The sequence below is a fragment of the Gallinula chloropus genome (genome assembly GCF_964237585.1).
Source record: "Gallinula chloropus genome assembly, chromosome: 6".
Taxonomy (NCBI): Eukaryota; Metazoa; Chordata; class Aves; order Gruiformes; family Rallidae; genus Gallinula; species Gallinula chloropus.
This window is the reverse complement of record NC_140091.1, coordinates 22,353,049-22,497,227: the sequence shown is the minus strand read 5'-3', so window position 1 is coordinate 22,497,227 and position 144,179 is coordinate 22,353,049. Positions and strand designations below refer to the sequence as shown.

At 43.9% G+C, this 144,179-nt stretch overlaps 3 protein-coding genes across 3 annotated transcripts; 2 read left to right on the top strand and 1 right to left on the bottom strand.

Annotated features, from left to right (window-relative positions):
- Positions 1 to 75,472: 75,472 nt before the first annotated feature.
- Positions 75,473 to 78,283, top strand: PDC (phosducin; the record flags this gene model as incomplete). Its single annotated transcript, XM_084265969.1, has 3 exons — positions 75,473 to 75,533; positions 76,933 to 77,093; positions 77,756 to 78,283. 3 exons carry the CDS (start codon positions 75,473 to 75,475, stop codon positions 78,281 to 78,283), a joined length of 750 nt encoding a protein of 249 aa, XP_084122095.1.
- A 4,738-nt stretch (positions 78,284 to 83,021) lies between these two features.
- Positions 83,022 to 101,498, bottom strand: ODR4 (odr-4 GPCR localization factor homolog). The gene is made up of 14 exons (XM_084266037.1): positions 101,371 to 101,498; positions 100,419 to 100,553; positions 99,208 to 99,339; positions 98,742 to 98,837; positions 97,804 to 97,910; positions 97,091 to 97,127; positions 96,816 to 96,956; positions 96,106 to 96,201; positions 95,510 to 95,575; positions 93,363 to 93,491; positions 92,617 to 92,707; positions 90,702 to 90,887; positions 85,746 to 85,838; positions 83,022 to 84,204 (listed from the first exon to the last, which is right to left on the bottom strand). The coding sequence occupies exons 2-14, from the start codon at positions 100,515 to 100,517 to the stop codon at positions 84,137 to 84,139; spliced, it is 1,341 nt and encodes a 446-aa protein (XP_084122163.1). The 5' UTR covers positions 100,518 to 100,553; positions 101,371 to 101,498; the 3' UTR covers positions 83,022 to 84,136.
- A 461-nt stretch (positions 101,499 to 101,959) lies between these two features.
- On the top strand, positions 101,960 to 142,217 carry TPR (translocated promoter region, nuclear basket protein; the record flags this gene model as incomplete). The annotated part of the gene is made up of 51 exons (XM_084266276.1): positions 101,960 to 102,110; positions 103,628 to 103,732; positions 104,564 to 104,637; positions 105,285 to 105,381; positions 105,675 to 105,778; positions 106,463 to 106,627; positions 107,350 to 107,442; positions 107,977 to 108,057; positions 109,919 to 110,006; positions 110,454 to 110,594; positions 111,643 to 111,734; positions 112,225 to 112,422; positions 112,934 to 113,041; positions 113,556 to 113,782; positions 114,646 to 114,809; positions 115,213 to 115,352; positions 115,438 to 115,586; positions 115,882 to 116,044; positions 116,408 to 116,542; positions 117,279 to 117,419; positions 117,562 to 117,730; positions 118,172 to 118,338; positions 119,118 to 119,270; positions 119,965 to 120,081; positions 120,788 to 120,991; positions 121,075 to 121,259; positions 121,674 to 121,821; positions 122,201 to 122,338; positions 123,037 to 123,168; positions 123,441 to 123,571; positions 123,912 to 124,122; positions 124,486 to 124,632; positions 124,958 to 125,156; positions 125,804 to 126,009; positions 126,704 to 126,765; positions 127,671 to 127,879; positions 128,210 to 128,482; positions 129,348 to 129,496; positions 130,142 to 130,225; positions 132,112 to 132,312; positions 134,130 to 134,261; positions 134,709 to 134,799; positions 135,248 to 135,432; positions 136,225 to 136,293; positions 137,123 to 137,217; positions 137,586 to 137,692; positions 138,400 to 138,495; positions 138,687 to 138,843; positions 140,427 to 140,545; positions 141,098 to 141,196; positions 142,086 to 142,217. 51 exons carry the CDS (start codon positions 101,960 to 101,962, stop codon positions 142,139 to 142,141), a joined length of 7,107 nt encoding a protein of 2,368 aa, XP_084122402.1. The 3' UTR covers positions 142,142 to 142,217.
- Between the last annotated feature and the right edge of the window lie 1,962 nt (positions 142,218 to 144,179).

Here is a 144,179-nt window from a genome sequence, read left to right as displayed (position 1 = left end):
TCATAGAAATGACACTTTCTGCACACATCAGTCATCAAACATAGTATGTCACTGCTCCTTGACACAATTTTTAAGACTTCCTGCACTTATGCAAAGTTATTTCACTGCAGGAGATACGATCCATGAGATCTAGTAGGATCATCAAGCTGACCACATGAAGAGTTTCCTCACACTTACACAACCAGCAACTTAGCAAATGATTACGCACAGTAAATCCTTTCATCTCCAGGAATGAAACACCAGTATTCTTGGATTTACTGTATTTTTCCCATGACAAAACGTAGTCACGGTTTACATGTGTTAACCTATGCTGCAATACTAAGTGTGTTACTGTTGGTCATGCAGTCATTAGTGTTGTGTTAATTGTGCTTCCATTTTCATTGCAATTGAGAGAAAAAGCAACCCACAAAAGCTGCATAAAGGGCAGATCCTGTTTCCAGCAGGTGACAGCTCTGATGCATACAGCAACACTTTTCTCCATTGTTATAACTAGCTTTGTACAGGAGTGTGATGTGGGGAAGCCTTTAAAGATCACTCAGAAAAAAGAAATGCTGAAATTGCAACCCAAAGAGTTCCTCTGGTCTCTGAGAACCTGTTAACCATTGAAAAAATGTCTGTCTACCTTGACAGGCAAAACAGCACACGTGGGCAACGCTGTGATGAACCTTGTGCAAGAACCTGGCCACGTCTTGAGTACTGTGTCCAGTTCTGGGCTTCTCACCATAAGAAGAGCATTGAGGTTCTTGAAAGAGTCCAGAGAAGGGCAACCAGAATGGGGAAGGGGCTGGAGGCCAAATCCTATGAGGAGCGGCTGAGGGAGCTGGGGGTGTTCAGCCTGGAGAAAAGGAGGCTGAGGGGAGCACTGCTTACAACTACCTGACAGGAGTAACAGAGAGGTGGATGATGGTCTCTTCAGCCAGGTGACAGGTGACAGGACAAGGGGAAATGGCATGAAGCTGCACCAGGGCAGGGTCAGATCAGATGTTAGGAAAAAGTTCTTCCCCAAAAGGGTTGTTGGGTACTGGAACAGGCTGCCCAGGGAGGGGCTGAGTCACCGCCCCTGGGTGTGTTTAACAGACGGGTAGATGAGGTGCTCAGGGATATGGTTTAGCACAGGACAGGAATGGTTGGACTTGATGATCTTAAAGGTCTTTTCCAACCTTGTGACTCTGTGATTCTGCAATTCTGCCATACTTCGCCCACTCCAGGGTTAGCATTCAATACAAAACCCATGCAGAAATTCTCAGTATTCAACATTGCTGCTTGGGACCATGGGTATTTTTGTAAAATTATTTAAGTTCCTCCTCACTGTGAGGCTATTTCATTGCAAAACAACAAACTCATTCCCCATGTTCGAATGGAGCTGGGGAAGAGTCGTCTCATGAATGAGCACCAAAACCAGCTGGGGGAGAGCTGCTGGGCACCAGCAGTTTCTGGCTCACACATGTGCCGCTCAAGTTTGTGCATACTCACCACAAAATGATTAGATATGCTGGTGTGACAACAGGCACATTTGTTTTGGCTGAGGGTAGCTACCCATTAATTGCTTTGCTTTTATGACAACCGCTTAGGAGTTTCCTGTTCTCGCCAAGTCCTGTTATAATTTTGAGGATGTTCTGCTCCCTGTGCCCTCATGATTTGGCACCAGGCACCAGCTTTGTGGTAGCTCAATGTGTAGACACAAAAAAAAAAAAAAAAAGAAATATTTTGTTTTGAAGCTTGAGAAATTGAGGTTTGTTGCATGGCTGGCACGTGCACGGCATGCTGTACGCTGGCATGTGCATGTGTGTCCCCTGCAGAGGCACTGCAGCAGCTGGAGAGGGGAGGAATAGCTGCCTCTGGCCTCCTGCAGTCCATGGCAGTGTAGGAGGTGAGTATGTAATTCAGGCAATACCCCCCCTCCTCCCCCCCAGCAGCCAACAGCAGGGGTGTTTTTGGGCACAAGCAAAAACCTGCAGAAATCCATCCCGACGTGTGACATCTGTTGGTTGGCTTCGTCAGGTGGTGGGAAGAGGCAACTGTTCTCCATCTCTGAAGCAGGCAACCCTGCTTCATCTCACCTATGTTTTCCCTTCCCAGTGTGGTGATGGTGGTGGTCTTGTCTTTGCTCTGAGGAAATGCAAGGATGTTCAGACATGGGCCGGACACAAGAACAGAGGGGAAAGTTTGCCACGGTGCCACCCAGGCCTGTATTTAGCCCTCCCATGCACAAGGAGGAGTGCTTAAAGCTTCAGACAGGAAGGTCTGGCACAAGGATGGCCACATGTGGTGCAGCTTGGGGGAAGAGAAGAAAACACCATCAGAATCAAACATTGAAGCAGCAACTCACAGCTCTTTGAAGAGGAGCGTGAGCTGAAGCATTTGCTCTCACTGAGCTCCATCAAACACATTTGGAAAGGGGATGCCTGCACTACACCCAAACTATTGCTGTGGCCCTCACATCCTTTTTCTTTGCCATGCAAAGCTCACTTGGTAGAGAACACAGGCTTAAAACAGACAGCCCAGATGAGCAGGACCCAATGACACATAGTTCCAGACCCACCAAGGCTCACGAGCAGTCGTATCAAGACCACGTGGGGTTGTTATCAAGCTCAAGTTACTCAAAAGAACGAGCTATTTAATTATGTGGGCTTGCATCATATCCCTCACTCTGCCCTTCCTCTCAGAGCCTTTCTAATAAAACACTCAAAGTATTTTCTTGTGGGTGAACATGCTGTTCTGAACCCTACAGCTGCATTTATTTTGCTTTTCCAAGCTTCTGATAAGACACATGGGAGTATTTCATAAACCCCACATCTTTCAATAGGTTCTTCGTATTATCCAGTAAAATTAGTAGATAACTTTGTTCCTAGAGGCAAGACATAAGACATTAAAGGCTATCCTTCTCTTATATCTGTTTTTCAAACAATTCATAACATTAATCATTGAACAGCAAGTTCTGCATATAAGCAAAAGCACAATAAACCATTGCCCCATCCTCTCTGTTCTGGTAAAGAATTATTTATCCAAGTTATTTGGACCTTCTCAGCAACTTTTATACCTGTGTGTATGTTGGTAACTGACAATCAAATAGATTAATGCTTGACAAAGGCTGTGTCACTTCCATTTTTGTAATACATTAGAAAGGAAGAATCATGAAAGGTTGGTTTTATTACAAAAAATTGTGTTGTTTCTTAATTTAAATCAGGATCAGCCTTTAAATATACACCACTGTGATTCCGAATTTGAAAGAGCCAAGCAGTACTCTGGAAATCACTGAATAACTAACAGTGTTTAAAGACCCCCAACCCTCTCCATGTTTTAGATTCTTTAACTTGTCATTATACAGAGCAAACTTTTTCTCTCCATTCAGCAGGTTATGGGAAACGATAGCAAATAACCAAAGGTTTTAAACATCTGGGACTGCCCAAAACCCCATCCAACCTGGCCTTGAACCCTGCCAGGGATCTTGGGGCAGCCCCAGCTTCTCTGGGCACCCTGTGCCAGGGCCTCACCCCTCTCCAGGAAGGATTTCTGCCTCCCAGCCCCTCTCCAGCTGCCCTCCTGCAGCTGAAGGCCATTCCCCTGGGCCTGGCCCTCCCTGCTCTTGGCACCAGCCCATCTCCAGCTTTCCTGGAGCCCCTCGACGGCTCAGAGGTCTCCTTGCAGCCTTCTCTTCTCCAGGCTGAACCGGTCCAGCCCTCCTAGTCTGTCTCCGGAGCAGAGGTGCTCCAGCCCTCGGATCATGTCCATGGCCTTACGAACTCAACAACAGCTCCACGTCCTTCATGTCCTGGTGACCTCAGTACAAAAATTAATCTTTCCTCATCAACTCTGGTTTCATCAAGCAGGAATTAAAGGTAACGCTTTATTATTTCGGGGAAATATAAACAGTTCCTGGACACACTGATAGTGTGTGAGCAGTGACTAGAAAATGGGGAACCCCTGAATTTCTTTGACCTTTAGGTGGAGATGTTTTTTTTTTCAGCCAGCCAAGGGGCTGATGCAAGATGCCTGAATCATGAGTGCTTCACCAGTCCCCCTGTTGCTCTGCTATGCAAAGCACTGTTACATGCCTACACACTCACAGGGGCATTTGCCGAGGCGGTCTGGGTTTTGCAAGCCTTCCTTACTCCTAGCAAGGAGAGGAAACAGCTGCTGTCTTTCAGCCTTTAACCTGCTGTGCGTGGGGACACAGGGCAGGGGAAGAGCAGGGGAAGCAAGCGGAAGCTGTCAGGATTTGCTGGGCAGAAAGCACCACCAAGGGACGGCGAGCAAAGGCAGGACACTGGGAATGGCACTGGCCTCCTAGTCAGGCTATCATGTGGTCTATGTTATAGACATACTCCAAGAGAGCATTCTTGTCTAAGACATAGAGGTCTCCAAGAGGCCATACTGTGGGCTGCTCCTGGCTGAAAAAAACCACTGACTAACATTATGCATTGGGAGACCCAACTGGAGAGTCTGGTTTTGATACAGGTCCTCAGATCAGCCTCCTACAGGGGGTTTCAAAGTGGAAATCATCACATAGAATCATAGAACTGTCTTGGTTAGAAGGCACCCTTTAGATCATCAAGTCCTTATTTGCCATACACCTCTAAATCCTGTTCCTAAGCAGAACATCTAACTGTCTTTTAAATGCCTCCAGGGATGGAGACTCCACCACTGCCCTGGACAGCCTGTTCCAAGGCTGAACAACCCTCTCTGTGAAGAAATTTTTCCTAACATCCAATCTAAACCTCCACTGTGCAACTTCAGGCCATTTCCTCTTGTCCCAATGCTTGTCACTAGAGAGAAAAGGTCAGCCCCCACCTGGCTACACCCTCTCTTCAGGTAGATGCGATCAGGTCTTCCCCATGCCTCCTCCAGACTAAACAACCCCAGTTCCTTCAGATGTTCCTCATAACATTTGTCTTCCACACCCCTCACTGGTCTTGTCACCCTTCTCTCGACACACTCCAGCACCTCAATGTCTTTCCCATAGTGAGGGGTCCAAAACTGAACACAACACCAAGCTACATTACAAAGGTCAGTTGGTGCACGCTCCTTTGCCCAAAAAGCTCTTTTACCTTGTGTTTGAGAGATCACCAACATAAAGTATGTCTGAAGGAGGAGGGGAAGGTGATTATCAGCAAGTTGGATCCCTCCAGCACTGCTGTGTTTGCCACCATATGGACCAGCAGCTGAAGCCATTGTGCTGAGACCCCAGATATACTCTGCAAGTCTTCCATGCCTTGGAGAGCTGTCTTCCAAAGGCTGATGCAGCTGAAGTGGTGTTGTTTATGAGTCAATTAACATGAAGACTTTTGCGTTGGCTCAGTTGAAAAGTCATCAAGAAGCGATGTGCCAAACCCCTTTCCCACTGGGAATAAGTCAAATGACACCAGCTCACTTCCTTGTACAGGTTCTGTGGCAACAGTCCTGGATGGGGACATGAAGTTTTGCCCTTTTTTTCCCCAAATTTGAAAACATTTTTCATAGAAGAAAAACCCTTGTGCATGACTATCACCACAAAACTTCACATACAATACTGATGTCATAATCCTCAAGTTCAACCCAAAACTCTTGGAAGTTTACTGTAAATACAGTGGTGGGGAAGCAGATACACCTTAGCTGGCATGTTCTCAAGAAGGGAAAAACCAGTATTAGCAAGTGGAGAATAATTGTTGGGAACTGTGGCGTTCATGCAAATTTTTTTTCTAATAGGAAGCAACTCCCATTCTAAGAGAAGCCTGAACTCTGACATAGAAGCTGTGCTTTCAAGTATGAAGGAAAAATGTGCAATAGCATTCCAGTTCTCAGTCAGGAGAGGTGGCTTTTTTCTTAGTCTCCCTTCAAATGGAGGCTGGATTTAGGGATGAGGTGTGCACACCAGCCTTCCACGTCCACCTCTCCTGCTACCAGATAGGGAAGCCCATGGCTTCTCTATGCCTGGGTCCACCCCTGTCATCCTGCTCTTCCAAGGAGCTCTCCACATGAAGACAAAAGTTGCTTTTCTCAAGAAAAATGTGAGTTACCCTCCTGTCAACATGCAAGTCAAAATGTGTTTAAAAAAAGGGTAGATGAGGTAATTAGGGATAGAGTTTAGCATAGGACAGGAATGGTTGGACTTGATGATCTTAAACGTTTTTTCCAACCTGGTGATTCTGTGATTCTGTGAAAATAAGGCATGTAAAGGTAATGATTAATAGATATTAAAAAAAAAAACCACAAATGTGACCATTTACTTGGTCTGTTGCCTCTCTGGTAAAATTCAGACTAAAACCTAGATTGAGAACTTTTCAAAACTACCTAAAATAAAGATATGTTGAATCACAGAACCATAGGGGTTGGAAGGGACCTCAAGAGATCATCAGGCCAATGCATGCTTTTACTGTAGAGAAGAGGTTTGCTCCCTGTGGTTTCTACGGTGTAGGATTTTTACCTCCAGTCTGCTCTTAGACCACACACAAACACACATGCACGCACATCAACAAGTGACAACACATTAAGCAGATTAGGGAAGCGTTAGACTCAAAGGTTTACTGCCAAATGTGGATTTCAACCAACAGCAGCTCCCCATTGCTGACATCTACAGTCCCTGGGGAAGGAAGTTACTAAACTAAGGAGAAATCTTTGTTCTTCTGCACCAGTTTGCCTTCAAGCTCTTTATTCAAACTGTTTTGAAGTTAGGTAATATGAGCCAACCAAATGAAAAGTTGGTTTGCATACTTTGAGGGCGCTATATGAACAGAAATTTGCTACAGAATTAAACAGTCGGATTCCCCTGGTCCGCACCAGTTCTAAGCCAGCTGCTAGGCGCTGGGTCCAGAGTATTACTACGTAATACCAACTGTTGAATATGAGCATTGCATTGCCAATCGCCCATGAGAAGAGCTGCACAGATATTCACTCCTCCTGGACTACACACACACAAGAATCTGTCAGTCAAAAAGAGTTCCATTTCCATCCCTTTTATCCTCCTCTTCCAGGACGGGAAGCAGGTGAGGAAGAAAGTCACTTTTTAGGGACTTTTACTTTCAGTTGCCACCAGCAGTCTGGGTTGTCTCCTAGATGTCACACATCTGAAACAGCCTCAGGTCTTCGGGCAGATGGTCTCACAGGGAAGACCTATTTCTACTCAGTTTCACCCTCTCAGAGAAAAGAAAAAGCTTCCTTCCATCGGTGCTCTTACATGCACCAGCTACAAATTAAGTTACCTCTCATTGCAAACAGTTGAGGAGCTAAGACTATTATCCTTATAGGCCCAAGTCTGGTGGTTTGGGGCAGGGGGTGGGGTTAAATCTTTAAATTAAGTCCTTTACTCTAAAGCTCAGACTTGGAGGTGTGTGGAGATAGATGTTCATACCAAAGCCATAGGGAAAAAAAAAATAATTATATATATATATAAATATATATAAATATATATATATATATAAATTTGGGGGGTTTATATATAAAAATATATAAATATATATATATTTGCTGACTCAAATTGTTCAGGGTGGAATTTATGCTAATTTTTCAGAACAAGGCCAAACATCTGAAGTCCTGAACTCTCTTTCACAAAGTCCTGGTTTTGGGGTAGAATGCTCAGGTGTAGCAATCACACACGCCCCAAACTTGTGATTTATCCTGCAAGCTCCATGCTGTAGTTGTCGATATCGACATCTTCCAGAAATAGAAGAAACATTTTTACTGAAAGGGTTGTCAGGCACTTGCACAGGCTGCCCAGGGAGGTGGTTGAGTCACCACCCCTGGGTGTGTTTAACAGACAGGTAGATGAGGTGCTCAGGGATATGGTTTAGCACAGGTCAGGAACGGTTGGACTTGATGATCTTAAAGGTCTTTTCCAACCTTGTGATTCTGTGAAATAGAATACAATAAATAGCAAGTAACCTGACCTGATTTCCTAACAGCTGTTACAGACAAGTGGCCTGAGCAATGAAAACATGAAGATCTCTCTAATTATGTGATTTGATTCATATACTTCATGTGCAGAGTGTGATGAAGAAAAAACTTCAACACTTCTGAGACATTCATCCATCATCTACCTGTTAATCCAAACAGGATTGTCAGGATCCTGGTTCCAAATTGCTCAACTTGTGCTAGATTTAAACAGTGACTCAAAATTAGACAATGACTTCTTAGATGCTGAAAATGCAAATGGGGAAAGGTCAAATGATCCAACACCTGTGTGCTCTTATCTAGCCGTGGGTAGGGTGGCTCAACCTGGCAAAGCCTCAAACCAGCAAGGGAGTTTGGGTGGGTAGAGCATGGAAAGGGCTTGTGAGAGATGAAACACCAGTCACACCTACACATATACTGATTTGTCACAGACCAGAAGCCTGCATTGTCTAGGTTGATTCAAAACTCTTTGCACCAAACTTTTTTGGGGATTCCAAACTCCCTGGTCTTGGAAAGCCACGTCAGAGGTGATTCAAGACAGTCAGCATGGCTTCACTAAGGGCAAACACTGCCTGACCAACCTAGCGGCTTTCTATGATGGAGTGACATCATCGGTCACTGAGGGTGAGGTCACATCATCAACTTGCTGAGGGTGTACTCAATCTCACCATCAATGTCATTGATGAAAATATTAAATAGAACTGGTCCCAGTACAGACCCCTGAGGAACATAATGAACAAAAAGCAACATCAAAACGAAAAACTTCAGCCTGGTGAGATTGGCTGTATCTGGTTGGAGAAGACCTTATTTTCCTCTTCCTGGGATTTTAGTGCACTCTGGAAACAAACAATTATAAAATTAGGCACAAATGACTTCAGAAGTTTCATCCCACTTCAGAGTGATAATAAAAATCAGTAGAGAGGAGAATTACATTGTACTAATTGTACTCTCAGGTGACCTAGGAACAGCATCGCTGACCATGATCAGGAAGACAGAGAAGAAGTCAAGTCTTTCTAGAAAGATTCTGTTACACTCAATATATTTAGGATGAGCCCATTGCCGCGACGGAGAGAGACAGAGAGACGGCCACAGCTTGATGCAAGCAAGAGTCGATTTATTGTAAAGAATCCTTCCTTTTTATATGCTCTGCAGCCGGCTGCTTTCTTTCAAACACACGGTGTTCGTGGGCTACATCTGATTGGCCAAGGTTTTGCTGTCGCAGCAGCATCTCTATCTTATCATGCTAATAGAACTTCTAAAACCTGGTCAGACAGCAGCTACACCTTAACAATAGAGGACGCTTTTTCCTGGAGCCTGTCCCAGCAGGGGGCCGGCAACGATGCTGCCACCTTGTTTAGTTTCCCCGAGGTTCATGGCCTAAAGGCTCCATCCCGTTACCTGTTACCCTGGCAGTGCTTGAGGCTTTGCTTCTCAAGCTGCAGGCCACTTCTCCCCCTTCCTGTTAAGCAAAAAGAACCCCCTTCACTGAGCGTGATATTTTCTTTTGCAAGACTTGTCAAAAATATAACACTAAGGCAAAAATAACTACAAAAAAACCCTAAGTCCTTATTTAACTAAATCTAAAAAACATCCCAGAAACGAAAAACCACACTGTAAAATGTAGCAAGCTAAAAACTACTAATTGGCTACACACACTGTTTGCATTGTTAATTTATCTTTTATGTCTAAAAGTTATCTGCACACCTTCTGTGTTGACCATTTATTATGGATAATAATGACATGTTCACTTACTGCCAAATACCTTCCTACAACTCCTTCTTGGTTTAAGGCAGTCCATACCTCTGCCTTCAAGGCTGTTGTGTTTTGAAGATGTGATCACCAAATACTTCTCAGTGTGAATAACTTTGCTGTTTCATAGGAAATTCAAGGATATTGTCAGGGACTATGTAATCCAAATTTGACCATTGACAATATCCGTCCTGAAATTTCCCACTCCTGAAACCAATTGTCCAATCCAAAGAATCCATTTTCTTGCATCTTTTGTGTTTGATCTATTAATTTCTGAATGCCTGCATGAATTGACTGAGAGTGGATACATTCATGCAGCACATGCCTTTCAAAATTTTCACAACCATGTCTGTGAGCCAGCAACAAAAATCAGTTGCTGCTTGATTCTGTAAAGTCTTACAGAATCCACATCTGTAGCGAAGTGTCTTGACAGTTTCAGGAGTCAGATAACATCAGCCTCACGTTTTCGTGCAGGCACCACTCATTGCAGTCTATTCTTAGGCTGTGCAGAAACCACTATTTCCCTAATTTTCATTTACCACAAATACATACATATTTCAAAGACTGTTAGTTAGTTCAATATGTCCCGCAGCAAAACTCAGTCCATTGTGGCTGCAGTTGGAACACTTGACATAAGTTACTGGGATCAGGATCCCCGCCTGGTTCACACAGGCTTGCTTTTTTCTGGATCCATGGCATCTGTAATGACACAGCCAGATCTCCTTTCCCCAAGTTAGTACCTGTAATTTAATTTTTTACTAACACTTGACATTGACTTTTTTTTCTTTTCTTTTTTTTTTTTCTTTTTTCAAACCTCCTTTTAAACCTACTGCATATTTCACCATTGGAGGTACCAAGCTGTTCTGTGGCAGACATAAACAATTCAAAACATACAGAGCTTTCTTTAATCGATCAGCTGGAGAGATGTCCTTCTCTCCCCCTTTTTGTTTGTGAAGCAAAAACACTTGAGAGTTTGATTCATACGTTCCACGGTGGCCTGACCTGCAGGCCAGTGTGGTGTCCCTGTAACATCGGTAATGTCCCACAACTGGAAAGAGGTTTGTATTGTTTGTGCTATATATCCTGGGCTGTGGTCCATTTTGATTTCACGGGGTACATGGCATTGGGCACGTTTACTAGATTCCCGCATTTGTGCCGTCCAAAACCTCTCGTGTGCCTGTGCCACAAGGTTTCACGCCAGGGGCAAGGCCGCTGGTGAACTGCTGACAGTCCAGGTGACTGTGCAATCCCTTTAGCCTCAGTAAACGAAGAAGTGGTATTGTAGCTAAAGCACCTTAGCAGATTGATGAAACAATTCATGCAACTTTTGAACATCCAAATATTTTCACACTGGCTTCCTTTGAATTTTCTCTGGACCCCCTTGCTTCTCAAATGCAGTTAATTCAAGAATCAAACTTCCAACGTCTAAGTTTTTTCCCGCAATCAGTATTTCAACCATGTAATGATATCACATACAAATGAGTGCTGCAAACCAATCTATCAGACAAATAACACTGCAAGACGCGAATCGTCACATCCACGCCACATGGATGGGTGGATGGGGTGTGGGGGGGGCAGTTCTCCGACTTCTGCAGTGGTTCTCCGACCCCCGGAGCTGCGCCGCCGCTTCTGCCCTGACCCCATCGCGAACCACAGCGCGACCCCGCCTGTGAGCACTGGGGCCCAGCCGAGCGCTGGGGTCCTGTTCCGCTCGCATCCCAGGGGTCCGCTATTAACTCTTTCCACCACCCACTCGTTCCCACATAAACTTTTTCCCAGTTCTGAAGCAACCTTACGTGCCCAGGCTCCGACGAGCAGTCTCTCTGGAGTCTCTGGGTCGTCAAGAGACACCGATGTGTCGCTGAGTTCGCTGGGTGATGTGGGTGTCAGCAGTGGGTACTGAGACAAAAAGGATCCCTGATGCGATGGTAGGCAAGGCGGGTTCTTGTTCATCTCCGTAGGATTCTTGTCCCTGTCCTTAGGTTTCTTGTCCATGTCCATAGGTTCCGTGTCCGTGGAGGCAACACTTTTGTCTCCGTAGTCTTCGCCTGGGGGGGCAGCCGGTATGACCATCCTTTGCCGTTTCCAAAACTCACGCTCTCCCATTTCAGTCGCTCTATATCCTCGTTCGGGATCCTGGCGACAAGAGAGAGGGGTCCCTGCTTGGGGTCCCCTTGGAGTCGGAATAACGGGCCCAACTTGGATCAATGTGATCAATGTCGAGCTTTTTAAGAAGACCTTTCACAAGGTCATATATACGTCTCTCTCTGGGGAAGACAGTTGATTCCCCATATTACCCACAGCTCACCTCTCTTCCAGAGGGATGATTCCTGGCCAGGCTTCCCACTTCCTTTCAGTGGCTCATTCAACGTTCTGTGGCAGTCGCAGGATGCCGCACCGCTCGGCGCGGTTAAAGTCCTCACACGGGGCACCAATTTGCCGCGACGGAGAGAGACGGGCCACAGCTTGATGCAAGCAAGAGTCGATTTATTGTAAAGAATCCTTCCTTTTTATATGCTCTGCAGCCGGCTGCTTTCTTTCAAACACACGGTGTTCGTGGGCTACATCTGATTGGCCAAGGTTTTGCTGTCGCAGCAGCATCTCTATCTTATCATGCTAATAGAACTTCTAAAACCTGGTCAGACAGCAGCTACACCTTAACAATAGAGGACACTTTTTCCTGGAGCCTGTCCCAGCAGGGGGCCGGCAACGATGCTGCCACCTTGTTTAGTTTCCCCGAGGTTCATGACCTAAAGGCTCCATCCCGTTACCTGTTACCCTGGCAGTGCTTGAGGCTTTGTTTCTCAAGCTGCAGGCCACAGCCCGTTACAAAAAGGAGAGATGCCTTTGAAAGGAAGTTGGTTTGGTTTGGGTTTTTTAATGAAATATTTTTTTCTACAGAATTGTTGGCATTTTCTGTTTCCTGAAAGTGATTTTGCCAGCTAAACAAAGGGGCAAAATGATGGAGGAAAAAGGAGGAATAGATACATTTGAAGAGGCACTAGAAATACCTGAAATTTCCAACTATTTTACATACTTGGAGAAGTATTTTAAGTAAATCATCCCCTGTCACAATTCCACCTTAAATAATTCTGAGGAGTCTAATAATAACTTTGAATAATTAAATTAACTTCCTCTCCTAGGAAAATCTGGGGTCAAGCTATCATTTTCCAATTTACTGTTTCCAGACAACCTTAATTTTATGCTTAATAGTTCAGAGAGGGGAAAAAAAAAAAGGGAAATTCATCAAAATATGTAGCATCCAGAAGGAGGAAACTATTTTTCAATGCTCATCAAATTAAGTATGAATCTTAATAGCATTCAGAGAAGAGGAAATTTTGGAGCTGACGTTTCACTCTGGTATTTCAAACTGATACGTTTCTTCAGGTTTCTGTTTCAGTGGGTTTGAGGGATTCCTCTCTTCCCACCAAACTGAAAGTAGAAGTTATGGAGTTTGCTTTACCTGTGGGCTTGGGTTCCATTTAAATCCTGGACACAGGAGACAGGACAAAGGGAAATGGCACAAAGCTGTGCCAGGGCAGGTTTAGATTAGATATTAGAAAAAAATTCTTTACTGAGAGAGTTGTCAGGGCCTGGAAGAGGCTGCCCAGGGAGGTGGTTGAGTTACCTTCCCTGGATGTGTTTAAAAAAAGGGTAGATGAGGTGTTCAGGGATATGGTTTAGCTTAGAACAGGAATGGTTGGATTTGATGATCTTAAAGGTCTTTTCCACCCTTGTGATTCTGTGATTCTGATAAGCAAGTATTTAAATATAATTATGGTCAATAGGACCTTGTAACAAATCAAACAGATTTTGGCTGATGCAGAGATAGAGTTTAATTTTATTTTATGCAGCTGCTAGGACACAGAAATACAACCTACATGACCCTACTTTAGAAAAGTATGGGTAGCAGAGCTTCAACAGGCTGCCTCAAAGTGATCTACACCAAGGTTGTAGAAACAAGATGTTTGCTCGGACAGGTCCAGAAGCGCTGGTGGTCTAGGAACATGGATCAGCTTGCAGGCTTCATACTGCTTGGAAGCCTGTCCAAACCCAATAAAAACTATGATCACTACATAAATCATAGAATCATTGAATCACAGACTCATAGGGGTTGGAAGGGACCTCAAGAGATCATTGGCTCCAACCCCCCTGCCAAAGCAGGCTCCCTACCTCATATTGCACAGATAGGCGTTGGGATTGGTCTTGAATATTTCCAGAGATGGAGACTCAACTTTACAAAGCTCAGATTGGCCAATGAGGGCTAACAGGTCACTTCATTTCTCAACTACCAGGAGACCATGTGATTTACAGATTCAGGGAAGGCACGCTATGTATCAGTTACCCAGTGAGATTAGAGACAGACCTTCCCTCCCTCCCACAGCCCCTCCAAAAATAACATAGCCAGGACTTCTCCCCCACACACACCCCTAAAGACTGGTCACATTTTTACTCTCCACCCATAGCTGCTGATTCCATGACAGTGCAAATGTGGGAGGTGGAGACGTCAGGAGGTGATGCCACATGCCAGGAGCACAGTGCCATAGGATGGGACAGAGTTGGTGGCACAAGCTGCACCTAGGACTTCCCAAGCTCCCTGCGGAGCAACAGGGGAGGATCCCAAATGTCGGAGGGCTACTCTCCACTTGCCACTGGACTGCATTGGGCAGGAGAGGGAACAAAAAGATGCCATCAGAACAGCAGGAAATAATTAGATGTGAACTTTGTCGTTCATCAAAGGTCTGAGCACTCACTGAGCCCGTGCCTCCAGCGACAGCCTCAGCCCTTGGCCTTATGGGCAGGTATGAAGGGAAAGGCTGTGGCTTTTGGCAAAGGCTGGGGGGCCAGGCAGGATGAGGAAGGTGGCTGATCAAAGATGCTTTGTCTTAGTTCTATTAAGATTTAGTTAAGCTCATTATATGTGCCATTATATTTGGGTGCATTTAATGTGTATGATATGCGAGCTTTGTAGCAGCATCTCTGATATTTCACCTTCACTAGAAACTATTACTCAGAGAGTGACTTTGGTTTGGTGTTTTGGGTGGGCTTTTTGGTGGGGTTTTGGGGTTTTTTTATTGGGTTTGTTTTCTTTTGTTTTTTTTCCTGAAAGTTACTTTAAAAACTATTTAAAAGGTAGGGAAAGAAGGCAATTTAAACCACCACAAAGCCAGCCTTTAATCCACAAAAGAGGAAGATCTTCCACAGCGAGTTGTAAAACTTTGCCATTCCTGACTCCAGTGCTTCAGCCCACATGTAAAATGAGAAAAGCTTGCGTCTCTCTTTCCCAGATGCATGGCCAGCATCTCCCTAGATGACAAATATTCAGCATAGACTTTTCCTACTGTCGTCTTGCCTTTCTTCCCCTAATCTCAAACAGAAACATCTCTAAACCATCTGCTTTCCTAAAGGTCTCTTGGCCAGAAAGGCAAGAAGAACATGCTTCTCACCAGTCTTGGATTCAAAGCAGTGATCTTCTTGCCAGAAGAAACCTCACAGACAGCAAGACAGATTTTTGCAAAGAGAAAGATGTGATGCCCTGGAGCAAAACAGACCTTTTTGTTCAAGGGAGACAAGTTACTTATTATAGCCTGACTTAAATTGTAAGAGAAGTGCAGCTCTGAAACCACAGTTTTCAGAGGGTTTCTGCAAAGAACTCAGAGCCAAGGCAGCTCTCTGGGAAGCTGTAGTGGCTGCAGCACTCAGTGCACTTCACTAGACGGTACCCAAACACAGAGGAGAAATGCATTGTTAGTAAACACGCTGGGCGGGATTCAGCTCACCTACCTTTATCAGCACAAAAGGTAAACAATTTGGTCATCCAGGCTCCATCTATGGTCCATGGATGAGATGGATGTTTTGAGAGGACTCACTCACAGGTGTTCAAGATGTGTGGTATGAGCCTTGCTGAGACAAGCCTTTCTTCTAGATGGCTAAACTTACACTCAACTCCTATCCAACTATTATCTCACTGCAAACCTGTGAAGTCTTGCCTTACATTAAGATTTGCTCATACTCAGATGTTAGCATTTCATTCATTTCAATGAATAATGCCTTCAAAATCTGGTCTTAATTCCATTCATGCCACATGCCCTTTACTGATGGTGAACTAGTCATCCTTGAGGATTTCTGAGGCCAATACCAAATTACCGTTTTCTACACCAAACTGAACATGATTACCAGGAATATTGACTATCTGAATGACTCTCTAGGAAGCACATAATTTGTTCAGTTCTGCAATTAGCACACATGCTAAAACCACCAATGATCACCAGCTGGATCACCCATGACCCACCATTACTTTCCTCTGATAGAAATACTGCTGGGAGGGGGGCAGTGCAGGCCATTTTTAAGACCGAGGCTGGGTAAATATTTTCATCTAGATTCCTGGCACATTCAACAGTAATAAGATTTCAGCATGCTCCTTGCCATCCCAGTAAACAAAATATCCTTTCATTGAACCCAACTGTTTCATGAAAATGGTTCGTTTCAGTGGGCCTCCCTCAAAGCAAGCCCAGCACAGGGAGCCTGGTGGCTTTGAAGCTCCACAGCCAAGCACGCAACTCACCCTCATCAAAATGAAAAAGAAGAGGAACAGCTTGGGGGTGAGGGGAAGAAGTTTTATTTGTCTTTCAGTCTGCATTTAATTAATAAGCATGTCTTTTTCAAATGGGCTCAGGGTTTCCATGGAAGAAAACATCTGTGTTTTAACCCAATCTCACTGTCACTTTGAGGTGTAGGTGGATGAGGTGCTCCAGCCTAGCCAGGCACTCCTCCTGCAGCTGAAGGGTACATGAGGTTTCACCTTAGAAAACTGACTTTCTTCAGTGCAATTGGTTTAACATAGCACTGAGAAAACAACAGAGCTTATTATTTATTTTAGCCTCTGAGTACTTCATAGAAAGCCTCCCAGGAGATGAAAGCAAGTCTTCAGTGAGAAGAAGGAACAGAGGTTTTCTTTCTTTCCACCCCTTTGGGAGCCTCTGCCAAGCTGCACCATTACTGGAAGAAATGCTGCTGAGAGAGGAGTGAGGGTTGTCAGGTCCCTGCACACTGACCTGAAAAGGGGGTGGGTTTTTTCTCCTCAGAAAGCTGAGTCTTGGCAGTGGGGATAGGAAATGCAGTGCCACATGCAGACAACCAGCATTAAAACCCTTCCTACCAGGGTTTACACCTACCCTTTCCTCCACTTCAGCTATCCAGCGGTATTTTTGGACACCTGTACCACTAGGAACCAACTTGTCCCCCTCCCAGTTAAAAGTCAAGTCAATGCCACGACACCAAGCATGGTGAGAAACAGAGCTACATATAGAATCTGTGATGGACCACGCTGAGCACGCAAGAGACAGTATGTAGCTGCTCACACTCATTCCCAGGGTGTGGCCGGGCCAAACATACAACATCCTCCAAAGATCTGATCCATTTCAGTAAGTTATCATCCCAATTCACATCTGAGCTTTTGAGAGAGGTCTGACGACTCAGGCACTCGGAATGCACAAGACAAAATCTAGCTGGAGGTGATGACTGTGATTTCTCATCTCGGCACGTCGAAGAATCCAGGTGGTAACTGGGAAATCATTTCAGGGAACAGGCAGCAAAAATCTTACTCTAATTTTGCTCAGAGCAATTACAGGAAGGGGTTAATTGTATAAAATTAATTACTAGTGCTTGAATCATTAAAGTCCAAGTCGGAAGCATTAGTACAGCTATGAGATATATTGTATTTCACATCCTTTTATTGCTTCCCTCTCTGGGGGAAGAAAATGAAAGCTGAGTATGATGCAAATGTCCCAGAACAACCCCCAAAAAACAATTAACTATCTAGTGCAAGAAAAAACTAAGCTCTGGAACTGGTTTTGAGGGAAATCATGTGAGGAAAATTTATCTTGAGTCAGCTTTGACAATAAGAATAAGCATTAACAAGAAGGTGCTGCACTGCTGAACTCTGATTTTCCCAGCTCTGTTATTTGTTTGCTCAATTACAACCCTGTCAAAGCCAAAGCACACTCGTGTCGACACGTCCATACGCATCTCTTCTAAGTGTTATTTTCCCTTCTCTCTTCCCTTCCATTTATCCACGGCCTCCAGATCCAAGTCACACATTGTTTAGTCTGGCTTTCCCCCCTCCCTGCTGCCCCTCCACCCTCCCTTTTTAATTTTTCCCCTTAAAATAGTGTGTGCAGGCTGAGAAACAGGCTTTTTTTGGAGTGATTTTTATGGAATTCCGCTTCTGCAGAGGGCTGGATGCTGCCAGGTCAAAAGGAATTTTTCTCCTACTCATTTTCCCATCAGCTGGTCCACAAGTAACTCGACTGAAACAGCCACTGCGTGAGGAACTGAGGGGAGAACCCCCATTTTATCCCCTTCCTCATTAAATCAAACGAACAAACACATGCATCACTGAGCTGTAGGTCAAAACTGGTCAAATCCAGTTTGCTTCCCCCGTGAGACTGCTGAGGCTGTAGTCACAGGGTTTCTGCAGACAGCCACGCACGTACAATATGCCTGCCTGCTCTGCCTTCCCACAACCACATCATACCCTCTTTCCTGGGCGTGGAGCTTCCCATGCTGCCCATATGAGCAATGAATTAAGGAAAACCCCATTTTCCCCTGTGGCACACATTGCTGCGTGCTAAGGAGTACAGCACCTTCCCCATCACTAGGATCAAATACGTGTACCCCCATCTCTACATTCACATGCCATGCCAGAGCTTCCTGGGGGTCACTGGGCATCTCACAGCTCGAGTAATAAAAGTTTTCAAGCAGGTGACTACAGCAAGAAAAGGTGAGGGGGGAAAGGGCAAAGGGATGATAACTTTCTGTAAGTAAATGTCCTCTTCAGGAAAGAGTTTTCTGCTAAAGCTAGAGGTGCTCAGATCCGTAAAGCTCCCACAAGCATCCAAACATTTGCTTATTCCCCCAAAACAAATGTCAAGCCCAGGTTGGGGGCTCTGAAGTTCACCACCTTAGTCTAAGGGCAGGGAAGGGAGGTTTTTCTTCATGTCAAAACATAACAGGTTTTCAGTTTTTTGTTTGGGTTTTTTAAAAATTATTATTATTATTACCTTAGCATGAGTTTATTTATATCGCATGTTCTGTGGCAAGGACAGGCTTCTTGGAAAAGTGGTGAACTGAGTAGGTTCCCATACTTGTGGGTGACCACCACACACAGTAAGAGCACTCATTCTGTGCTCCTGCAGTGAATGTAAATGCCCAAGCCCATTTTCCTGCAGCTGACATGGAAATACATCCAGCAGAAACAGCAGCTTGTTTCACTGCAAACGACAAAAGTGCTCTGCATCAATGTACCCGTAGATGTGAGGCCCCAGATGAGCAGGCACAGCAGAACTCACCTAAAAACTGAGGTTGGAAAACATCTCTTTGGATACATGGGAAGTCTGGTGGATCTCATCCCATCTTTCATGAGAGATTTAGGAAGAAGTAGAGAATGGCAAGCTCTTACCTACCTCTGGATGTATACCCCAAGCTACCAAAATTACCAGCACCAAGTCTACATATCACTTAATTGCTGTAATAGTATTGATGCCTGCAGTTGATTACAGTCCACCAGCTAGCAATAACTTCACATTACAGCCTTTTACAGGCTTCAAACATCCCGTCTATGAATGCTCCTGGCAAAGAATCATATTCCCTTCTTCTGTACACAAGCTCAGATGTGAAGAACTCCCATGATTTGGTTGAAGTGTTTACAAAAGTTGTTGAACTAAAGGAAGCCAAATGGAAATAACATTTAGAAGCCAGAGGGGTTATTCTATTGCAACTGTAATCATAAGGAATTACTCTATCCTTGGTCATGTGGTTGTTAATAAACCAGTTTCTGATGAGGAGCAGGAACAGATGAAATACAAGCACCAGGAAAGAACCCAAACCAGCTTGATGCTTTCAAAATTTTATGCATGAAGGAGAGCAAGGAGCTGGCAAGAGCTACCCTTATTGGAAGCATGGAACCAGATACATAAGGAAAGGGAATGCTGCTTGTTTCCTAAATGACATTCAGCTCCAAAAAGGCTAGACATGGTCCCTCCCGCTGCCCCAAGCTGTGATCAATTTGACCCAAATAATTTCACAGATGCTGGTCCAACCTATTCTTAAAAACCTCAGCAGTGGTGATACCACACCCTTAGACCCAAGCTTTGCTTTCATCGGAGAAAGGCAGTGGAGTTTCCTACTGGAAATTAAACCCTCTATTGCCTGTGGCCAGGAAGAAACAGCTCATTCCCTTCATCCCTGCAAGAGACTTTTTCAGACTAGAGGATGTCCTTTCCTCCAGATTCCAGAAGCCTGTCTTCCATAAAATACAACTTAAAACGAAGTCTGTAGAACAAAGTCCATAAAATATAGCTCAGAAAAGCAGGACTACAGCGACAGGATTCAGGATCTTCCATATCCATTGAAAAAAAGTCTTGGTTCAAAAAACCTTAAGAGCAGGGTGTAAGCTAATATGATTTTTCCATTTTTCTTTGGTGATGAAAGTTCTCCAGACATTGCTCATTCTTGCCAACATCCTCTCCACTTTGACTGAGCCAGGCCTTCTCAGGATCACTCAGAGAAAATGCCATAAGCACCCCAAACACAAAGGGGCTTATCCACCACCCGATGTCTAATGCAGCACCAGCAGTCAGCCAAGAAGCCACTTCAGGAGACAGCTCAGGACATCATTCACCTTGGATCAAACTAATACCAGGACTGAACCTCATGGGCTCAGCTTAAAACCCTGGAGCCACGTGCAGGGGTGGGGGAGGCCCTGGCTGAGACCACCCCAGTGTCCCAACACACGTAACCTGCAAACATATTTATCGGCTCTTAAATCCAGCTTTTACAGACACTTGCATCCTTTGCAGTATCTGGGGTTTATTAACTTAAATATCCCTTCTGTGTTACTTATAGCTCCCTATAAAAACCTTTCTCTTCCGGAAAGCATTTCCTGCACCCACAAACATACTTTTAATTTTATTCGGCCCCTCTATTAAAATTCATCAATGTTAATGCTCAAATCATAAATTAAATCCCAGGTGAAGAGCTGCACTTATGTTGAAATGAAGGTTTTGGGAAACAAACTATTCCATTTAAGAGGTGCTTAAAAAAAGAGCACCAGGAACAGCAAACTTAATAACATGCTTTGCTGGGTTATTATTTACTGTGCTTTAGTCTCCCAGGCAGTTTTACTGGCTGACTGGTCTTCAAAGTCTGAGCTAGTCTGAACTCACCCTGTGCTTCTAATGGGCTCATAAAACTTCAAGCCAGCAGGTTCATATTCCATAAAAATCAAACTGCCTCTGAAGCACTCAAGGAGCATGTGGTCTCCTTTATCCTTCACCTGCTCGTGTCCCAGGCTGGCAGCATCCATCCTGAGCATCCTTTTTGAGCGGGCACTTCACAAGATCCTTTTGATAAAGGAAGGTCAGCTGCTCCAGGGAGAACCGTGGTAAATCACGCGCATGCGGTGTGTTTCCTCAGAGGAAGGACTCCAAAGTGCTCCTCAAAGCCTTTCTCCACAACTATTAAGGTGTGTAGTAGCCCCAACAGAAACACCTAGGCTGGTCGTTGGGGGGAGACCCTTAACAAGAGGGAGGGCCTCAGTGGGCCCCAGCGTGCTGTTTCTGCACACGCCTCAGTCTCAAAGCTAGGTGAGGTTGCTGTGAGCCCTCCCGGCCGAGCTGCTAACATCTCCGCGGATGGAGATGCCAGTGCTAAACTACTTTCTCTACTAAAAACTTGTCCCTGTGTCCAGCTTTCCCTGCTGCAGCAGATGTGTGTTGCCTTTTGCCATCAGGCTGTACAGTGGTGAGGACAGTGTGGGGTTTATCTCTCTCTTTGGTACAGCCCTGCTCACATGGTGGCTAGCAGCCCCATCTGAGATATCTTCTGCTCCCTGAGGGACACGGGCTCCAGCCACAGCACAAAATCAACGGGACAAGAGGAGTGTACTGAGCTGGAAGTGACACTGGCAGCTACTACCATGCCAAGACAAAGAAGCTCAAGTAATAAGAAGTAATAAGAAGTCAAGATGTCTCCTCCTGTGAAGACAGGACAACAGGCAATGGCTGTAATTTAGAGTATAGGAAGTTCCCCACCAACATGCAGAAGAACTTTTACACAGTGAGGGTGATGGAGCCCTGGGACAGGCTGCCCAGGGAGGTTGTGGAGTCTCCATCTCTGGAGATATTCAAGACCCATCTGGGTGCCTCTCTGTGTGACCTGTCCTAGGGAGCCTGCTTTGGCAGGAGGGTTGGACCTGATGATCTTTTGAGGTCCCTTCCAACCGCTGTGATTCTGTGATTCTGTGAAGTAATACTTTCCAAATTTTTTTCCTGTCCACCATCTTTCTCTCTCAGCCAGCCAAGGTCATTTTCCTACTCTTCTGCACCATCCATAAGTTGGTGTCTCCAGTCACATTCTGCCACACTGCTTACTCTGGCCTTGTCCTCCTCTGCCATTTAGACCTTTTTTTGCCTTTCCTGGGCTATCTCTGCTCTTCACACAGGAAATTCCTCTGAAGCATCAAGAAGCTTGCTAAAAGCACAGGTTCTCAAGTGTGGCCTCACTGCAAGACACAACCATACAAGGAAGGCTCCAGGCACACTCGAGAGGTCCATCTCTCCCATCTGAACCCAGCTTTTGGCTTATATTGCTGACAGCAAGTTTTTAATTCATCTGATTTTGTGTACCTTGCATCACAAACATGTCTGAGGAGACTGAGTTTGGAATAAAGAAGAAACCCATCCAGTTACCTCCATCCAACTGGACAGCAGTAACAAGAATTGTGTCAGTACAGAGCCTAGAGATAGCCTGAGAGCTCAGATTTTTGTCACAAATCACCTGGTGTTTATGTGCCTGGTAGAAACCTGTTTAAACCTTCCTTTAAAAGAAGTTTTGCTGAAATACCAACCAAAATTGTCTTTAGCAGGAAAGATGGCTGCACCGTGCACCTGGAAACAAGCAGTGGACCAGCTAATACTTCCCATGATGCCAGGGCACCTTTGGTACAGCTTAATCCTCTTGTGACCATTTCTAAGTCTTGACGTTATCCATCCAGTACTCACAGTGGTTTCTTTTCCCAGAGCTGTGTATGTGAGGCTGTATGTGTTACTCAACCATTTGTTTAATGCTGCATTTATTGAGGTAGCCTCACATAAGCTAAACAGTGCCACAGGTGTGAGAGGGATTTTCTGGAAACCGATGAGTCAGCTGAAGTACATGCAAACGTGTGGCAATGCAAGTTGTGGCCAGTTTTTGAACTTTAACCAACAAAGTGCAAACCAGCACAAAAGGAAAGGATGCTTCCAAAGACCCAGCCAATAAGTACACTGTTCAGTGGATGCTCCATGCAGTACCTGAACACTGCTGTTTGGTTTTGAATCCATTGAATGGCTACCTTTGTCTTCTTTAAAAATCCACTTTGGGAAAAAACCCAAACACCATCAGGAGAAAAACAAAATCTTTTTTGAGATTGTAAGACAAAGAAATAGATTTTTCACTCATTCTTTAACTATTTCATTTTTCCCTCTCATGTTCAAAGTCAAACTCAATAAACCCCTTGAAACCCAAGTTTTGTTTAGCTTGATGAAAAAGCGAGGGAAACAAAGTCATCATTAAGGCTGCAAGGTAGGGCTGGGCAGAATAGTCATCTTTAAATATTTAAAGACTTATTTAGATAGATAAATGCTTGATTTACTTCAAAAACGGGTTAAAATTATGATAGAGAGGGCAAACTGGAATATCAAATGGCTTCTTAGCAATTCACTAAATATTTTACTTCACTTCACTTCAGTGTTAGAGCCACCTAAATACAAGACAAAGTTCATAGAATCATAGTTGGAGACCCCAAGGATCACAGAGCTCCAACCCCCTGCCACAGGCAGGGCCAACAACCTCCAGGCCTGGACCTACACAAAGTTGCCCAGGGTCCCATCCAACCTGGCCTTGAACACCCTCAGGGATGGCGCACCCACCCCCTCTCTGGGCAGCCCCTTCCAGCCCCTCACCACTCTCTCTGTAAAGAACTTCCCCCTAATATCTAATCTAAACATTCCCTCCTTTAGCTTCAATTTGTTCCCCCCTGTCCTGCCATCATAATGACCCTGGAAATCAATCGGGAAAATAAATAGGATGCGAGCAAAACATGGGTAGCTGGCTGTGTCCAGAAGGCCTGCGGGCCAGGACACTGGCCAAAAAATACAGGTCTATTGAAGACAGCTTGATCCAACGTTTGGATTAGGTATGCTTTGGGAAGGAAAAGGAAAACAGTGCCTACAATAAAATCTGTGTGTAAAGGAGTTGATGTCAGTCATAAATCTAAAACAACGGTGTATGCTAAAAGGTATGCAAGGGAGTAAGCTCAGAGACCAAGCCCCAAGCCTGGATTGCCCCCAGTGAAATAGCTGCTAGATTAGAAGTAAGGCTGGCTGAAGAACAGGGATTTCGTCTTGTGAAGATGAAAGGTTTTGACAATCACAAGGTTTTGACAGTCTTCTCCAACGTGCCTGCACGTGTACACCTGCGTGTCCAGCTCTGCGTGCACGCAGGGGTAACTGCTCCCCAGAAAGGCAATGCACCCACAACTGTGGGCACCTCCCTGTTGAGATGCTCCACTGGGTTGCTGGGATGTGGTTCTTCCTTTCAACTGGGAGTGGGGATATGAACTGCGATCTCCTCCTTACTACGTGCCAAGGAAATCAAATGCACCTTCCAGCTGCCAGCAACTGCATGTTTTTGAAAATTAGCATTTTATTTCTATTCCTACATGAACTTGCTGTGTCCTCCAGCCTGGAGGATCCATCAGGAGCCAGGCAGGCTCCTCTCTGCCCGTATGCACGTTTCCTCTTGGAGGAAGGCTTTCCTGTCCCACCTCGGCTGCTTGCAGAGAAAGACACTGCACGCTTCCAAAACCCCATCCAGCACACATCTGGGGAGCAGGGCTGGACCTCATCTGTCCTGCCAGGAGTGAGCAATCACAGCATGACTGTGGGGCTCGTCCTGCTTTTGAGGCACTTCCTAAGGAAGCTGGAAAGGGCACATTTACAAGAAGTGAGCATCACTGAAAAAGAAATCCCCTGGGTTTTCTTCCTCCAGAAGCAACGTGCTGCCTCCTTAGCTGTGCTCCACAAGCAGCTGCTTGCCAACATGTGGACAAACACTCAGGCAAAACAAGAGAAAGAGGAAGTTTTCCAGCTTGCTTGAGGCTTAGTGTAGTGATTATTAAGAGAAGTGAGTTTCTTGAACAATGAAAAGGCTCCCCATGCCTTGTAAGCTCTTATAAGTGGATACGAAGAAAACCCTTCTCAGAAAGGTTTCCAGAGCAGTACTTCACTGGGGAGAAACCAGGGTGGAGTTCAGGGGGTATGTGAAGGTTTTGTGGTGCTACAAAAGCCCCCCTAAGGCACCAAAAGCCAGAATTGCTTTTCTGGCCTTAGTGCTGTTCTCCAGTGTAAAGCCCACAAAATCACTGTACCTTCATTCCTCGGCTTCCAAGCTGTAATGTGGAGCAGCACCAGAGCCTCATCAGAGCATGGGGACACTACTGCCACTGCAGGATGCTGGATGGAAACAGCTCTTGCATTTTCTGTGGGCCATAATGATGTTATATCATTCAGAAGATTTAATGGGGGGGGGGGGGGTAGGAGATAAAATTTCAACACACCAGTGTTCCGCACAAAAAAAGTCCTCTGGAGACATTCACCTTGTGTTGCAGGCCGTTCAAAATGCCAGGGGTGAACAAAGGGCAGCCCAACACATGACCCAGTCAAAGTTATTTCAGGAGACCTTAATTCATTCTTTGTGTTGTTCCTTCAAAATCCTGCATCTGAAGCGCAGCTGATCTGCAACAGCTCTACTCTGCTTTGTCAGCACAGGATATTGCTCTGATTAAATACATTCCACTCTCCCAATACTTTCTGAAATATGTATATTGAAAGTATAACTTTCAGCTGTACTTTCAGCCTTCTTATTTAACAGAATTATTTATATTCAGTTTGGTTTCAACCGTAGCTCCACCTGACCTTGCTGGTGATGCCACCATGTCATGGTGAAAACGGAGGTTTGCATTGAGACGGTGTCTTGACATTGGAGGTTGGACTCGATGATCTCTTGAGGTCCCTTCCAACCCCTATGATTCTGTGATTCTGTGACATGAGAATTGTACCAGCAATGGTTGGGAGCCAAAGGTTGATCTTTGACCAGTACAAGTGCTGCAACCTTGCTGTTAGTGGAGATACTGGGACCAGTATGAATGAATTTTCTGCATTCCCAAGTAATACCATTGCCCAAACTCTCCATATCTCCACAAATTGCACCATTCATGTTGCCCAAAGGAGCACACAAGGGAGTTTTCATCAGCTTAATTAAGATTCTGAAGATTCACGAGCCAGCAGTGTGCCCTGGTGGCTAAGAGAGCCAATGGGATCCTGGGAGACATCAAAAGGAGCATGGCCAGCAGGTCAAAAGGAGGTGATCCTCCCCCTCTGCTCTGCCCTGGTCAGGCCCCACCTGGAGTATTGTGTCCATTTCTGGGCTCCCTGGTATAAAAAAGCCAGGGATCTCCTGGAGAGAGTCCAGTGGAGGCTACGAAGGTGATTAAGGGCATGGAGCATCTCCCCTATGAGGAAAGGCTGAGTGACTTGGGGCACTGGAGAAAAGAAGCCTGAGAAGGGATCTGATCACTGTTTATCAATATCTGAAGGGTGGGACACAGGGGGAATGGCCAGCCTCTTCTCAGTGTCTGTGGGGACAGGACACGGGGCGATGGCCTCAAGTTGGAGCCCAGGAAGTTCCGCACCAATATGGGAAGAACTTCTTTCTGGTGAGGGTGAGGGAGCCCTGAGACAGGTGCCCAGGGGGGTGTGGAGTCTCCTTCTCTGGAGATATTCCAGACCCATCTGGACCCTGTGCGACCTGTCCTAGGGAGCCTGCTTTGGCAGGGGGGGTTGGACCCGATGATCTCTGGAGCTCCCTTCCAACTCCTATGATTCTCTGATTCTGTGAAAGTTAAATTGCAGAGTTACTGTTCGTCCTGTCACAATGATGTTAACACTTAGGGCATCTCTCGTCCCACGCCGGCTCTCCTCTGCCGAGGCCATTGAATAACAGAATAATCCCTTGCTGGCCATTAGCTGTTGGCTGAGAGATACGTCCATGTGACACCACACCACACCGCAAAACTGAGTGAGCACTACAGGAAAGCAAACAGCAGTCACCTACTCTGTGGAAAATCGCTTTTACACCGGGACGGACCAAAAGGAAGCTCTGGGCAGACGCTTTTGGGGCCGAGAGGTCAGGCTTGGAGCCGCAAAGGCACACAGGAGCAGAAGCTCCTAACTAACAATTCCCTCCCCGACTCATTACCCAGTGCTGTAAAGGCCAAAGGGGAAAGAGACTTCCCATCAGGCATGATGATTCCCATCAGGCAATCAACAAAATTCCTTGAAATCTGTGTTTCAGAGAAAACGTATTTTATTCTGTTCTTTCCAATCCAGGATCTCAGGGAGACGCAGTAACTATAGGCATTATGTGGTTCATCATGTTTTGTGGTTTGAGTTTTTTATCTTAGCGATGCCTGCTGAGTAACATGTGACGTACCAGATCAGCCAAAGGCACCAAGAGAAGCTCTTCAGATCACAAAGCTGCTGCAGTCTGGACTATCGCTGGCTGCCTTCCTTTCTGAAATCTAAGTCTAAGAACAAGGAGGCTATTAAAACACATGATCACAGTACTGAGGAAAAATTAAATTTCATTGCTGCCACTGGCATGTCATACAGAGAACAAAACTCATGACCTCGAAGAGTAAGTAAGGTGAACTCCACTGGTTCACCTACCCAAAAGTGTTTTTCTTGCAAATATTTTTCCCAGAGTTTCACAGCCAAAATAAAAATTAAAAAAAAATTAAAAAATCAAACTAGAGGAAAAATTAATCAAGAGAGCTTTTAACGAACCAGTCATCTTGGTGAGGACTTTGTGGCTGGGTTTCGAGGTGAGTATTTAAGCATTCCCAACCCTGCCCTGCCAGCAGGAGCACCCTGGGGCTTGGCCACAGCCACCCCACGCCGCTGGGACATGCACCAGCCCTCACTCCTCAGGTTTGCCAGCAGCAATCACAGCTAGTGGGACAGGGCAAGCTCCAGACCACCCTGATCCCAGGCATCTCCCCTCCCGTGCTTCCCACCCTCCCTTCATGTCCTCCCTAGACTCGGCTGACCACGTCCTTGGGCCGCAAGTCCCTCCGGAACGCCGTGGGAGGGCAGGGTTAGCATCAGAGGCTGTAATTACACTTCAGAGCTCCGTGACACCGCTCTCCAAGCATGTCTGACAAGAACACCGCTGTGGGTCCTCCAGCTCCAAGCGGCTGGAGATGGATATTTCCAACAGTGCCTCGGAGTGGGACGAGGTTGCACGGCAGAGAGCCCCACTGACGTACACAGCCCTTCAGCAAACCCCTGTCATTATGGGCTGCCAAGACTCTGAAGTCAGCTCAGCCCTGCAGGGTTTGGTGGTTGTGTTTTTTTTTTTCTTCTGGCTTGGATTTTTATTGTTGTTCTTTTATTTCTGCAAACGGAGAGTCTGAGTCTATTGGGGAGCAAGAGGTAAGGCTGGTGAGCACGAAGCAATAGAGGATGGGCATCCTAATTTAGCCCAGGACATGCCTCAAGGTGGCTTGAAGAGATGTGCAAAGCCACTCATGCTTGTCATTATATTTCTTGCATTTACATTCAGGTTCCTTGTGGCTCTCTGGAGGTTTTTTTTATGTCTTGAATCAGACAGGCAGGAGGATGCATCCCTTTATATTCAGAGCACAAGGAAGGCGACAGACTTTGGGGGATATAAATAGACATCAGAGCTGAGGGTTGGTGTTTCTGATGCTTGCTTGAAAGGCTAGTGGGGAAAAAAGGCGTCTGTCATCAGTTCATAAATAACTCTTCTGGAGGCAGGTGGCAGATGAGTGAAACATTGACGAAAACCAACATATATGTATCAGTTTCTTCACTTTCTTCCACTTACCAAAAAAAGTTCATGAGTTGCACTATTTTGAGCCATTTCTAGTGCTTCCCCAAGCCTATGCAATTCTTCCTGGTCAACTTGAATCAACTGGGAAAGCTTGCTGAAAAACACCCATCCCCCTGAAAGGTCTCAGCATTTACCAGGTTACGCTGGACAAGCATCATCCCACCATCACATTTCATGTCATCCACCTTCACAGCCCCAGCAGCAAGGAGAAGCCTGTGAAAAATGCAAATAAGGCCACCAGAGAAGACAGTTTGCTTTCAGATCATGTTTTGGATGGAGCTTGCAGTTTAAATCCATCCAGTTTTTTCCTCTTTTGCATGCAGCCCCACTGAAATTTGGAAACTATCATGTGCAATCACTTGTAAAAGAGATAAAAATCACATGTAAAGGAGATGATTTTCAGTAATGTAAGTGAAACAGAGGCAGGAAAGTGAGAGAAGATAGCCACAAAAAAAACCCCACTCCCTTTCAGTAGTTATTTTCTAGACAGAGATGGTCTACATACCAGCCTAAGTACCTGGTGGCCTCAGGGGCTAGAGGTACCTGGGCAATTCAAGACAGGAAACAAAGGCTCCACTGCAAATAAAGGCTCCGCTCCTCTCTGCACCATGCAAACGCTTGCACACACACCATGTAGTCATCACATTCTCGTCATCCTGCCATGAAGGTACTTTTCCCTGTATCCCTGTGGCCACACCAGGCTATTGGGAAAGGCGGGCAGCGGCGTTATGGCCAGCCGCATCGCGGTGTCTCCAGGCTGGATGCACACAGACTTCTCTGCATGGGGCAATGGCATTTCCTTCAAACCACAGGCTGGGCTCCAAGGGGACAACTGTGAAAATGTTTTGACATCTCCAGCTCTGCCACAGGCTGGGGATAGCCCATGTTACAGAACTCAAAGTGGGGGATGAAAGAAAAATCAACATTGTGTCATTTTCACAAGGAGATTGTATTTTCAAAGCAGCCCACTGGCTGTAGCATATGAGGGTCAGACTGAACAGCTCGGGTGGTGGTTCATCGCATCCCACCCGTCTTGTTTTTGTCAGTCGGGTTGCCTGCAGGACACAGGCATCCTGGAGGACCAAGGTGAGCTCACAAAGTAGCAGCTGGCATGCTTTGATTAACCAGGCCAGAGACCTGGAAGAGCTGGTGACAAGAAGTTTTCAACTTTTTTCCTTCTTTATTTTTGTGTTAACTTCTCTGGAGGACCTTTCACACTCTACCAAGCAGCACAAAATGATCAGACAAGACAGAAACTTCAGGATGCCAATAAGCCAGTTTCCTATAAACGGGGGAATGGGTATCTACCTCTTTTTAATCATGTGCACAGAGGAGAATTGTCTGGAGAAGGGTTTATGGAAAGAAACACCTCAGGCTACGCAAGCCTCACACGGTTTTGGACAGAGACTGCGGCAGAGCCTGCACCACACTCCCCAGGAAGGTGTGTTCTTCTGAAGACACCAGCAATTCTGACTGTGATGTTCCACCTTCCCCCTCTTTGCCCTTCCCTTCCATACTTCAGCAGCCACCATCTCCACCTCATCCTCTGCCTTTCTCTCATTTGGGACACAGCAGCTCTTGAACTGTCTCATCTCCTGATACTTTGCCCCAGCATAGCCTGTATACACATCCATTAAATCAAGAAAATTCACTATGGAGCAGAATAGGAATATTCATTCTAGTTGACTGGTCAAGAATCTGTAGCAGAAGAGTTAACTTCTTGCTATCTTGACTGCATATTGGCTCCTCCTGTGCCTATGGAACATGGTACAAACAGATTTCCAGGACCAGCTCCAGGTAGATGCTAGAGATCTGCTGGGCCAAGGATCGTGGATGAAAGATGACTCTTGGCTTCTTGCCCACCTTTCTTCCCCATCTCATTATGTTTTATGTTACCCTGTACAATGAGGGGACTGAGGATATCCTTGATTTCACCACTCCTAAACAACTAAGAATAGAGTATTCCTGCCCCTGAGATGAGCAAGAACCCACTAAATCACACGCATTTGAGTATTACAGTTGCAGATCTGGTATTCATTTAAACACAGGAATGCCACTTTTGAATCACGCTGGAGCTGAGGTAAAATAAACAATCTCTTACATAAAGCTAGAAAGTCCAGAGGGAAAGCTAGCGTGAGTAGAAAGTAAACTTCCTTGTTATGCAACCCAGCTTGCCTAACTTCTCAAAGAAAACCTTAAGATCTGTAGCGACGACGGCAGATGCGGAATGATCTTATTTCCTGTTGAATGTTTACTCGCTCCAGTCACACAAGGGCCGCGCGCGGCTCATCCTCAACGCAGGCCGCTCTGGCTCATAGAGCTGCTCCAAGGAAACGCTGTGACTGGCTCACATCAAAATCTGAGGTAATGCACTCAATCACATACAGCCATGTCAACATAGATTTAGCAGTGTCAATGTTTAACGCTCTTTTCTTCTCTCCTCCCAGAATATTGGATAACCCCACTTTTTTCTTTCTTTTATTTTTTTTTCCCCCTTCCCTAAGTTGGGGAAACGCATCTTTGCTTGGACACATCTCAGCAAGCCATTGGAGCAAACCCGCTTACAAAGGTAGCATCACTGAGTGGAGCGCGAGGAGGGAGGCTGGCTGGAGAGCTGTCAGGCAGTGAAGGACCTGGGGGTGTTGGTTGACTGCAGGCTGAATATGAGTCAGCAGTGTGCCTGGGTGGCCAGGAAAGCCAATGGCATCCTGGCTTGTGTCAGAAATAGTGTGGCCAGTAGGTCTGGGGAAGTGATTGTGCCCCTGGACTCAGCATTGGTGAGGCTGCACCTCGAGTACTGTGTCCAGTTCTGGGCTTCTCACCATAAGAAAGACAGACATTGAGGTCCTCGAAAGAGTGCAGAGAAGGGGAACCAGGCTGATGAAGAGGCTGGAGGGCAAATCCTATAAGGAATGGCTGAGGCTGTTGGGGATGTTCAGCCTGGAGAACAGGAGGCTGAGGGGAGACCTTATCACCACCTACAACTACCTGAAAGGAGGTTGTAGAGAGGTGGGCGATGGCCTCTTCAGCCAGGTGACAGGAGACAGGACATGGGGAAATGGCAAGAAGCTGTGCCAGGGCAGGGGCAGATCAGATATTGGAAAAAATTTTTTTACTGAAAGAGTTGTTGGGGCCTGGAACAGGCTGCCCAGCGAGGGAGCTGAGTCACCTTCCCTGGATGTGTTTAAAAAAGGGTAGATGAGGTTCTTGGGGATATGATTTAGCTTAAGATGGGAACAGTTGGACTTGATGATCTTTAAAGGTCTTTTCCGATCTTGTGATTCTGTGATTCTTCTCAAAGCCCTTCAGTCCACACTTGCACACTGAGATTCTCACAGGGATGCACCTGCCCCCAGGCACCGCTCACCGACTACCAGAGCAGAGCCACCACCCTCACTACAGGCTGCCAAAAATAGACTGAAAGCACATTTTGAGAATGACAGAGTGGTTTTCCTCTCAGTTTAGGATCTGTGAGAAGCAGGGATGGGGACATAATGTCCCACTACGAAGCAAGGTGCTACCCATGCAGTGGCTTGATGAATCTTACCTGTTTGGGATGGAGCATCTCCATGTCTCTGCTGAATTCCCAGCAGCACACTTTTAGCCTCTAATTTGAGAGAGGAAAAATACAGTCTGGCACACCACCCTTGAAATGCAGCCCACCCATCTATTATGCCAAAGCCAGTATTTATATTTTCCCTCAGAAAAGGTCACTGAGTACTCTGCAGTACACAGCACACTGCGTGAGGCTGCACATCCACATGGGATGTCAGAAAACTCACTAAAACAGGAACAGAGTTCTGTGCTGAAGAATCCTAATTCTACTTTTCATAAAACCTCCACCAAAGCTATGGATTTCCTCCTTCTCACAGTAAGCAACTATAGAAGTCCTCTAGATCTCCTGTGATGTGCTCTAGCACCCAACCACTATAGTGAAGGTACTTAGGGATATGGTTTAGCATAGGATGGGAATGGTTGGACTTGATGATCTTCAAAGGTCTTTTCCAACCTTGTGATTCTGTGAAATATTCCCCAACTCCTGCAGACCCCTCTTCCACCCACACACCCCATGCTGGACTTTGCATCCACCACTTGGAAGAATGGTTATTTCCCATTTCATCTTGCTTAGAGCATCCCTTTTCAGCTAAACGTCAGGGGATTTTTCAGTCCCCTGGCATCAACCAGGCCCTTTACTTTGAGAAACAAGGTCAGGAGAGGAGAAGGACTCCTGGCTACAGCTCACCATTTCTGACCATAGCTGGCTGCTTTGTGGGTTCTTTGGTTCCTCTGGCAGAAAAATCACTGTAATGAAGTGTTAGGATTTTGATGAGGAAACCTTTCCTCATACCGGAGGTTGGAGTCTTCACCGGCCTCTCTCACTTTTTGACAACGCACCAAAGTCACAACTTAAAAGCACTTGGTATTTGGCAACATTTCTTTTTCCTTTACAGGCAAGAAAATAGCTTTTAGGAAAAATAAAATTACTTTAGTCTCCAGATATTCAAAATGTAGCTGGAGGAATATTTTTCCCAGTTTTTTTTTTCTCCAGAAAGCAACTTGTGTCAACGGCAGTTTTTGAGGAAAAACTAGCACAGAAGGTTAAATAGACATTAACAGATTAAATAGATATTAGCTTCTGTAACATGGGAAAACCAACTTTATCTTACTGCTTCTAGGTTGGCTGACTCATCACCTTTATCTAGACAATTCTGCTAGAAAAAGTGGCTGCAGAAGGGGGCTTGCTTTCTGCTTTCTGTGGTGGTTTGGGTTTGGTTTTTTAGTGTTCTCACTTTGGGAGGCATTTCAAGAACTTTTTCTCTGCAACTGGGAAAGGGGTCTCAAAGCTTTGAAAGAGATAACATGCATGAGGGCCTGACTAATTCATGGATGCCAGGAGGAACAGCTCACTTGTGGCAGCTTTTGTAAACAACCGTCCACCTGAAGGAACACATGACTTTGCACCCCAACTTGTCACAACGCCCTTCCATTTTCAGGACCCATGACAAAGCAGCTTGACTAGACAGACTGTCACCAGGTTCTCAGCAATGAAAAGCCTTCTTTTGAAATTTTTTAAACAACTCTTAGAAATACATCCCCTCTCTGGTTTCTCTTCTGCCTCTTGAAGTTCCTCTCCTTGGTCTGAAAATTGAAGTATATGTCAAGTTCACTTTTCATTTCAGTAACAGTGACCTCTGGCCAGGAAGTGTGGCAGGCACAATGCTACAGAACGTTTAAATTCTCCAGATTTGGTGCAAAAGGGTAAAGAAGAGAATCACAGAATCACAGAATGGTAGGAGTTGGAAGGGAGCTCCAGAGCTCATCGGGTCCAAACCCCCCTGCCAAAGCAGGGTCCCTAGGACAGGTCGCACAGGGAGGCATCCAGATGGGGCTGGAATATCTCCAGAGAAGGAGACTCCACACCCCCTGGGCAGCCTGTCCCAGGGCTCTGTCACCTTCACTGTGTAAAAGCTCTTCTGCATGTTGGTGCGGAACTTCCTGTGCTCCAACTTGAGGTCATTGCCCCTTGTCCTGTCTCCACAGAGCACTGAAAAGGGGGTGGCCATTCCCCCTGCATCCCATGCTTAAGATATTGACAAACATTAATAAGGTCCCTCCTTAGTCTTCTTTTCTCCAGGGTGAACAGCCCCAGGTCACTCAGCCTTTCCTTGTAAGGGAGATGCTCCAGGCCTTTAATGATCTTCGCAGCCTCCACTGGACTCTCTCCAGGAGATCCCTGGCTTTTTTATACCAGGGAGCCCAGAACTGGACACAACACTCCAGGTGGGGCCTAACCAGGGCAGAGAAGAGGGGGAGGATCACCTCCTTTGACCTGCTGGCCACACTCCTCTTGATGCACCCCAGAAGACTGCTTTCAGTCTCTGACATACTTGCTATCATACATACACCTGAATCTTCAACTGTAACCTTATTCTGGATTTGACAGAAGGTCCAAAACAATTCAGAAATCCATATAATTGGAACACATTTAAAATCTCCCAGCAGCTCCAACAGAAAAGCAACTTAATCACAAGCAGTCTTTTCATCAAAATGTGCAAATCTTGGTGAAAAAAAATCAGTTCGAAGTTAGCATTTATGGTTCAAAAAAAGGTTTCCCCAGGGGTTACTTCTCCTAGCAGCAGCCAGCTCTTAGGTATTTCTCTGTCAGTCTATCCCAAGCTTTCTGCAGGAGCTTTTACAAACTGTTTCAATAATTAGGCATTTTGTGAAGAAAGAATTTATACCTTTTATACCATTAATTTATATTTTCTAGGTTTCATGTAAGGACTGTAACCAGTGGACCATACACTCAGCTTTTCTTTAATCCAGCTACCTCACCTCAGACAGAACCACATCAGAAGCAGAAATGACCCAAAATCTCGAGCACATTTTTAGTATACAGAGATTCAACATAACAGGGGAAAACTCAAAAGATGTTTGGAGGATAAAATACTGCAAAAATTGGCAAGAGATAGGCAAATGGATATGTCTGTCCTGAATCTGGACAGCAAAATGGGAACTATAAAGGTGGTATCCTCTAACTGAAACACAACACGCACACACAACAACCCCAAGGGAACAAAACCTCAGTGTTTTCACCCTCAGGTCATAGCTCAAATTGTTAATTAACCCCTTGTTTGCACCCAGGTGCTCCCTCCCACACTGCAGCTTTTCCAGTGTGATTCATTATGATTGATAGTTTCTTTATGGTTCTTGTTTTGCCATGAAATAACTTTTGCCTTTTCTTATGTATTGGCATACACTGCTGATTACAAATTGCATTTAATAGGCATGTCAATATTTGGTTTTGGTGAGATGCAATGACCTTCCAGCCCCATCTATTGGTCTGAGAGACAATATTTAAGTGAAGTCTAAGAGCTGTCATCAGTTCCAAGACTGGAAGAACTCATAGCGAAGGAATATGAGATCATCTCAGCGACTATCTCTGTAAATCTTCAAATCAGTCAAAACTCTGACAAACAAACAAAATCATGAGAATTGGAATTTGGTTTGAGGGAGAAAAGAGAGGCAGGGATGGCTCTCAGTTGGGTGTTTATGGCCAAAAATGATGCTCCCAAGAAAATATTTATCATAAGTTCTACATCTCCAGACTTTATATATAAAGGGAACACAGATGTAGATGAGTGGAACCAGAGACATGCATCAGTGTACAGAAAGTACAGAGGTGGGCACCCTGCTGGTGTGGCTCCTGGAGGAAATTGGGGAAAAATATATACTTCCCTTCTGGTTCTTCACCTGAGAAATCAAGAAGCAGATCCATAGAATCACAAAATCACTGAATGGTTCTGGTGGGAAGGGACATTAAAGACCATCTAGTTCCAAGGGGTAGGGACAGCCTCCACTAGCCCAGGGTGCCCAAAGCCCCATCCAACCCAGCCTTGAACCCTGACAGGGATCCAGGGGCAGCCCCAGCTTCTCTGGGCACTCTGTGCCAGGGCCTCACCCCTCCTCAGGAAGGATTTCTGCCTCCCAGCTCATCTCCAGATGCCCTCCTGCAGCTGAAGGACATTCCCCTGGGCCTGTCCCTCCCTGCCCTTGGCACCAGCCCCTTTCTAGTTCTTCTGGAGCCCCTCGAGGGACTGGAAGGGATTCTGAGGTCTCCCTGCAGCCTTCTCTTCTCCAGGCTGAACCAGCCCAACTCTCAGTCTGTCTTTGTAGGAGAGATGCTCCAGCCCTGGATCATCTCCAAGGCCTCCTCTGGACCCGCTCCAACAGCTCCATGTCCTTCTTGTCCTGGAGACCCCAGAGCTGAAGGCAGCGCTGCAGAGGGGTCTCACAAGGTTTGTAAGTGGCTAAACGGGACACAGAGTTAGCTTCAAGTGGTGTTTGCTTGTTTGTTTTGGTTGGGCTTTTGTTTCAGATGAAACAGAATCCTCAATGAATCCTACTGCTAGTCAAATAAATTTGTCCCTAAAAGGCCTTACATTTTTTTTATCCTCCAAGTATCCACCTGGAAGCAGCATTCAGTCTTTGACTTATTGACTTAATTTTATCACTATCAAACATGTTTCAGTTTGCATTTTGAAAGTAGGAGTTCATCCCAATGGAACTTAAAAGTTGTTCAGGGGAAACTACTGAAAGTAACTTCTCTGCAAAGCGACCTGCCCATGATTTAATCTTCCTCTATTATAATTACATTTTTTTCATGCGGAGAAAATACTCATAAATTTTCTATAATTGATGCTAGCTGAAACCACACATTAATTAAGAAATGAAGGAATATTTCTATTAATGCTGCTTTTGTAATGTAATGTCTGTCTCCTGAGATGAACTGCAAGCAACTAAAAATAGCAAAATGAAAAAACCTGAGGCAAGCATTGTAAACTGCCTCACATTTTATACAGCACCAAAAAAAAATCCTTTCTGTTTATAAGCCAGGAGCCAATAGAAAATGGACTTGTAATTAACAACCTTGGAATTCACACAGTCAAGCTATTTATGAGTATCATCATTTTCAGACACTGAGCACAAGGATACCACTGTTCCAGCTTTATCACCATTATCTTTTAATTTTTCTGTTTGCATTTACCTCTTCCAACCATTCCCAAATTTATAATCTAATAAGAATTGGTTCATAAGTGGAGAATTAAGATGCCCACACAAATATTTTGTCTTAGAGTCTAAATTTCTTCACACTTCTGAAGAGTTTCTTTTTTCCCTACTCCATTTATTTTATGTGTGGCAATTACTCAATTGCTTATTCTGTTTGTTATTTTATTTTTCTTGGAGTTCTAACAAGTACAGTTTTTTTCTAATAAAGACTTCATTTCAATTTTCCTTTTTACTTAGAAATTTCCAACCAAGTTGGAATCATCACACCAATATATTGTTAACAAAGAAGAATCCTTTTCCAGCTGCATATACTAACTAGAAATGAATAATAGAAATGTAACTCTGCACAAATGAAAAGGAAAAAATCATAAAATATAAAACTTTTAATATCAGATAAAGATTAAGTTGAAACAGAGTTAAGAATGATATTCCAAAACTATAACTATGCATGAAAGATGTTAGCCCCTAAAAGTAACCAAAATAAACTACATTTTTAAAATGTGTAAATAAATTAAATTTCTTTAAAATAAAGAAATAAAGTCCATTTTAACACAAAATTCACACATTGTAAGGTATAAAAAAAAAAAATATGCTGAACAGTTATACATATGCCTGTACTTGAGGCACAAATCCTCAGTCCTGAATCTCATAGATATACCCAAAGTATTTTTGCCACGTTTTCCCCTTTCACAGCATCCTCCAGTGGAAGCTTTGGGCAGTTTTGGTGTACAGACCTTTCCCAGGAAGAAGATATGAAGAAGAAAACCTCTCTGAGAATTTTACAGATCACAGAAGCAAGGTTTCAGTTGATGAAGAATCGTGACTAGTTAATCATAATTTTAATAATGTTTTAAAGCTGAAGTTAGGCAACGGTTTGTCATAAGTTGAAGGGGAAATTTGAACAGTATCTTCATTACTCAATCAAAAAACATTTAAATGGGCTTTGCTATGAACATGAAGGAAACAGAATGAACTCTGACAGACCAAATGCTGTGATTTTGATCACAATACACTATCTCACTTAAAGAAAATGAGGTTTCTCATCCTTACTTCCCACAAAGAACTGTCAACTACGGAGCAGAATCAGCATGACTACAGCACCATGCTCCAGCAGAACTTGGTCAGGATTAACCTCCTCTGATTAATAAGGTCAGAGTGAGTCCATCCAAAATACTTAAGCAATCAAAGGCAAAATATAAAATAGAAATCAAAATACGGTGTTCATTTCTGCTGAATGCGGAGTATAATTCATGCTGAATGCATACTCAGTATGTGAATTCACACGTACTCAGCTCAGTGGGATGGATCCCTGCCATGGAAAACTTGCCAGAAAGTTGATTCAAGAGAGAATTTTAACTTCGGAGAGTTAAAAAAGAAAATGTCATTTGCTGGATAGAACAAGAAGTTATTTCAGCAGACTGTGTTAGGAAATGCCACACTGAATCATATCAGTAGTTCTTTGGACAATTTTAGAATGATAATTGCTAGAGGAAGTTGATTCTTATGTTCTTCTACTAAAGGCTTCCAATCTCAGTCTTATAGTGAAGGCACTAATAACCACCCAGCCGTCAAGTAAGTACTTCCAACACATTTCCATACATCTCAGTGACGCAGACAAGAAATCTGCTACCAAAAGAGCAAGTTTGAAAATTTTACTTGCTACGTGCTCCAGATGTTATTGATACCCGATGTAGAAATCAGGTAGCAAGGCCAGAAACATACACAATGAAAAATAATTATACTGTTTAAAATGTCCTATAACTCAAGACAACCAAAACCATATTAGCAGCAGGTGAATCAAAATTTGATTCCACTTCTCTATGCTTTACAAATGCGAGTGACATTGGGCATTAAGGAATTCACATTGAAACCAATAACTGAAGGAATAAAGTAGTGAAACTGCTGCTCCCAGTGATACCCAGGGACAGCCCTGGGTCAGAGTTTTAGAGAAGAAAATCATGTCATCATTTCACTCTAGACTTCTTGAAAAATCAATTTCCACATGTTTGTAGGGAGCACATTAATGATATTCTGAAGTTTTACCCAGAAATTATCAGAACAAATAGGAATACTTCACAATGTTGTTTCCTCAGTGGTGTTTCTAGACAAAGTAAAGATGCTCAAGCTGGCCTCATTAGCAGCTTCTTCTGGCCTGTGAGATCTTTACCCTCTGTATAAGGAAGGAAGAGACTCACAGAGCAAGGACTGATGAAGCACAGAGAAGCGAGTTTCATTTTAAACTACTTATTTAAGTTACATAAACTGAGACAAATTTATATATGGGTTATGACCAGAGGGCATTTCACTCAGGCAAAATGGGTCACCAAATCTTAATGGCACAGCAGATTTGCTGGCTCTGCATGGGGAACCCATCCAGTAGAGGTGTCCCAAACAAAATACCTGCTGCAAGCAGCAGCAGCCAGGGTACCATTGATTGTGGCTCTGACACCAGAAACTCCATCTGTGACTGTGATGTTAAATATCTATAGGAAGATAGACATTAAAATAAATATTTGGGGAAGCAGGTTTACAGTCAGGGCAGTGTAAATGCACTTTGCAACCTTTCCTCACTGTAAAACGTAATTGGAGGCATTTGGTCTTGTACTAAAACGGGGTTTTCTATATTTCAGGGAAGGGATTAGAGTATAAAGCATCCTAATCTACATACGGAGATGAGAATTGAATTTACCACACTGATTCATATCTTCACCCACATTCCCTCTCTTTCTAGTTCTTCCAATTAGAATTTCAGATTCAAATAGCTGCAATTAAGGAACAATTCAATCACTGGGAGAGGAAAAGGTTAAAAAAAACCCCAAGTGCCAGAGCATGGTTTGGCAGAGCATGTTCTGTATTTAAATAAGGATTAAAATGAGAGGGATTGTTCAAAATCAAACAAATTTAGGCAAGCAATTAGTGAAGATTCCTATAATCTTGGATTACTTCATCTTGTTACTATTCAACTGCAGCAGACTTTTCAGAACAGTTTTCCTTTTTTTGGGTGTTGTTCTAGGCATCTGTACAGACACCTTGAAACCTCATAGGGACTTGTGTTATTATTTGAAGAACAATTAAAACTAAATTTGTTAAATTGGCTGAAGTCTAGACCAAGAACCAATCTTAAAACCAGCAAGAAGACGGTTTTACTAGTTCTCTCATGCAAAGTCAAGTGGAGATTAGAAGAACTTGGAGAAATGAAATCTGATGCAGGCTGAAACTATTCAGGGAAACAGATTTATCTTAATTTTATTTTCGTAATAGCAAACAGCACTCTGGCCGACATTTCAGAAAATTCAAGCCATATTCTAAGGAATTTGAGACATACTTTAGGAAAAAAAAAAAAGAGTGACTAAATCCAGGTTTCCCATGGGAGTAGGACCCATTTGATCAGGGCTGCAGTGCAGGGCTTTCCAGGTGTGGACCACTCGTCTCAGAAACCACCCCGATGGCTTACCTTGGGTAAAACATCACAGGGCCAAATACAATCCAGAGGGCTGATGTAGGGCTCTATACCCATAGAAGACTCCTGAAGATACCACCATGTTATTAGTTCCCCTTGCCCTGCCTGCAGAAAGAGGCACCTCACCCATGTACTGATTCCGAGGCAAACCAACAGCGACGTGGGGATCTTTCAGCCTCAGGACACAGAGAAGCTCTGAGAGGGTTACAGCTACACCTGTGCAATGTTTTCTAGATTTCATTTGGATTCAGACATAACACCTGAGCCTTTGATAAAGGGTAGTCAAAGAGTAGCCTTGGCAGTTAATTGTTTGGCAGTATTCTATTAAATTAGTGTGGATCCTTTCAAATAGGTTACACTCCTAATGCACAACACACACTCATACCAAATAGGCAGTAGGTAACAAAAGGGAAAAGCACCTTGAGCTTAAAATTTTGTTGCTGAAGGTGTAACTGCAAGCTGTGATTGAGGTCAGGTTTCAGGTTAGGAACACATCATGGGAGAAGAAGACCAGATGCACGTGCATTGTGTCTGCAATCCCTCTGACAATGACTGCAACTATTGATGGACCTCATTCAGTCTGCCTTGACTACAAACTCCCACCACCAGAACCAAAAGAGAGGCCTGAAATCAAAAGGAATACATAACTTATATTTTATTTATAAGTTTCATTAAGCTCATGAAGCCTCACCTAGCTAGGCTTCAAGCTAAGACAAAAGTTGGACCCAGTAGTCCTACAAGACCTCTATTAGCCACTAAGGGTTAAATTGCAAAAGCCAGAAGGTGAGTGGCCTGCCGGACACACCACTTGGAAGCATCAGAGGTTGCCCAGTTGCATCTCTGTGGGACAAACAAGACCAGGACTTGGAACTGTGAAACATCTCTCTGTGCAGTCAGAAATGTGATGATGAAAATGTAAAAGTACACATGGGTGAATATTAGCTGCATCACACCTTTTGGAAGAGATTCTCCCCTGCCTCTCTATCTTCTGCTATCACATATATAGAATTTTTTAAAAATCTTTTTAATATATCATCACTTGCCAGTTAATTTATAAAGCAAAACGAGCAGCAGTGAAACATTTACTAGAACTATTGTTGAACAGGGGACAAATCATCTGCTGCACCACTGTAAGACAAGTTAGACTGAGTGGCCCATACATAAACACTAATGGTCGCATCAACTCTATTTTATTAATCACTACTGCAGTAAAGCCCACGCGCTCATTATGACCTCTTCTGTCTGATATTAATGACTTCAAAGCTACCCTCTTTAAAACCTGTTAATGGTCACCACCTGGCTTGCTCACACTGGACCCTTTGGAAAGTGTGGAAAGATACTTTACATATCACCCTACTAATTCCAAGGATTCAAATAAGTCCCTGTTCTCCAAATGAGTCACTGGTTTTTGGTCCACCGTCGTTGCTTCCAGTCAAAACATTTGAAAATGGAAAGTACAGCAGACAAGATAACCAAGCATTCAGTTCTCAGCATGGATATTTTGACACCTTAAGATTTTACCACGGAAATTCGTTCTGCTTGAATGAATCAGTAACCTGGAAAAAGCCCAAAATGAGTAAATAAATACTACAATAGGTCGTGATTCATTTTTGCACAGCTAAGTGCCTACATGCATTCATACCATCCTAAGGGAGACACTGAGAGCTAGTAAGAAGAAACCCAAACTAGCATATGCATCAGTAAATGAGTGTGACACGTCCTCCAGGTTTCAGAGCTCCATTACTGAAGAGGTGCTTTGACACCATAATGATGAGTCCAGTAGGAAAATAAGGGGATGAAGGAAGAAAGAATAGCTGGAGAAGTAATCTTTTTACCACAGGAATCCCTCCCTCGACCTCAGGCAACATGTTTTACTCCTCAGGGTGATGTTACACATTAAATATAGCGAATAACAGGGTCTAGAGATTTTCCAAGCCCCATTTGGTAATTAAAGGGGTAAATCCTTCCATTTCAGGCCTGGAACAGAGTACAGGTAGATGTTGACTTATCACTGTGGAGAAACTTTGTGCTGGCCAGCAAGATGCAGGGAGCGAAGAGGCATGCTGTCGGTAGGGACGGCATATCTAACCAATGGCACCTATGTCTGAAGCAAAAGGATTTTACCATTTCCCCTATTAATACCAATGATATGGTAGTAGGGAAGGAGAATTTAGAGAACTGCTTTTGTAGGAGACAAGCAATCACTCTATTTGTGTTCTGCTCACACCATTTTGAACCCACATGTTTCAAAGCGCCGGCTCACACAACAGAGGCTGATTGTTCCGTGTCATGACATGAAAATATGGATCACACCTTTACCACATGGTGCAATGCAACAACAGTTGGCAGCAAGCTCTTACAAACATCCCTCTGCCAAAACATCCAAGGCAATCACATCAATCACTGGTTCCACATAAACAAGTTCATGGTTGGTGGTAGCACAGTCCGAGAACCATCATTAATTAGTTTACTAATGAGACTGTGTCTCTTAGTCACATCTCCTGTAAATCTGCATCATTTCACTGATCTCATCAAAATTCCATTGGCTTTGGATTGAACTGGACCTGCAGTCAGTTTGATGCAGTGCAGGGAGATGGGGCGCTCGCAATTCAACCTTCAGCCGCCCAGGAGGTCTGCCTCCTGGGCACACAACGCGCCCCTATGTGCATCTCTCCTGCATCCCAGAGCTTCTTGGGCACAATGGACAGCAGCTATCCTTGGAGAAGGTCAGAAATCAAATGTCAGACCAAATAAAGAGAAAGTCTCAATCCAGAATAGGTTAGGCCAAAAACTACTCGCAGACTATACACACAGCACCCTCCTCAGTTTCCCCTGAGAAACAAAAATACTACTAACTTAAGAGTGAGGCGAGGATTTTAAAATGCCTGAAATCTTGATTCATTTGTCAATGAATTTCCCTTTGTAGGGGAAAGAAGTTAGAAAATTCAAAGACATTTGGACATTTTTAACTTAAAAGTTTCACTTCAAACAGAGCAAAATCTGCAAGATTTTTTTTTAAAACTCATTAAACTTAAAAGGCTATCCAAAGGCATTAGTGATTTCAAAACCAGATTTAAGCCCAAATTACTTTTGACTTTTTAATGTTTTCATTTCAACAAAAAGCATTGCAGATGTTATTTTGACTCAAAGAACCCCCTCTCCTCTCAAGATTCCGTTACCTTGATGAACCACATCTCTCTTCTGCCCAACCCTACAGGACCTGGACCTGTAAATTCCACACAGTATATAGATTAGAGCAGCTAATGTAGTCAGCAGGAATTGCATTGGGAATTTTCAGGCAGGAAAAAGGAGGAGTGTTATTTCAGTTTCAGAAGCTCACAATTAGCCTACCAGAAGGGGAAGAGGAAAGAGAATTAAATCTCCTTTATTTTTAAAAATTACATGTTTGCAATGTTTCTTCAGAAATCTGTCTGGCATGCAAAGACTGGATTCACAGCTAAGATGGTTGCACTGAATTTTCTGAAGATACTCAGCTTCACATACCCTCAGGTAACCTAGGAGATTAAAGTAGGAAGCAAAAAAAAAAAAACCAAAACAAAACAAAAGCTCAAAAATGCTTTCAGAGCACAAGTGTTTCTTTTATTTCAGTCACTGAAGTCATAGCAGGTCAGTAAGAAGAGAAATAAAAATAGAAATCTCTGTTTTTCCTCGTGCTGGATTAAGAAACCACTGAGCTGAGGCTTCACCAAGGAGAAAGTGGTGTTAGTGCTGCAAGTATGAAGTTACACCTTCGTCCCTTGCAGTATCTGCTCCAGTGTTCACATAGAAGGAGTACAGGACTAACTGTTTCCAGTTTTCTTATCTTGAACACAGCTGGGCTTTATAATAATAGTTCAGACTATTTTTAACCCTCCTTTGGGAGGGCTGCCCGGGGGAAGATGCTGCAGACGTGGCCATCCTTCTCTTAGTCCCCACGTTCACCATTACTAACTGCTGCCCGATGCATCACGGCCAGGCAGACGAGCCACGCAGGAATGACTGTACCGGGATGTGCTCTAAGGTACAGCTGTGTTCACGGGGTACCGAGAGGCAAAGAAACAACCTCCTGGTGTTTGACATTTTGAGGAGCGGGAAGGAAGGACTGTGGTTTCCTCCCACCCCTTCGCCATCACCCTCCGCGGTCTGACACCAAGCCTGTTTTCCTACCGTCTGGATATCAGGACGGCAGACGTGAGTGCCAGACTGCTGTATGATTTTGCCTAGCAATTATCTTCTATCTTTTGATAATATGCTCTACCCTCCTCCTTCACAGTCAAGAGCTGTCCTGACACGACGGTCTGTGAAGCAGCTCTGGAAAATGCTACCCGCTCCAGTTTGGGGTTTCTGTCCTTTTTCTTTAAATATTTATGTTGGAACAACCTGTCGAAATATGCAAGTATATACAGAAAAAGCCTTGAAACTTGAGAAGACAGCCAGTTTTACCTCCCTCATCGACGTTTTTTCTTGCTGCAGCAGAGAGAAGCCAAAATACAGGGCTGGAAGGAGTTCAGACTTAAACCACTGGAATACGTTAATGAGGAACGAGGCTGTTACCATTACTAGATAGAGCTTTATCTATTGGAAAAGATTCTCAAACCAACCACTGAGGTCAGAAGAAGGTCAGTAAAAATGAGAAAAAGCCTCCCTCCAACCAGCCCCTGCTCCATCTATTTCATCTCAGGAAACCACAGGGCAAACTCTAAAGACAGAAAAAATACAGGAAAAGATAACGACCATAACCTTCAGTAACAGATGTGGGATGTATTTAACTTGGAGAGGGGTAAAGTGGAAGAAGCTTTAAGCCATCTTCAGGGTCCCCTGAGCCCAGGCCAGATGCGCCTGTTCAGCCATGTAACACAGCTCTGACTATCCGGCTATAATTTAAGCCAATAACCCCAGGGGCTGCTGGAGATATTGCAAGCAGCAGGTGTTCCCTTGCAGCATCTCTCTCTACCTGTTGCCAAGATGGAAGGACAATGGAGGAGGAAGGTGATGTCTTTTTAAAGCATTTATTCTATTTTCCGTTGCTGGTAAGACGATGACTCTTTATTACATCTGAGAAGAGCAAGATACATGCATGTCACCTTAAGCCTTCATTTCCCTTTCAACCTCCTTTGAGGGACTTGCATCATCTGCAGTTATTTCCTCATTAGCTACCTTTCGCTTGCTGCTTAGAAGTACTGCTACTTGTAAGGACTGCATCTCTGCAGCATCATTTCCTTGATAGTTGCCTGTCAAGGAGATAAAACTGATCACTGTTTCATATAAACCAAAAGTTTAAACAGTTTTCTCCCTCCATGCATTTTCAGTAAACCACTTGCAGGCTCTCAGCACACCCATCCACAGTGATGCAGTTACCTCCTGTTCAGCTGATAACGCTCTTTGGAAGCCCTTTGATGATAATTGTGACAATAGCTGAAATCTGACCAGCCACTTTCCCTTCTGCTCCTGTTAGAAGTGCAATAAAGGAACAGTGAGACACTGACGCCACCCATCCCATAATTACTCCATTCAGAGCATCCCAGCATGGGTGTACAATGCTTTACCCCCCCCACCTCCTCTTCCCCCACCCACCCCACCACCAAAACCAGCAGTGCATATCCTGGTGAGAGTTCTCTGAATGTATTTAGTTTACTTTGGATATTCTGGAGGTCAGCCGCACTTTGTGAACCACCGCTTATTGTAAGAGCTCGATGACGTGAGCCATGAAGCGTCTTCCTCTCTCATCTAGCAGTTGATGACAGTGAACTTGTAATTCACCACCCATCCAATTACACAGACTGGGATTTCTCAAAGGAGGCATGGGGAGTTAGGTGGCAAGACCACTGGGTTTCAGCGGGTGCTCAGCACCGGTATTACACACGCGTGTTACCTTCTTTGGTATGTCCTAACCAGACCATCATTTTACAAGGAAATTCCTATTGCCTGTATCAGGGGCTTCAGGTCCATGACTTACAAACACCACATGCAGTTACACAGATGATGCATGGCACCGAGAATTAAAAGGGCAGTTTCTCTTAGTATCTAAACCTTGAGATGGGCAGGGGCCCAGCTTTTCCATGAGCAAGCTAGTATCAGAGGGAAAGCTGCCAAAAGAGATAGTGTCATCACTCCTGGGGATCCTACTCTAAGCTAAACAAGTCTTGACCATGTCTGTCTTTCTATCTTGTCTGCTTGTATTTTAAAGCTCTGTGGGCAAAAGCCCTGGAGAGCCGACCAAGCTGGCAAGATCAAAGCCACAAAAATATAAGCAAAAAGAATTCTTGCAGTTTGTACCCTATGTTTTTTTTCCAGATTTAAAAGCTATTTATTCTACTTGAGGATATCACTAGTGAATCAAGAAACTATTGTGCTACATATACTAAAAGTAAAGCCCTCCAGAACCTTTTCCTCCTGCTGGATACTGAGCATCTCTTTTTGTGAAAGAGAAACCGAGTTTGAAATACTCGGGGTAATTAGCTAAGGAATCACAGAATCACAGAACCACAAGGTTGGAAAAGACCTTTAAGATCATCAAGTCCAACTGTTCCTGTCCCATGCTAAACCATATCCCTAAATTCCTGATCTACCATTTTTTTAAACACATCCAGGGATGGTGACTCAGCCCCCTCCCTGGGCAGCCTGTTCCAGTGCCCCATAACCCTTTCTGGGAAGAACTTTTCCCTCACATCTGATCTGACCCTGCCCTGGCACAGCTTGAGCCCATTCCGCCTCATCCTGTCACCTGTCACCTGTCTGAAGAGACCATCGCCCACCTCTCTACACCCTCCTGTCAGGTCACTGTAGGTGGCTGTAAGGTCTCCCCTCAGCCCCCTCTTCTCCAGGCTGAACACCCCCAGCTCCCTCAGCCGCTCCTCAGAAGGTTTGCTCTCCAGCCCCTTCCCCAGCCTGGTTGCCCTTCTCTGGACTCGCTCCAGGACCTTGATATCCTGATATGCAAGATCTTAGATTTTTAGAGAAGTCAGGTAACCAAGGATATGTTCAGAAATTCACTTCAAACCATTCTTTTTCCTTGTACCCGTCCTGTACTCATTCATTTAAATAGAACATCTTGATATTTTCTGGACTGAAGACAGCCTGCTGCAAAGGCACAAGAATTGATTTCTGAGCTGAGGAACACCCCATTCCCACCATTCTGGGGAAACAAAACTTTGAGAGCGATATTAACAAACATTAATTCTCACACAGAGAAGCCAACAGCTGCAAGCATCCTCCATAGCCAGTGAAAACAAAGTAGCTGCTTTTGTATTATTTCACATTAAAGTTCTGACAACTGCAGTACTGTAAGACATAATTTTGATTAGGCTACAGGGCTGGTGTAGCAAAGATCCAAACCCTCAGAGGTTTATGGAAAAAGGAAAGAGCTTTCAGCACAGACATGTTAACATGACATAAATCAGGCAGGAATCGGAGCCAACACAAGTATGACTTGTATAACCGAAGAAAGTGAAAACCTCAGGACATAGAAGCAGCAATCTCTTTCCCTTAAAATTCAGAACCTCACAGATTATACCAGTGTTGGGCTCAGTGCCATTAACACTAGGTGCCAGACTAGGCAAGAGCCCTCCTGTCAGGCAAGGATTGGCAGGTTCAACAAAGGAATGCTTCTGAAAATAAGTGAGGTAATATAGAAGCCCAAAAAAGAAGGAAAGGCCAGGGGGCTATTTATAGTTTGTTCATGTTTAAGTCTGTGAATTCAACATGCTGGTGATTTAAAGGAAGCCAATTACCCATCACTTTAGTGGTACCTGAGAAAAGCCAAAGACAATGCTGAGATTGCTTGGACTGCTCAAAATCTCCGTGCTACCTCTTGATAAATTATTGTGCATTCTACCAAGAACCACACACTCTGAATTCCCAGAGCAAACCTTAATTATATCTTGCCTCCTTTTATCTCAAAATAAACCAAATAAATTTACCCAAGATAACATCCAGCACAAGTGATTGTTGTGCCAGCTTCCCATTCTAATTGAAGTAACTTCCTGTGCTCCAAAATTTCATGAATAAATTCCCAAGACCGTCTTCTGGCCAGTCCCAGGTAGGGACAGCATCCTACTACGGCTTTTAAAAACTCTCTAAATAGAAAATGAGACCTAGAGGCCAAGAGCCAGTAATAGATTTTGGCAGGTAAAAGTGTTGGTTTTAATCTAACATGTTTCACAAAATGTCCACAAAATGCCAGAAATCCATCAGATGGCCACCACAAGCCCAGAAGCATCAGCAAGTGTCACTACTGTCATTGCTAAGAAAGCTTAGGTGACACAAGGAAGTTTAAAAGCATTTTGAGGAAATCCCTTTCTATTCATGAGAACACCGTGTGTTCAATGAGGAAGACTTTTTTTATTACCCTTCCTAAGGTGTTTTGTGTTTAAGTTCTCTGTAGAGACAATGCGATATTAATTGATAAACCAATGTCCTTAGCTTTTGTTTTTGAGGTCTTTGTGCTCTAAGGCTTCTGTTTTGACCATAGTGGGGGAGAAAACACTTCCAATGCTTCTGTTGAATGCAACAGATCAACAGATCAGTATTACCTTGAAAAGATATAGAAAAACATGCCTCATGATGCTCCTGGTTGCCAGAAGTTCGCTGCCTCTCCACCAGGAAACATCTTTCCCAATGGGGAAGACACGCTCAGGAATCAGATTTGCTTACTCAATCACATGGACAAGAAAGAAATTTGAATGTCAAATATGCAAAGCAAAGTGTGCACAAGGGACCTAAAGGCACAGAAATTCTTTGCCCAATTGCATCTAGGATCACATGTGAACAACGCACAGGCTGTTCAGATAACCCACTGAGCCAAAAGGGCAAACACCAGTTGGAAAAACAAATTATCAGTGAATTAAACATTTACTGTAATTATTCAGTTCCTCCAAAGAGCCAGAAACAATTTCAGAACTCACACTATGCCTAACGTGTGTGGAGCATGAACTTATGCAGGTGACATATATATAAGCATATATATATATATATATGTATATACAACAACATAAACCAATGTATGCACCTGAACCAGAGATTCTTTAGTGAACAGCTATGACAGTAAAAGCACAACCCTGACAAAATTTCAATTCCCAGAGGGAATTTTCCAGGACTTCTGTTCAGGAAACAAAGTTACAAGTTTACTTATCCACTGAAAATACTCTAGGTGAAAGTTACTGAGAGGCAGTAACCAAAGAGACCAAATAACGCCACGTTTTACTGTCATTTCCAGAGTTTAACAACATTACGCTGGGCTGCTTTTCTTTCTGAGACGTGGACTGTGCAGCAAGCTGCCAAGAAACATCTTCGCTGGACATAATGACTACTTGGCCTCCATCTGAGGAGGAGTGGCTTCATATAATTAAACTCTTCCATGACGCAGGGGACTGGACCTGATGACCAACGAAGGGTTTCTTCCAAATATCTTTCTGTGATTATATGCTGATTAAATACCTGTGTGTATCACCAGCTGATTTCCCCATTTTGCTCAAAATACATTAGGCAGGATTGGATCTGCATCACTTTATGACGTCCAGTATTATATCAGGACCTATGAATAACTGCCCACCCCCTTTATGTGTCTGCCCCAGCCACTTCTGGGGCTTTTTCTTCCCATGCCCCCTGGTTTTATAACAATTTACTCTCTCTGTGTTATAACTGTAGTTCTTGTATGCAGACCTCCCACTTAGCCGCTGCATGCAGAGAGCCAGCACAAGCAGCCTGACATTCCCGTGGTATATTCTACCAAAAAGATGCCCTTGATAAACTGGAAAGAAAGAAAAAAAAAAACCCCAAAACCAAAACAAACCCTTCAAAAAAACCATCCCCACAACATTATCACAGGCAATTAGAGTTTCGCTGCTGCCCATGACACTCAACTTTAAATAAACTTTGGAGGAGCAGCTGGTCATCAGAGAGAAATCTGAGAAGGAGCTTAAGGAGCCCAGCGAGCTCTGCTCTTCTTTTGCTGTTAGAAACAGTTTGTTTGGGTTTCCTTCAGAACAGGGAAACAGGAGGGAGGTCGGAAAGACCTTTTCTGGGGACTCAGTGCCATTGGTCAGCGGGGGACTCACCGTGCAGCCAGTGTGGCTCTGTACCATAAGACCCACACATACTCTGCTCCTTGGAGATTCCATCCAGAGCAAGGGGAGCCGGGTATCCCCGCACCAGGAAACTGCTGTTTCTGTTGCAAACTCTCTGGAGCAGGAACTGTGACATCCTCCGTTCAGACATCAGGCTTACCGCCTGCAGCTAGCTGTCATCTCAATAATTGTCTGTGTGGTAAATCAATAGCTGTGTGAGATTACCTGCAATGCCTGGACTCTGTTCGGGGGAAAACTTCTTATTTGCTTTTAAAGCCTTCACTGAACCATGCACGGAGCTCTGGTTAATCCTTGGGAAGGAAAACAAACACGTGCGAGCTGTCTGCACTTGACTGCTGAAAGCTTTTCAACAATGGGGTGACTGACGGGCCAGGTTCCTCAGTTCAGTTTGGAACCTGACTTTTTTTCTCTGTCAAAATATTTAAGTTGTGCTACATGTATTCACAACAGGTTTCTGGAATGCATCCTTCACACCTAGCCCGTGGCAAATGCGGTGGGACTCCCAGGTTGGGGACATCCTTGATGATACCATAGCAATCGGGTTCGAGACCATGCGAGGAACCTGAACATAGATGAGTCTTGATGAGATGCATCCTGGGGTCCTGAGGGAACTGGTGGATGTAGTTGCTATGTGTCTCTCCATCATATTTGAAAAGTCATGGCAATCAGGTGAAGTCCACAGTGCCTGGAGTAAGAGAAACATTGCACCCATTTTTAAAAATGGCAAAAAAGAGGACTCTGGGAACTACTGACCACTCAGTCTCACCTCCTAGAAGCAAGGAATATGGAAGGCAGGGAGATGATTAGAGACAGCCATCATGACTTCACCAAGGGCAAATAGTCCTTGACTGTTCTGATGGTCTTTTATGATGGAGCAACTGCATTGGTGGGTAAGGGAAGAGGAACTGGTGTGATTTATCTTGAGTCCTGTAAGGCCTTTGACACAGGCCTGCAGAACATCCTGTTCTCTAAATTGGAGAGATATGGATTTGATGGATAAGGAATTGGCTGGATGCCACATCCAATGAGTTTTAGTCAATGGCTCGATGTCCAAATCGAAACCAGTAATAAGTGGTGTCCCTCAAGAGTCTGTACTGTGTCCGGTACTATCTAATATCTTTATCAGCAACATAGACAGTGGGACTAAGTGCATCCCCAGCAAGTTTGTGGATGACACCAAGCTGAGTGGTGCAGCTGATTCACTTGAGGGAAGGGATATCCTAGGCTGCATCAAAACCAGCGTGGCCAGCAGGTCAAGGGAGGGGATTCTGCCTCTGCTCTGGTGAAACCCTACCTGGAGTTCTGTGTCCAGCTCTGGGGTCCTCAGTACAAGAAGGAAAGGGACCTGTTATAGCAGCTCCAGAGAAGACCACGGAAATGGTCAGAGCGCTGGAGCACCTCCCCCATAAAAAACAGGGTTCGAGCTGTTCAGCCTGGAGAAGGCTCTGGGGACACCTTGCAGTGGCCTTTCAATAATAAAAGTGGTCTTTGAAGAAAAACAGAGATTTTTATCGGGGCATGGAGTGATAGGACAAGGGGGAATGGCCTTCAGCTGAAGGAGGGGAGATTTAGAGATTAGGAAGAAATCCTTCCTGGGGAGGGTGGAGAGGCCCTGGCACAGGATGCCCGAGAAGCTGAGGCTGCCCCTGGATCGCTGGCAGGGTTGGATTGGGCTTTGGGCATCCTGGGCTGGTGGGAGGTGTCCCTGCCCATGACAGGGGGGTGGAACTAGAATATCTTTACAATCCCTTCCAACCCAAACCACACTATGATCATATTGAGGAGTGGCAGTATGAGGGACATATATCACTGTTTTGTAAAAACATACATGGGAAATCCCTAGGAGAAGACAATAGAATTGCTTCATCTGCCTCTGAATTGCCATTCAATTTTAGCAAGCAAAGGCTACCACCAGTAATGAAAGAGACAGAGAAGTCTCTTACGTGGCAACAAATTAGTAAAGAGACTGCAAGTGCGTCGTTGAACAGTTCCCAGCCTCACCCTTCACCATTGTTCCGGGGAAAGAATGTGTTGCCTACACACACCAAGCCAGCAGAAACTACGGGGTGAGGGGAACATTCCTACACCTTAGGTAAGAGTGCTCCCTTCTGGCTACAGGTCTGAAGGCAGACAATCTGAAAAGAAGTGATCTCCATTTGTCTAGGCGTGACCTGAGAAAGTCCTGCTGCACATTGTCCCGTGCACTTCATTAAAAAATATTAATGTTCAGACACACACACTTGGGTGTGAGCAGAATATTTCAACACTGTGAGGGAAAAATAATATCAGGACTAATCACATAATCACAGAATCACAGGGGTTGGAAGGGACCTCAAGAGACCATCAGGTCCAACCCCCCTGCCAAAGCAGCTCCCCAGCTCATAGTGCTCAGATAGGTGTCCAGATGGGTCTGGAATCTCTCCAGAGAAGGAGACTCCACACCCCCTGGGCAGCCTGTCCCAGGGCTCCCTCATCCTCACTGGGTAAAAGTTCTTCCACATGTTGTTGCGGAACTTCCTGTGCTCCAACTTGAGGCCATTGCCCCTTGTCCTGTCTCCACTGACCACTGAAAAGGGGCTGGCCATTTCCACCTGCATCCCATACTTAAGATATTTATAAACATTAATCAGGTCCCCCCTTAGTCTTCTCCAGGTTGAACAGTCCCAGGTCACTCAGCCTTTCCCTATAGGGGAGATGCTCCAGGCCATTAATCCCCTTTGTAGCCTCCACTGGACTCTCTCCAGGACATCCATGTCTTTTTTATACCAGGGAGCCCAGAACTGGACACAACACTCCAGGTGGGGCCTGACCAGGGCAGAGCAGAGGGGGAGGATCACCTCCTTTGAGCTGCTGGCCACACTCCTCTTGATGCACCCCAGGATCCCATTGGCTCTCTCAGCCACCAGTGCACACTGCTGGCTCATGGCCAACCTGTTATCTACCAGGACCCCCAGGTCCTTTTCCACACAGCTCTTCTCCAGCAGATCATCCCCCAGCCTGTACTGATACAAGTGGTTATTCCTTCCCAGGTGCAAGACTCTCCACTTGCTTTTATTGAACCTCATCTGGTTTCTCCCTGCCCAGCTCTCCAGGCTGTCCAGGTCTCACTGGATGGCAGCGCAGTGTCCTGCGTGTCAGCCACATGCTGATCTGTTAGCACGTTCAGCTGAACCACACGTATGCAAAAGCATGAGTTGCACCATGCTTCCTGCAAACATTTCACACATTCATACAAACTTCTCAATGAATGGAATACTACATCCTACCACATTAAATTAATTGGCTGGACTTTCATAGAAAAGCGGTCACTCTTCAGAGGGACGTGGCCAACAATTAAAGGAACACACAGAACTCTTGATGGTGGGTTTTCTTTTATCAAGGGTTCTGTCGCAGAACGTTTGGGATATGACAGTGCTCGAGGCAGCCAGTTCTCCTCCTTTTGGAAGGCAAACACTGACCTCTACGGGCAACACGCAGTGGTGCAAAATAGATTAAGCGAGGAAAGGCCAACCGTGTTTGCACACAAAAAACAGAAAGCTTTGCTCACCTCCCTGTCAAAGTCACTGCACTGAAGTAGGGTGGGGATAACAACAAGGATCGAGGGTCCTTTCCTTGGATGCACCAATGAACTTCAGAAGCAGTTACATCCCTCACCAAAATGGCTTATATCAGTTTTTGCATCTTCCTTCACTGAAACAGGTTTTGCCTGTAAACAGCCTTAATTCAATGAACAAAGCACTCCTGATACCAAGGGAATGACTCCCAAAAGCACCCCTCAACACTTGAGCCACTCTAGACCCCAACCTACTGCACTGCAGGTGGTCCCCAGCCCCCAGGGCAAGGAAACATGGGTGTCTCAGCTACATGTCAACATTCGAGGTCCTCCTTGCTCCGGCTGTGGTGGTGCTCCAGCCCTGAGCCCAGTGACACAGGAAGGATTTAAATATGAGCAACCAGGATGAAGAAACAGAAGCCACAGTGTCAGAGGATGGCCAGTTGGGAATATAGTGTCTTCTTGTCCCTCTTCAAAGATAGACACTGCCTGCAGGTAGAGAACCATCACTTTCTGCATGATGGAGACTTGGACCATGTGTCCAGCTCTGGGCTCCTCACCATAAGAAGGACATTGAGGTCCTTGAATGAGTCCAGAGAAGGGCAACCAGGCTGGGGAAGGGGCTGTAGGGCAAATTATATGAGGAGTGGCTGAGGGAGCTGGGGGTGTTCAGCCTGGAGAAGAGGAGGCTGAGGGGAGACCTTATCACTGCCTACACTGACCTGACAGGAGTAGTAGAGAGGTGGGTGATGGTCTCGTCCACCAGGTGACAGGACGAGGGGGAATGGGCTCGAGCTGCACCAGGGCAGGGTCAGATCATATGTTAGGAAGAAGTTCTTCCCTAAAAGGGTTGTTGGGCACTGGAACAGGCTGCCCAGGGAGGGGGCTGAGTCCCCGCCCCTGTGTGTTTAACAGACGGGTAGATGAGGTGCTCAGGGATATGGATTAGCACAGGATGGGAATGGTTGGACTTGATGTCTTTTCCAATCTTGTGATTCTATGATGCCAGGAGAAAAACCAAGACACAAACTATGACACCAAATGCAAAACCATGAAATGGCAGTGCACGGTTGGGCAGTGGGATGATGGGACAAGTGTCAGCCAGACAGCGTGGGGACAGACAGATCTGGGCTATCCCCCATCACCTCCAGTACTATCATCAGTTGCAGGAAGCCACGAACAGACCAAAATTTTAAGGTCTGTGATGGCTCAGAACTGCAGCAGGACAAGACACTCCAGCTCTGTGATGAACGGGACGTGGGAAACACATCTCTCCTCTTCCTGCTCTTTATTTTAATCTTCCTTAAGTTAATGACAAGGATGCAAACAAATGGAGTTTTCCTAATTGGTTTAGGATCGCTTTCCACGCCAAGATTTAATCTACCTTTTTGCAACAAAGGGGTTTTTAAGCCAGTGATGAGCAACTGTAGTTTCCTAAATATCTGTGCCAGCACAAATTCTTCATCATCGGATAGAAAATGATCATGAACTATCACTGGCAATCAATTGCATCAATAGATGTTTTTCTGAAATAGTGGCCTGCATACTACAGCTTGTTAGCAGGAAAAAAGTGTAATTTTAAATTGAAGACACTAAGGGCATGTTTTAACCTAAAACTGTAGAAATGTCATCAAAAGTAAGGGGGGAGAGGGAAGAAAAATTCTGAAAATGTAAGAAAACTTACCAGCTGTAGAAGACTACACTGTTCCAAAGTGGCCTTTTCAGGCCCCACAAAGCTTTTCAGCATTGTTCATTTTAAAGGCTACATCAACATAGCATACTGGTAAAAAAAGTTATATCCCTGTGACTTATAGTAGGAAAAAGTTAGATGGTGATGGAATTAAGACCCAGGTTGGTATAACGAGGCTTTGCTCTAAAATGATGCTGTCAACAGGGAAGGAAACAAAGCCACACAGTCTGAATCTGTGAAAATGGATAAGGTAAAAGTACAAGGTTAAATATTCAGGAAAAAATAACATTAAATAGCGTATGCAAATACAAAACAGTCTCAAATCTCACGTGACCCTCTCCCATCTAAGGACTGGAAGCTGATAAGCTTATGTTTAGAAATCTGCCCTCTTTCCTGTACATAGTCGCCCCCATCAACTACTTTGATAGTTGTAAAATACTTTTGGTGGTGGTAAAGCGAATTCTGCCTACATGCTGCTATCTGAAAACAGTGGTACTACATGTTTACGTAAGGTATGAAGTGTCTTGCTTTTGCCCTCTGGAATAGAGCTGAGTGAGCTTCCCAATTTAATGGGTTCTTCCATTAAAAATTAACGACTATCTCATAAAGCACATTTAAATATTGCATAAGGAAGGAAGACAGATGAAGCACCTGGAATCTCTGACAGCTAGTGTATGTCAGGTAGGAAATAGCTCAGGGCAGGCAGAGCAAATTGAGACATAATCAAGGAGGAAAGAAAAAAAGGCAAACAAAGAACAAATGTAGATAGGCTACTGCACAAATGCTAAAAGTTGGGAAGAAATGTCACAGAACCAGAATGTCTCATTTTAAGAGGAAATATTGTCATTCAGCTTCTCAAAACGGAGTTTGTTTTTTTAAAAAAATTGGGGCACAGTGTTTGAGAGCTGTGCCACTTACTCCCAGGACTGCTGTTACTAGGATAACATCCCATCAAACCTTGTCCTAGTACAAGGACATTTCTCCTGGGCAACATTCGAGTGTTCTCCACTTCACAGCTATGCAAAATACACAGAGGCTGTCTCTGCTCTCTGCAGGTTAGTGTTTGGGATATAGGAAAACCCTACAATGATACACAGCTTTGTCTTCCATTGCAACAATCTCAAGTTAAGAACTCTGGCAGGTCCCCAACACATTTGTAGCATTATTTCTAAAGACAAATGAACCTTTCATATGAAAACCTGTTAATCGATACAGGGGAAAACTGTTTTCTCTCATCCTTCTCTATAATCTTACTTCCAAGGAAACAGTGACCCCATTCTTCAATAATTTGCCACTGATCCTGAACAACTGAGCATACCAACTTAAATAATTAATCACAGGATAGCTAAGGCTGGAGGCAACTCTGGAGATCCTCCAAATCCAACCTCTCTGTTTATGCAGGGTCAGCTAGAGTGGGTGCCCAGGACTGACTAATTGAGGTTCGAGTATCTCCATCATTTCTCCTTTGCTGGTGTGCAAATGTCTTCATGGTAAAAAAGCATTTTCTAACGTTCATAGGAATTTCATGCGTTTCAGTTTGTGTCCACTACTCCTAGTCCTGACACAGGGCACTACTGAGAAGAGTTGGTCTCTCTCTTCCTTGAGCCTTCTCCTCTCCAGGCTGAACAGTACCAGCTGTCCCAGCCTCTCTTCATATGACAGATGCTCCAATCCCTTAATCATCTTTGCAGCCCTTCCCTGGACTTGCTCCAGTAAGCTCACATCTCTCCTGTACTGAGGAACACATGACAGACACAGCACTCCAGATGTGCTCCGCCAGTGCTGAGACAAGTGACAGTGACCTCACCACAACATCAGCCAGTTCCCTCAGCACTTGTGGGTTCACCCCATGTCCCACAGACTTGATTGCATGCAATTTGTTCAAATGTTCCCTAGGCCTGATCCTCCTCCACCATGAGAAGGCAGAGCCTTTCTTGTGCCAGACTTTCTGGGCTCAGGGGCTAGGGCTTAATGAAGACTGGTCTTAATGAGGACTGAGAGCTGGAGAGAGCTTTCAGTTCCATCAAGGGTTACTGCTGGCTAGATAAAAGCAAGATGGAGAGTCGACTGTAAGCTGGTCATTACTTTATCACTAATATTAGCCACCAATTACACAAACCCTCGGTTATTGTAAGCTACCCGATGGCCACTCTAGCAACCCCTTCCAAGCCGGGTTTCCCAAAGCTCTTGGCATCCTGCTCACTACGTGCGTGGGGCAGTAACCCTCACCTCACACCTATGCATCATGTTCTCCCTCTGTGTATGGGATTTTGCAACTGGGTCAAATTTGCTGATTTTGGCACAACAACAAACTACCCCCACTGCTACCACAGAAGCACTTTGCCAGTTCACACTAACTGATGCCAGCATTTCCCAGCTCTCCTTTGCTACACAACCACACCAAGACATGAGCAGCTGGGATGGAAGACTCTTGGTTAAGGTACCACACTGCCCTCGGGTCATTTCCACACTGCATGGCCACGGACATCAAGCTGGGGTCCCCATCCCTCCCTCATCTCTGCTAGTGCTCATTACTTGGTGGCACCCCCACAGAGCCACCCCTCTAAGATTGTCTGAGCACCAGACTGGGTGAGACAGGACCTTCTCGGTTGCAAAGCATCCAACTACATGTAAGAGCCACAGCTGCAGGAGTTTGAATACAAGCCTTCCCTTTACAGCCACTCTGAATTTCACCATTTCTTAACACCACAGAACTTACAGTTTTCCACAGAATAAAGTTCCCACTCCCCCTTTTTTCATTTGCGCTCTGCAAGTGCTTCATTTTGTAAATTAATGAGTAGGTAGGCATGACTGGGTGATTTATATAAATACTAACACCATTTCCATGACCTGTTTTATCCTTTTTATAAACAGGAGCCCTGTCACTAGTCCAAAACATGTAAGAGGCCATCAGGGTAGCCTCCCTGTGTGCAGTAACACGTTCTTACTCTGTGCTTATAATCCATTCGTGTACGTTCAGCACTGTTAATACACCCTGCTCCTCAGTCCAAAGGTGCCATCTGCATCTTGTCTTTAGGCCCAGTTGTTTTTCTCCCTTCCCAATTATATCTATGCATTAAATCCTTTAAACCTCTATCCAGTCTGCAACTTCATTGGCTCAAACTAATGAAGAGAATTTGCTAATTCCCTTACGACAATCCTATTACCCGTCCAAAGCTATTTCTGCAAGGGTCATCACTACACAGAGATGTAAATCTGAGACCAGGTCTATCCGTGGTCAGTTGTAATCCAGCTCCTCTCCTGGGAACCTCCAAGGACATTTGTCAGCGCCTGGATAAAGCTGAGCAGTGCGAGCGAACCTCTCAGGTAGAGTGATTTGTGTGTCGGTTGCCTTTCAAGCTTTATTTCAGTAGGGGAATAAAATGTTTAGAAGTTGGCCACAGCTGCTAAAATATATCAGCAGCACATTAAACATTCTAATAGATAAATTTAACTTGGCATGGTCTCTCAGTAGAACCTCACCTTCGGCATCAGGCTCAAATGCTGAGATAAAAACCAGTGCCAGTTAGGAGTCTGGCGTGCTGGTTGAACAAAGCTGGGAATAATGAGCCATGAGAGCTGTCATATTTGTGCTTTAAATAAAGGCAGGTTTTCCTCTGGCACAGACAGTGAGCCGTGCTTCACTCCAGACGGAATCTTTTTGGGGAAGAGGAAATATATTACAAACCTGACCTCCCTGAGCTGCTGATGGCATGTGCCTGGGCTATCGGAAGCGATACCTACATCTGATTCAACACAGCTTTTATATTGCATAGCATCCTCTCTCTCTTTACTTTGTGATTGGTTTAATTCAAAACAGGGTATCTGTAATCTATCTTTGACTGCTAACCCCTATATATAAGAATCTTCAAGAGAATATTAACATGCAGTTTCTTCTGCCATACTGGGATGGAGGTCTGTGCTCTGGTGAAGGGTGAGTGAAGAGCTCAGAGATCTGGGATAATCCCCAGAAAATGTTCGTGTCTGGGTCCATTGTTTTCAAAGCCTTCAAGAAGCCCTAAATCCTAACTGTGGAAAGAAATCCTTCTTACCCAGGTATCTAATTTCTGGCTCTGAAATGGTTTCTTGTAAAAGAGTGTCTTGGTAAGTACAAATGTTGGTGTGAAAGAGTAACAAACCAAATGCGCTGGTCAAGAGATCTCGCTGTGTAGCTGGTGTGGCAATATTCATTTCAGTCAGGCTGCAAGCAGGTAACTAAAGGTATGAATGATGAGTTACGTGAAAAGATGGAGAAAGCGTCCATCTGTCTGTCTGGTGAGCTTGCCTGGTTTGAGAGCTATCTGCCATTGACAGCGATGGAAAAAGTCGTCAGGTCCACAGTTCAGTGGAGATGCAGAGATGGCTTCACCAACCCATCAGGTCTCTTCTGTTCCCAGTGGCACATCTTTTCGGTCATTTGTACTCAGATCTGGATTTGGCAGTGGGCTAATGTTTTTATATATATGTCAGTCCTTAGAAAATACCCCTAAGATGAGCAAGCAAAGAGAACTTTGTATATATAGCAGCCCACTAAACCCCCAGTTTTTGACACTGAGAGATTGATTTTATTGCTGAGATCCCCAGAAGATGAGCATGTTGGGTATTGTATGTGTCTGAGTGATCAAGAAACCTCGGGGCAAAATGATGGGGTTTTTATCTTTGCTTCCAGCCCGCTTACACAAACAACATGATCTTCACAACCAATGGCTTTACAAGTTCTCTGCTAGTGCTTGAAATATTTTTTGAGAGGAGGGAGCAGTTTGAACATGAAGTCACTCTTTCACAGCCGATATAAACCAGATTTATAGAATTATACACGAGTTCTTCATCCTATTTCAGGGTGGGATTTTGAGCTGATCTCTGTTATAAATACTAATGTCTAATCCTAGCAATTCTAATTACAGCACCACTAAAATCATGAGGAAATGCATTAGGGAATGAAAGATGATTAAATAATGCATCTTCAGAGCAAATTGCATAGCTAAAGATGACTGCTCTATGCCAGTATATGCAACTACTGGTTTGCATCACTAGCAACAATGGACCCTGAAACCATCAGAGGGTTTCCTTTCTTCCTAACTGACCAAGTGCAAACACCCTACAGGGAATTCACATCTTCAAAACTCTCATGATGCCATCTTCTCACAGCCTTTTCCTGGGTGAATGGCATTAGCAAAGGACGTACCTGACCCTTTCCAGCCCCCCAAAAATAAAAAGAGCAAATAGAGCACCAGTTCAGAAGAGAAGGGCCTGACTGATACAGTCAGCAGCCGCACCTCAGTGGGGAAATAAAATTTCAATAGCATTGCACTAGGCGGGATTACAGGGATTACTCATCCCAGTTGTGCAACTAGCTGCAATCCTCACTGCGTGCAGAAGCCGTGCCACTTCAGAACAGTCTGAAGGGCATAAAATAGAAGACTCTATGAAAAATTGACATCACCCTTAAATTTCCACCCTGTCTTTTAGACCTGTTGTGTCCTTCAGACCACTTCCAGGCAGCCAGTGGTATAAAACCAGAATAACTAGCCCATATTCTGCCAGGCAGCTGTGGCCAGTTAACCCTCCTGAGACTGCCCAGCACTCTGGTTAGACAGATACTGGTGAGCAAGGAAAGACAGGTCGCCTCCATGATTTGGTGTGTTTAACATAGCCAAAGGATGCAGGGAATTCAGCTGGAGAGCCTGCAGATTAGTTTTCACTGCCATCTCACTTTAAATTACGCACCAGGCTTTGTTTTAAGGCATACAGCTAACTATAGTTAGACTGAATTATAATCATAATTCTGAATTCCTTGAATGAGCATGAGGAGGTAGCCCGAGTCTCAGCACAGAGACATGTTTCTCACCAATTGAAATGTAAGCTATAAATGCTGATGTATGTAATGCTGTGAATCAGCACAGAACTCTGGTACCGTGCGATAAGCACACACCAGCTTTTGCCTTTTGTGATCAATGCTTGCAGAGTTCAACTGAAGGCTGTAGAGCATCCAAGCACAGAGCAAGTCCTGTCCTGCTGCTTACTGGGAGGAAGACATCAAAGAACTAGCATAGGAAGAACTAGCAAAAGATATCAAAGAATAGCACAGGGAGTTCCACACCAACATGGGAAGAACTTTCTAGTGAGGGTGAGAAAGCCCTGGGACAGGCTGCCCAGGGGGGTGTGGATATTCCAGACCCGTCTGGACGCCTCCCTGTGCGACCTGTCCTAAGGACCCTGATTTGGCAGGGGGGTTGGACCTGATGAGCTCTGGAGCTCCCTTCCAACCACTATGATTCTGTGATTCTGTGAACTGTGAGTGGAACAACATAAAACAAAAGAGAGAAATGGGGTCTTCCCAATACCAGCTATGAGCAGAGTTGGCCAAAATTAAGGGAATAGCACTTTCTGGGTAAAAGAACAAAAAATTAAAACTAAACAAAAAAAATCCCTCCCAACTATTTCAAGTGAAAGACACTGTGAATTCATGTCACCTGTTGTATGAATTCTCTTTTCTTAAGCTGAAATGAAATATTTCAATCTTCTTATTGGCATTTTCATTTCAGACAGACATGCAAGATGAGGGCAACAACAAGTAGAGGAAGTAAGATAAGCCTGAAAAACAGCTCCATGTAATTGCCTGCCAAAACAAGAAACTATTTTTGGTGACCCTGAACCCTTTCCAGGTTCTGGAAGCCACAGATAATAGAAAAAGAAAGATGGAAAATGCAGTGAGCAAATGCCACATTCTTTTTTCTTACTGCATTCAGAGGGAGGGACGGGAACGCTGCAGGAAGAGTGATCCCTGCAGAGAAAGCCAAGATGGGCTTTCATGAGCCATCGAAGCTGCTCTGAGCAAAGTGCCTGCTGCATTATGAAACTCCACGTGGTCAAAGGCCCCCCCCAGGACATTTCCAAATTACCACTCTTCTTCCCTCAGCCAGCCAGCTGAATAAGGCTCTGTGAACTGCTACAGCAGCCATGACTTCAGCTGAAGCCCGGCCACGCTGGCTGGCAGATTTAGTTCTTGGTCTTTCTCAGCGTCATAGAAAACCAATGGCCAATGGGTCTTGCCCAGAGACAGGTTAAAATACGTCATCCAAGTTGCTCTTAATGAAAGCTGTTCCATTGATTTTAAAATATTTTTCTCTTGTATTTTTGTAATTGTTTCAGAGTTGATGAGAACTGCCACAAAAGCAGCATTTTTATTTTGAAAGTGTTAAAGTAATACATTCAAATGGCACCTGGAAATTAAATTTGCTTCTATTGACATACCCTTGCAATTTCACTCCTTCGTAATATGGCATCATAATTAAAATATTCTTAAGTGATCCCATTTATGCAATAAGTTGAGTTGCTTTGCATGGAATTAAATATCTTAACTTTGAGATGAAACCATGTTATAATAAAATCTTGACACTTTGACACAAAGCATCAAATAAAATAACTGGTGCCCTCTCCTGTCTCCCATAATTGCTGGGATCCTATGAAAACAGCTGCCTCCAGTGGTACCCAGAGATACCCACACACTCCCGTTTCTCCCTACAGCAGGGATGCCATCTAGGCTTCAAGCAGCAAAGTTTGCTTTGAAGTTTTTAACCCAGACTGTTTTGAAAGGTATTATGAGATAAAGCCTCAGATCTCACCTCTCTGAAAGAGAGAACCTACAGGGAAGTTGGGGAGGGCTGTTTGTAAGGGCATGGAGTGATTGGATGGGGGCTGATGAATTTAAACTAAAGCAGGGTAGGTTTAGATGAGACCTTAGGAAGAAGTTCTTCCCTCTGAGGGTGTTGAGACCCTGGCACAGGCTGCCCAGAGAAGTGGTGGAGACCCCATCCCTGGAGACATTCAGGGTCAGGCTTGGTGGGGGTCTGAGCAACCTGATCTAGTGAAGATGTCCCTGCTCACTGCAGGGGTTGGACTCAATGGCCTTTGGAGGTCCTTTCCCACATAATGCCATCTGTGACTCTATTCTGTGAAAGTGGACTAAGATAAAATGCCTTCACTGGCAATTTAAGTGAATTCCAAATATACCACTGCTTTTTGACCACTTATTCCAGTTCTGTTGTCCTCTGGACCCTCAACAACAAGCAGAACTGGTAGCAGGGAGACCTCACCTCTCTCTTGAGATCCCAGAAGGCAGCATCTGGCAACCACTCACCTTTGTTCTCTGGTACGTTGGATGCTACCCAGGTTTAGTTTGTTACATATCACATGCGGTCGTAGACAAGAGGCACATCTGAAAACACAGCCTGGCTAAAAATAACCTCGCTAAGCCTTAAGCCAAACAGGATGAAGCAAACCCACACTCAGAGTGTTAGGAGAAGCCAGGCTCTATCATATGGGGAAACATCCCAGCCCTTGACCATCCAAGGTCTAAATATAGTGCCTTTAGACCCTGGGGACTTCCTCAGTGCCCACATGACAGCCACCCCAGGGACTTTTCGCTTTTCAGGAGACGCTCTCTCCCAGTGAATGCAAACCTTTGTTCCTATGTATCCATGCCTGCATTCTCTCAAGGTTAGTTAAATTCTGCAGTTCATCCAAAAAGGGTATCAGGCTACTGAACCCAGTGGACTTGGAGATGCCAGTAAGCCACAACCAGTGTCAGGAAACATCACACTGGAATGCATTTGTTCAGAACTTACTTAGCCACTTTCTAAAATGATTCGTTAATTCATCTATTTATTTTAAAAAACCCGGTAGCAATCACTTCAGGAATTCAGAATTTTTATTGTACTCTTTTGCTTAGTATGGATATTGATGTGTCAACCAAGACTCTTCTGTGATATTTAAAAGGCAGGGATTAATATAGACTTGCTGTCATACAGACCGACCTGGTGTTTATCGATTGCTAAACAGTTAAATGAATTACAGCTCAATTTCTTTCAGGGAGCTTGTTGGAACACATCAATAAATAAGGCTCTTACCAACTGATTCACATTTGAACTGTTCTATTGGGACAGTTAATACCATAACAGTCATTTATCATGTAAATCCAAATAACTGACATCACAGGAATATGAAATAGCATGTTTTTTTCTCTGATTTATGATAGTGTCTGGTTTAGTGTCTCAGCCTAATTCTCCCAAAGGGAGAGCAAGTGCTCTCATATGCATTCAATCCTTACTTTTTAACCCAGTTGAACCCACCAGTAGAGGCCCTCTAAGTGCTGAAGCCACAGCAAACAGCTTTTAGACACCCAAAACATTAGGGGGAAAAAAAAATACTAGCAAAACCAGATTTCACTGCTTCTACTGCTGACAGGATCCCCCTCCTTTCCCAAGGTGAGCATGCTGTGTATGGTTGCTAGTCCATCCCCTTCCCGTGTCTGCTGCAGCCAGTTCCACTGCTGCGGTCAGGTTTAAACTGCAGCTCAGGTTTAAACAAATGTAATGTTCTGCTGCAAAAACAAATCCAGAGGGAGGAGAAAAAACAGATCCAGAACACCTTGGGTACCTCTTGGTCCTATGGCCAGCTGCTGCAAACAGAAGAGGTCAGGACCCTGCTTATCTTATCACGTCAGCCACAGCAACAGTGAGATGGGGCTGCTCAGGTCCTGCAGAAAGTACCTAAATCCTGCAGCAGCTGCCCACAGTGCAAGGAAGATCGTGTCCAGACACCAACCACTCATTTCCTATTTTATTCACTGGAAACTTGGGCTGCTGAGTGTATTTTCCATGCACCCTTAAGATTAGCACTGAGGACACAAAGCAGTAGAGCCATCTTTGCCCAGGACCCCAGCACTTGCGGTGTTGCTATTCCTTGGCTTCTGTGCGTGCATCCTCCCATCACCCAGCGATACCAATGCTTCCCCTGAGCTTGGCTCCAGATTCTGTCCCCTGGAGGTAAATTGGCATTCAAGCACTGTACTTGTGTGCACATTGTGCTGCCATGCACACACGAAACTGATTAAATGAATCAGAGGCATTTACAGTACGATCTTTCCTGATAAGATCATTCTGCTGGCCTCATTTTCCTTTTTTTCCTTTTCCCTTCTTTTCCCCTGCTCTGCCCTAAACAAAATGTTTCCTCGTAGCTCCTGCAGCTTGTTCTGACAAGCTCTTTGCTGCCGATGCTCGTCCCTTGTGCTCAGCCATCAAGAAAAGATCACTGCTGGAGGGCTGCAGCCAGGCTGGCTGCTTAGGAATCACAGACTCACAGAGCTGTAGGGGTTGGAAGGGAGTTCCAGAGATCATCGGCTCCAATCCCCCTGCCAAAGCAGGGTCCCTAGGACAGGTCGCACAGGGAGGCATCCAGACGGGGCTGGAATATCTCCAGAGAAGGAGACTCCACACCCCCGTGGGCAGCCTGGCTTTTTTATACCAGGGGGCCCAGAACTGGACACAACACTCCAGGAGGCGGCATGACTGTGGCCTGACCATGAGAAAAGCTAAAATGTTTGGAATTCATTTCAGGACAGAGCCATGTCTGTCCCTGTGAAGGAGTCTTAGAAACAACTGACTGTACACAGAAACTCCCACCCAGAATTTGCACTCCAGTTTCTACATAAATAAAAGCAGGTCTCAGGGAAAGGATTGGCTATGCCGTTGATCTGAGCTGTGTTTTGGAGCAGACAGGAAAAACATGTGGTTTAAGCCATTGGCTTTCTCTCCAAATCATGACATTCATTTACACACTTGGAGAAACTCGTGTGAATGCCTCAGGTGCCACATAACCGCAACCTCAGCTCGCTTAGGTCTGGTCCACAAGGGAACCAAAACCGCTAACTCCGAGTTTATGCAGCTTTACAAGCCCCCTGCAAAGCTACTTACAATTAGTTTTTCAGTTAAGAGTAACTCACAGGATCCAAAGGGAAAGATGGAGCCTCTGGAATGGTACCAGTGGTATGAAGGATCAGTGTGGGAAAGGCATAAGCCAGGGACCTGAGGTAACTGCCGCAGGAGTCACCGGGCTTGCTGGGCCCACACAGTATCACACACTTTGACTCCAGCCACCTGGCTAATGAAGGTAACAGGGGGAATGCCTTCCCAACTGCTGCTGTTACTTCCTGTGGCTGTAGCTGCTGCAGGGATGCCAGGACGACGCGTCTCTCTCTGACACCGCAGGCAAGCGGAGCAGGCAGCCCGGCAGCACATGCTGTGAAGCTGCAGCTGGCTGGAGTAGAACCTGGGCATCCATCATTTGATCAGTGACTTTACAAACAAGTTACTTCATTTTTCTGGTAAATGGTCAAGTAACAACAACAAAAAACCCAAGCAACCCCCCAAAAAAGCCAACCCAAACATTTTCTTGTAACACATCCAGCTGGCAATGGCTGTGGAGTCCAACAGAGGAAAAAATCTTCTGCTAATTCAGAGGTACTGACCCAGCCCAGGGCTGCCTGTGGCCTCCTCACATTTTGACAAATGCAGATTCGCCACTTTTACACGTGAGATAAATACAGAAATGAGTCCTCCAAACTAGCAAGTTCCACTTGCAAAGGGAAAAGGAACTTTGCATCCAAGAGCTGCTCGCAGAGCTATTGTGTTAGCACAAGGGCCAGGAGAGGAGAGCAGTGTGTTTTAATTCATATTGCTGCACATGAAAGAAACACCAGTGGCTGGCTGGAAAGACTGCAGAACCACCCCACCTTTAAGTAGTGGCTCTTTCCATATCAACAGAGTGGCTGAAAGCTATTAACAGGGAACCAGCATCTGCTTGATCATGTAACAGCCAGGAGGATGGGAGATTCAAGCCAGCCTAGCCCAGTCACCTACGGCACCCAGCCTGAAAAAGGTGACATAGTCATTTTCTGCAAAGCTGGAGGGCCCATCCCCACACACCGGCTAGATAAAGCCAAACCCCCTCCCCCAGCTTCCCATTGCTGGTGCCTTGAGTTAAATGCCTGGGAACACGGGAACAACTGACTTGTCGACCCCCCTAAAACACACTTGGTGGAGTCTCTGGCTACTTTACCAGAAGGATAAAAAAGGGAGAAGAACCACAAGCACCCGGCAGCCCTGCTCAGCTCTGCCAGTCCTACCGGAGCAGCTCCAAGGCAGCAGGCTGGACAGCACAAGAAGGTTGAAGATACACCCTTCATCCATGGCGCCGTCTCACTTGGTCTGCTCTGACTTGCTTTACGCTCAGACCATCACAGCCAGACCTGTGTAAATCTAATTAAACTGCCAGGCAGTTAATAAAAACTACCTGTCAAGAGCTTCAGCCCTCGCTGGCCCAAAGCATTAGATGCTGCACTCTGTCCAACCAGGGCGAGTGGGTCCAGCTGCTGGGGAAGGCAGTAACTCAGCAATAAAACCTCTTAAGTGATGGGAAAGCAGCAAACAAACCCTTCATGCATGTCAAAGGATGCACGATAATGCTCAGAGAAAGGCAGGAATTTGAAAGCTGTCAGGAACAGCTTGTTTCCTACATCGCTTAATCCTCTCCAGTTTGAGAGAAGGGCTGCTTAGGTAGAGCCTGCATTCACAGGGAGCCTGCTGCCTAGGTGAAGCCTGCCTTTTGCAGATAACGATACCAAGGTGCAGGTATGAAGAAGGAAACTCAAGCATTCCCTCTGATTTATAGCTACAAACACACATTTGAAAAAAACATAGCCCAAGCTAAGAAAAAAACCCCAATCAACCCACATCAGGACTAAAAAATAGCATTTCTGAGCCAAACCTATTCCGCTAACTGATTTCTGTCAGCAACCTTTTGCAGATCCAGAGCCTTAGGAGGCATTCTTGGTCAAGATCTACCTCAAACCAGACAGTGGATGTTCTCCCAACTTCTCAAGTTTTTATTCCTCCCAGTCCTCCCCTGCAAGCATCACTTTTTTCTTCTTTTTATGGAAAAGAGCAGGAAAAGTCCATTCAAAGTCCCTACAGAAGGTACTACTTCTTCTAGATCTCTAATTAACCTCACAATAAGTTGCAGTTTCTTCCCTTCTCCATCACATGCTGGCCATCAGCCTCACTAAAGGACTGAGGAACCCTTATGACAGCTACAGCTCTGTCGTAAGTGGTTTTTGACAAAACATCTGTTGAGCTTGGGAAAAAAAATAACCAGCCATAAAATCTCTCCTCTGGGCTTCTGCCATTCATCACATCTTTGCTAATTACAGCAATAAACTCCAACCAAACCTCTGAAGGACATGTCAATTGTAGCAGGCATACAGGTGTTTACTTAAGAGTTCAGAAATTAAATATGTGCATAAATATTGGCTGAAAACTCTGTCCCAACTTTGAATGCTGTGGTGAAATGCTAAACCCCTCTGACAAATCAGGCCAGGCATTGAGGTTAAACATGGATTGAGGTTCGTGCCCTTAAATATCTGCATTTGAAAATGTTGGCTGTTCTACTTTCGCTTCAAGTAGACATTTTCTTGGCATCCTCCTCTTCTACCCCACTTGATATATCCACGGTTTTCAAAACAGAAGATGAATGAATAATAGGTTTCCTGACAGAATAATAAAAAAGGATTAATTCATCACACCAGTTACAACTGTGTAATTGCTCCAACAAACAGGTAGCATGTTCCAAAAATTCCAATCCCGAGTTCCAACAGACCATCACGTCACCATCTGCCAAATTCAGCTTTTTCAGATAAAAAGTTTTGCTTAACGATAATTGAAATTTGACTTTATTAATGTCAACTATTTTTTTTTCCTGAGATAATAGAAGCTAGTCCTGTTTGAAAATACCCCTGCTCTGTCTTTCCATACAAAACATGGTGGCACCGCGGCAGAAGTAAAGGTGCCTGATGTGAAAGGCGTTGAGCTAATTCCCCATTTTGGACTGAAATCCATAAATAAATGTGCACTCCATTGAAGATGAGTAATTTCTGATGCATGTCAATAGGCCAAACTTTGAAATACAAAAAAGGGATGAAGGAAGGGATTCTTCTTCTCTTTAATCCTACGATTTTTAACTGAACGCAGTGCTGAAGCGGGGTAGCCACACAGGGAATTTCCTAATTGGCAAAGCCTTAAGGACAAACGAACCTCTGGAGTGCATCTATTTAAAACGTTTCCATCTCAGGAATAAAGGACAGCATAACTCTCCTAAAGCGGATAGAGTGAATAATCCAATCCTCTAACCCTCTCTTATCAGTCATACCAACCTGCAGCGAAGCTGACAGCTTCCTACGTCAACCCATCCTGCTTTATATTTTCCTCCTACTATATCACTGATTTTTTAGGGAAATAAAGTCCCATTCCAGGGTTTGGAAATGATGTTTCCCCCCCCTACCAAATGCAGTGATCCAACCGCTACATGACACCCCATGCTCTTCCTTTAGATAAGCGCAGGACATTTCCCTTGATCCCTATAAGCACCTGCTGTTGCCCAGCCAGGTCAGGCAAAGTGGTCGAAGCAGCTGATGGTGGCTCTGAAGGCAGGCCTGTCAATCTGTACCCACCCTCCTTGAGGGGCTGTGAGGGGCCCGACTGCCTCAGAACACAAAGGGAGCAGCAGACACTCCATGTTTCCAGGCACCTGCCCCGGCGCCTGGCACTCGGCATCAGGAGCAGATCACTAATGGTGCTTATGGCTTTCGGGTCCCTCCACAACGGTCTGGCAGCGGCCCTGAAATTCTGACCTCAGCCCTTGACGCTGGTTTTGCTTACGTAATGCTGCTAATGCCTCCTGTAAATCTAACAGCAGATGTGACTGAGGATTGGTAACACTCATGCTTCACCCCACCACTCAAAAAAAAAAAGACCACCTAAAAAGCGCTTGTTTCATATGACAGCAATGTTCTCCAACCCCCTCCCAGCCTCTTAGTCAGAAAACAGCCATTTTCATGCAATCCCAGACTGCGTTAGGTGAGAAGGAACCTTCAGAGGCCATCTAGTCCGACCCCTGCAGTGAGCAGGGACACCTTGAACTAGAGCAGCTTGCTCAGAGCCCCATCAAGCCATGAGTGTCTCCAGGGATGGGGCTTCCACCACATCTCTGGGCAGCCTGTGCCAGGGTCTCACCACCCTCAGAGTGAAGAGCTTCTTCCCAAGGTCTCATCTAAACCCTCCCTACTCTAGCTTAAACCCATTGCCCCTCATCCTGTCGCTCTCTGCCCTTACAAACAACCCTTCCCAGCTTTCTTGTAGATTTTCTCCTTCAGGGAGAAAGGAAGGAAGGAAGGAAGGAGCTCGGAAGTCCCCCCTGAGCCTTCTCTTCTCCAGACAGAACCAGCCCAACTCTCTCAGCCTGTCTTCATAGGAGAGGTGTTCCAGCCCTCAGATCATCCTCATGACTTCCTCTGGACGTGCTCCAAGAGATTCATGTCCTTCTTGTGCTGAGGTCTCCAGACCTGGGTGCAGCACTGCAGGAGGGTCTCCCTCTCTTGATATGCTGGTCACACTTCTTGTGATGCAGCCCAGGATGCAGTGGGCCTTCTGGGCTGTAAGTACCTGGTTTTGGCTTTTCATCCATCTTGAGTAACACTGAGAACTACACAACATACAGAATATGCCATGGAAAATGGTCAGTTAGACTCCAATAACATCGATGACAGGAGGGTGCCAACCCTCCCAGCAGTAGGCACAGAACCTCACACAGGGAACTTGCTTGATCCCAGTACAGAGGGATATTTCCACTGCATAGACATGCAGGATCGATGCCTCGTTACAGTTCCATGTTATTTTACCTGATTTTTCCTAAATCCCAGCAACACGAACCTGGAGGAGGCTCAGGGGAGACTTTATTGTGCTCTCCAACTCCCTGAAAGGAGGTTGAGGTGAGCTGGGGTTCAGCCTCTTCTCGCAGATAACCAGTGACAGGACGAGAGGGAACGGCTGCCAGTTGTGCCAGGGGAGATTCAGGTTAGAAATGAGGAGAAATTTCTTCTCAGCAAGAGTGGTTGGGCATTGGGAACGGTTGCCCAGGGAGGTGGTGGAGTCACCATTCCTCAGGATGTTTGAGGAAAGGTTGGATGAGGTATTTGGGGACATGGTTTAGTGAGTAATAGAGGTGGTAGGGGGACAGTTGAACTGGATGATCCTGGAGGTCTTTTCCAACCTTAATGATTCTGTGATTCTATACAAGCACAGCTGCTCTTGCGAGAGCTGCATCTTGCAGAGGAGGGCTCTGGCTGTCCCTACAGCCGGGCACAGCACATTTTAGTGCTCCCATAAAGGAACGTTACATCTGAGGCATCTCATGGTAGGTGGTTACCAACTGCTTCGTTATGCTGCTTTCCTGTCTCAGCATTATGCACTGACACTTTCACATGGAGGCCCTTGCACAACATGCTCCAGACCTGGCGGCACCCACATTTCTCCAAATATTATGTCCTCACATTGGAAAATGCTGCATGCCCAGCATATAAAAGAACACCACCCAAAAAACCTCCATCCAACCATCAAGAAACACCCCTCTCACCCCCCGCAACCCCTTCACAAGGCTGTGGAAGAACTTCCTACCCTGCTAATTGCGCATTTTTGCCCACACACCAAACGCAATAGCGTACACCTCTCTTGAAGGGAAGCTCATCCCATAACCGAGCTTCCCACGGATCACCTTGCAGTTACATGTTTGTTATGCCCTTGTCCTCCGGTGCTAATTGGGAAATACCTGGCTTTGACAGCCCCACTCTCACAGCACCAAGATAAGAACGATAAAACATTTGTAAGTTGGCTGAGGGGAAAGGAGAACGGGCTGTGGGACTTGCTCCAGGCTCAGGGCCTGGCTCGGGATTCAGCCTGAGGAGTTCCCCACTCCCAGGTCTGTGGTCAGCTTTATTGCCTGTGCTCCATCAGGATTGTTGCCTCATGGCACGCTGCAGAAGAATGGCAAAGCGCAGCTTGACGGGCTGTTATGATTCACCTAATCTTTCCAGATTTATTAGGTACCACAGATCGGTAACACAGGCTTTACAGAGAACATTCACTTATTGAGCAATCGGTTCCCATCTCTGTTTCACCAAAAGCGTGGTCAGTTTTCTGCTTTGAGCCTGTAGCAGGCTGCTGAAGCTCCATACCCTGTAGTTTAAGTGCCTTTCAGGGCTGAAAGCTATGACACAGCAAAGCACAGAGGGAATCAAACCTTCTCTTTCTTCTTGGATCAAAGGAAACCCTCTGCATCAGCAGACAGCAGAGCTCTCTGTAGGTATCCATGTAAGACACGAGATTTGACTCACAAGGCTTTGGCATGTCCACACTGCTGTCCAGCCCTGGCGTGGCTGAGGTTCTGTTTTACCCAGGTGGGAAGGGATTAGCTGACATCCACCTATTACAGATTCACAGAGTTGTGGGGGTTGGAAGGGACCTCCAGAGACCATGGAGTCCAACCCCTCTGTCAAAGCAGGTTCTCACTCAGTCTCCTCACAGGGGAGATGCTCCAGGCCCTTAATCACCTTTGTAGCCTCCTCTGGACTCTCTCCAGGAGATCCCTGGCTTTTTTTACCAGGGAACTCAGAACTGGACACAATACTCCAGGTGGGGCCTGACCAGGGCAGAGCAGAGGGGGAGGATCACCTCCTTTGATCTGCTGGCCACACTCCTTTTGATGCCCCCCAGGATCCCATTGGCCTCTTGGTCCCTGGGGGCACACTGCTGGCTCATCCAGCCTGTCATCCACCAGGACCCCCAGGTCCTTCTCCGCAGAGCTCTATCTACAGAAAGATTTTAGACTAACAAAACACAACTCATTACCTGCTTTCCCTCTGAACTTAGGCCATGTTTCCCACAAGGTTTGATTAGTTGCCACAAGTACACCAATGGAGTAATTTATTCTCACACCCATTGATTAGCTTTAGTCCCAATGCACACAGGAACGTGACTCTTTGTGACTTGCTCAGTCGTTATTTCATGTTATTCCTTGATGCTGGTGTGGGAAAATGGAGAAGCATTTCCTCTCTTGCATAGATGCTACAACACAAACACGTCTCTAGTCTGTTACACCACCAGCTTTTCTGTTCGGTGTTCATGACATGGCAACATCTTCACATTTGTTTCAAGGTGGGTTTTACTGGTCTACCTTAACATCTAAACAGCTACAACTAGTCTGCACTAAATGGGGCCACTCATTGCTGTAGGACAGCGATGTTTTATCACATTAGAATCACAGTTTTGAACAGGAAACTCGCAACATGGCTGTGTGGTGGCAGAGCTCACACAGAGGTCTATGCAGATCAGTCACAGAATCGTGGAAAGCTTTGGGCTAGAAGGGACCTAAAAGGTCATCAAGTCCCAACCCCCCTGCCATGGGCAGGGACACCTCTCACCAGACCAGGCTGCTCAAGGCCCTATCCAACCCGGCCTGGAACACCTCCAGGTGCTCCAGGGGCAGCCACCACCTCCCTGGTCACCCTGTGCCAGGACCTCACCACCCTCATAGTGAAGGATTTCTTCCTAACATCCAGTCTAAATCTACCCCCTTCCAATTTAAAACCATTCCCCCTTGTCCTGTCACTCCAGGTCCATCTAAAAATTCCCTCCCCCCAGCTTTCTTGTAGGCTCCTTCAGGGACTGGAAGGTGCTATAAGTTCTCCCTGGAGACTTCTCCAGGCTGAACAATCCCAGCTCTCTCAGCCTGTCCTCATAGGACCTCTATCAGCAGATTAGTAAAAATGTATGTGAAGCATCAGTGCTTCCCCCACCTCCCACCCCCCACCAGTATTTCCTCCTGAAACAGATATAGCTGACCTCAAGAAACCTGCAGGACCCCAAGGACATTTACTTTGACTTTCGGGATCTAGCAGAACATCAGCCTGAGCTGGAGAGCTCCGTGCTCTGGTCAAGGCTGTTGCTGTGCAATGCTTGGCACTACCATGTGAGGCTCATCTTGTCTACAGGAATAGACGAAGGGGAAACCTTTCATCTTCTCTGAAAGAGCAGTGCTTCCACCTTGCCCCTCAAAACCACCACCATGAAACACTAAATGGGTGTTACTTGAGCACTGCCACACTGCAGTGCCCTGTGACTGCTGCCTGACTTCCTGGGCTGCCTTATTTATAGAACAGGTGGAGTCAAAGTGATTTTCATTTATAAACCCCATCATTTTTTCTGTTTTGTAATAAACACAGCCCAACCAGTACAAGCACTCTGTCTCCAAGATGTTCAGAGGTCTCTTGCCCAACACGTTCCAATACCTCTCCATCTTGCATGTGAGAAGTGAGCAGCTCAGGCAACCCCTGAAAATAAATACGTGAAGGTATTGGGAAATGGACAGGTTTCTGATTCCAAGGGGGGGGGGGGGGGAGATAATAAAGAAACTTCTCACTACAGATTCCCATCACAGAGAGTTTTACAACCATTATTTCACACCACGTTCCCAATATCATCTGATGACTGAGAAGGAACACTGTAACAAAGAAACCCTCGCCCAGGCACAAATGTCTGCCCAGATCTTTTTAAAGAGACTGACATAGATCCTAATTGCTTTTTATGAGACAGTGAGAAGCTCGACAATCATCATGAGTATTTTGATCTTCACTGATACCCAACAGCTGCTGAGAACTACACGCTGTGCTGTACCTGCTGTAAATTCAGCCCCCTTCTCTCCTGTTATTAACTGTTCTCCTTTCTGAACTTGCAGTATCTCCTACTCTGGACACCAGAATGGAAGAAAATGCCAACACCAGCTTTGAAGAAGACTTTGAAGGACAGGCAACACACACAGGCAAGGAAACTAGCTGCTTTTTTTCCTCTAAAAATAAGCCAAACCATCCCTGTTCACTGGGGAAGCCCAGAATTTGAGTAGATCCAATTGGTTTGCCAAATTCCTTGCACAGAAATATAGGCTCCAAAGCCAACGAGGATGTATTTTGGAGTAAGCAACACCCCTAACAGAAAGGGAGGTACCACCAAACTGGTCTTTGTGCCAATCCTCCTCATACCTGAAGCAAACAGGAGACACAGAAGCCACCACCCACAATGGCCCAATGTTGGTTTGTCGGTTTATTGCTTCATTCATGAATAATGGTCTTTCTTCTTCTGGGGAAGAGGGAAGAAAACAAAACAGCAACAAAACCACCCAGACTCACACGCTCGAATTAGGTTATCGGGTTTCACAATAAAGACTGAATTTTTTTCTCCTTCTTTATAGAAGGAACATTCAGTGCTAAAAGTGAACCTATAAATCTTTTTTGGCAAAAATGCCATAGCATTTAAAAGCATCCTTGCTCAGAATCACCACTCTTTTTAACCCAACACTCAATCACCACCATTTTTATGAGTGGTGACACTGTATTAAGCTCTACAGACAGGGAGAGCTTCATCCTGCCCCACCAATGGGTAACTGTATGTCAGTCATTCCCTCCCTATGCTCCAGGGGTTTATTTGGGCTATAATAAATGTAGTTCTTGTAATAATTCTTCCTGGGAGAACATCACGTTTCTCTGATGAGAGGGAGAGCTGCTTGCCTAGCCTTTTCAAAACTGGATTTCAATTCCAAAAGACACTAAAATATTCTTTGGTTTTGCTTTACAATCTAAGCTGTGGCTTAAAATGACTCATTTTAAAAAACACCACTGGAATTTCAAAATCAAAATTTAACCACTTTAATTAATCAGCTCCAAAGACCAAGATCAAAATTACAGTCAGAACTGCCAGAGCATCTGCCTTACAGGTTGCTCTTTCAGTGGAACACCTATGGGTTTAAAAAGGACCAAACTAAAGCACCCCTCAAGTGTCCTGTATTCTTAGTTTTACTGTATTCAAACACACAGCCTATAGAGAAATGCAAAAAACTTCTACAAAACACTAGCTGTGGCAAACGTTCAACACCCTCATCCTTGTTAACTACTCATGTAGCTCACCCAAATCCTGTAACAGGAGCCTGATAGAAACCAGACAAGCATCGCGATCCAGGTTAGAAAAGAAACCTTTTCCCTTATGTCTTTTGGAGGCTAATGTAGCATGTTGGGCCCAAAGCTCTGGTTTTCAGCACCCCCAGAGTGTGTTCCAGAAGGAAGAGGGGTGGATGGATAAGCTGCAGCACAGAAGGACAAACTAACACTGGGCAGAAACTTCTTAAGCCGGCTTCTTGTTGAGCCAGTTTCTCACTTCATCTCTCTTAGGGCCCAAAGGCGTCATCAATGACTGGAGAAAGTTTAAATTAGAAAGTGAAGACAGAGACTCCTTATCCTTGAGCAAGAAAGAAATCCTTCGACAGATGTCTTCACCACACAGATCTTTCAGCAAAGATGATAAAGACACCAGGGAGAGATTCTGCCGTAAGGTAAGAAAAGAAAAGCAAAATAAATTCACTTTGATTCTCTATAAAACACAGCAGTTATAAGCTACATAGCCCTGAATTTACCAGACACAATTCCTTTGCAGCTTAGCAGAGCTCACATAACTTGGACAGAACAAATGCATGTCTGACCATCTACCCAGTCCCCTCTCAACCAGTCTTACTTTGTTGAAATAAGCAGCACATTTCACAGCAGCACATAACATACCAGTTCGACCTTTTTCCCTCCTTTCCCTGCCTCAGTGCTCCATCCTTGGCTAAGGCAATGAAAAAATGGTAGCACATTTGAAAATGTACTAGTCAGGAGAGAGCTCCGAGCCGGAATTGGCTTTTACCAGTTCTGAAGGGGGAGACCCAAAACCCCACAGCAATTAAACTTTGACCCTACTACAGACCACCAACTCCAGAAGATCCAGGAGATTTGCCAATTATGGCAGCTCTGTTAAATGCCATCAAATTGACATGCAAGCGGTGAGACAGGATCTTCACCTGTCTCTTGAAAACACCTTCCAAGGTCACTGTAGGTAGTCATAGCTCTTCTGGTTAAGCTTTTGATGCAGTGCTCTTTAGACAATAACTTAAGCCGTCCTGTTTCAGTGCTGACGGATGACCACTTGCTAACATTAACATTCTCTCCCCGTTCACAGATGAGCATGCAGGAGTATGAATTAATCCATGACGAGCAAGAAGACGAGAGCTGCCTACAGAAGTACCGCAAGCGCTGCATGCAGGACATGCACCAGCGGCTGAGCTTCGGGCCGAAGTACGGCTACCTGTGTGAGCTGCAGAACGGGGAGCAGTTCCTGGAGGCCATCGAGAAGGAACGTAAGACTACCACCGTCATCGTCCACATCTACGAAGACGGCATCAAGGGCTGCGACGCCCTCAACAACAGCCTGACCTGCCTGGCCGCCGAGTACGCCACCGTCAAGTTCTGCAAGATCAAGGCCTCCAACACGGGGGCTGGCGACCGCTTCTCCAACGACGTGCTCCCCACTCTGCTCGTGTATAAGGGTGGGGAGCTCCTGAGCAATTTCATCAGTGTTTCTGAACAATTCAATGAGGAGTTTTTTGCTGTGGATGTGGAGTCTTTCCTAAATGAGTATGGGCTGCTACCTGAAAGGGAGCTTCCAGCACTGGGAAATGGCAACACGGATGAGCAAGATGTCGAATAATTAGAGAGCCATAGTCCTCACTGTCTCCCTTTCCTCCTCAGTAGGTTGTAAATCAGTCTCTGTAACACCCACCTCATTTAGAGAAGGCTGTCTCTGCTAACTTATTTGTAAGATACACATATATAAACATTGCTTAACTGTTAGTATGTGAGTTTCACTTAAAGCACATACAACAGCCAGTCCTGTACATAATTATTTCTATGCCAGCCACAAGTAGGAAGAATAGGAGACAACACTGGTGATCTCTAAGAAATTAAGAAAAAAAATAAGGATGATAAAAAGTGAGGGCCCATGTGTGTCTCCACAAGGCACAAGAACTTCGTTTCAGCAGGAACAGGACTGATCAACCCCTCAACATACACAAAAAGCTATCTCTATGTGCTGGAATTACAGCGAGTCCTGGCTCCTCACATCCACTTCTAGCAACTGCAGTAGGAACAAGGTCTCACCCAGTTTTCAGGACAAAGGAATAGACCAAAGTCCTTGCATTCCTAAATTGCTTTGGTATCTAGGACACTACCTTATGCTTCTCCATTTAACTGTCACTATTCCTGAAAACACAGAAGTTAGCTCAGCATTTCTGTAAGTCTGTCATCCAAACAGCTAACACACATTATCAGCTATGTTTGGTTCATTGCTGCTCCATCTTTTGAACAGTAATGTTTAAAATGCCTGCCAGTTACCAAAAAAGTCTACTGTGCTTATGTAATAACTGTGAATAAAGCTTAAGAGATCTCAACACCTGTCACTGGAAGTGTGAAATGTATCAGTAGTGTAGGACTGTAAAAACTCATGGAATATTAGTAAGCACTCATTAGACATTGACTAAACTCAAAAGATGAAGGTTTTGCTGAAGATGCTGCTGAGAACTAAAATTTATCAATGCCTTTGAGAGGAAGACACAGGGTAAACTCACCATAAACGTTCCCCTCTCTCTGTAGGTCTAAAAAAATCCACCTCCTCCAGTCCCAATACAAGAAACATTTCAGTAATTTCTTTTGCACACTGAAGGCTGAATTTTACTCTTGAGTATAGAAATATCTGCAATATTATTCTGAGGATGGAAGGATCTGTCTCTTACCTCCACACAGTTTCGCTGATAAGATTTGGCATTATCAAAGATCATTTTTCATTACCATAGGAAGTTGACAGGAGTGGCAGAAAGTAGTTACCCTGCCCAACAAAACAATCCTACTCAACAAGATTTGAGAAAGAAAACCCTACAACATTACTGAAGGAGTCATAAGATACCCTTTCAAGCAAAATGGTTTAAACACAACTTATTCCTTGTTTTAAATAAAGCTTCCCCCCCCCGAAAAAAAATCAGTCTTTTTTTGTTTGTTTGTTTGTCCAATTTTAGGGACTATCAAAATGTTACTGAATTTCTACTTTTAACATTGTTTTGCCATGGATTCTTATTTTAGCAGAGCACTAGAAACCTCTCTGTGTGCACACCGAGTCAAACGAAGCCCCTTTATCATCCCTTAGCAATGTACAATCTTCCTGAAACTGGAAGACCTTTTATGATTTTATTCTACCAAGAACTCAGGTAGCATCTTCCCAAAGCATCATGATTTCTCTGTTGTAACTTTCTGAATTCACAACCACCAGTTTTCCTCATGGAACCGCAGATGAAATAAAGCAGTTGGAGCAGTTCCTGTTTCCCCTTACTCAAGCACGTTTATCCATCAGCTAAAATCACCCTCATTTCATTTGCATCACTAGGTTGACTCTCCAGAAAGCTACCACTTGCAGACAGACCTGACATCATGAAAATCTCATGATGTTATAGCGGGTTACATAGAAAATAGTGAATTATCACAAAAATAAACAGCTGCTGGAGTAGCAGGACAATATTTGCCTTGTATTTTTTGATGGCACGTTTAAAAGAAGAGGTGTGACAAATCTCTGTCCTCTGACCACCAGAAAATCTCCACATACCTGGTGGGAACCTAACGTTCTGGAGAACTTTCCCTCTCTATCGTACTTGGTTGAAGAGTCATTAATTAGCCTGCAGATCAGCAGTCTGAGCACATAAGCTTCATTTCTTTGTCAAACCGCTGAAAGCAACAAAACCCACCCCTAACAAACAGTAACCAGCAGAGAAACTACATTTCCATCTAGTTTGAAGAAATAAGCTGACACTCCAATTTGGGAGACAGATTAAGCGTGCTTAAGCAGGATTTCCTTCAACCTGTAATTAAAAACAAAGAAAAAGAAGACAAGCTTGATGTCAAGCCCCAACAGAAGCTCATGACTAATGAATTTGCAAATAAAGCTTTGATCACAGCAGTCATCCATATTTCTGCAAGGGAAAAAAAATCCCAAACCTTAAAAACAACAGGCAAAGGCTTGACTCAAGCATTGATTTACTGCAGAAGGATTTGTGAATGAGTAGAAGCTTCGATAAGCAGCGGGAGCAGTCCTCCTGCCGAGGGCTGAGGTCACTCTTCCCTTTGACTCAAAGTCCCCAAGGGTCCTCAAACACTCTGATGCAGATCAAAACAGAGGACAGGGGGATACCAATTACTTGTGGCTTACACTGCTGATCAAGCTAAGCTCTAGTAGGTGTACAGTTGTTCACAGCATGCTGAATGCAGCCCCATGGGAGTGAGGAATTACAAACCTCATGGTACAAGACCACTGAGGCTGTTTAAAACCATGTAGCACAGGAACTCAAGTTACTCTAAAATCATTCCATAAAATCAATATTAGACCTACACCCAGAAGAGTCCAATTTTCAGATGTGGACATCACAAGTCTATCTCTAGTCTCTTGCATATTAAAATAAAATCTATTTGCAGTCAGGGAAACACATTAGCAAAGTCCAATTTCAGTCACAATGGACAACAGAAGTAGCAGGAAAAGGCTCAGGCTGAACAAGGCTTAAGCAGAAGTCAAGAACTAGACTTGCCTTGTCCAGCCTGCAGAAGAGAAGGCTGCGGGAGGACCTCATTGCAGCCTTCCCATCCCTGAAGGGAGCAGAGAAACAGGAGGGAATCAGCTTATTCAAAGGGCAGAAGACACTGGCAGGACAAGGGGGATGGAGTGAAGCTGAAGGAGGGAAGGGTTAGAGGAGATCTTAGGGGGAAGTTCTTTCCAGAGTGAGTGGTGAGGGGCTGGAACAGGCTGCCCAGAGAGGGGGTGGGTGCCCCATCCCTAGGGGTGTTCAAGGCCAGGTTGGATGGGGCCCTGGGCAACCTTGTGTAGATCCAGGCCTGGAGGTTGTTGGCCCTGCCCTTGTCAGGGGGGTGGAGCTCTATGATCCTTGGGGTCCCTTCCAACCCAGACCAATCTGTGATTCTGTGATAAGTAGACTTTAAAAAGGACTGGTTTCCTTTTTTTCTTAGACATACATTTTTGTTGTTGCTGTTATTTCATTAACTCATAACTTATGTTATCAATGGCTAGCAGCACAGAAAGGATGGGAAAGAAGGGGGTAATGAAATCCCCTCTTGGTTAGTTCTGTAATTCTTGGACAAGTGAGAACCTGCTTTCTTCTCCATCTACCATTTCCTCATGGCAGGATGACTAGAAGGCTCAATCTGCAGATACAAGTCAAATTACTCATTTTTTTTTCTTTGACAGGGTTAAATTATTTTCTTACTGCACTGGTTAAATGCAGTCTCCTGTTTTAAAGCAGAAATCTTATCCAAAGCAACCTACTTCCTTCCAACCTCAAACAGAAAAGTTAGACTTCCACAGATCATCGATACCTTGTTAGTTATAAGATGAAGGATTAATTAGACATTCTGTAGTAATGCCATAAAGAAAAGAACCATTTACTAAACACTGAATATAGAGTGAGGAAGGAAGAGGTCTTTGCTAGGGGATCCATAGAATCATCACAGTAACACAGAGTCACAGAATCATAAGGGTTGGAAGGGAGCTCCACAGCTCAGAGTCCAATCCCCCTGCCAAAGCAGGGTCCCTAGGACAGGTCACACAGGGAGGCATCCAGACATGTCTGGAATATCTCTAGAGAAGGAGACTCCACACCCCCCCTAGGCAGCCTGTCCCAGGGCTCCCTCACCCTCAGTGGGAAGAAGTTCTGCATATTGGTGCACAACTTCCTGGGCACCAAATAATCCCCACAGACAAGCCTTCCAAACAAGCCCTGCTTTTTACACTGCAGGGGCTAAACAAGAACAACTACTGGAAGAGTGTTTGGTGACAATTTTCTTCTCTGGTGTAAGATAGTTACTACCTCTAATGCTGTACCTCACCTCTCTGGCTGAGTAACAGGCAACTACAGAATAACTGTTGTACATTTTACCTCCAAAAGCACACCCTTGCCCCCAAAAAGACAGACAAAAAGATGCATCACACAAACATCTTTCTTCTCATTACTCCCCTGCTCCCCTTCTCATACAGGTTTTAGCAGAGCAATTTTTCAGCCAACCATATTTTGAAGCCCATTACAAACTCCATCTCATTATCCAGACGGCGCTCAACCTGCCTTGGAATCAACTGCTTCTGCATGATGCCACTTTGCCTGCCGATTCCAGTCCTTCCCAGGGAACAACACACCTTTAGAGATCATGGAGCAGCTGAAGGACTTACCTGAAAACAGTGCCTCCATTACCACAGGGATTTTCCTCAGAGGGGCCCTACTTCAGCACTAGTGAGCACAGAAGACCAACGCTGCTGCATCCCGTAATATACTCACAATGCTAAAAGCAGATCTTTAACCACACATGCAAAGACAATCACAGATGAGGCAACACTACTTAAGGTGTCTTTCTCACACTTGCCTTTTATTAGGAGTATCCCAGTACATCCTTGTTTATGCATTAGAACAGAAGCATTTATATTTTTTCTTAGCATTCCAGTGCCTTTATACAAAAAAATAAAATTTTGCAGTCCTATTAAAGTGCCCTAAAATTTAGAATTCTCTTCCACTGTAGATCCAAGCAAACATCTATGTATGAATTATCTTTATTAACCTCATTAGAATGCTTCCCTCCTCCTGCTCTCCCCATAGCAAGTAATCAATAATGTTATCACCCAGCACAGCCAGGAGCATATCTCCTAATGGAAAGTTCTCTATAGCCTAAGAATCCTGATTAGCAATTTTGACAACTTGTGTGTATCTGCACAACAGTCCAAAGGGCTGCCTAGACAAAGTTGTTGCTGAAATAGTTAATACTCCAAGAGAATGATGACTGTATCAGAGCTGGACATCTGCAACAGGAGTTGAGTAAAAGGCAGCACACACACATCTCAGAAGTTCTATGCATGTCACTGACTTCTGAGTTCTCCAGGTCACTACAGTATTGCAGGCTGGACTGGTCTAGTCTTGAAACTACTAGATACTATTTGTTTATACCAGTTAACCAATATTAATTAATCTAATGCATAAGGTGGAATGTTGGCTTCATTCAATCTAATTTTTCCCTGCTTACTTTTAAATAAGATGAGATTTCTCCTAGCAAAGGAACCCTTAAAAAAGGCATCCTCATACCAGGTAATTATGCTAGTCTTACCGATAGCCTGAAAAACACCAGCAGTAAGTAACATTTTGCCTTAAAACATCAAGTAGGAAGAAAATGAGGGTTCTAAACTTGTTTAAGGGATCTTTCTAGAAAAATCACATGGTCCTTCACTTATACAGAGAGACAGGATTAGTTTCTCCTAAACCTGATTCATCTCCTACTTGATATTGTAACTGCATGATGCTATTCGATACAGCGAGTGCATGCTGGAACAAAGTAACTGAACCTATGGTTACAATTTATCTTGCACATTACCTAGAGATATTTAGGCAACAATTCATATTTATTAATGTATTAAACCCAGATGTTTCCATCTTGTAACTGGCCAATACTTCCACGAAGTTCTGGTTGCTGGAGTTTAATCACTGAAGTAATTGAAAGAGAAGATCGATGCAAAGACTGCAACAGCAGCTGCTATTACCACACCTAGAGTAACAAAGGAAATGCATTCAGTGAGTGGTGAGGGCAGCAGGAGTCAGCAGCAGCTAGGGTGTGGAGGGCAGGGTCCAGGCGAATGACAAGCAGGAGGAGAAACCGTATGTGCCACCCCAAAAGCCATCTACCCTTGCTAAGCCTCACTCTAAAGCTCTCGATGTCAGATAATTAAATTATTAAAGCTCCACATGCCAATTAAGTCATGCTCAGCATAAAGGAGGGCTGGTGAGGGGAGGAGCAGGCAGCTCCAGGATGTGTGGTTTTGGGGACGGTCCAGTTTTGGGACAGCTCTGAGCTGTACAGCTTGGTGAGACACTGCATTGTGTATCACCAGTTTCACATATTTTGCTATAAAGTCTTGTTATTATTACCATCTCTCCCTTTCTGCTATCCCAGTGAAATGTCCCTACCCCAACCTGTGAGTCTTTGGTTTTTCTGGTTTTCTTTTCCCTCCCTTTCCCCCACCCTCAATTCCCACACACCCCCCACTTAAGATGAGCAGGTGCACGGTGCCCAATTCTCAGCTGGGGCAAAACCACAACACAGGATCCTGCCAGAAACCCAGCTGGCCACATACTGCAGGAGTACCCATGCCACATCCTGGCCCATGAAATAACACACTGCCTCTGCACTACTGATTAACTCTAGGAACCACACTAGGGAAAACAACAAAGCTGTAAGGAACAGAAGCTACTGAGACTTTCTGTGTGGCACTCCACCTACTCTGGAATTCTCTTTGTAGCTCAACAGCCATTTTCCCATTGATTAACACGCTGCTTTACTGATACAGGGAGAAAGTGACAGGCAAACCCAGACACCTGAGTGGTGATTCAAGGGAAAACATTCTTACTTCCAAAGCAAACAGATATTTACTGCTGTTGCTTTTTAATTTCCAAGTTACCACATTCTACTTTAAGAATTAATAGAAAACAAAAGTTACTGTTTTTCTGACTAAGAAGTAACTGTGTTTTGATACGAAAAGACAGTCAAACCTCACAGCAAAGAGCTGCACTAAGCACAGGCAGGTACATGAGAGCTGGGCAAGGAGTATCCTGGAGAAGATGTCTTTTAAAGAAGAGTTCTGTGGCTGGTGCTCCCTGTGTTACTCTGGTTGACAATCAGCACACAAGCCCATGTGTATTTGGCAGCTTCAGAAGATTATAGTGAGTCAGTAGCCACTTTATGCATGCCTACTTGACAAAGTCATTCAACAGTGTGTGGCTGCTCTTTTCTTTTTCAAGCACAGGATGATAGGAGTGGTGGTTCCCCAAAAAAGAAATAAACTACATCAGCCCACAAGGCAACACAAAAGGCTCAAGAAATGAAAACACTGGGTTTCTTCCAACAGTGGGCTGTGGTTCTTCCTTCCCCAGGAACACCCTGCACCTTCAACACTGAACCAGGGACTCACTTTAGAGAAGTACTACATTAATCTCCCCAGTGTACTGATAATGCTGTGGAAGCTAACAGCAGTGAAAGGGCCTGATATAGTCTCTGGATCGCCATGGCAAGAAGTCAGGGAAGTAACATACCCATATTTTGTTGAAGTTTCAACAGCAATGATGCTTTTGTCAGTTGTTTCTGTTGTGGGTCATCCGTCTTGTCCGTAATTGGACAAATATCAACTGCAGAAATCAAGTGAACAAGTAAATACCAGGTGAAAAGCTCACAGCTATCTTTTAGAGTTGAATTCATGCAAAACCCCAAGAACCTCCTACCAAAATTGTGAAGTACATTAATGGTAGAAAACAACAGTTTATTGCAGTAGAAATGTCACAGTAGCAACAGCATGGTACTAAACTGTTCTGTGTGGCTGGTGGAGTACAAATAAAGAGAAAGAAAAATAATTGGGAAGGAGTTCGTCTTCCAAAACTCATTTTCCACACCCTGCTTCCAGACTAACACATCCCATCCCTTCTACATAACCCGAGGAGAAACTGAACCAAAAGTTAACCCTTAACCACCTTCCAAGATCAAAACTTTCCCTTCAAAGCCACCTGTGCAGAGCCCATGTGACTGCAAACCCACTGCCACTAGTAACATAGAACAGTCTGGGTTAGGAGGGACCCCAAGGATCACAGAGTTTCAACCCCCTGACACAGGCAAGGACACCAAAATCCAGACCTAGATCTGCACAAGACTGCCCAGGGCCCCATCCAACCTGGCCTTGAACACACCCAGGGACGGGGCACCCACCCCGTCTCTGGGCAGCCCGTTCCAGCCCCTCACCACTCTCTCTGGAAAGAACTTCCCCCTAGTATCTCATCTAACCCTTCCCTCCTTCAGCTTCACTCCATCCCCCTTGTCCTGCCAGTCTCTGCCCTTTGAACAAGCTGATTCCCCTCCTGTTTCTCTGCTCCCTTCAGGGATGGGAAGGCTGCAATGAGGTCCCCCTGCAGCCTTCTCTTCCCTAGGCTGGACAAGCCCAGCTCCCTCAGCCTCTCTCCGTAGGGGAGGTGCTCCAGTCCTCTGATCATCTTTGTGGCCTCCTCTGGACCCTCCCCAACAGTCCCACATCTTTCTTGTCTTGGGGCCCTAGCTCTGGACACAGGACTCCAGCTGGGGCCTCAGGAGGGCAGAGCAGAGAGGGACAATCCCCTCCCTGTCCCTGCAGGCCACCCCTCTTCTGATGGAGCCCACGGAAGCGTGAGCCCAGCATCACGTCCCCCTGTACCCGCCCCCCAAATGGCTATAAATGCAACCCCTTCTTGAAGATGCATTTTCAGAGCAGAGTAATTGGAACAAGTACTCAGCCAGGATGTGAGAGCGCTCATCTATTTCCAGACTTATGGGATTCAAACCCCCATCTATTTCCTTCCCAAAGATTTCCCTAATCACTTGACTATACCCAGCTTGCTAGAGAGGGGGAGGAGAGGAAGAAGGGGATTGCTCTCAAGTCCTCTCACTGCACTTGTTCATTTGTGCCACACAGAACAAACGTGCTTTGGACTACACAGCTCAGTGACATGGATACTCCACAGTGGAGCAAAACTATCCTGGGAACAGCAAAGCAAAGGTATGACTTGTCAAATGTTTTAATTACAATTCAGCAGCTGCTATTTCACCTATCTTCTGGACAAATGCAGTAAGAAAAAGTGTTTGTGCTATTGCAATGAGATCTAGAGGTCTTCACAAGAACAGAACCAGCATGCTGAGGTAAGAAAAGACGACTAACAGCTTGTTCTTATTCAGAAGATGAAGAAAACCCCACAGCACTATCAGATACCAAGTTTTAACAGTCCGTGCAATACTGATATAAATAAAAACAGATCTCCCCTTTCCAGAGTGCAACTGTCAATCACCTAAGTTATAAATCATATAGTTGAGTAATAAGGCACACCCCTTGTGTGATTCATGTGAAAATGATTCATGGAAAAGTACTTTCTCTATCATATCATCAGCTACAGAAGGATATGCCTTAGTTTTGACAAACCAGTAGGAGTAGGAGTAGTTCGTGCCCTCTAACTTTATGTCTCTTGGCACCTTGGTAAGAAGTGTTGCACTTCTCTGAAGGCAACTTCTGAAGCCATACATCAGGGCAGCAGTTTTTGCTTGCTCAGGAGAAATGAGCAAAAGGAGGAGGAAAAAAAGAAACTTAGTTACCAAAGGCCTGGATGCCATGAAGTTATGGGAGACTTGCATTTAACACAGCTGTAGTACAAATCACAGTTTTCAAAAGCAGACCAATTATATGAATCCTTAATTCTTCATTAACTCTTCAATTTCATACTAAAACTGGTAAGGGATTATCACCACTGAGGTCTTATTTATGTTTATCCACTCAGGGTATTTAACCCCCTACCCCCCCCCCCCCCCCCCCCCCCCGCTCCAAGGAGGAGCAGGGATTTTGTAAAGCCAATCATAAATGCAGAGCTTTCAATTGCTTGTATTAAAGAGCTAAATACCTTGAGACTACAGTGTTAGAGCTATTTATATCTTTCAATTATAAATAGGTCTGGTTTTACTTTCTATTTTCCATGTAACAATTTTAAAGTATCACCCAGTAGTGACCTCACTGGAGAGATGTACAAGGAATCAGGAGAATAAAACCATACAAATGAGCAGCAGAGGCAGTGCTAAGCAAGCTCATAAACCTGACCTTCCCAAAATACCATGTTTTGACTAAAAGCTGCTTAAAAATAACTTGTGTTTTTTTTTTTCTGCTATAGTGATTAGATCCTCTTCTCAAGTGCACATTTTGAAGAGCAACAAAACCCCCAAAATTATTGGAAAAGCCTGCTCGTGTAATTGATTTTTAAACAATTCTTTTATCAGCAAACTCTCACCAGAACTCCACTATGGACAGCGTTTCCAGTTAACTCAGGGTTGCTGCTCTAAGACCACAGAAGTTTGGGTACAAACAGAAAGGCTGATACCAAAATCCACCACAAACCAATTTTCATACCATTACTGAACACTGATTATTAATAATAAAGAGAATACTAAGCTCTGAGAGACAACACATGCTACCCAAATGGAACTAGGCATTGAATTTCCCTACATAACTTGCATTATGTCACAAAAACACACTTACAGCCATACTTAAGACACTTCACTCCAAAGTACCAACAAGAATCCAGGGACAAAATGAATGCTTTCTCTTACAATGCAGGACACTTCTCTTACACACCTACCAGGTCAAATTTCTCCAACAGCCTTCCTGGCATTAATAAAGGTGTATAATTAACCTGTGATTTTTAATAAACCACAAGTCAATAATGTTGTAAAAGCAATAACCAGAATCGATCAGTTCTGTGCTCATAGCATTACAGGTATTATCACTACTACCAGAACCCATTCTACAGACAAGCTCTGTGGTGTTCACTGGGACAAAACCAGCCTCTCAAGATCTTTCTGAAGTCCTCTACGATGGTTTTCTTTCCTTTCCTCTGCTAAGCACTCACTTCAATTTTAAGAGAGGAAAAGACAAAAATATAAGAGAGGAAACACAAGCCTTACACACCTAACTCAACCACCAGTAAGCTGCAAGAACACACACGTTCCCTTTGTGAGCTCCCTGGCCATCATTTGAGAGGTATTATTGGCATCAAGCCATTGTGATGCATTGCTGTCAGTCTGTTCGTGCCTTCTTCCTACCTCCAGATCACACATCCTTACATAAGCAATAAAGGTAAACTGAATCATCTCTCCCTCCCACACATATCTGCATGGCTTCAACAGTATTAATTTGCTTCCCTAAGTTATACTAATTCCTTAAAGCTCAGTAATGATTAGTTTTAAGATTATTAAATTACTCTTCTAATGCAAGAGAGATTTTTATTGGCTTTCCTGTTTTTCTTGAGGTCCTTGAGCAGCATACATCCTTTGGTTCTCAAGATAATGAGTCAGAGCCACAGCTAACAGGTTTAGTTAAAGCACAGGGAAAACTGATTAATTTAGAAAGACATAATAATTTACGGTTAGCTCTGAAATTAAGAAACTCAAAAAAGCCCTCCCTGTAAATAACCAGGTCAAGTAGAATACTAGTAATCATAGTTCACCCAGCAGAACAAGCTCATGGTTGCATTTCTCATTTTTTGGTCCCTAAATACCAACATCAACAAGTGTTCAAAGATTTCATCTGAGAGTTAGTGGGTTTTTTTGTAATTTCAATTCTAAAACTGTAACTTGCAGCTCATATTCACCATACATTGGTATCAGCAGCATATAGGAAATAAGAAACCCTAACAGGAAACAATATAAACCAGAAATATGCAAAAAAAGGAAGTCAGTAACTAGTTTATAGCAAAATATCTGTATTAAGAGGTATATCAGTGTCTCATAATCAGATCATCAACTTCTAAGGCATCGAGTAGAAAACCGAAAACTCTCTCATTTTCTAAGTGAATCACAAAACCTCAGTTTGGGGCACTGTATTTGATACAGACGTTAAAACAGACAAGTACTTTGTAAACTCAGGTTTTAGCATGAGAATTCCCAAAAAGACCAAATATTTTTGCTAATACAATTTTTAAAGTCTGTTTTCATTTAGTGACAAAGCAGTAGACTTTACCAAAGGACTCAACTTCTGATTTATTCTAAGCAGTATGAGAACTACTCAGCTTTAAAAAAGTTAATCAGCTGAAAAAGTAACCAGAATATAAAGCTTCACGGGTTCTTCCTTCCAGTTTCTTTGCCAATATAGGATCATCCCCAGTTCACGTACAGAGTACCATATGCCAACCTTGTTTAACCATATATTAACATATCCACTGCAGCTCATGAGCTACAACCATGGTTGCACAAGTAACACAGCAAAGGAGCAAAATATTTGAGAGGAGAAAGAGAGGTCTGTTACAAGCCAAGCACAGAAACTGCAAGAATCCTTACCATCTATTTAAACTGTAATGAAATTGATATAAACCCTTAGAGCTTGGTATGGAGTAAGCCAGCTTTAATAGTATCTGGATAAAACTGGCCTATGGCATTAGTCAATGTTTCTGTAATCTGTGATGTAGCCCATTGTGAGTCCCAGAGAGGGTATTTACCTGTGTTAAATTCCTCTGCTATATGGATATCTTCAGCTTGCACTGACTGATCCAGCATCTCACCAAAACGTTCCTGAATTTCCCCAGCAGCCTCATCACCAAACTTATAATCACTGAGCATCACACTGGATCCAGCAATGGGGACAAACAGTCTTTGGGGTAAGACATGATATTCCCTCTCAAAATCTGAAAGAAAAGAAGGGGGGGAAATACCATCCATAAGGTTCCTCATTAACCCCTGACCAGAAGATAAAGCTATTGCAAAAGAACTTCTCAAGGTAAAAACAAGGTTTTCAGTCATGGCTTGTTTAGTTGTTACTGTTGCATCAAAGTTTTGGCTGCTAGTGTACTGACTGATGTTCTTACATTAGTCTCTCCAGAAATACCCGAGACAGCTCCAAAGGAGACCATAAAGTGTTAAACAGACCGTTCTTCCTCGTTTGGAATGACCAGCAAAGCACTCTGGGAAAGGTAAGAGCGCACAGGGAGCAGGACGGGGTTTCACCACCACAGAGGGCTGCACCCGCTGGGTTGCTTGGCGCTGTAATTAAAGGCACAAAGTACGGGTGCCCCCTGAAGAGCAAATCCAGAACTGCAGGTAACTGGAAACATCTCAGCCAGCATTATCCAACCTGCATGGTTTAACACCAAAATGAACCACATTATCCCAAACCAAACAGTACTTCTCAACATGAAGTGCTTTGCTTTACACAAGCGACCTTTTTCCATTGCAATTTTTTTGTAAAATCACCACCAGAGCAGTATCTTTTAAAAGACTTGCCTTTATATAAGATCTACAAATTATTATTTCCATTAAAATTAGCTTTAAAAATAAACAAAAACAACATAATGAGAAGAAGATAACTTGATACCATTACCCTGACTCAGAGAAGTTTAAAGCACTGCCCAGCGCGAGCTAACAGGCCTGGTCTCAGCATATACCCCCTTAAGTGTTTAATATACTTAAGGTAGGAAGTTTTATTTTCATTAGATCAATTTGCATTGTGTTCTGGGCTCTGCAGGGTGCTCTGTTAAATTCAAGCTAAGCCAATCCAGCAATTATTCACGGTGCTGAACTAAGTTTTACTTCTTTGAAGGGCACAAAGCCTGTAAAATAGTATTGGATGAAGAGAAACAAATTAAAGGGGCAGAGACAACATCAACCATCTATTTTTACAGTTAAAAAAATAATTAATCAGGATACTGCTTCACATAATCACCATGCACAATGCTGTATTTAATTTAATTCACATTAAAAATGTGAATCATGGAGTGGTTTGGGTGTCCTGCTTTGGCAGGGGGGTTGAACCCGATGATCTCGAGATCCCTTCCAACCCCTATGATTCTGTGATTCTATGGGTGGAAAGGGACCACAAGTGCCAAGGACTCCCTGCCATCCCCAGGAAGGATTTCTTCCCAATAACCTATTGAGTCTACCAGCACTCATAATACAGGTGATATGGAAGGCCATGTCCAGCTGGTTCTTTTGATCCTACCAAATTTTAGTATACTTCAATATTAATAGGAATAGCATATAATGATTTAAAAAACCCAAAACCCACAGAAATTTAAAGTGTGCAAGTTACAGGTAGAACTACAGTTTCTTTAAATTACAAAAATTTCCTCAAGAGTGAGGAAAAAAGCTGTAAAAAATTTCATTTTGTGGTCAGGAGAATTGACTACAAACTTGGTATGAAAGCTGCAGTGGCAAAGAACATACCTGAACTTGACAGAAATTCCCTGGATCTAACAAAAAGTCAAGGCTGGCAATAAGAAACCATGTCACTGGCTTCTGATTTTGTTTTAACCAAAGTGGATCTTTAGTACAATACACCAGCATAAGTTTTCCACAGCCACCACAACTCCATGCAAATTGAGCTGTTTGGATTTGCTATTTTTTTTTTTTAATTCCTACTTTTTTTGTGAGGTCCTTCATTTATAATCAGATCTTCAAATAGTATTTCACACCGATCCCCCAACGTGTTTATTATGTCTCTTTTCAAAGCCTGCAAGGACAAAGCAAAACCATCAGTAATCTAAAAGCCATTTGCAAAGCTTCTGACTCGTAAACAAACAACAAAGTAGTCCCCCATAAGTTTAAGCTATGTTGAAAGATAAGATTTCTCTAGAAAACAAAAGCTTTAATGAGAATTAAAGGAATTCTAATAAAGAGACACTAACATTGAATTGAAATCAAAAGGAAAACATAGAAAAGCTGAGGAAAATTTTAATATGGTTAGAGTAAGAATTGACAACTTCCAGGTATTACCATTAAAAACAGAAATAATCACAAGGCACCGGCTCATTCAAGTGGGGGAGGAATCACTGAACAAACGCATTTGTTTAATAAATTAAAAAATACTGTATTTTCCCTTCTATCCATTAAAAATGAAATTAGAACTCCAACAAAATTCTTAATTTTATGAAGTTTTTTCAAATCCCTTTGACAGTTGGTGCAGGAGTCACACCTGCTGAAGAGAGGAACTGAACCCACCACGTATGCACAGCACAGGTGGTTTCCAAAACAATCCCTGTGTTCAAGAGTGTGAATGCTGTGACCCCAGTTTAGACCGTGTCATACTGGCAAAGAAAAAGCAGTAAGAGAAATTTCATGTATTTCAGGTAAAAAAGTTTCTGATGAAGGAACCACCTTTGCGCTACCTGAACAGCCTCTCGCACTCTCGGCTTGTTGTTGTGCACGTAGGCTCTGCATTTCACAGCCCCCCTGAGATTTATGGAGCCGCTGCACACCTGGACCGTGGCTGTCGATCTAGAACTCGAACCCTGGGACTGAAAAACAAACAGGGTTCAGTTTTATCTTGTTACCTAGGCACTGGGGGCACGAGTAACAAAAACAAAGGAGGAGATTAACAGCACACCTTAAGGTGTTTACTTACAACCTTCCCACCCCTGTCATTTATAATTCTGATTATTTTAAGGTTAGTTAGTTACTATTGAAAAATCTCTCTCCTCCATTCTGGAAAATGTATTTACTTTTCCAGACATTCCTTTCCCTGCAATTTAAATACAGGTGTCTATAAGACTTCTAAAACTTCAGGCATGTGGCTTGCAGACAGTGCTAGTACTGCAACCCAGAGATCTTCTTAAGACTTATTTAATGGTGAAGTTCGTATGTTAACTATACAATAAGCACAACCTATCACAGAATCACAAGGTTGGAAGAGACCTTTGAAGATCATCAAGTCCAACCATTCCCATCCTATGCTGAACCATATCCCTAAGTACCTCACCTACCCTTTTTTTTGAACACATCCAGGGAAGGTGACTCAACCCCCTCCCTGGGCAGCCTGTACCTATGGTACATCAAGACTCATCCCATCACTCAGTGCCAGGTTACGAATGTGGTCACATTTAGGACTGGACCAAACTGTCGCCTAGAAATGTCCACCCCAATTACCAAAACAATGAGTGTGCTGGGTGAAGCACTCCCCAGCACCACCTGGAAACACAGGGATGCGTAAACTTCCACATCAACTGGGGAAACTACCTCTGCCAAAACAAAATGCTCTTTTCTCTGAGGCAATAAACCACTGCAATACCGTAACAACAGATGCAGCTGAGATACTCAGGAAGTCTTTAAGACAGTATTTTGTACATTTCTACAAGTTTTGCTAAACATTATTTTATAGAATCTAGGAACTACATGACGCAAGGGGATGGCCTGTGCTGTCAAGAAGCCCAGAAAACAATGTCTGGACACATCTGGACTTCAGTACCCAGACTGGGGCACCTGAGTCAGGGTTCAACTCAGTGTTGCCTCTGGGAGAGAGGAAACTCCTCACACAGACCCAACAGGTCTGGAATATGATGCAGCTCACAGGACCTGGGCCTTAATCCAGAACTAGTGACCAAGCTTCTGACAAAACCATTCACACACAGAATCACAGGGGTTGGAAAGGAGCTCCAGAGACCACCAGGTCCATCCCCCCTGCCAAAGCAGGGTCCCTAGGACAGGTCGCACAGGGAGGCGTCCAGATGGGGCTGGAATATCTCCAGAGAAAGAGACTCCACACCCCCTGGGCAGCCTGTCCCAGGGCTCTCTCACCAGGAAGAAGTTCTTCTGCAGATTTGTGCGGAACTCCCTGTGCTCCAACTTGAGGCCATTGCCCCTTGTCCTGTCCCCACAGACACTGAGAAGAGGCTGGCCATGTCCCCCTGTGTCCCACCCTTCAGATATTGATAAACACTGATCAGATCCCCCATGGCTCATTCAGACAAAGGTCCATAGCTAGCCACGGCAAGCCCCCAAATGGGGGTGACTCAGAACTTCTAAACAACACAAAGTCACCTTGAAATCAACAGACACAGGTATGTACAGCTACACTTTCAAATTTGTTTGGAGGACTACTTCTTGTTAATATAGTGCTGAGTATCCCTGCCTGTCACACAGGAGATCAAGGTTTGATTCCCCAGTGGGGAGCCATTTTATGGGGAAGTGATGTCAGGTGGTGTGGCAAACAGCCCAGGCTAACTCAGCTCACCTGGGATGCCTGCTTGGGGAGGTTGACTCTGGCCTGGACAGAACCAGGACACCAGTTGTTCAAATTTTCCCTGGAGCTGTACTGTGCAATTCTTAAATAACTCAGTTTTTAGAGCACAAGAATTTCCAGAGACACAGATGAGGCAGATCTGACCACAGTGAAACTGTCAATATCCACAGGCCAATAAAAAGTCTTAGGACAAAGTAAGCTGGATTTCTAGAAAAGAGTTCAGAACATTTGGGGGTTTTGTATTCCATTTTATAAGATAGCAGAGTGTTTCTACTTCAGAAGCCACTAAATACGTACCAGCTGTGTCAGAACTCTGATATCAGACAACTGAGTGCTGGATTGAGCATTTCCTCTTAACTTTTTCTGAAAGGAAAAAAATAAAAATTTGTGTGTCATTAAACAGGAAAAAACCCTCTCCCTGAACCAAAATCTCCTCTCTACAACATAACATTTATCCTTGTTCATACATTTTAAGAGAGAAAAATGGCACAGAATAAACAGCCACAAGAATATAATTACAAAACTAAAAGCAGAAATGAATGCATCAGCCAAAGGACGTGCTTCCACTCCTTGTGAAACACAGACATACTTAGAGATATCATCCACTACACTCACACCTTACTCATGCTCTTTAATGAGGAGACAGCATCTAGAAAAATTTTCAGTCAGACTTCACATATAATTATCATGCCTGCATTGCCAGAGGAAGAGGAGGTAATCTGCAGGAATGAAGATGGGACCACACGCAGTCCTGAGTAGTGGCTACCCAAAATAGGCCAATTAGACCAACAAATACTGTACAGAAGACACCCCAGCCAATGCTTTATCACATGAACTGGAGGTTCTAACTACACATCTCTTAAGAGTTCAATTCCTTGTGGTTTGGTACTCACCTGCCCTTCCAGTAGTTCTGTGTCATCATCTTTGACTTGTCCATTGATCAGAAAAACACTGTCTTCTATTTGTTTTGACCATCGATTTAACCCATTCTTTAAAAAAAGCAGAGACAGAAAAACATCATAAGAAAGAGGAAAGAATTTCACTACAAGAGTTTGACAGTATCATGCTGAACAGCAGATAAATACATGTTTGAACAGTTACACCCCAGAGTCCTAAATTCTCTGAAGAATCTGTCAATACGTTTTTCCAAAGCTAAATCTTAAAACCAACATGTTTGGGATTTATTGTACAAGCAGCAAGCATTTCAAAACATTTAAATACCACCCCAGGGACTTGTTTTTTTCTTGAGAGTCTATGCATATTAAAAGCAGCCCATACCCCTGTTATAATTTGATGAAACTTTTCACTAGGTGAAGCAGAAGAGACTTAAGTTGGAACACTCACGACAATTGCTGAGTTAAAGGTAACTGCAACAGCTGAAGACAGCAGCAGAGAAACTTTCCACATTTCTTACCCTACGAATGCTTCATAGTAACTTCCAATTGCATTTAGAAGAGGAATAGAAGAGGAATAACTGCCAAACATTCTCTGCTGGTTAGTCCTACTCCTCTGCTCACACTATTCAGTTCCTTCTCTCCCATTTGGTTTTCAACAGAAAAAGCAGACCAGCCCCACAACTGGTGTGGTGTAGTCAGTTAGTTACCCTGGTGTTCTTCTCCAAGTCGTGGTTTGGTGAAGTTGCCAGAAGTGGAATGTGGATATTGACATTTACTGTGCAGCCCAAAGATACCCAGGAAGCAGACAGAGCACTCTGGTATTTCCAATCTGCTGGTTTAGCTGAACTCTGAGACCAGAAAAAAAGCAATATAACATCAATACAAAGCACTGTATAACTCAAAGAATCCTTTTTTTTTTTTTCTTTGGAACATGACTTGTCATGCATTACAAGGTATGAGACACACAAGACAACGAGCTCACCTTTGGGTCGTGTACATCGTAGGTTCGGCAAACTACTCTTTGCTACTTAAAGAAAATGATCCAGTGAAATTAAAATAAAAATTAAAAGAAGCAAACCCAACAAATTACAATTAACTTTGTCCTTTACTTCTCCATTGAGCTAATTTACCCTTTGGAGAAGAGTTCTTTCATTAGTGTAAAAAATGACCGTAAACTCCAACTACCACAGCAATGCTGCTGCACCATCTCTTACACACACATTAAGATCAATAGGTATCCACAGGAGAACCACCAATGTCCCAATCTGTCCTTGTCTCTAAGGAAAACCCTTGCTTTCTCTCCTTGTATTACCTCATTATCAACAGAGCCACAGTTCTTCTGCAGCATTGGCACAGATCCCACAGGCTACTTCCCCGTTTCCATGCTCAAGCAGCTATCCAGTATTTTAGACACTTTCTTCAACTTATATAAATAAAAACTGACTGGGGAAAGGCACAATTTGATGCCATCTCAGAGACAAACCTAAAAGTAAAAATCATGGGAATACTGCAAGGATAAGAGAGTCAATATTCTTACACCCAGCTAATGAAAAACCTTCAGGATTTCACTTACTGACACATGCCTAGCCAAAACCAGACAACTTCCTCCTTCCAAGCTGTCCCTTGCTCAGAACTAACTACAGAAAAGGGTTTGGGGCAGCAGTCCCTATCAACAAACCTGCTCATAAAGGATACTTTTTTGTAGCAGAACAAATTTGAAGAGCTGCTCTGTCTGAGACCTCCTCTTCGGCAGGTTTCCAGAGCCTTCTTTTAGTCAAGGACTTTTCCACTGAGAAGATTAACTAAAGGTGAAAACAGGGTTATGGGTTTTTCCATGAAAATACTGCATTATAAATTCTGGAAAATAGCCTTCTACTAAGTTTTAAGTCCAAGTGGTATCGAAATTATGGATAAAATACATAAAAACACAGCTTACACATCACCAAAAGACTATCAGGCAGTAGCACAGAATCACTGAATCACAAGGTTGGAGTAGACCTTTAAAGATCATCAAGTCCAACCATTCCCATCCTGTGCTAAACCATATCCCCAAGTACCTCATCTACCCTTTTTTTGAACACATCCAAGGAAGGTGACTCAGCCCCTCCCTGGGCAGCCTGTTCCAGGCCCTGACAACTCTTGCAGTAAAACATTTTTTTCCAATATCCAATCTGCCCCTGCCCTGGCACAGCTTCTTGCCATTTCCCCTTGTCCTATCTCCTGTCACCTGGCTGAAGAGACCATCGCGCACCTCTCTACAACCTGCCTTCAGGTAGCTGTAGGTGGTGATAAGGTCTCCCCTCAGCCTCCTCTTCTCCAGGCTAAACACCCCCAGCTCCCTCAACCGTTCCTCATAGGGTTTGCACTCCAGCCCCTTCACCAGCCTGGCTGCCCTTCTCTACACTTGCTCGAGGACCTCAATGTCCTTCTTAAGGTGGGGAGCCCAGAACTGGACACAGTAAAGCATGTTCTAGGTTGGTTTTAAATAGAACCCCCCACGCATCAGTCAAACACCATTAGCTCGATACCAGTTATTCCTTTCAAAGGAATCAGAGCTATAGAACTTCCACTACAGTGAAGATCAGCCACATGCCTACAGATACTCCTGTCTTGCCACCAGGAAGCCTACTGACCTTGCGCAAAGCGTTTTGACTGTCTTTTGCCAGCTCTGGAGTCACAATGATAAAGACACCAAGAACCAATAAGCCTCCAGGAAGCATTCGAGAAACCTTATAAAGAAAATTAACATTTATTAATAAGGATCAGACACCCAGTCACACAGCTGCTAGGTCTACCAAACGTTTCTAACGAGATGGGTATGCACCAAGAGAAGAAATAAGACTTTTCCACTTATAGGTTCCTCTGTAGGAACAGATCTCTCAGATTTTCACACCTTGATCCTACCAAGTCTCCATTTCATCATAAGCTTTAAACAAAAATATCTTACTGTTTTTAAAATACCTATGCCTAGTGTGGTTGTCAAAGAACCTTCCTAAAGATGCTACTTTTGAGATTCCCCCAGTGATTACAGTGGTTTTGTCAATCTTATTTCCTTTCTGCTTCTCCAGCCCCCTTCATTAACTAACCGTGCTGTGCTACCTGACTGGCATGTGTAGTTATCCATTCTTCATCCACAGATGCCAGGTTTGAAGGACTGATGCTGTCTCCCTTCTGCTCTTCTTTTGGAGGCGTTCGAACGGCCCGAAGGACGTAGTCTCTTTGCTGGGAACACTTTCAAAAACATCAATACAAGTAAATATACCATCAGGTCAACAGCAACTCAATGATGCATAATATGGTAACAGTAACAGGTGCTTTACACTTAGAATTGTTAAGCTCTATAGCAACTTGATACAAGGATAATTCTTTCTCTTTTGCCTTTGCCTTAAAGCCTTGTTCAGTGGTAAATTATTACAATTTTCTTGTGTGTGTTGTAGCTCTCACAAAACAATTTTCAAAGACTTTGGGGGTGTTGGTTGACAGCAGGCTGAATATGAGCCAGCAGTGTGCCCGGGCGGCCAAGGCGGCCAATGGCATCTTGGCTTGTATCAAAAACAGTGTGGCCAGTAGGTCTAGGGAGGTGATTGTGCCCCTGTACTCGGCATTGGTGAGGCCACACCTCGAGTGCTGTGTCCAGTTCTGGGCTCCCCACCATAAAAAGGACATTGGGGTCCTTGAGCAAGTGCAAAGAAGGGCAGCCAGGCTGGTGAAGGGGCTGGAGAGCAAACCCTATGAAGAACGGTTGAGGGAGCTGGGGCTGTTTAGCTTGGAGAAAAGGAGGCTGAGGGGAGACCTTATCACCACCTACTACTGCTTGAAGGGAGGTTGTACAGAGGTGGACAATGGTCTCTTCAGCCAGGTGACAGGACATAGGACAAGGGTGAATGGCATGAAGCTGTGCCAGGGCAGGTTTAGATTGGATATTAAAAAAAAATGTTTTGAAAAAAATGTTTTTAGAAAAAAATGAGTTGTCAGGGCCTGGAACAGGCTGCCTAGGGAGGTGGTTGAGTCACCTTCCCTGGATGTGTTCAAAATAAGGGTTGATGAGGTTCTTAGGGTTATGGTTTAGCATAGGATGGGGATGGTTGGACTTGATGATCTTTAAAGGTCTCTTTCAACCTTGTGATTCTGTGACTTGAGTAAGTGGCTGACTCTGCAAATCCTTTAGAGCAGTCCCTTCTGGTAATATTACCACCATCCTGCATTATACGAGTTCAGTGTGATGTTAATACTTATCCCAGATGATTAAGGCAAAAGGGGGTTTTCCCCGCTATTAACATGAATAAATGAAACAGATATTACACACTTACCTGCCCTATTAACAGGCCAGTGACATAGGGCTTGAATTTTGTGCTGAGGTCTGAAAGATACTGCCCAATAGCTTCCTCCACAAAGTACGTTCTGCCCATTGCTGCAGGTTTAACACTGAGTCTTGAAGTATCAACCTACAAAACAGAGAACACCTGAATCACAAGGTTGCAAAAGGCCTTTAAGATCATCAAGTGCTACTACTCCTGTCCTGAGCTAAACCACATCCCTGAGTTAAACCATATCCCATCTATGCTTCTTTTAAATAGGTAAATCAAAGAAAGCACATATGCTACACCATGCATGAGACTGAGTCTCACAGAAAGATCCTGAGCATGTTAACAGTTCACCTGCTGGCAAAAGTTATTTCAGTAGATTTACGATCAGCGTTTTTCTCTGGGAGAAAGAAAGTACACGATCATTTTCCAGAAGAACACTACTTCAAACACCTGCCACTGAAAGGACCGGGCAAGTCACACAAGCAAACGCCAGGGAAAACACGTCTCCAAGCAGCAATTTCTTTCTGCATCAAGTTTCATAGAAAGCCAGGGGTAAAACACACATTTCTGCATTGACATTCCTCTTTGAGGGGCTCGTTAAACTCCACACAGGCGCAGTAAACACAACACACGCAACTCCCGTTCCAATTCCTAAGGCGTGAGAAGTTCAGCTCCCCAGAGGGCAGTACAGCTCCCCTCAGCAGCCGGACGGCCCCGGGAGACCGGGCCGGCCCCAGGCACCGCTCCCGGCCCCAGGCACCGCTCCCGGCCCCGCACGCTTATTGGGAAAGCCGCTTTTCACACAGAAGCCCGCGGCGATGCGGCAGCTGACGGACACCAGCAGCGGCGAGGACGTGTAGGGCGTTCCGAGCCGCACAGGGACGGCGGAGCTGCACCTCTGGGCCGGGGCGAGGAGCCGGGCTGCCGCCCACCCGAGAAGCTCCTCTGCACCCACCTGCCCCGGCGCACAGCCCGGCGGCCGCTCCCGCACGCCCGGGGGGGGGCGGCTCCCCGCACAACCCTGAAGGGACGGGCCCGCCCGCCGCCGGGTCCCCAAGCCTGGCCGCTGCCACCTCAGCGCCGCCGCCGAGCCCCGTGGTGGCCGATGCTGACGTCACCGGCAGGCGCCGCTCGCGCCCCGGCACAGGGGGATGACGTGCACCAACCCAGAGGGGAGCGCGGGAAAAGCGGCGCGCGGCGTGGCAGAAGCCGTTACACCGCCTCCCAGGCACACGGAACGCCTGAGACGGGCGGGGAGCTTCGGGACGAGGCCCCCGGATCTCCGGCCTCGATTTTAGCGGCTGTCGCACGCGAGGGACCCCCGGCCTTTCTCGGCGCGGCGTAACGAGCAGCCCCGCCCCCGGGCGGAAGCGGAAGCGCTTGCAGGCAGCCGCTCTCCGCCAGGAGAACTACGCTTCCCATGATTCCGCGGGTTCGGGGGGGGTGTCCCGGCCGCGCGCGCAGGCGGGTAGGGCGGCGCCTGCGCGGTTGGGCTCGTAGCGGCCGGCGCGGTTAGGCCGGCGGGTGCAGTCGTTGCTTCCAAGATGGCGGCCGTGCTGCAGCAGGTCCTGGAGCGGGCCGAGCTTTCCAAGCTGCCCAAGCCTGTGCAGGGGAAGCTGGAACGCTTCCTGGCTGATCAGCAGAGCGAGATCGACGGGCTCCGAGCCAGGCATGAGCGCTTCAAGGTGGACAGCGGTAGGTGCGGGCGGGGGGAAGGTGGGAGGGCGGGAACGGGGGCAGGGGCACAGCGGCAGCGGGCAGGCCGCTGGGGTGCCCTGTGCGGAGGGGGCTGCGCTGCCCGAAGGGCTGAGGGCTATCCGCCGTCCCCAGTGCTTTTGGCTGGTGCGAGTGTCGTCGTCCTGCCTGAGGAAAGAACTGAGGGAGGTAGCGCAGGGCCCGGCGGGTCGTTAGTGGCTTCGCAACGCTCTCCGAGGGTTACCTGAGGCCTGGGAAGGGGCCCTGAGAGGGATGTGCCTGTGTGCGGGGAACGGGCACTTCCCCTGAGCCCCGAGACCGGTTTTTCTTTCACCTTCGCTTGGCAAGTGGAGCCTTTTTGCTTTGGTTGGGTGTTTTTATTTCTTTTGTAAAGGACTATTCAGGGTTAAACCTGCCGTGAAAACGGGCTTAAGGAGCAGCTTTTCATCAAGCCTCCATACCAGGCAGTCTGCTTTGGTCCTTCTTGTGGAAGAGAAATAATGGTTTGTTTACCCTACCAAATGGCCTTAGGTTTAGATTTTTTTGGAGATTGTAACCTTTCTGATAGGACCAACGTTTTGATATTAACTTGGAGGTTACTTGGTCACAGAAGACCCATATCACTAGAGAACTGGAGTAGAAGTGAAAGAAAAGTGTAGGTGTGTGAAAGGACCAGGCAGGGTTTTGAATATGGGTTTATTTATCCGGTAGGTGACGTACTTCTGATGTAAACTTCACTTCCACCTTTCCTTCAACTTTTCTGTCACTTTCACGATAACAATCTTGCTGAAGTTAATTAATAAAGTGCTGTGCAAATTAATGTAACCCAACGATTTAACAGGTCAGTCTCTTTCAGGTCTGTTCTTCTCTTATGTGGGTGGACAGGCAGCATTATTTTCAGTTGTCTGATGTGGTAGGAAACAGGAGTTAAATAAAAATCCCTCAGTACTTCCTTAGAAGCCCACTGTACTCAGGGGTGATACCAGTTCTGCTTTTCCTAAGTATTTTGCAGTTAAGCTCCATGACACAGTTGCTGTTTCAGGTAACAGAAATTTAGACCTAATTATTTTTTTCAGTGCTGTGGGATATGCAGCACAGAGCACAAGAGTGCATTCTGAGAAGAGTTCATTAAAGATTTCCTAAGTAAAATCCACATCACTCAGGGTTATTGTACATGTACAGGCATACGCTGCAGGTAAAACTTCTGAGTTGGTGAGATCAGGCTGCAAAATTGAGCTGATAAAACATTCTGTAGCTACGTCAAAACTGTTAACTATTAAAATTAATTAGGCAGTTATTTTATGGATCATTTCTGGAAACATCACTTTCCGTGCTAACAGAGTTTTTTTACCTTCAAAGTACCTTTTGCCTTCAAATCCTACTGTAGCATACTACTATATAAGTTTTCTGTATAAATCCTATTCTTCGGTCACGATATCCATTTAACAAGGATCTTTGGTAAGGGTGAGAGAGAAATGTTTACTAAGTGAAAGTGGGATAACGCTGTTGTTTTGCAGAACAACAGTACTTTGAAGTAGAGAAGCGTCTGGCTCAGAGTCAGGAGAGACTTGTCAATGAGACCCAAGAGTGTCAAACCCTGCGCGAGGAGCTTAAAAAACTTCGTAAGTATAACTGCAGGTTCTTAAGATCAGGCAGGGTATTAACTCTTTAGTCCAGTGTTCTGCTGAAATGCTTCAGGTTTTAAATAGGAGTTGAAAATCCCTCCATCGACAACATTTGTTATTTCTGCAGGCAGAGAGGTGTTTTGCTTTTCTGTTCAAATCAGCTTTCTTTAAATGGAGTTTTTGTTCTGTGGGGAAAAAACCCACCTCACTTTCTGATTCTTCTTAGAAGAAGGAATAGCCTTGAGAAAAGAAGACTAAGAGGGGATCTCATTAATGTTGATAATTATCTCAAGTGTGGGACACAGTGGGAAAAGGCCAGCCTCTTCTCAGTGGGCTGCGGGGACAGGACAAGGGGTGATGGCCTCAAGTTGGAGCGCAGGGAGTTCCACACCAATCTGCAGAAGAACTTCTTCCTGGTGAGGGAGCCCTGGGACAGGCTGCCCAGGGGGGTGTGGAGTCTCCTTCTCTGGAGATATTCCAGCACCATCTGGACACCTCCCTGTGTGACCTGGCCTAGGGACCCTGCTTTGGCAGGGGGTTGGACCTGATGAGCTCTTGAGGTCCCTTCTGACCCCTACAATCCTGTGATTCTGTGAATACAGTGGGTTATGTATTGATCTTCACAACAAATGCCTCTGCTTTTAAGGATTGTGTTAGTTTGCCATAGTACTACAAAGTTCATCCTTAGTGAAGTCTTAAATTCCTCCCCCCCCCCCCCCCTTTTTGTATGTATTTAAGGGAAATTTTGGCTTCATTGCATTTGGGGAGTGAATTCTGTCATTGTGTTACAGTGGAGATACCTCACAGCTATTTTTATTTATCCACCAGATGAGCAATTGAAGTCACTGAATGAGAAAAATAAAGAACTTGAAGCTGCTCAGGATCGTAACACAGCCGTTCAGGTACTGGAAACTGAAAAACTGTGATTCACCTGTCTCTGTAGCATAGAATACAGTCAGTTTGCAAACCAGACTATATCAATACAAATATGTACTGATATATGTATTTCCATGGCTGTATCGCTGTGTGTACCTCAAAATTGTGTGTGTGTTTTTAAGAAGATGTTGATGTTTTAAAAAGCTGAATGACAGGAGCTTTTGTTTCAGTTGGAGGAGATTGTTTCATTCTTGCTGAAACCTGTTCTGAAGTGACTTGAAGCTGAACCTCAAAAATCAGTGCAGTTTTTCCATGTGCTGGTCTTGAAGGCTGTGTGAGACCCGTCTCATCTGTCTGATTTTACGTGGTAGCGGACACTGGTATCACAGTGATTTATGGGGAAAAACATTAATCAAAATGTCTTGGCTCTGGGGCTGTAGAAGAAAGAGGTACCTCAGACTGAATTTGTTTGACCCATAGACCTCAGCAGGACAGAAAAAATGCACTCAGCCTTGCTTGCCTGCTGCAGATCAGCTGCCCAGTTTTCAGCTGGCTGGGGTAACACACTGTGGATTAGCACGCTTCTCTGCAGTGATAAGCATAAATAGTGACAGCAAATTGTTAAAGAAAGCTGATGGCATTTTTTTTATCACTCTCTTGCCGTTTCTTTCAGAGCCATTTAAATAGAGAAAAAGAAGAACTGGAAGCTGAGAAGAGAGATTTGGTTCGAACCAGCGAAAGGCGATCTCAGGAAGTCGAACATTTAAACGGTATAACCAAGAACAAAACACCTCACCTTGGTAAAAGACATGCTTGAACAACTGAACTGGTGTGGAGTACCCTGTCAGTTTGTATAGGCTGCACAAAGTAATGGATTCACAGGAAACAAGGGAGGGAATAACATACTAATTGCAGGAAAGCACAGCCGTTTGATGCTTGATTCTATAAAAACACGTGTTTTCATTACCTTGCTACACAGTACTTGTTCTAGTGCTTCACAGTTTAGTGAAGCTGCGTAATTGCTGTGCAGCTAGCTTTTTTAATGCTGATTTTCCTCCTCCAGAGGATGTAAAACGTTTACATGAAAAGCTTACAGAAGCAAACACAGAAAAGGTGAAGCTTCAGTTAAAGCTGGATGAACTTCAAACATCAGATGTTTCCATGAGGGTGAGTAGTAGTACTTCATACACATAGTATGTGTTGGTGTTTTAATAAGTAGCTGTTTCCCTGTGATGTAATCATCACATGTTTGTCATTATTAATTTTGGAAGTAGGGCAAGCATGCACCTGTTATTTGTAACAAATTATTTTATTACAAAATTGGTGGCTGTGACTGGAAGTGAGACGTATTTATGGAAGACAGAGGGGCATCAAGTTGGGCAAGTGTGTCCAAACCTGATTTGAGGCAATGGCAGCTGCTCCTGCCCACTGGGAAGGAGGACTCCAGGTCTATCAAGGCAGGTAGAAAGGAGAAAAGTAATGATTTGTGAACCCACATCATTTCTCTGTGGGCAGAATAAACTCTGTAAAGAGCTGCAAGAGAGGAGAAAAGGAGAAGAGACAAGGAAAACTTTTGATACCTCAATTTTTATTCCTTTTAGCTAGGTATTTATCTTGTTAATGTTCCCAACTAACATGAACTTTGAGGAAACTGACTCAAGTTTCAAGAAGTTCTTGTAGTTTCAGACTGGTAAGTTACTCTTACCAATGTAATAAGGATCGCTGCCTGTCATGTGCTGCTATTTATCCAATTACAGTACACTTCTGCTACTCCTACTCTGGTGGTACTTCAATGAGCTGCTTCATTTTCTGTGCACCCAGCACAGTGACACTATGCAATTTTCTTTCCAGTACCGTGAGAAAAGGTTGGAGCAAGAAAAAGAACTACTACAGAATCAAAACACATGGCTGAACACTGAGTTGAAAGCCAAAACAGATGAACTTCTGCATGCTGCCAGGGAGAAGGGCAATGAAATCTTGGAGCTTAAATGCAATCTGGAGAACAAGAAGGAGGAGGTAGTGTGGTCAATGAGTGCTTTTGCCCTTATGAATTAATGAATCCTGAATAACTGCATTAAACAAAACAGCAGACTTCAACAACTGGGTTCAAGTAAAAACATTTTGCCATTAATAAGATGTTCTTTCTTTTAACTTGTGATTATTTATTTTCCAAGGAATAACATCTGTTTACCATAATCTAGAAAAGCCAAGCATTTTTTTATAAGCTAGAAATTTCAGGTAACAAAGCTATATAACAATGTAATACCACGAAAATATGTGGGAGTACAGCTCTTAGTAAGAGGAAGGGACAGAAGGATCTGACTTAGTTCAGTGCAGGACAGGGTGATGGTATTTTTATTCCCCTGCAACAAAATACATGGCAGAACCAATGGCCGCCTTATGCAGATACTCAGCTACAGTGAGGTTCTGTTTGGATACCTGAACAGATGTAAAAAAACCCTGTGACAATGTGTCAGGCTTCCTGTGGCACTTAGCTCTGCTGAGGCTCCTGGGTTTGTTTTGTTAGGCATAATTGGAGCAATTCTCCAAGACTTCTGACTTGTTTTATTTAGCTGAATATATGGGAGCAGAGGCTGTTTGAAAACGTGACCAGTTATGCTTTTATGAAACTGTGGGGGAGTGGGTTAAAGTAAAAACACTGAGATGGTTATTTTCCAAACTAAACTGGACTGGAAAGAGAAATTTATACATGGTGTTCTCATGTATTATTTGAACAGGTTTCAAGGATGGAGGAACAGGTAAACAGCTTGAAACAGTCGAATGAAAATCTTCAGAAGCATGTGGAAGACCTTTTGAGTAAACTGAAGGAGGTAAGACTGGACTGGAGCATCTCCCATGCGAGGAAAGGCTGAGTGACCTGGGGCTGTTCAGCCTGGAGAAAAGAAGCCTGAGAGGGGATCTGATTAGTGTTTATCAATGGCTGAAGGGTGGGACACAGGGGGACATGGCCAGCCTCTTCTCAGTGTCTGTGGGGACAGGACAAGGGGCGATGGCCTCAAGTTGGAGCACAGGAAGTTCCGCACCAATATGGGAATAACTTCTTCCTGGTGAGGGTGAGGGAGCCCTGGGACAGGCTGCCCAGGGGGGTGTGGAGTCTCCTTCTCTAGAGATATTCCAGCCCCATCGGGACACCTCCCTGTGCGACCTGTCCTAGGGACCCTACTTTGGCAGGGGGTTGGATCTGATGATCTCTGGAGCTCCCTTGCAGCCCCTGTGATTCTGTGAAGACAACTTGAAGTATATGTGAAAGGGCATTGTGGTTACTTGTACTAATCAGACACCAAAATGTGTGAAATAGAAAGAGTGGAATGCTCCCCCACCCTGTCTCTTCTTTAATTTACTAGGCAAAAGAACAGCAAGCTAGTATGGAGGAAAGATTCCACAATGAGCTCAACGCCCACATAAAATTATCCAATTTGTATAAGGTGAGTTTACCAATTCTGTTATAAGCTTATATTAGTATCACTGGGGGCTGAATCTTAGCATTAAATGTAGTGCAGGCCGGTTAGGGATGGGTTCCCCACAAAGCATGGATGTGTGCAAGACTAACTCCATTGCAAAACATTGTGAAATATCCAAAACGTTGTTTTCTTTGCTGTTGTCTCATTTAAAATCTTACACTGTTTGCATCATTTTTTAGAGGAAGCGAAAGAGGGTTTAGAAGAGTAGTTCTGTGCACACTGTTTTGAGGCTTCGTGTTGTATGAACATGGTTATGTCACACGGTGTTGGGTTGGGACTAAAGGTTTGTATGTAAAATAGGACCATGGAAGAGATTTTTCTGAGTTTGGTTAGTAGAAGTTAATTTCAAATAACACTTCAAGAGGTAGTTATTGGGTAAGTAGTGCTGTGTCCAGCTCGGGGGTCCCTGGGACAAGGAGAACGTGCAGCTGTTGGAGCAAATCCTGAGGAGGCCATGGAGATATTCCAGACCTGGAGACTATGAGAGAGCTGGGCTGGCTTAGCCTGGAGAAGAGAAGGCTGCTTCTGGGAAGATCCCCGAGCCTCTTCCGGTCCCTTGAGGGGCTCCAGGAGAGCTGGAGAGAGGCTGGTGCCAAGGGCAGGGAGGGCCAGGCCCAGGGGAATGGCCTTCAGCTGCAGGAGGGCAGCTGGAGAAGGGCTGGGATGCAGAAATCCTTCCCGGGGAGGGGGGAGTCCCTGGCACAGGGTGCCCAGAGAAGCTGGGGCTGCCCCTGGTAGGGCTGGCTCTGGGGGGACTCTGAGATCCCTTCCTACACAAACCAGTCTGTGATTAAGACACAGCTGAATGTCATGTGTTGTGTTAAACAAGCAGTGTCTAAACAAGCTGGTTTTGTTTGGTTTTTGTCAGTTCAAAGGGTGAAAAATGCCCTGTAGCACCTAGACTAATACAGAGCCAGCTGAAAAGGACAACTGATTGCTCTGTAGTCTATGTAGATGGGATTCAGAGATTATTGACTTCTGCTGCCTGACTTCTCTTGCATAAATACCCACATACACATTCTACCCTGAGTAATTCTGAGTTCTACCTTAATGTTTTGTGTCATTAGGTCTAAATTGATGTCCCTCCATCAGACAGCATGTCAGTAGCTGACTTTGCTGTCGCGTTATGCATTGTCGTTTACCTTTCAGTTTGGATTTGGTTGGGTGGGTGTTTTCCTCCATTCATGTTTTTATTACAAAAGCATTAATTTGAAGGGGCTTAAAGGTTCCTCTGCTTAGAGGAAGGTTCCTCTGTGTAGTTTGCTATGTACTTGTAACTGCTGACATATTTGTGTGACTTGATACCGAGAGGTTAATTGCCCTCCCCTGGGCACCTCTTCTGAGACTTTACTGAGAAGCAAAAGTTGAATCAAGTTTATTTCAAGTTGAATCAACTTCTGAGTGCAGAATTGTGTAAGTGCTTTACAGTCTTGCCCTTGTGAGATCTCTAACTGAAAGCAATGTAATGTAAACTGTTTATATAAGATTCCCAAAACAGATGGAATTTATTAGAATGATCAAAGTAGAGGACTCAAAGTGTTTCCAAATTCCCTTTAGTGAAGAGGATGACCAAAGCCAGCACCAGCTATAAAGCTGCTGAAGGCCATACATTCCCTTTGGATTTGTCTTATCAAATCCATGTCTGACACTTCTTACTCTGAGATGGGCAGTCTGCATCAGTCAGTGGAAAGAGAACTACCCAGCTGAGAAGAATTTCTTTGCATTTTACTCCAAACCATGTGTTTGTAGCTTTTGGTCAGTTTAAGCTTTCTTATGAAAGTAAAGTGTTGTGTACTAAAGGGTTAAATGAAATGGTTTTATTTAGAGTGCTGCCGATGACTCAGAGGCAAAGAGCAATGAACTGACTGGAGCAGTGGAAGAACTGCACAAGCTCCTGAAGGAAGCAGGAGAAGGTAAGCTCTGAGTGAGATAATGGGCTGAGCAGTTGTAACTCCTTTGTAACTACATTGATGGACTGAATTTAGGTATCTAGCGGAAGTGAAAGGAACTTCATTAAGATTGTGGCATGGTGCAAACATCAGTCACTTTGTAACAAACATTTTACCTCACTAGCTGAATTTACTTGGAGCAGGGGGATGTGGGGGAGCCTGGAATTTTACTTTGGATTTTGATGAGAGGATCAAATTGTGACAGCTTCATCTTTCATTTTAGTTTCTCTGTTTCTTTTCACTGATAGCACAGTTCATATTTTAGCTCCCTGCTAAGCACAGGGGAGAGGCGGCAATTCATGCTTCTGTCATGCTACTGTGTTTTCTTAGCAGCATGACCTTCTGCAGACTGTATGAAGTAAAGGAAAATCAACCATAACACAGCAAACTTCTTGTCTGATTGAATTTTAGCTAATAAAGCAACCCAGGAGCATTTGGCTGAGGTGGAAGAATCAAAAGCTGCAATGGAAAAAGAACTTAGAGAGAAAATCAGTAAACTGGAAAAGGAACTGGAGAATGCTAACGATTTGCTGTCGGCTACGAAGCGCAAAGGTAGGAGTCACGCCGGCATCTAAAATACATAAAGCCTCAGGCTTTCTGTCATCTTGCATGAAAACACTCTGCTGAATTTCTGTGGGATTTCTGTGGGATGTAAGTGCATCCATCTGAATTTATCTTTGGTCATTTCTAATTGTGAACTCTAAGATGATTTTTGCTGGGTGCATGTATAAGAAAATACATCCTTTTTTTCTACCAGAAAGTGCATTTCTACCAAAATAGGGTTTTAAAAATTCTTTTGTTAATCTGACTTACTTTCAAAGAGAAGAGAGAGGAAACATTTCCTTCAGGCTGAATCATCATGCTTTTAATGGTTGTCTGGATTGGGGAGGAGGGGATGATAAAAGAACCTAATTTTCCTCTTGAAATTAAAAATGTCACAGAAAACAAATCTCTGTCCTGAAATTTCTATTTAACTTTCAACTTTGCTTTGTATTCACCGTTCTGTTCTGTTTTTTTGGTTGAAACGTTTTCTACATAGGAGTAATTTCCAAAGGAAAAATTGCAGATCAGGATGGTACAGAGGTGTGAAGTATATTTACTGTCTCACACTGTTAATTTAATGAAAGTAAACAAGTGCTTTGCCACTGTAAACCTTCTGTGGTTTCCTAAGAAATCTGATCCAGGAAATCTAAGAAATCTAGAGCTTTGCTCCAGATATTTCAGTGGCTTACATTCAGAAATGACCTGAATTGTAACAGTCTAGTAGCAAAGCTTTCCAACTTTTCAAATTAAACTCGTCAGAGACCTTGATAACATCTGGCATAGAATACCAGACAGGAGACCAGTCCCTTGCACATATATCTGTATAACACAGTTACAGAAAACTATTTAACTGGTGACTTCAATGACTTAAATTGGTAATTAAAGTCAGTAGTTGTAGAGCACAAAGGCGTGTGAAGACATTCTTCAGGTTGGACCCGATGATCTCTTGAGGTCCCTTCCATCCCCTACGATTCTGTGATTCTGTGATTAATAAAGAGTATTTATGATGGGAATTATTACAGCTTTTTAATGGTAATTGGTGGGATTGTGTCTCCAGGAGCCATACTATCTGAGGAGGAACTGGCAGCTATGTCTCCCACTGCTGCAGCAGTAGCCAAAGTAGTCAAGCCTGGAATGAAACTAACTGAGGTAAGGGAGAAGAGATTTCCATTTCAGGGCTGTTCAAAAGCCAACAAAATACCTGAATAGTATAAGGGGACTGACTTTGTTCGCTGTTTCAGACTTGGCGTGATGCCTGATGAAATCAATGAAGTATTGTGAAGAATGCTGACTACAGTAGCTAAATTCTGGGGATCTTTTTTCAACACTCCTTACAGGTTTTCTCTGGTAGATGAAATATGTTAAATAGAGTTGTTCTGTTGCATAAAGCTCCACTGTAAGAGTTTGCCATTTTAATAGGGATAACTGCTTTGCCATGGTAGGAGTCCTAAACCCAGGCTTTTTTTTTTTTAAAAAAAAAGCCCTAATTAATTCTTTGAATTAATTTAGTTTAGAGTTGTGTAAAATCATACCACGTTAAGATATGAATGATGTCATTGTTTCATTCTGTGGTACATGTGGACAGACTTTTTTTTTAAAAACACAGCAAAGAACCACCAAAACAAATCTTTTGTTGCAGCTGTACAATGCCTATGTGGAAGCTCAGGATCAGTTGCTTATGGAAAAGATGGAGAATAAGAGAATCAATAAATATTTGGATGAAATAGTGCAGGAAGTAGAAGCCAAAGCACCTATCTTAAAACGTCAGCGTGAAGAATTTGAGCGTTCCCAAAAAGCTGTTGCCAGTCTCTCTGCAAAGCTTGAACAAGCTATGAAGGTCTGTATAAATAAAAGAGCATGTAAATTTGTGGAAATAAATGAGTTTTTTAATTCCTTAATCCTAATGTCTCTTAGTAAATGTATGAAGTGGAACTTTTAGTCAGCTTTTCTTGTGGGAAAATACCTGTTGAACTTTCTAGCTTGCAGACTGTACACAGTATCTTACAGAAACTGCATTTTTCAAAGTTATGTATATATAGGAGGGTTTAAACATGATGATTTACCCTGTTTTTTTGAGAGAGTACAAGTCTTTACAAAGAAAGACTATTGTTTGTCTGTCTGAAGAAATAAATTTGGACTTTGGTGCCCACTTTCCATTCATTTTAATACATCCACTAATACAGCATGAATAAGTTTGGCTTTTGATTCCTGAATATGTAGTGTTTAACCTTTAGAGTATAACTTTAAAGTAGTTAAAGCACAGTTTGATTCACAAAGCGTGTTGCTCTAAATTCATTTATCTCTGGGAAGAAGTGTGTCTGAGTTTCGTAATGTTTGTATGCTTGCAGGAAATCCAGCGATTGCAGGAGGATACTGATAAAGCCAATAAGCATTCCTCTGTGCTTGAAAGAGAAAACCAGAGGCTGGAAATTCAAGTAAAAGACCTTTCACAACAGGTAGAACAAATGTTGCTAGGGTAAAATTTACTATTTGCAATTTATTAGCGTGGTGCTGTATTTCTGAAGCGTGCTTTGAAGTTGTGTTCAGCCACAGTCACATACTTTGAGAGCTTTAAGTGATGTTAAAAGCTTCTCCTTAGGAGAATGTGATATTTACACTTCTGCTTACAAAACCAGAACAATTGTAGCTGGCTAGCAGTGAGGCACTGTGGGATAACACTGTTAAAACAGCTGACATCCTATATCTATAGCTTAGGCATTTAGTTGGAGCCTCCTGTGATCTGTTTGCAGAACTGAACACAGAATGTGTGCTGATTTTGATATGGTTTCCTTTTCTCAAGCTGTGTTTTCTATAATGTAATTATTTTACAAGCACTTATCTATTGTAACATCTTGTATGATGTAAGAAAAAAATTACTTAATTTCCAAGTACTTTATTTCTAATATATTGTTTTTCAGAGTGAACTTTTGAGTCTGTTTGCAAGCCTTATGCTGGAATGTTCTCTTTCAGATTCATGTGCTTCTCATGGAACTTGAAGAAGCTAGAGGCAATCATGTGATTCGTGATGAAGAAGTGAGCTCCGCTGACATCAGTAGCTCTTCTGAAGTGATATCTCAGCATCTAGTCTCTTACAGGAATATTGAAGAACTTCAGCAGCAGAACCAGCGTCTCTTGGTGGCTCTTCGGGAGCTGGGAGAGGCTAGAGAAAAAGAGGAGCAAGAAACAACCTCATCTAAGTAAGTTATCTGTTCCTCCTACAGTTTCTAGCTTCGCATTGTTAGTAACTCTGCACATATGGATGTGTAAGGTCACATGTGCTCATGAGCAGCTATGTCATTCATAAAGGCAAATCACTAGTAAATAACATTGTCTTCAGTTTTTAAATTAAAATTGTTTTATACCTATGTATTTCTATCTTGTAATGCCTTTTCATCATTTTTATTCCACTAACGTAAATAAACCCTTCCCAAAATTCTTCCTAAACAAACTTTCTCAATGCAGAGGTGCCCCGAGGTATGAGAGGACACTCTGAAATGCCAGCCTTTTCTAATCACAATAGATTTTGGTCACAATCTCTCAAACTTGTGACATTTGGTAAAAGGTAATTGTCAGTGGTTTAGTGAATGTCATTTCACACACACCAGAGCTGTGTTTTGAAAAAGAAAGAGCAAGCTTTCACTCCCATTGGCAGAACTTCAGAACATAGAATATGTGTGTATTTAATTCACTAGCTATAAAGCCTACAGATGATGGGATTCTGTAGTAAAAGTATTCAGCTTGATTCTCTGTCCATGCTACTGTCTGTTGTGTGAAGTTACGTCAGTAGAATCCCCTCTGCTCTGCTTTTCATGGAAGAGGCCTGCTATCTTTGTCTTCTACAAGATGGCAAGTCCAAAGATCATAGAATCATGGAATGGTATGGGTTGGAAGGGACCCCAAGGATGAATTTTCCTACAGTTTTTCTCAAAAATCTCTGGTGCTTTAACTGTCAAAGATGCAGTAAATGTACACTGAAAAGTTTGTGATGCTACATAAGGGCTGTGTCAGTTTGGTATGCCTCGCTTTCTGTGTTGCTGAAAGTGACTGTTGTTGGTTTCAGAATTTCTGAGCTTCAGGGTCAGCTGGAGGAAGCCCTGAATGAGCTTGAAAAACTGCGTGAATCGCGTCATCATCAGCTGCAGCTCGTGGAGTCCATAGTTCGGCAGAGGGATATGTTCCGCATCCTGCTGGCACAGACCACAGGAGCAGTCATTCCTTTGCAAGGTAGGCGTCACCTTTCGGCACCTTTGAAAAATAACACAATTATCGTTTGTTAGGAGCTTTCAGTAATGGTGCTGTCGTGAGACCAGGAACTTCTATTGATCTGATATTCAGCTTTACCCCTACTCACTGGAAAACCCATGAATTTGGACATGATGTGATTTGGACACGTGATTCTGCTTTTACAGTGTAATAACTTGCTACCTAATGACTGCTGTGCAGTGGTGACTGCATGTGTTCTGGTGGCAGACTGTAAATATAAAGAGTGGATGATCATTGGCTTGCTCAGGAGAGCCCAAGCCTTTCCTAGCAATGCATGCTCTCAGCCCTATTTCAGTGTGGTTGTATGATCTGCTTTGGCAAGCGTTTGTTCAGTTGTTGTAAAATCCTCTTTTTCTTCTTTCAGCGTCAGGTATATTGCCAGAGGAGATTTCTCTCACCTCTACCCCCAAACGCCCAAATTTACCTCAAGCCATGTCAACTCCTGCTCCAGTGTCAATGGCAGAGTCTGTGGAGACTGTGGAGGCTAAGGCTGCACTCAAGCAGGTAGATTTTTTGATAAACACTGTAGGGAGCTCTCACTATTCCTTTTTACTTTTGTAAGCGCTGGAATGTCTGTTGTTTGATACAGTTACAGGAAGTTTTTGAGAATTACAAGAAAGAAAAGGCGGAGAATGACAAGTTGCTGAACGAGCAAAATGAAAAGCTTCAGGAGCAGGTCACAGACTTGAGGTCGCAAAATGCAAAGATATCCACGCAGCTGGAGTTTGCCTCCAAACGGTAAAGCAGCTCTTCTTTTCTCTTGCCTTGTATATGTGTTCTCTGTCAGTGGAATCACGTTGACTGCTTGATGTCGTTTACTCTGGAAGAGTTGCCAGTTCAACATTAATATTGTTGTTTCTGTTAAAGAACACAGAGGAAATAGGGAAGGTGGGACCAAGAATGTATCTTCTAGTTGAGTGAGCCACATATGTGAGAAATGGCACATGGGAACGTGAAACACAGCTGCATCTCTTAAAATTAAACAACTTCCTGTGGCAAACATGCGCTTTGCTTTTTATTGTTCCATGTGAAGCTACGAAATGCTGCAGGATAACGTTGAAAGCTATCGTCGAGAAATAACATCTCTGCATGAAAGAACCCAGAAACTCACAGCGACAACTCAGAAGCAAGAGCAGATCATTAACACTATGACTCAGGACCTCAGGGGAGCTAATGAAAAACTGGCAGTGGCAGAGGTTGGTCATGTGGTGTATTACTCCTTGATACTCCTGAGTTAGTATAAGAGGTTTTCTTATTGTGAAAGCTTTTTTAAAAACACTATTAACTGATCATAAAATTTACCTTGTCCAAAGTCAGATTAATAGACAGGTTGGGGTTGCCAGGCTGCCCAGGGAGGTGGTGGATACCCCATCCCTGGAGGTGTTCAGGGCCAGGTTGGATGGGGCCCTGGGCAACCTTGTGTAGCTCCAGGCCTGGAGGTTGGTGTCCCTGCCTGTGTCAGGGGGTTGGAGCTCTGTGATCCTTGGGGTCCCTTCCAACCCAGACCAGTCTGTGAGTCTATGATAACGGAGTTCTTGCTGTTACTTCCTGTCTTAAAGGTGAGGGCGGAGAACTTAAAAAAAGAGAAAGATATCTTGAAGATGTCAGATGTGCGTTTGACTCAGCAACGTGAGTCTTTATTAGTTGAACAAAGAGGACAGAACTTGCTGCTTACCAATTTGCGAACGATTCAGGTAAGTGGTGGTGTTCTTACGTCCAAGTCTGTCTGTCTTTCAGAGTTTTCAGTAAATACCCATCAAAATAACTTTGGCCATCATGAGATTGGGTCTTTAAGTAGATGTTTTTTTTTTTATTTTTCCTGTTAAAATTGACACTAAACTTAAAGTACTCGAGCAGCTTGTTTAAGCACATTTGTTATTTCTGTCCTAAATTAGGATCCTCTGTTATTTACTTGGGCAGTGTCCTGGGAATTTTGAGGAGATGAGAAGGGTTTTCATAATAAAACTGTAACAAAACACATGAAACCACGTGGAAGGAAAAAAATCTATATGTTAATTTTTATGATAGCAAAATTTACCAGTGCTTGCCATGGTACTTTATTTTCCTATTGTTTAAAAGTACTTTTATGCTTTTTTATTTTCTATTATAAGGTATATTAGCAGAGTATAAATATTTAAGGTTGTGTATTTTGTCACATGACTGAATTCTGTTTCTGTAGTAGATCTTTATGAGTTTTTTAATCCCTAGAATTAGACTGCATGGATAATAGATTTTTTTTTTTCTTAAGAATACTTACTGTATCTATAGTATTAAAAAAAAACCCAAGTCAGACATTTCTCTACCCACCTATTATTGCTTGTCCCTGCAGTAATTATTTGTTCTTGGAAGAAGGGTTGTGCCTGCTGCTGTAATGCAGAAGGAAATTACTGAAGTGTGGTGTAAGCATCATATATTATGCTATTTTACCAGGGAATACTGGAGAGGTCTGAGACAGAAACAAAGCAAAGACTCAATAATCAGATTGAAAAACTAGAGCGTGAAATTTCTCAGCTGAAGAAGAAACTAGAAAGTGAGGTGGAGCAAAGACATTCCCTCACCAAAAATCAGGAGGTAAGTAGAATTACAAACTCGTTTTAGTGGCAGAGCTTCTGCCAGCCTACAGTGCCTTGGGTTCATGTGTAGTATTTCTAATTATATTGTGTCTTTGTGCCATTTGTGAATAACTACAAGTTGAGGAACTCTGTGTTTTCAGGTTCACATCCTGGATCTGAAGAGGCAACTTGAGACTGAGACAAACCGTCACATGAACACAAAGGAACTTTTAAAGAATGCCCAGAAAGAAACTGTGATGTTGAAACAGCAGCTTAACAATACAGAGGCTCAGCTAGCATCCCAGTCGCTACAGAGGGCTCCAGGGAAAGGTAAGATTCAATTTCTCTCATGTTACGTGTTGCTCTGTGCAGTGATAAAATTGATAGTTCTTAACACTTTAGAATCGGAGGACAGCACACTAAATAATAAACCTCCTCATTATCACAATTGCATTCAAACAAAGGATAACCAGGATGAATTCTTAAAGCAAAATTAACATCTAAGCAGTCTTTGATGACAAAGAGGAAGAATAAAACATAATTTTCTAAAGATTACCTTTTGTTTTGAAGAGATTAAGTCTATCAAGTTGCTTATTTATAAGTAGTCTATTTTACTGTAAGCCACTGTTGGCTTCGGGCTGCCAGTTTTATTTAGGGAATTTTTGTGAGATTGATTGTTTCTTCCATTTTATTATCCTAAAAATATATCAATTTTCAGCATGGTGTTTGAGTTAAACTTCATCAGTTAATGAATGTGTTCTAATATTGTAGGTCAGCCTAGTACAAATGAAGATGTGGATGATCTTGTAAGTCGACTACGACAAGCTGACGAACAAGTTAATGAGCTGAGAGAAAGACTCAAGACTAGTTCTAGTAATGTGGAACAGTACAGGGCCATGGTTCTTAGTCTAGAGGAATCCCTTAACAAGGAAAAACAAGTAAGTAGTTGCCATTGTATACTAGAATGAAAACAAACTATGAAAAACAATGATAATCTGGTACTACAATACAATCTGTAGTATTATGTCAGGAATTAAAACAAAAGCCTGAAGCTATTTTAGAAGACATTAGAATATAATGTAAGAACATAATTTTGAGAGATTTTATTTAAAAGTTTTAATAATTGAAAGACTAAACTTTTTTGCAACATACTTTTAAAATGTTGAATCGTAAATTGGACTCAAATAGATTTTAAAATCAGTTTGAGATTTTTAAAAAACCTTTTAAAAATTGCTTTTTAAAAACTCTTCATTCTAGCCCTGTGATCAATGATTAAAAATATTAATTTGCCCTCAGTCAAAATCACTTGCCATCAAGTTCACACCTTCTGTGTCAGTACGGACTTCAGCGATGTGAGCGAACGCGCTGTGGTTCTCTTACTATAAAACCTCCATTGTAAGCATACTTACACTCTGTATTCTCTGACTGTAAAGACTTAACTGTGGCTTGATATGCTTCAGCAGTATTGCAGACTTTACTGTACAATAAAAAAGATACTCTGTCTGCTGCATTCTTGTGGACTTGTTAGGTGGACTTCATGAGGCATCACAGCTTTGAAGGGAAATAAGAAATCAGTGCAATTTGTCATTTTCCACATGTTCTAAATGAGGTGCTGAGAATACTTAATTCTGCTCTCCAGTCAATGAAATACTGGTCACATCAGAATAGCGTGTTTAAAGGGGGAAAAACTGATCTCTTGTGATGGATTTTAATGAAGGTGACAGAGGAAGTTCGTGCAACAGTTGAAACTCGTCTGAAGGAATCTTCAGAGTATCAATCGCAGCTGGAAAAGAAGCTGATGGAGTCAGAGAAGGAAAAGCAAGAACTGCAAGAGGAGAAGCGGAAGGCTGTGGAGAGTATGGAACAACAGGTATGCTTCTCAGTGCCCCCTCCTGTGAACTCCCTTACAGAGAGTCTGCAGAAATAATTCTCTTGACTTCAGTTTGTTTTCACAGTATAGTAGTGTCCAAATCTACATCTTTTAGGATGTGTGAAGAGCTAACTACATCTGGGAGGTTTCCAAACATCAGTTCATTAACCTTAGCACTTTGTTATGGTGATTGTGTATTTACAGTCACCACTATCTTCCTGAAATTTGAGCACCATTTGCAGACAAACAAGAGTAAAAGCCTTTGAGAGAGGTTTCAGAAAACCTTTTTTGGAATGTGAGCCAAAACCAAATTTGCAGCATGCATGTAGTTTAAAACCAGAGTGGTGTATGCCCTTATTTGTGTGGTTTATATTTGGACTCTTACTGGGATTCAGAGAAACCAGATGACTGCAACTAGACTTGCTGCAGGCCTGGCTCTGGAGGAACAGTAATACATACTTACCAGGAAAGCCCTCGTTATGTAATAAGTAAGAACCTTGAAAGCATTTCTCTTCAGATTAAAATTACTATTTTAAAACACTGAATAAAATTCCCACCTGCGGTTCTACATTTTTCATGACTGTCTGCATTCAGTCTTGCTGTGTTAATACTCTGTAATTTGCCATTTAGTCTTGGGTTTGGTCTTGTTTTGATGGTTTTTTTCCTTGTTGTTCCCCCCTCCCCATCACTCTAGCTATCCGAACTAAAGAAGAGTCTGTCAGCCGTGCAGTCAGAGGTTCAGGAAGCCCTTCAGAGAGCCAGCACAGCTCTAAACAATGAGCAACAAGCCAGACGTGACTGCCAGGAGCAAGTATGTTTGTAGTGTTTGACTATTTCAGCCTGAGGTAGTAAATTTAATGTTAGTTTTACATTGGTTTTGAGCTCAAGATGCTTTTTGAAAGTAGTACTGCTAATCAGAGACTTGGGGAGACAAGGAAGGCGCTCTAAGAGTACTTCCTCCATTTTTCTGCACAGCTGCTTATGTAGGGCTTCATTCTTTTACCTGATCAAGCATTGTAGTAGCTTCAACTGCAGTAGGGTAAATATCTTTATAACTCAGAACATAATTGTAATCTTTAAAACTGTGGGACAAAAGGACATTTAGCAGTGTCTGAGAAGATTGGCTAGTCACCAGCTGTTATTTAAAGGGAATTTCTGCAGGTGACAATTCCAGCAATGCTGATTCATGTAAAGGATGTAGAATAACTTGTGGCTGTCCACACCATAATATAGAAGACAGCCATTTACAGTTTTTTGGGCTGCTACTGTGACCACAGCCTGCCCTTCACTTTCTAACCTCATGCAGCACATACCTTTGCCCTTTCACATGTAGAAGAAACCAGTGGATGTTCTTAGACCATTACCTGCTGTTACCCATGCAGCATCTGCAGCAAGAGGTTTGATGGTAGAGTAACTAGAGAGCGCATCCTCCTTCTAGCTAATCAAGATTATTTCAGCTGATTGCACATACAAAAGATACTACATCAAAGATAACAATCTATTATTTCTTTTTGCAGGCAAAGATGGCTTCTGAAGCTCAAAATAAATATGAAAGGGAATTAATGCTCCATGCTGCCGATGTCGAAGCGTTACAGGCAATTAAAGAACAGGTTGCCAAGAATACAGGGATAAGGCAGCAGCTAGAGGAGACAGCTCGGAAAGCTGAGTCTGAATTGTTAGAGTGCAAAGCCTCCTGGGAAGAGAGAGAGAGAATGATCAAGGTATGATTGCTTTTCTGGCTTCAGTGGGGTTTTTTTAGTTACCAGTCTTCACAGAATTCAGTCTGTGAACAATTTTGTTGTAGGATGAAGCCTCAAAACTTGCATCCCGCTGTGAAGACTTGGAAAAACAAAATCGATTATTACATGACCAGCTGGAAAGTCTGAGTGATAAGATGGTGAACTCTATGAAAGAAGCCATGCCAACTGCAGTGAACGTCTCTCTCAATGAGGAAGGCAAATCACAGGAACAAATCTTAGAAATTCTTAGGTAAATTTACTTCTAGGTTCCAAATTGAGTTGTCAAATGAAATAGTTCTTTATTAACCTTCCATTTTAAGGATAATACATGAAATCTAAGGGGGGTTTTGCTAGGTAGGAGGTGGTTGTTCTACATCAGTAACTAATAAAGGAGATTTCTTTCTGTTCCCAAGAAAAGCCCCAAGCATCAGTTACAACAGGAAGCTAAGTCAGATTTTAGCAAATGTGTTTGGAAGAAAGTTTCATAGAGGTGATTTTATTATTATTCCCCCCCCCCTGTTTTTTAAGGGGATTATGTGGATCTTAAAGGATTTTCTTTCTGATATTTCTGAACTGACCTCTGCTCAGTAGACCTTCAGATAGAATGCTTCAACTTAAAATCTTACTTCTTCATTGCCATGTGTTGTTCCTTTTCCTACTGCAGATTTATACGTCGCGAAAAGGAGATTGCAGAAACTAGATTTGAGGTGGCCCAGGTGGAGAGTTTGCGTTACCGTCAGAGAGTGGAGCACCTGGAAAGGGAGCTCCAGGAACTGCAGGACAGTCTGAATGCTGAGAGAGAGAAGGTGCAGGTATGGTTGAGTATTACTGCTTACTGCTGTTTGCTATGTTCTACTCTTTGTCCGCTTCCAGTACCCAAAAATCAAGTTTTGGAAGAATCAGGAGCTTTTAGTCTGAGGTTGCTGTGTAACCAAATGGGAAGGTACTGTCCTGAGTCTCCTGAAGCTGCAGGGCAATTTCTGAAAGACAAAAATAGAGGGGAAAAAAAATGTCTCTTACTAAGTATTTTCGCCCCCCATCTCCCATTTCCTAACTGATAGTTACTTGTTTTGAATGTACACATGACATACGGAATGCCATGATACCTTTCCAAGGTGGCGTTACACCAGCTCCAGGTAAATCTCTATGCACATGGGAACAAATGACTGACCTTTCAAATCTGTCCGAAAGGTAACGGCGAAAACCATGGCACAGCATGAAGAATTAATGAAAAAAACAGAGACCATGCACGTACTGATAGAAACCAACAAGATGCTAAGAGAAGAGAAGGAGAGGCTGGAGCAAGAGCTACAACAAATTCAAGCCAAGGTTAGTACTGAGGTTCATGTAAACTTTTCCAGTGTTCAAGCTGACGAGTTAGTCACTAGAGACACCATGTCTAATTACACTAAATATATGATTTAGATTGTGATTATTCTTTCACGTCATACACAAAGGAGGAAACTTCATTTAGAATGGTAGAAGACGTTGGTTTACCTAGAGCAGTGGAAAGGTTAATATTCAGCTTCATTTAAATGAAACTGAACATTAGAGGTGTACCGGTAAAAGAGTGTTAGCAGATAAATGGACAATGGCACAGGGTTATATATAAAGTCAATCACAGTGTTGCAGAGATTTTAAGAGGAATTCATACCTCTCTCGATCTTTAGACACCAGATATTTTAATGGAATTCAATAGAATGCAGCTTGGTTCCTAACACGTGATTAATAATCTGTTTCCTGTACCCAAGTACAAGGAGTGAGAGTCTTAAAAAATTTTGCAGTCCACCTATATTGGGTTTTTTCTCTGTAGGCTCATCCCCAGCTCTTCCTTCTCTTGCTTCTCACCCCCACTCCCTGTGCCCCCAGGTGGCCCGAGCTGGAAAAGCAGCTCTTTTCTGACTTAATGGGGATGTTGGGTTTGTGCTCTCTGTCCACCTTACCATCATTATTCAGGGCCTAGTGTATGCCATTCCCATCAGTCCTGTAAGATGCAGAGTTTAATCTCCAGCTGTGGGTTTTTTCAGGTACGGAAACTTGAGGCAGACATTCTACCTCTGCAAGAGTCTAATGCTGAATTAAGTGAGAAAAGTGGAATGTTGCAAGCGGAGAAAAAGCTGTTGGAAGAAGATGTTAAACGCTGGAAAGCCCGAACTCAGGTGGGGAATGCATGTTTTCAAAGATACTGGGGGGGTTTAGAGGAGGAAAGTCCTAAAAATTCAATTTAAAAAAAAAAAAAAAACAAGCAGCTAACAGCAAAGAACTGTATTTGAATTATAAAGCATTGCTTATGCAGCTTCAAAAAAAGCAGTTCTAATTTATAAGCATTCCAAATAAAATGCAAAAGCAGTAGCTCTAATTTAAAAGATTTTATTAATATAACTGTATAATCATCTTGGGGAAAACTCATGCTATTTTCTCAACCTTTCAGCATTTATTGAGTCAACAGAAGGACACTGATCTCGAAGAGTATCGCAAGCTGCTTTCAGAGAAGGAGGCAAACACCAAGCGTATCCAGCAAATGAATGAAGAAACAGGCAGGCTGAAAGCAGAAATAGCCAGGTATGGTATTAAGTCGGTTAGTAAGAAGTTCTGTGTGAAGCAAATTATTTTAAATAAAGCTGTATTGGGAAGTGTAATTTTGTAACTGTGGAAACTGTTGGAATTCCTACTGTACGTTGATAACACGTAGGCAAAATGAAGAGAGAATTGGTTTGGAAGCTGTCTTCTAGCTGAACTAACTCCAAATTAATGTATTGTAGAATAATTTGTATCAGAGAATCCTAGAAAACATAAATCACTATAGATGGGGCCTGTGATTTTACATAAAAGCAAAATATTGAAATGGATTAATTATTTCAAACATCTCATTTGCATCTTTCTCCAATTTCGTGTTACTCAGAACAAATGCATCCTTGACCACCAGCCAGAATCTTGTGCAGAGCCTGAAGGATGAAGTAACAAAGATAAGAACAGAGAAGGATACTTTGCAGAAAGAACTAGATGCTAAAGTGGCAGACATACAAGAAAAAGTGAAAACCATAACACAGGTCAAGAAAATAGGGCGCAGGTACAAGACTCAATATGAGGAGCTGAAGGCACAGCATGATAAGGTAGATACTTTTTTGCTTTGTTTGCAGAGAAATTCTATATAACTGTATGGTTTTACCTGGAGTCATGTATAGCCTAGCTAATGATCTTCATGTTCCTTTTGTGTATGAATATTTCCCTGTGAAAAGAAAAGCAGAAAAATGCATTCTTTACTCTGCTGTTAGCTCAAACTGCCAGAAAACACGAGCTGTGTGTCAGCTAATGCTTCACAGCTTTCTCACAGAAGTTCAGGCTTCATTCGAATTCCTGGGGTTTCCCCAGAACCCTTTTTAAACGATCGCTTCGTGCGCAGCAGCGACTTGTGAAAGTAATGACATACTGATCAGATAGTACCCACGAGCCTGACACTGCTTGGCATCTTTCAGATGGTCACTGAAGCATCAACTCAGTCTTTTGTAGAACAACAAGAAGAACAAGTTTCTGTCCAGGAAGTACAAGAGCTGAAAGATGCTCTCAGCCAGGCTGAAGTGAAAACAAAGTCTTTGGAGACTCAAGTGGAAAGTTTACAAAAGGTAAGAACAAAGTGTGCAAGGCAAGAGCAGTGACAGTTTCACAGTACTGTACCATGGTGATAAATCCCTAACTGGAAAGAAAGGATATTTTTCTCTGTGTGTGCATGCATGTGCTGTTTCTTGGAATAAATAAGTAGGAAAGTGAATGCTATTCTCTCAACTGTTGTGGTCAGAGAGGACTGGACACCTCTATTGTTGATGAGAAGCTTTTTACCCTTAATACCATGGCCAGCTAATACTAGGTCATCGGAGCTAGTGAGGCTATGTGTTTGCCAAAGTAGCTGGTTATAGTCAGTATCTGCAGTTACAATCTCTCTCTCTTTAGACTGTAGCAGAAAAGGAGACTGAAGTTAGAAACCTTCAGGAGCAGATAACGCAACTGCAGTCAGAACTTGCTCGTTTTCATCAAGATCTGCAAGAGAAAACTACGCAGGAAGAGCAGCTCAGGCAGCAGATCACTGAGAAGGAAGAAAAGACAAGGAAGACTTTGCTCGCAGCCAAGCAGAAAATTGCACAGCTAGCTGGTATTGTATTTTTTTTCTGTCCTTAAGGTGTTGGCTTTGTTTGGGTTTTTGATTATTCCTATGGAAAAGTATCTAGACAGGACATTAGGGAAAATGCAGCCTTCATATATTATTCAAATACTTCATATTTTACTTAAAAGAGGTTTTTTATGGATTAGATGTTAAAGGAATTGTTCGAAAACTTAAGTGGTAATTCTTTAGGACATGATAAACTTGCCATGCATTGGGGTGAAGAGGTGTTGCTTGGTTGTGGACAGCCGAAGTGATCCTTTTGTTGATTAGAGCAGGCTGACCCCACTGACAACTCGGGTAACTCCCCTCCCACCTTCCCTCAATGTACTGGTGCAGAACAAACTGCCTCCTCTATTTTCAGTTGACCTTGAGAGGAATGATGGTGTAAGAGCTTGCTGAAGACATCTTGTTCCTCTGTGACTACTTTTGAATTTAAATCTTTATTTATACATCTATTTTTATGATTTTAAAATAGGAAAATAGCATGTGAAAATCAGAATTACCTCTAAGAGCTCTGTCAATAGCATAAGAATTCAAAATCCTTCAGTAACTTATTCAGACAGGCAGGTATTCAGCATGCAAACTTAGCAGGCAGCCTTACAGCAGCAAGGCTGAATTCTCTCCTGTTCAATTAGGTACAAAAGAGCAGCTGACAAAGGAGAACGAAGAGTGGAAGCAAAAGAGCACTTCCTTAGAAGAGCAGAAGACTGAATTGGAGGTGCGGATGAGCGCACTCAAATCCCAGTATGAAGGTCGAATCTGCCGCCTGGAAAGAGAGCTTAGAGAGCAGCAGGAGCGACACCATGAGCAGCGAGATGAGCCGCCAGAGTCCACAAACAAGGTACACGATCCTTTTAGCTCGCTGTGGGAGCAGAAGCAAACTGCTTGACCAGACAAGAATAGCTGTCAGCATAGGCACCGTTGTCCAGCTGGGTTTGGGTTTGTGCATATAGTAGTTGATACTCAGGACTGCTTTACACGAAGATGTTTTTTCTCAACACCCTAAACTGCAGAAGGAAATTCTTGTCCTAGGATTCCTGCACCTTAAAAAGAAAAAAAAACCCAAAAAACCAAAATACCAATGAGCCTAGGAAACTGAGCAGTATTCAAGTTCCACTGTCCCCTGGTTTTGAGAATATACAAGTTGGTCTTAGAAAGGACTCAGAACTTAATTTAAAACTTGCTTCCTGACATAGTTGAAATTTCCAGTGCTAACCAGCAGGCGGTTACATCATTCACTGTAAATGGACCAATGCCCTGTTTGCACTCAGTGCTCCAGTTTTGTGTGCTTAGCCCTGCATTCAGCGTTAGGAGCTCTAGCTGCTGTTGATGCAGTAGCTTCAGAAGACACCTGAGAAATCGCTGTACTGTTTTACGTACTTGGCATGATTTGTTTTGGAAGTCTGATTAGGTCTGCCAACAAATCTGTTGGAGAGAAATTATTATTATCAGAGAGATCTGTCCGCTCAAGTAGTTGACCAAACTGCTCTGTTCTATGTGTACAAGGCATGATGCTTCTGTTTCTTATGTCACAGGTCCCAGAACAGCAGAGGCAAATCTCTCTCAAGTCTACTCCAGCTTCAGGTGAAAGAGGAATGTGAGTTGAAGGGTTTGGAGGTTTTTCAGACTTTCTGTGGTTGGTGTTGTCTTTGATTTTGTCTTCATCTAGCTGCTGCTCTTTTTAGTAAACCACTGGCTCTTCACAATTTTTCTTAAGACTGTAGATTTTGATGGATATAGTTTGTTCCTCCTATTTTCATACCTACATTTAATACAGTAAGGTGTTAAATTGTCATATTAACCACCAGGAACATGGTATCTGGGAAACACACAAGAGGTTATTTTTCTTTAAATGCTTTCAGAGTTCAAGATTCCTGACGTTGTGCTACCTTTAACTTTGTCTGGTTTGGCAGGGGAACCTTCCTTGTGCAAGAATCTCAAGCAGGCGAAGCAGTCTAAATAGAGCTCTGACAACAGATAAAATAATCAGATAACCAAGCTCTAAATTACTACTGTATTAGTGAGTTTAGAGAACAAACTCCCTTTTAGTTTTTATGATGGCAACCATTGAGACCAAGGCTTTCTTTCAAATATACCTCTTAAAATATGGGTGATGCTTATTTCAACAGAGAGATGCTGTTGCTCTGTATTGGGTGAATCAGTTGTAATGTAAGATACTCCTTGCTGTGTTAAAGACCCAGCATCACTGTTAGCACAAGATACGCCCCCGCTCCTCATCTGCTTACAGATTTCTAGCTGGTTTTCCTTTGAAGAGACCTGTCAAACTCCTAAGCTGGACAGAATGCTGCTGATGGCATAGTGGGTCTTTCTTTTTAAACTGTAAAGAAATTTTGGAAGACAATCCCATTATGCTCTTGTCAGGCTTGTGTACTTCAAACCTTTAAAAATCACTATTTCTGGCTGTGATAATATATTTTCATGTGGTATTTTTGAAATCTGCTTTCTCTGCTACCCTGAAGAAACCAATATCCTGTTTTTCAGTGCAAGCACTTCCGATCCACCAACAGCAAATATTAAACCAACTCCTGTTGTGTCAACTCCGAGTAAAGTGAGTGCTGCTGCAATAGCTGGGAATAAGTCCACTCCCAGAGCCAGTATCCGTCCAATGGTTACTCCAGCGACAGTCACCAATCCTACCACTACTCCAACAGCCACAGTTATGCCTACAACACAGGTGGAGACTCAGGAAGGTGAGTGTTTTAGTAGAATATAAGGACCTACAGGAATCATAAATGCTACCTTTGCCTTGATGTCTTGGTAATTCTTAGTTTGAAAGTACCCCAGATAGTTTTATTGTCCCCATATCCCTTTGAATATTGGACTTCTCTTTGAATATTGCACTTCTCTGACCACTGCTGTTGCGTCCAAGTCCGGGATTCCCCAGCTGCAAGTGGGTATAAGCAACATTAACTCAGCCTGCAGAACGCTGAGTCAGGTGATTTAGGGCATTCTGCAGTAGGGAATGTTAACTGTACTAGGCAATATGAAGACAGTTGAATGTGCTCCTGTTTGCCTTTCAGCTATGCAGTCAGAAGGACCTGTGGAGCATGTTCCAGTCTTTGGAAGCACCAGTGGATCTGTGCGTTCCACCAGTCCTAATGTTCAGACATCTCTCTCCCAGCCCATCCTGACTGTGCAGCAGCAGACTCAAGCAACTGCTTTTGTGCAGCCCACTCAGCAAAGTCATCCTCAGATTGAGCCCGCTAATCAGGAGCCATCCCCTGCCATTGTGGAAGTTGTACAGAGCTCTCAAATAGAGAGGCCCTCCACTTCTACAGCAGTGTTTGGCACAGGTTGGTTTTATTTCACAGATAGGCCTACCTTTTTGAATACTTCCTTTTCAGTAGCAGCATTTGGACCCCTGTCAAGCCAGGCCTAACTTCACCAAAAGAATTTACTTGCTTCCCCCACGCCCTTAGTTTATTGCACCTTTTAAAAACCACTGAGGTTAGGCTTCTTTCTGGAACCTTCAGAAATGGTACCTCTGAAATGCTGTTCTCTACTTTCAGGAATGCAGTGACAATACAAACAGACGTGTGTGTTTATCTATGCAGAGCAGTGTTGCAGTTGAATACATTAAACCCTGCTGCCTCTGTTTCCATGGTCCTGTTGGAGCAAGGTTAATGGTAGAAGTCATGAGTAAGCTGAGATATAAAATATGGAGAACTCTAAAGCCGCTCAGTGGGATGTACTGTTGCACATCTGTTTGCCCTACTCAGTGTAGATTTGGCATAGAACTTTTAATTCCCAAAAATAAGCTTTTTTGAGTTTCTATATTTATTCTCCAGCTGGTGCTCTGTTAAAATTCTGTGTCTGCTTGTCAGAAGCAAAGATGTTGGAAAACATATTTCATTTGTTCCCTGAAGCTTCCATCTGGGGTCAGTCAGGTGGTGTGTGTAGGTTCAAGGGCTTGTAACAAAAAGGGCTGAGTTGACACAGTGGTATTGGACTGATGGTTGGACTTGATGATCTTAGTGATCTTTTCTGACCTTAAAGATTCTCCAGTTCTTGGCGATGGCACAAGGTGATTCTGATTCCATTTGTTACCTGTCATTCTGTGTGGAAAAAGAGGTCATCTACCTGAGTAAAACACCAAACTCTTTGATTTTCTGTTTTGTCCATTTGTTGTTCTGAAAATAACTGAGAGGCTCTTTGAAGTTTCAGCTACCCCAAGCTCCTCACTGTCTAAGCGTCCACGAGAGGAAGAGGAAGATAACACTGTGGAAAACTCAGACCAAATTTCAGAGGAGACAGTGGATGTACCTCTTCCAAAGAAAATGAGAAGCGTGCAGAGAGTTGGACCCGAGGTTTGTGAGAACATAAATGCTCCCACCTAATCTATCACTTTGCCATACTTCAATGGGAAGAGGGAGAGTGTCACTTCAGAGCAAGTCTGTTAATTTTTAATGTGACATTTTAATCTACCAGGGAGGAAGCAGTTCTGTTTGGGGTATACAAAGGCAGAGGCTGTACCAGTTGCAGTGAATGATTGAAATCTTTCATTCCTGCAAGAAAGGAACAGACTTGAGACAGAACCTCACAGCAGGCAGCTTGTGAATAGTGTTGAGGAAAGATACTCTATTAACCTCTGTACAAGAGAGATGATGCCTAACATAAAAGGGCAAGTTTGTGTAAGAACCTTATTATTTAATTAGCTGAGAGGATGGAGGTGGAATGGGAAATCTTGAGGGTTTTTTTCTGGTCCTGCAAAGGTTTAGAGACACTGAAGAGAGTAGGGCCAGTGGACTGGAATGGGGAAACTTTATTTCTTCAGGGCAGAGAAATTTAAGGTGCTAGATAAAAGCAGAGCTAAGGAGTAGTACTAGAAGGGGAACAAAAGATTATTCATGATCTTTGTGGAAAAATACAACGTTTTTTGAAAAAGTAAACAGTTAATCAAACTTGAGGACTAATGATGCGTGTTAAATGAGAAAAAATACATGTTCTTTCAGGAGGAAGTAACAGCAGAAGAGAGCACTGATGGTGAGGTAGAAGCTCAGACATACAATCAGGACTCACAAGACTCAATTGGAGAAGTAAGCATATTTCAAAAGAAAACAAAAAAAAATCTTCATTTCAGCATGTTCCATATGTTTAGAAATGGAATCTCAAGGCAGAGCTTGCAGATTTCCAGTCAGAGAAACCACTCATAGCTGTCTAAAGCTTAGACTTCCTATGTTCAGGAATATTCGATTTTTAATGCACTCTTGGCTTACCTATATAAGTAAAATTTGGAATGTTAAGGAAGCTTTGCAGTTGTAATTCAGTGTGGTATCCTAGTATCCTTAACACCAGTTTTATATCAGGAAACTGGGACATAGAGGTTAAATGAGTCACAGCTGTGCAATGGAATTGGATTTTTCAGGTCTTCACTCACTCCTTTGGAGCGTTTCTCTTTGCTTTATGGCTTTTCTTTTACAGAAAGATATGATAAATCCTTGAGCAGGCGTGGTGTTAGATGGGCCATGATGTGAAAAACAAAGGGGAGAAGTTGGGTTTGTTCTAGTTCTGTAAAAGGCCCATTGTAGCTGTGTTAGGGAAGCCAAATGCAAGTGAAAACCAGGTATTTAATCTCACTTCACCTCAGAAATCAGCAAAAGCTAAGGTAATTCTCTACCTTGGTGAAACCTTGTGTTCAGTCACAGAATCTATTTTCTTTAAACATTGGTGGTTATGGAGTCTTCAGTCATTTTTTTCTCTCTTAACCTTTGCTTATTTAAAAGGTATGACAAATGGTTATCTCCCCACGAAATCCCAGTTGTATGCTTTATTCTAGTAGGTTGGTTATTGGGAAAAAGTTCTTTACTGATTGCCCAGAGAGGTGGTGGAAGCTCCATCCCTGGAGACATTCAAGGTCAGGTACAATGAAGCTCTGAGCAACCTGCCTTAGTAAAGATGTCCCTGCTCACTGCAGGGGGTTGGACTAGATGGCCTCTAAAGGTCCCTTCCAACGCAGTACATTCTCTGAGTCTGTTTCACACAGACCTTCAGATGTTCTTTTGCAGTTCTAGTTCTCAGCATGGCTGGGCAATGTGCTAGGCAGTGACTTGCAGTGTTAAAGTGACATGTTCAGGAAATAGCAGAACCTAGTTGCTCCACCTAAACCAAAGGTCTTGAGTACTACAAGATGTGTGTGGTAGAGTCCCCAAGTTGTGGGCACTCTGTGATGTGTTTTCTGTCTTTCCCTGAATACTTCTAATTGTGCTTGTGAGATTCAGTTCAGATGTGGGCTGCATGGAGAGGTCGTTGTTTGCTGGCTCTGTGACCAGCTAGTGTGTGAAGTCCTGCAGAGCAAAGAGACAGAGCTCAGAGACCATGCTTAGAAGAGAGATGGTGGTTCCTTGATCCTGGGGGAGACTTAGCTGTCTGTAGCTGATTGCTGACAACTCTCTGCAGCATTCTCTTTTGTCCTCTCCTGTCTTGCTTAGTTATTAAAGAGCAGCCATAACTAGTGTTTTGAGTGTTTCTCTTCTTGATATCCCATGCCCAGTCTTAGGCTCTGAAGGTGACTACAGTGTAGGTGGAGCTAAGAGTGTGTCTCTTAACTGAGTGACCAGGCACTGGTTCTGGCTGTCTGGGAAGTGAGGGCAGAGTGCTGTGCCCCATGTATTGGGGATATTGGGTTGGATATAGCTCCTTGGCTATCTGAAGCAGATGGGTGAACGTTTAGGCAGCAGCTCTGTGGATGTGCCTTCAAATGCACTGCGTAGGAATACTGCATCACTTGTAACAGCACCCATCCCAAATCAGATTTGGAAGTGTGCCAGTGTGGTCGAGCCAGTCCCTGGTCCATGTGGAGAGCTGGGAGTGGAAACAGGAACTGCTAAAAAACATAGTGGATGCTTTTCTGAAGAGCAATCTAAGAATTGTATGTGTTGCACCTAATTGTGTTTCTTCTGGTAACTTACTCTCTCTCTTACAGGCTGTTACCCAGGGAGAGTACACTCCCATGGAGGATAGTGAGGAAACTTCCCAGTCTATCCCAATAGATCTGGGACCTCTTCAGTCAGATCAGCAGAACACTGCTTTATCTCAGGATGGTCAGTCCAAAAGAGATGATGTCATTGTAATTGACAGTGATGATGAAGATGATGATGATGAAGAAAATGAAGGCGAGCAGGAAGTATGTATATAATACAATTACCTTATGGCCTATTTTGCTTATGGTTTGATCTTTGACTAGATGCAATGCTTACCTGGCAGGGCTAATTTTATTTTAATTTTTTACTGTATTTGTGTATTAGTCTGTATTTGTGGAACCTGAGCTTCTAGTTTTTTAAAGGTACTTGCAAATCCACTTTGATTTTTATTTTTGAAGTCACAGAATTCCTCTAAATTATCTATGAGTATTCAACATCTAAGGATGAGGAAAACCTGGGGTAGTCCTGTGCCAGGAACAGCAGGCACGGCTGAGCCCATCAGCTGGTGGAAACATACATAAGAAAGAGCATAATGCTGCATTTTGGTGTTACTGTGAGGAGAGGAGGGGAGAAAGTGTGAGAATCCTGCAAACACCAAGGTTGTAGAAGGATGATGGGGAGGATGTGCTGCAGGCATCAGAGCAGATACTCCTTCTAGGCCATGGAAGAGGCCACAGTGGAGCAGGCATTTCCCCACATCCAGTGGAGAGGACCATGGTGCTGCAGATGAATTCTCTGAAGAAAACTGCAGCTCATGGAGGAGCAGACTTTACTGCCAGGGCCCATGAAGAAGAGCAGTGCAGGAGCAGGTTTAACCTGAAAGGTGAAGGTTTATTCCCTTCAGTGGCAGTGACGTGCAGCAGAAGTAGTTGTGGAAAGACTGTGGAGAGGATCATGCTGTAACAGGGGTAAAAATAGTAAGGAGGAAGGACCAGCAGAAGTAAATAGACCACAGCTCCCACATTCCTTGTCCCTTCTGTTCTGACTGGAGTGAGGGAAGGAAGCTGAGCCTGGGAAAAAGGTGGCAGAAGAAAGGTGTTCTAGTTTTTGCCTCTTTCTCACTATCCAGCTGTTGTGCTTTTACCCCGGCTGAGAGCCGAGATCCGCGCAGCTGCCTGCTCTTTAAAGGAAAAGAGCAGGGGAAGAGGGGAGGGGGGATGAGAGGCAAGGGAAGGGAAAAGGAAGGGGCAAATAACAACCCCAAAACCAAGAAACTAAAAGGCCCGTGGGTTGGGATAAGGATAGTTTACTAAGATAGCAGAAAGATAAAATATAACAATGCTAACAGGACTTTAGAGCAAAAAAATATATGAAGCTGTTGATACACAATGCAGTTTCTCACAGAACCCACAGCTCAGGCCGTGCCACCCAGACCCATCCCAGAACCCCACCGTCCCCCAAAAACTGCGCGTCCTGGAGCCGCCCCTGCTCCTCCCCTCAGCCCCCCTGTTATACTGAGCAGGACGTAATTGGCATGGAATATTCTCTTTGGCCCGTTTGGGTCACCTGTCCTGGCTTCACCCCTCCTTTCTCGTTAATAGAGAAATATGAAGAACTGAAAAAGTCCTTGACTGTCTGACTCAACATCAGGGTGTTATCAGCACTGCTTTCATTTTAACTCTCAAACACAGCATTCCATCCGCTCCAGCAAAAGAAGTTAACTCCATCCTGACTGAAACCAGCACACCAGCTTACATTTGTTTCCAATTAAACATAACTTTCACTGAGTTGAGTGTGTCTTGCCCATGATGGTAATTGATAAGTGATATGCCTGCCTTTATCTTGGCCCTTGAGCTTTTCCATCTTATTTTCTACCCTTTTCCTGTTGAAAAGAGAGTGAGTTTGGCAGCCAATCAAGGTGAACCTACCACAGCAATCGAAAAAGAAGTGCATCTGCTCTGTGGATGGATCCACAGGCATGGTTTGTGTACCACAGAGCGGAGGTTACTGCTTCAGCTTGTGAAATGATGCCACTACCCTTTCCACACTTCCTGAAGGCTTTTTTATGGTCTTATCATAGGACTATGAGGATGAGGAAGAGGAAGATGAGGATGATGATGAAGACACCGGGATGGGAGATGAGGGTGATGACAGTAATGAGGGAACTGGTAGTGCCGATGGTAATGATGGATATGAAGCAGATGATGCTGAGGTGAGATTTGTACCTTTTTTTAAGAATAAATTGGTGGTGTGATGCACCCACACAGATTTGAGTGCTTGAAAGAGAAAACCTGAGTACGAATTCATCCCAGAAAATAAAGGCTGCTAATAGATGACAGCAATTTCTGTTATAATGGGTGTTTTCACAAGACAAATCATGTTTAAATCTTGAAGAGGGATGAATGAAAAGGCAAAGTACCAGAGTCAGCAACAGATGCTGTAGTTGCAAAGCTAGTAAGTCAGCTTTGGAATTGTAAGCTGTGTGCATCATTGTCTAGCCTTACTAAATGATGATAGCTACATTATTAACATTTGTGTATGTACAGATAACTTCTGATGCTTAATTTACTTTGTTTACTTTGTGAATGCTTTATTTACTGCCTGTAAGTTTACTGCTAAGTCTTACTGTGTTCATGTGATTTTTGTAATTTTTTTTTAGGGTGCTGATGGTACAGACCCTGGAACAGAAACTGAGGAAAGCATGGGAGGAGCTGAAAGCAACCAGAGGGCAGCAGACTCTCAGAACAGTGGTATCTTTATTCCCTGTTCCTTCAAAGCCTGTGTCTGTAGGGGTGGAAAATGTAGAAGCTGTTTTGCCTGTGTTAAAATTATGTGCTGAATAATGGCCTGAAATGTAGCTTGTTTTGAAATACTCTTTTCTGGATATATTTTACATTCCTTTGAAAACCTTGTATGCTCCAGTTGCTATGGAAACTGCTGTTGATGGCTCAGTAGATTAATCACCCCTCTCTAAATCGGCACTTGAGTAATCAGTAGCTTGTTTCAGTGCTGGTGTTGACGTAGCTGGCACGAGTCCTCTTTCAAGTGATCTTAAAGACCAGTACTGAGCTGTCCTCACTCTTGGAAGGGTAAAAATGCCTGTGCTAATGAGGGAGCAGAATTTGAAGACTTGCCTTCATGTTTTCAACTCAGGTTGGAGGCCATGGGTTTATTCCTCAATGCTTCTGTATGTTTTAGGAGAAGGGAGCACCAGCGCTGCGGAGTCCACTTTCCCTCATGAAAGTTCCCGGGAGCAGCAGCCATCATCTGCCTCAGAGAGACAAGCCCCTCGGCCCCCACAGTCACCACGCAGACCGCCGCATCCGCTGCCCCCACGACTGACTATTCATGCTCCTCCTCAAGAACTGGGTCCCCCAGTACAGGTATAAACTGTCTCTTGTGGCTTAAAATTTAAAAACAAAGCAAAAGCCCCACAATCTGGCATATGATTTCTTCTACCCTGCCACTGTAAAAAATGGTAGCTGAGCAATCTGATTTAACCTGTCTCATCGTGCAGATTAGGGCTGGATAGGGAACGTTAAAAGCGGTAATCATGGATTTATGGCTTGAAATTCTTATGCCAGGGCTGTTTCACACAGGGACTGCTGGTATTCCACTACAAAACCTGGTCTTGAACAGGTTGTGGCTCAAACTGAATGGCCGGGGGAATTATTAGGCTCTACCCCAGTGCAGACTGGGCAAAGGGATGTTCTCATTCGTTTTCTGAGTTTAACCTTTCAGTCAGCACCTGTCCTGGGGTTACGCTTTGTCATAGACCTATCAGTTTTGTAACTGAAATCATCCCAACATGAATTTTACAAAAATACCCTGACTGACATTATCCTGTACTATTTTACTAAACTTCCTACTGAGGATAGAAATTTTGGAACACAGAAATATTGTGGCCCCAAATTAATAGTAATGTCACTTACCCAGAAGAACCAGAAGGTTCTCTGTCGTGGTTAGACCGGGCAGCAGATGGGATATGTGGAGTAGCTGCTGCCATGGGCTGTTCTTTACAAAGGTACAGTGCTGTGCTGAGCAGTGTTGTACGCTGACATAGAACTGTTCCCCTTACTCATGTATCTGCCATCCTTGGCTCTGATTGAACAACTGTATGTTATCAGAATGCCAGGAAAGCATTCACAATACTTCATTTCTTCTCTACTCTAAAGAGAATTCAGATGACTCGAAGGCAGTCAGTGGGCCGTGGACTTCAGCTAACCCCTGGTATAGGTGGGATGGTGAGTATCTGGAAGTTTGCTACTGAAAACCAGCGTTGAAGGAACATTCGTAACTCTTGGGCTTTATTTTGGTTTTAAAGAAGTCTTAAGTACTGGTGGCCTTCAGGGGTGGGGTGGTTTCTGTAGCCTTGCAGGTAATAGTTCTGTTAATTTCTGTATCGATGGCAAGCGGATACTAGAGAAGTCCCAGGAAGGTAAAAGCTCTTCAAGAGATTGAATTAGTTTTGTCCAAGGCAATCTTGTTTTGTCTTTTAAAGTGGATGCATTCCTTCCATGGGAGGGACCTGAGGGTGTTTGAGAAGGGTTTGGAAGATACAGGAAGAAGACTGGGAGATGCAGAGAATGCCTTGTGGAGGGTGGCTGAGGTTCCTGGTTTCGTGGGCAGTGCAGGTACAAAGGACACAGCTCTGTGGGGAACAGGTGATCTGTTTCACATTGTGAAAAGTCGCATTTCTAGGTGCAGTACAGCAGTGCAGGCTGACAGACATTTCCTGTCTATGTATGAATGGGTCACCCTCAGATTCCTTTGTACTCAACATGGAAATGTGGCACTTTGGTGGTAGGATGATCTCATGGAGTAGATGTCAAAAAATCCTTCAGAAAAGGGGTGCCCTGTGAGTATGTGCATTAAATTTGGGGTTGGTTTGGGCATTTTTGCCACCAGTGAGGTCAGTCTTTATAACTAACTCAGATTTAAATGTCTGAAATTGGGCAAGAATTTTGTTAGAGCTGTCTTTGGGCAATATGGAAGAAGCAAACCAACCTTTAACTAGCTTGATAGAAACTGTAAGTACATTGTAGGCTCTCATATCAGTCTCTTTTTTTCCAGCAGCAACACTTCTTTGATGATGAGGACAGAACAGTTCCAAGCACACCAACTCTTGTAGTTCCGCATCGTACAGATGGCTTTGCAGAGGCCATTCAGTAAGTAGCTGTAAAAGAAGAAGAAAAAGCATCTATTTCTTTCTGTTTTTTCACTGGAGTGAAATAAATTCAATTGAAAGAAGATTGGAGTAACATGCTAAAACATGCCAAGTAGAATGATAGATGTCTGCATCTACAAATAAGTAATCGTCGTTTGAGCAGTTTATTTTGAAATTTATCAGCAAATTAGGAGGCAGATAATCTCCAGTGTATTGTAACGTAATGACTTAAGAAATTATAGGCAGCATTGATTTATTTTGTCTCAAGCATTATTTGTTTTCTTGTTTTAGTCAGAAAAGGGTGTGGGGGGGGTGTCCATCCCAATGATTGGAAAAGCTACAGAATTCCTTACATTATTATTTTGATAGTTCCCCCCAGGTAGCTGGAGTCCCTAGATTCAGATTTGGACCTCCTGAAGATATGCCACAAACTAGCTCGAGTCACTCTGATCTTGGTCAGCTTGCATCACAAGGAGGTAAACCATTTCTGTGCTCTTCTTTTCCATGGTTGTTAGAGTGAAAAACTTCATGCAGTTCTACTTTGGGTACTTGTTGAAGCGTGGAAACCTGGACTCTGAAATGATTGTGAACAGAGAGGACTAAGGGAAAGTGAAAAGGTGTTTCCTTCAAGCTGCTACGTTTCTCCTTGTGGTTTCCAAAGTAGAATGCTCCTCTGGGTGGGAACAAGAGGTTTGTGAACCACAGAGTTGACTGCCTGCTGGGCTCAAGAATCTTCATTGAAGGAGCAATGAAATAGTGAAGGAATGGCTTTTAATTCTAATTTTACTCTTGATTGTAGCTTTCCTGGAATAAAATAACAGGGGAAAACAGGAAATGCAAAGAGATCTTTGGGACATACCCTTGCCTGTGTTGTCTTTGCCGTGGTCCTCCATCAGCCCCTTCCTCCTGGATCCCTCTCAGCATGGAGCAATGTGCTGGTCTTTGAGGCAAGCTCACAGCAAAGTAACGGCATAAGGCAAGGAGGAAAGTGAAAGGAATAGAAATAATTTCATCAAAGTTTTACCTTTCAATAAATTATAATTAGCTCTGGCAGTAAGTCAAAAAAAGCTTAAAATAACAGGTCTCCTTGTTGAAGTAGAAATGACTGGATTTCATCAAGAGAAGACTGTTAACCTGTTTTTTTGCTGGCTAGTTTAGGTGTCACCAAAACGTTGTGTTTCAGGTTTAGGCATGTACGAAACCCCGCTGTTCCTGGCTCATGAGGAGGAATCGGGTGGCCGTAGCGTTCCCACAACACCGTTGCAAGTAGCAGCACCAGGTAAGCAGCATGAAGTGTGCAGGCTGAAGCATTGATTTCCCAGATAATAATTAGATGAGGCTCGTTACAGCGTTTATAGCTACGTCAGGAGTATTCAGTAGCCCTTCCCCTGACCTGCCCAAGATTTCCATAGGTTTTCTGTAGGAAATAAAAACTGACTTAATGTTTGTTAAACTCCACTTTTTGTGCAGTGACAGTGTTTACTGAGAGTGCCTCGGCTGATGCTTCGGAGCACGCGTCTCAGTCTGTCCCGATGGTCACCACATCCACTGGCAGCCTGTCCACCACCACCGAGGCTGGAGCGGCTGACGATGGCGATGAAGTTTTTGCAGAGGCAGAATCTGAAGGGTAAACTGTGACTGGTTTGGTTTGCTAAGACACAGGGGGAAATGGACAGCCTCTTCTCAGGGTCTATGGGGACAGGACAAGGGAAGCCCAGGAAGTTCCACACCAATCTGCAGAAGAATTTCTTCCTGGTGAGGGTGACGGAGCCCTGGGACAGGCTGCCCACCCCCTGGGCAGCCCCATCTGGACGCCTCCCTGTGCGACCCTGCTTTGGCAGGGGGGTTGTACCCGATGAGCTTTGGAGCTCCATTCCAACCCCTACAGTTCTGTGATTCTGTTAGTTTTTAAAATTTGCTTTCATCTGAGTGTGCCCGTGATTCATTTTCAACCTAACCTGGGAGGAAGCACAGCTCAAACAGGACTTGGGAATTTTGTGAGGTAGCACAATCTGTCCTTTTTGTCTAAACTTAAAGATTTTCTTCTGATTTTAACGTGGCTAATACAAAAGTCACCAAAAAAAAATATTTCTGTATTTCTCCAAATGCAGAGGGCTCTGTAGTAGTGAAATACTGATGGGAAAGGCCCCAGTGTGAAGGACTGGGGTTTGCAGGATAAAGGGCAAAGCATTTCTGTTTGTTAACAGGGAAGATCGCTCCTCCTTCTTGCAAAGCAGGCATACCCAGTGAAATCATTGGGGTAAGGCAGTGCAGGTACACAAGACACAGCACAAGGAGCGCAGCCAGTTCTTAAGAATAATAAAAGCTGCAAAGTTCACAATTCACCTAAACTTCTCTCTGCTCATCCTGGGAGGTAGGAGGTTTGCTTGTGAGAGAATGGCACGTTACTGCTCCAAGTTACATGTGCCACACAGTTTTCTTGTTACAGCACCGACTTGGTCTGCAGCAGATAAAGTGTAGGATGAGTCCTCTCCTGTTAAGGTCTCAAACTCGTTTCTTGCAAAACCATCCAATCTGTAGTGACTTAGAGGTGTATCCTTAGAGGAGCTAAATGGGTCACTGGACACAGGGGAGTTCAGAACAGGCCTTTAGCTTGATAGGAGAGCGAGTCAGACTGTTGCTAGCAAAGAACAGGTGTTTCCCACAATTTCTGAGTTTTAGTTACCATCTTCTAAAAGTTTTTATTTAACAATCAATGTAAATAAAACTTACACCAAAAAGTGAGCTGCATTTAAAGTAAATTGAATGCTTTCGGGGTTTTTTACAGCCTTGTAATGCATTTTGGCTTTTGTTGTCTGAAGACAGAGCCCAAATAACAGGGATTTCACCAGTGAGTGATCTTCAGGCATCACCAGTCAGCTGTGGTCCCTCCGCTTCATTCTTCCCCTCCCTAGTTATACACACTGCCATCACATTAGGTTGGAAACATGAGGTGGTTGTTATTAGTGTTGTTGCCATGTTTTGATGGCCTTCTTTGAAGGACAAGTTAATATGTTGGATGTGCATCTGGAGTTGGGCTGCATATCAAGGGAATCACTTTGTTACTTTTCTGGAAGCCAGGTAAATCTCATGACTTAATTGGGGAGGGACATGACAAAACAGGAATCTTTCTGCTCCAAGATGATGCCTTTGTTCCCTGAGCTTTCTGACACTGAATACACTTGTATGTTTTCCCTCCTCGTCTTCCAGAATCACTTCAGAAGCAGGCCTAGAAATCGACAGCCAGCAAGAAGAAGAATCAGTTCAAGCATCTGATGAGTCAGATCTTCCTTCGACTAGTCAAGATCCTCCTTCTAGTTCGTCTGCAGGTAAGCACTGATCCCTGCAATTGGGAGTTTGATACCTTTCCAGTAAGTGTGGGGACTTTTTAATCGGCATCGTGCGCTGCTGATAGCCAAGATACACAAAATAAGATAGAACTCTTTGAGCAAGGTCATGTTTTGATGCCTTTAGTTGTAATAGCAAACAGTTTCTACTTGGACCATGGTAACTGGCGAAGGCCACAGTAAGAATTATGCTTCTAGGACCAAAATTTACTGATCCTTCAGTGACTCTATCCACTATTATTATGTCTGATGTCAGCTTTAAATAGTTTTCATTCAATTAAATTGTAAAAGAACAGTAAGTAAACCACTGTTCAGTTCCCAGTCTACCTCCTAGCATATAAAGGTGAGGAAAGAAGTCCCAGGCTCACTGGTTTTGAGGCTTTTATTTTTATCAGAGATGATGTCAATGAAATAAGGATGCACCTTCATAATGCTAAAGTAAACTCAAGAGCGTAATGTGTATCAAACCATGTAAACAGTAACTGTGAGCAGCTGTACACAGCCTTTCTTCCCTGCACTTCCACTTTGTCACAGACACCAGCAGTAACCAGCCAAAGCCGTTCCGGCGTGTCAGACTGCAGCCCCCGACGCTAAGAACCGGTGTTCGTGGCCGGCAGTTCAACAGGCAGAGGGGTAAGTGTTTGTGGTTGCTCGATTTCGGGCTCTTTGTCTTTAAAACCAGTTTTTAGAACGTTCTTCCTGTGGGAACCATATGTGAAGTACTACTTCATATGCCTGTGTTGGCTTGTAAGGCATTAAATGATAGAGCATCCGAGTGAGTTTTAGGCAGGCAGACTTTCTTCTGATGTGGCACTTGGTTCTTATCAGTGGAGAGAAAGTAAAGTGCTGTAGATCTTAAACTGTGCAAATTTTTAAAAGATTTTAAAAAGAAATCTTAGGGCATAACTTTAGCAGTCTTTGTTTTCAACATTATATACCAGTTTCCCACTTGGTGTGCAGGGATTTCAGTTGTTATTGTGATTTTTAAGAAGAAGAAAGTTTATGACAATACTATAGATTTTGTAAGGCAGCATGGAGCTAAACTGTGACAATTACCTGTTCTTTGCAACTTACTACATTAAGAAAAACCCTTAACTGAATGATGTTCAGCTTGGCATTATTTTTGACACCATAGAAGACTTGGTAGTAGCGCTGACCTCTAGGTATCTAGTGTTTTAAAGGCCAAACAGAAAGCGAGGTGTGGACCTACACAAGTATGAAGCTCTATCCTGTTCTTCCCTAACAAAAGGGAAGGACTAACCAATTTCACATACAGGAAGAGTGCTGTGCTTGTGATCATATTTCAGGCCAAGCTGACAGCTTCCTTTCAAATGCCAGAAGTAGGATGTATCCCTGTCTCTGGGCTCTAGGCATAGAGGGGGGAGCTTGAGTTGTACCAGAAATGAAGTGCTCCACTGCAGTAGCAGTTCCTTATGGAAGGATGGAGCAGCACGTGTACCAATGCTTGATGAAAAGGGCGGAAAGGATTTCCATTAATTAATTGTTTTCTTTCCCAACACAGGTGTGACTCACGCAATGGGAGGCAGAGGCGGCCTGAACAGAGGAAATATTAGTTAAATAGTCTGTGAAGTGATTACAGCTGTGTATACAGAAGTGCCAGTTTGCCTGTGGTTGCTTTAGTGTAATGAAGGCAGAGCTTAAAGCAGCATTTTATACTTAGATTTGTGTGCACACATTTCAATGTCTTTATTAATAAAATTAGACAAAATGTCAATGTTCAAATGGCATCTTATTTTGTACAGTCCTGTGCTGTGCATCACTTGGTAGGACAGTTGTACCAGTCCTTGGTTACAGTCTTGCCTGTGAGAGCGGTAACAGGCCTTGCTATTCTCTTGCCAACATCCAGGCTGTAGTACCGATCTGAAATGAAGACAGGTCAGAGTTAAACTTCAGAAACTATACAGAGTCTTAAATGGGAGCCCTTGGTTTTCATTTCATTTAGGAAAGACTTTTAATTCCACATGTGTATGTGGAATTGGGAGCCTGTATCGATTCATTTTTGTCCTCAGCTTCATTTCTTACATGTCCTTTGTGTTTAGCCAAGTTCCATAGTACTGCTAATAACGAAATCTGTCCTGAGAATAGGGACTAGGGCACTAGGGAAGAACAGTCTGACACTGCTAGAGCACAGAAATAGTCTTAGGAATTCAGAAACCAAACAAGCTGGGGACAAAACAACCTGCAGCGACTACAGACGTGGGAAGTCTGTGGGCCTCGAGTGTGAACTGGCTTGTCTTAAGGTGAGCAATTTGCTCATACTGGCAGTGACTTATTCTGGTATCCTCTCTTTAAGTAATGGCCAGTTCCTAGGCCTGTTTTTTTCCTGAGTTGTCGAGAAAATTCTGAGGAGTACTTTTACATGATCCTAGCTAGGGGGAAAGGGGTCTACCTCATCTGGAATCGTGAGCTGTGAAGCAAAATGGTTCATGTCTCCCCAACACCATTTTTTTGTTGACAGAAACAATTCCATGGAAGCCAGTGATCGATGTTTCACTATATCATTAATAGTCTGTGTCAGGTTTTTGGGTGCTCCATGAGCCTGGACTCAGGGCGATGCATTTCACAAGTGGCTACTTGGAATCGGCACGTCTCCTTGCTGCTAGTTGCCTGTAGCTATGGATTTTTCATAGGGACATCTCTTGGTTACAGGCAACAAATGTTGATTCTCAGGAGTTTTTGGGAGTGCTTAAAACCAGTCTTGCAGAACCACAAGTGGGAACCTCACGCTTTGGGAAGCCAAGAGATACATGGGCTTCTTTCTTCCCCGTCCCTTAGTCTTTGGAAATGTACAGCAACTTGCTTTAGCTTTAACTTACTGTAGGAGAAGGCGTAGTAATCGTAGCCATCTGGCTTGTTTTGGTTGGGCAGGGATATGGTTGAGTGAATTACTTTGGGGAGCCCTCTCCAGTAGGTCGCCACTCTGATTTCCTTGCGCAGAACTCCTGCAAGCCAAAGAAAACGCGGGTGAGCGGTGTGGGTGTGTTTGCAGTAGGCTGCCTTTTGCTGCTATAATGGATCAGAACGTTGTGTGTCAGAAACTGCTGGGTTGTGTAAAAGGAATTTAGTAAAGGTGAGTTACCAGTTGGGTAGGGGTTGATTCTGACAGTCCGAATGACGCTCGGCATTCTCACTGCCCGCTGGAAGCGCCTCCTGATGACAAGCCTCGGGACGAAAGCCGGGTATCTTATGGTGATTTGGGTTCTTCTCTGGCACTTCTTGGCTGGCTCCTGCCTGTACACATACTGTTGCATGTTGCCATCTGAAACAGATGTGAGTTCCATTTGTTTAAAAGACCCAAAATTACCCATGGGCTCCATCAGACACATGAGCACCCTTGCTGTCCCTCTTGCATGATGACCACGCCACCGGCAGGGACTCACTAGCATTGTTTAATACATCCACACCCGCTGCAGCCTTCAGCTTTTCCTGCCTGTGCCCACGCTCCCACGTAAAGCTTGGCTCTCCACACCCAACAGTGAAGAGCTTCAGGGGAGCGGCTTGGGCTGTCACCATTCCTCCACTGAGGAGAGGGAGAGACTTAGAATCACTAAAGTTGGAAAAGACCTCCAAGATCATCTCGTCCAACCATCCCCCT

What these genes read in the sequence shown, in the direction of transcription:
- ODR4 (XM_084266037.1), bottom strand. Translation starts at nt 100,517, where the DNA reads ATGGGCAGAACGTACTTTGTGGAGGAAGCTATTGGGCAGTATCTTTCA. An exon ending in ACGATGTACACGACCCAAAG is followed by an intron (nt 96,957 to 97,090) that starts GTGAGCTCGTTG and finishes TTCTGGTCTCAG; the next exon opens with AGTTCAGCTAAACCAGCAGA. An exon ending in TGAAGGACCTCACAAAAAAA is followed by an intron (nt 90,888 to 92,616) that starts GTAGGAATTAAA and finishes CTTTTCTTTCAG; the next exon opens with ATTTTGAGAGGGAATATCAT.